Source organism: Rhinolophus ferrumequinum, chromosome 13 (assembly GCF_004115265.2).
Source record: "Rhinolophus ferrumequinum isolate MPI-CBG mRhiFer1 chromosome 13, mRhiFer1_v1.p, whole genome shotgun sequence".
NCBI classification, from domain to species: Eukaryota; Metazoa; Chordata; class Mammalia; order Chiroptera; family Rhinolophidae; genus Rhinolophus; species Rhinolophus ferrumequinum.
In genome coordinates this window covers 65,388,566-65,503,821 of record NC_046296.1, presented here as the reverse complement: position 1 = coordinate 65,503,821, position 115,256 = coordinate 65,388,566, and the positions used below count along the sequence as shown (strand labels likewise).

The 115,256-nt window shown below is 50.9% G+C and overlaps 2 protein-coding genes and 1 non-coding gene across 4 annotated transcripts in view; 2 read left to right on the top strand and 1 right to left on the bottom strand.

Moving 5' to 3' along the window:
* The first annotated feature begins 16,539 nt into the window (after positions 1–16,539).
* Positions 16,540–106,925, top strand: HPCAL1 (hippocalcin like 1). The gene is made up of 5 exons (XM_033125295.1): positions 16,540–16,861; positions 86,562–86,649; positions 102,751–103,146; positions 104,274–104,379; positions 106,044–106,925. Exons 3-5 carry the CDS (start codon positions 102,769–102,771, stop codon positions 106,139–106,141), a joined length of 582 nt encoding a protein of 193 aa, XP_032981186.1. The 5' UTR covers positions 16,540–16,861; positions 86,562–86,649; positions 102,751–102,768; the 3' UTR covers positions 106,142–106,925.
* On the top strand, positions 83,623–83,696 carry TRNAT-GGU (transfer RNA threonine (anticodon GGU)). The gene has a single exon. It is a non-coding gene; the product is annotated as a tRNA-Thr (tRNA).
* A 7,973-nt stretch (positions 106,926–114,898) lies between the features above and the next one.
* ODC1 (ornithine decarboxylase 1) overlaps positions 114,899–115,256 on the bottom strand; it is a 7,957-nt gene continuing 7,599 nt past the window's right edge. For both annotated transcript variants that reach the window (XM_033125354.1, XM_033125353.1), the window contains exon 12: positions 114,899–115,256. This exon is cut by the window's right edge and continues 712 nt beyond it. The gene's annotated coding sequence lies outside the window, so the exon portion shown is untranslated.

Sequence of the window (115,256 nt, the reverse complement as noted above, 5' to 3'; positions counted from 1 at the left end):
CAGCCATCTCCCTGGGGTGTCTGCACCCTTGTGCTGCTACAGCTGGTCGTACCTGTTCCCCTGGCAGGCGATTGTGTCCCCAAGTCCATTTGTGTTAGTTATGCTTGTTCTTACAATGACACTGTGTAATGAGATGTACATAAAATGATAAAATGAATTCGAAGAGAGAGTTTTTCTGTAAACACAATTAAATGCTTTGGAAAAGACTCATTAAAAGTGAGTTGCTGTTGAATGACGCTCGGTGCGGTAGCCAGTCTCCATGAGGATGGCCCCCGGTGACTGTCGCCTCTTGGTTTTCACGCCTTTCTGTAGTCCTTTCCCACACTGAATCAAGACTGGTCTGTGAGACTGAGGGAGACCAGGGTGTAAGTGGTATGGAGCGGCTTCTGAGGTGAAGTCAGAAGGGGCGTTGCAACTTACGCCTGTTCTCCTGGGCAGCTTGCTCTGGGGGAAGCCGTCATACCATGAGGACACTCAAGCTTCTTTTCTGGGAGGGTGGTATCCATGCGGAGAGAAGCTAAGGCTCCCCATGGTGGGCACCAGCCACATGAGTGGGCAGACGTGGAAGCAGATTCTGCCGTCCCTGGCCATGCTGGGGGCAAGGGCAGCCCGGACGCCATCTAGCTGCAGCCTCCTGAGAAACCCTGCACGGTCCTGAATTCCTGACCACAGCCCCTGCCTGTGCGAGAGAGGTACCGGTTCTCGTTGCTGCGCGGCACTAAGCACTGAAGTAATTTGTTACACAGCAGTAGATAACTAGCACACCTGGGAAGGCCGCTGTAAAATAATCATAGAAAATATGATGAGAAACATCACTGGAGCCTGCACTCGGGTTGTCTCACAAATGTTTCTGAGCTCTCTTTAGATTTGTAAAGAAGTAGGAGGTAGGAGTCGTAACGACTATGGTGGGTGTTGCTGACGCAACAAAGTCAGCGCAGATGCCAACCGTGTGACCCACGCCCAGAGGCGTCCTGGGCATTGGAGCTGACTGGGGAGTGTGCTCTTGTATATTTTAAGTTAAAAATCAAATGCTTAGGCTATGTTTTAATCTTTAAAATAATTTTCCACTTTAACCAATGTTTTGATTAAATAAACCAACACCAGTCCGGAAAGCTTGGGAAAGGACTGCTTCTATGGGATTCTGTACACACAAGTGGGTGTCCCTTTGTGCAATGACCTAAAAGACTGTATGTCAACCAAACCTTAAAACATTTGAATTATACTTTAAATGTCCCATTAGATAGCATTCACAGAAAGGGCCCATAATAAGTCCTTGGACCTAATCTGAAGTGGCTTAAAAGTAGAGTTTACCAGAAATAAGAGAGTTCCTGCTGAGGGCTGTTTTCTGCTGGTCCTGTTGTCCCTGCCTGGCCTTTGGCTCAGCTGGTTTCTTGAAGAGAACTGCATGTTTCTTGCTTTAAGTTTTCACGAACTATAGAAGGGTTGAGAAAAGGTCTGGCAGCTCCACCAGCCCTCGGGAAGGTGGCTGCTGCTTGTTTCACAGCCTCAAGGCTCAGTCTGCTTTTCCAGCATCTCCCTTTGTGCCACCTTGGCTCAACCACCTCCTCCTGGCTGCCACCCTGAACCTTCCCTTCAGCAGACCAACTCCTGTATACCCAGCCCCGACTGGGTGTCTTGCAGATGTCCACAGCTCGTGCCATGACTTTCTCTCCCTTACCCAACGCTCACCCCGCCAGTGTCCTCTCCCAGCAGATGGTGCCACCGTCCACCCAATTCCTGAGCCAGAAGCCTGGCCTTCTCGCCTCTTCTCCCCTCTGCTGCCTCACCTCCAATCAGGGACAGAGTCCTTTAGATCCCACATCCACCCTCTCCTCTCTCTTTCTGCTCTCATGTCCCAAGGAGTGGCCACCTCGGGCCCAAGACACCTGGATCCCAATCCCTGCGCTGCTGGACACCAGCTGTGGGACCTCAGGCTGGCCTCTTCCCCTCTCTCTGACCCTCAACTTCCCCATATTGAAGAACGTTTTCTTGCATTTCACACATTCAGCAAACACTAAGCACCTGCCGTGTGTGCATCATTATTCTACGCATTGTCACCACCCCAGGTAGCTCACACCTGGTGGAGAGGTGGCTGTTAATCAGATAATCACACCCCTGGTTAATTGATGACAATTGCATGGGATGCTATTAATATGTGAAAGCAAGATCTTAACCACTGGCGTGAGGTTCCAGGCAGGCTGCCCGTCAAGTGACATCTAAGTCAGGACCTGAAGAAAGAACAGGAACTAGGCAGCAGGAGAGTAGGGGCCCGGAGCATTTCAGTGAGACCACTGTGTAGGTGGACAGCCTGAAGCTGAGTGTGAGGCATTGGAAGAACAGGAAGAGGCCAAAGTTGTATCTGCCTTGCAGTGAGGGAAGGGACCGGGGAGAGGAGGCTGCTGAGGTCACGGTGGGCACTGAGGCAACACCTTGTGGGCTGTGCCATATTACTGACAGCAATGGAGGCTTTTAGGGGTTTTAATCAGGGGAGAGACCTGATCTATTCACGATCTAAGAGCTGATTTGCTCTGCAGGGTGTTGAGAAAAGATTGGACACCAGAACCAGAAGCTTTTCCTGAAGGCTGAGTGTGAGATGTTGGCAGTGGTCACAGATATAGAGAGAAGCAGACAGATGCAAGGAATATTCTAGAAGCTGGACCATGGGGACTTGGTGGTGGATTGGATGGAGGAGGTGAGAGAGAAGGTGGGCACAGATGATGCCCACCTTCAGTCATGAGGCCTCTGGTGGTGGTCAATGCCAGCTTGGACCAGGAGAAAATGGAAGATGTGCCCGTGGAGACCATAAGTCCTTCCATATTATGAGGCATTTGAGAAAGAAATAGAAGAGAAAGATAGGGCAGTAAATGGAAAGGAGCATGGAATTCTGGGAAGAATTTGTTATTGTTTTTCAGATGGTGGATAGTAGAGGGTGGATATCAGTTATGATTAGGTGTGGTGTAAGCCTATTATGGGCTGAAAGTTTGTGTTCATCCTGCCCCCAGATTCTTATATTGAAGCCTTAACGCCCAATGGGGTAGATTTGGAGGTGGGGGCCTTTGGGAGTTGATTGGATCATGAGGGTGGAGCCCTCATACAGGAGGTTAGTGCCCTTATAACAGAGGAAGACCAGCTCTCTCTCTCTCCCATGTCAGGATATAGTGAGAAGACGGCCATCTATAAGCCAGGAAAAGGGCCCCCACCAAGAGCCAAATCTGCCAACACCACAATCTTGGACTTCCCAGCCTCCAGAACTGTGAGAAACTAGTATCTATTATCTCAGCCACCCGGTCAGTGGCATCTTGTTATAGCAGCCCGAGCTGGCTACTTCAGAGACAGACCACAGGGTCTCATCTCAAACTCACAGGAGGCTGTTCCGTGGGAAAGGTGGTGACTCCCTCATGTCTGCCGTCCTGGGGCATTTAACATGCGTCTCTCATACACGTGGACAGAGCGGTACCACCACTGCCTCCTGAATTCCCTCCTGCCACAGGATCTCAGGAACAGAGCAGCTTGGTCTTAGCTCCAGGCCCCTAGAGATCAGGGCACCAGGCAGACTAAAAAGCTGCCTCATTATTTGGGAAATGAAAGCCCAGGACTGTGAGGGTGAGGAAACACCCGAAACAAAGCCAGGAAAGCAGAATTGTGTGCTTCACATATTACTGTCACTGTGCTACTTCCCCGGGGGGCTGTCAGGGCGCACAGCAGGCTACTCCACAGGCACCCCTCCCTGCACAAGCCCTGTCTCCCAGTTCCTGTTGGTCCAGGTCACCCCACAGGGAGCATCTCTGCCCCAGGGCTCACCCTCTGGTCCCTCGGGAGGCAAGACGACCGGTTCTGCAGAATGGCGCTTCAGTGAAGCCCTAAGGTGAGAATAGACCCGGCAACGTTAGGCGTTGGGCAAGAGAGAGAAGCGCAGGTGGCAGGGAACCTCAAAGGGCCCAGACATTGTAGACTGAATGCTTGTGTCCCCCCAGATTCACATGTTGAAGCCTAACTTCCAGGGTGACTATTTGGAGATGAGGCCTGTATGTGGGTAATTAGAGTTAAATGTGGTCATAAGGTTGGGACCCGAATCTGATAGGACTCGTGTCCTTATATGAAAAGACACAAGAGAGCTGCCTGTCTGTCTGTCTGTCTGCCTCTCCCAGGTGAGGACACCACAGGAAGGCAGCGTTCTGCAAAGCCAGGGGAGCTTCCTCCTCAGAACCTAATCTATCAGCGCCCTGATCTCAGACTTCCAGCCCCCAGACTGTGAGAAACACACGGCTGGTGTCTAAGGCACCCAGCCTGTGGTATTTTGTTATGGCAACCTGAGATATCGTGACTTTTAATAAGAAATATGTAGTCGGTCTTATTTCCCCCACCCCTGCTTCCTGGCACCGAGCTATTAAAACCCTTGGAATTTCCTAAGTGATAAAAGAGATAAAGGTATATTTTGTTATTCATAACAAGCCCCTTGAGGCCACACCTGAGTTTATGTTAATGAGGTGACTCTTGGTAAGCCCCCTAAGGTAGGGGGGCTGGTTGCCAGGAAAACCTAACCAGTGATTAGAGGGTTGGAACGTTCAGTCCCACTCCCCCTGACCTCGGGAGGGCACAGGGACTGGAGACTGAGTTCAATCACCAGTGGCCAGAGATTTACTCACCACGCCTATGTAATGTCGCCTCCATGGAAGTCCCAAAGGACAGAGATCGGAGAGCTCCGGGTAGGTGACCATGTGAAGGAGCCGGGCGGGGGGGGGGGGGGGGGGGGGAGGTGTGTGGGGGGGGTGTACCTGGGGAGGGCATGGGAGCCCTGCACCCCCTCCCATGTACGCCGCCCTTTGCATCTCTTCCATCTCTGAGCTGTATCCTTTTATAGTGAACTGGCTAGATTTAGTAAGAAAACTTTTGCTGAGTTTTGTGAGCCGCTCTGGCAAATTAATCGAACCCAAGAAGGGGGTCCTGGGTGCTTTGATCCATAGCCAGTGAATCAGAAGTACAGGTGACAACCTGGACTTTTTACAATTGGCGTCTGAAGGCGGTGGGAAGTCAAGTGGGACGGCGGCCTTAACCTGTGGGACCTGATACTATGTTCAGGGAGGTGGTGTCAGAACTGAGTTGAATTGTAGGGCACCCAGTTGTAGAATTGTTTGATTTGGGGAAAACCAATACACTGGGGGTGCAGAGTCTTCTGTGAGAAGGCAGAACACAGGCGTTTTACCTGGACATGGGAAGCTAGCCAACTAACACACTAACCAACAGGTTTGTTCCCAAAACCATGAGCGACAGAGTCGAATTCACTTCTGCTTCCTGCATAGTCCCTGCCTGGGTACCTGACCCAAAGCCCACAGTGTGTGGAAGCGTCCCAAGGAGGGGATGAATGAGCCCTGGTCACTGTGGCCCCCGCAGGGATGAGTGTGGGGAGGTGTCCACATGTGCCTTCCTGTAGGGAGGGGCTTGTTCATCCGGGGTGACTCCATGGCCAGCTGCTGGATGTTCCAGTTTTGCCCCTGAGGGGTCCTTCTCAAGGCCCACTCACAGCCTCTCCCAAGCAGGTCGTCCCCCGCGCCCCCCTTCCAAAGTGGAACCTCTCTAGCAGTATCAGCTCCCAGCCTGGAGCGCTTTCACCCTCATCTTCTTTCTCCCTCTACCCAAAGTGCTTTTTTCTTGTTCTACGTTATTCCCCAAGGGTCTACGTTCCCTTTCTGCAAAGACCAGGCTAGCTTAACCTCCAGACCTTTTCTGGATGGAAGGGAAAATATTTGCATTTTCTCCTGGGAGGGGCTTTCAACGTTGGAATGGGATGCATCCTTCTTATGCAGCAGAGAAAACGAAGAGAGGGGAAAATTGTAGTTTCCATATTAAACCAGGCTGTGGAATTTTTCCCTGTCCCACGTCATTCAGACATTTATTGTCTGGGCCCTAACAATTCCCCTCAGGGACACAGAGGGGAATAAGACCTCCCCTCAGCTCTACTTGGGTGGACTCTGAGGAAAGACCTGCGTCACAGAGCAGAGGTAGTGCCGGCTGGAAGGTGCCAGCGCACCGGCTGACCCAGCATGAGTGAGGAGGGCTTCCCAGGCTCTGTTCCCCCACAAGGGACGCGTGAGGCACGGAAGGGGGAGTGCTTCAGCATTCCAGGCAGCAGGGAGACCTTGGACATAAGATGCCACCTATGCCTGTCCATCAGGGAGACCCTGAACCCCCACACGTCTGGAGCTCTGAGACATGGGGAGGAGCAAATGGAGACCCCAACACCCATGCTCCAGGACTCTGCCGTTAGGGTGCAGGAAGCTGAGGTCTGTGACAGGTTTGCTTTGTCAGAGTCTGGCGCGCTGTATCCTCTGAGAGGTGCTAATAGACCCTGCACGGTCAGCCAAAACCAAGTGCAGCTCTGAGGGGACCTGGCACTCAGGGCATGGAGGGGTCTGCAGGCTCCATTAGGGCTGCACAGCCTCCCCACCGCCTGAGAGCTGAGCTCCCCTCCCCGCCTGTGGCCTGAGCGCCTGGCAGACACACCCATACCAGCCTCAGGGCCAGATGCTCCAGGACTCCATCCTTCCCACCATCAGCCCCAGGGGTCCTGAGTTTTGGTTTGGAAGCCGGGACCACAGACCCCAGGCCAGCCTGCACCCCAGGAGGCGGATTGCTGTGACCTTCACGACCTGTCCTTCCGAAGTTTCCATCTTAGAGAGCACTTCCCACTGGCAGACCATTCATCCCCCCTCAACGGCCCTTTGAGTGAAGCCCTGACAGCTAAACCAGCCTTCTGAAGCTGGAGCTTCGCTCAGGAGGAGAGACCTGCCTCGGGGGACACAGCAGGGGCAGGAACTTGTACTCATGGTTGAACTCTGGTCAGTGCCCGCAGCCCATTGCTTTTCCTTCACTGGCAGAAGGAAATTCGCCTATCTCCTCCCCTGGGCCCTTCACAGGGACACATGCACACAGAGCCATCAGGCGGTACCTTAAGTACTATCACGGAGACAGGTGGAAAGTACTGGGGAGCAAGTCCCCTCCTGTGGATGCAGCCGCCCTCCAGACATTGGAGCAGGAGGAGGGTTCTCCTGGAGTGGAGCCGGAAGGGTTGCCTGGAGAGGGAACAGCAAAAGCAACTCAGCAGAGGCGTGACAGCATGGCGTCTGCAGACAAGGGACAAGGCGTTCAGGGAAGGAAGCCACTTTATTAATTCTTGAATCAGCTTCAGGAGCAGTACTGAGTTGCAATTCCTACATCTCAGAGATGAGGAAACCCTGACTCGGAGAGGTTGTGCAACACGCCCAAGGCTACAAAGCTGCAAATGGTTTATTGCAAGTTCAAGTCTGAAGGGCTGACCCCCGGTCCCGGGATGGCATCTCAGAAACACAGTCCCCAGACCCTAAAAGGCACAAAAGCTCCCTGCTGGCTGGCTGGCTGGCTGGAAGAAGTGGCAGTGCTCTCAAGAGCTCTCAAGCTGTCTCCAGTGCTGAGTCACTCTGGCCCCTGGCTGGTGTGGGGCAGGAGGAAGGTGGCTGATCAGGCTGCAGTGACTGCTCCCCACGGCTCCCGTGGGTCCTGTCCAGTGGTGTACAAGCCAACCCACTGCCTGCTGCAGGGCCTGGTGAGGCCCGGTCCCTCATCTCCCGCTGAATGTTTACTGGGCTGGGGCTACTCCACGGCTATGACGGAGCCTCCTCACTCCCAGGATGTTCTCAGAATAAGGCTGGGGTGCAGGCAGGTAACCAGTCAATGCACAGCTGGGCCATAGAGCTGTGACAAAGGAATACAGGAAGTGGAGGTGCAAGGATGGGGGCAGCTCGTGCTGGCTGCAAGAGAGGTGCTTAGGTGAGGCTGTATTTGAGCTGTGAGATGGGTTCTGAAGGGTGAAAGGTGCTCTATGAGTGGAGGAATGTGGCAAGGGTCTTCCCAGCTTGGAGGAGCGTGGGAAAGGCTGGCTTGTGTGGACTCAGAAGGAATTCCGTGGTGGCCTGTAGGGGAGGCAGCGGAGAGCGGAGGCCGTCTTTCCGGCTGTTAAGAGCTTGCCCACGTGTGGTGGGCCCTGAGTTCTCCGCAGATCCACTTTGATCAGGCATTGGGCAAGCCTTGGGCAGGAAGCCTGGTGGGGCTGGCAGGGCTGGCGGGGCTGGCGGGGATGGCGGGGATGGCTGGGCTGACATGGGTCCTGGCTCAAGTACAGTCACGGGAGGATGCCTGAAAGGCCTACAGTGTCTTAATGTCTTTACTGAGATCAGAGACGGAAGGTCTTGGATGCAAATCCTGTGGGAAGGTTCCCACCCCATACATTCTCTCCTGGATGTGAAGCTCTGATGGGGAGTCCCTTCTGGAGAGCAGTTCTGCCAAGAAAGGGAGAGAGCAGGCCCTGACCCTCACTTGCCTCCGCTCTCAGCCAGGGCAGCCAAGCTTGGGGCTACAGAGGGTCCGTGGGCACAGCGACCTGCTCCCTTTGAGCTGATACTTTTTCTGGCAAACAGGACAGCCAGGGCCTTCTGGGCAGATGGTAGAAGCAGGAGCATCCTGAGCCTAAACCAGCAGATCATCTCCTCCCAGAGCAAGGCCCAGGGCTCCTGCAGCTCACCCGGCTCACTTGCAGTCTGCAGCCCTGAGAAGAGAAGCAATGCAAGGTGCTTTACTGCCTGCAAAATGCTTTCAGGTTCCTTTTCCTGAAGACAGTGATGCGAGAGCTTCTGCCTCGTGGGGCTGCAGGCCCAAGCAAAAGAAGTGGGGCAGCCTGGTGTGAGTGGGACCGCAGTGGGTTTGGAGGGGTTGGGAGACCTGGTTCTCTCCAGAGCTGCTCACAGTGTGGCCCAGGATGCTGTCGCCTCTGTCTACCTGTAGCTGACACGGGGGATATTTCAGACTCTGACCCCCTAAACCTCCTGTGAGCTTCTAGAACATGTGCCTGAGCCGTCTGGGGTCATATCCCAAAGCTGGGGTTTACGTTGGCAGTGGGATGTGGGCACAGAAAGGGCCATCGCTTCCCCGAGTCAGGACCTGGCGCTGTGCAGACCACCCAGGCTAGCCCCGACGGACACCCAGGCCCACCCCGCCCGCAGGCCCCAACTGGCTCTCCTTGGGAGAAAAAGTTGACTTAAGTCACTTTGGTTTACTCTCCAGGAGGGGGAGGGGGCAAGCAGAAGGACGGGGTTCTTTGGGCTGTCCGTTTAGTGCAGAAGGCAGCAGCAGTTTGTAATAATGGGTCCCCAGTTCATTAACGCAGGCAGTGTTAGTGACAGCTTGCTTCTGTCATAGCCTGTCCAGGCTTTGGGTATAGACATAAACACACAGGACAAGTCCATGCCCCCAGGAAGCTCACATTTAGGTGGCGGAGACAGGCAATCATTGAGCCTGTGACAAATCGGTGGGATCAGGCTTCTAGAGAAGCACGAGCAAGTACAGAGGGAAGGTTCCAGCAGGGCCAGGGTCAGGGTGAGCCAAGTGAGGCTCTCGCCTCACCCTCAACACGGAAAGAGGCTCCAAAAACTCAGTCAGCAAGACAAGGCCTATTTTAATGTAACTTATTTAAAACTCCAAATTAATGTGCAAAGATTCATGATGAACAAAATATCACAATTCTAAATAGAGACCGCCCGTTGTTTGTTGTACCACCCTGCGGTATTGTGCAATGGGAACAAGCGTGTCTAATTGGCCTGAGGTCACAGCCTGTAGCCTTCGAGTCCCCTGCGTAGGTTTGACCGCGCCACAGAAGGTCAACAACGGTCTGTGAACAGAAAGGGCAACTCAGGGCTTTCTGCATGGCCAAGGCTTTTGATGGTAGAGCTTCTATGCACTTTTTCCACTTGGTTCAGCTACGAAAGGTGTTTTGGTAAATGGGGCACACACTTTTCCCGAGGCCCCAGTGTACCTTGGGGCTTCTGAGGAGACTCTAAAGGCTAACTAGGTTTCCAGCTGAAGCAGGGGAGGAAGAGTGCCTCCGCCAGAGGGCACAGCGTGTGCAAAGTCCCGCAGGCAGGAATGCTATTCAGTGGACCCCCCAAGAGGATACAGGAAAATGAACTCTTTTTTCTTTTTTGTCAACAGATTTATTGAGATATAATTCACATGCTATGCAATTCACCCATTTAAAGTGTACAGTTCAATGGTCTATTTCGGATATTCACAGAGTTGTGTAACCATCATCGTGACCAATTTTAGAACATGTTCATCTCCCCCAAAAGAAACCCTGTACCCTGTACACGACCCCCGCCTCTTATATCACCCCAATCACTGCCTCCAGCCCCAGGAAACCAGGAATCTACTAAGAAAACAAAACAATTTTTACATTGGATGTTAGATCCTTCTAAACCTGTCTCAACATTTGATCCAGTGCCTTCCCTGGGAAAGGCACTCGTTGAAAGACGATTCTTTCTTTCATTACGTTGTCGTAGCACCCGTGTCAAAACCAATTGACCATACATGTGGGTGTTTATTTCTGGACTTTCAATTTTATTCCATTCATCTCTGTATCTGTCCAGATGCCAGGACCACACTGCCTTGATTGCTTTGCAGTAACGATGTGGTTTTCCCAGGTGTCAATTAAGAAAGCACATTTCTTGCTTGCCTCAGAAGACGGTCTGGGCCAGTGGTTGTCACACTGTGGTTTCCTGACCTGCAGAATCAGCATCACCTGGGAACCTGTTAGAAATGCAAATTCTCAAGCAATGCCCCAGACTCTATGAAAGGGAAACTCTGGGGGCTGGGGCCTAGCAATCTGTGTTTTTGCAAGCCCTTCAGGGGATTCTGACGTACACTAAAGCTTGGGAGTCCTGGCCTGTATCTGCCTCATCTGTAAGATAGCGACGGGCCACACAAGACTACTAAGCACTTGAATTGCATCTATGTGTTATAATTATAGAATATACCGTGATATCAAAAAGACTCAGTATAAAAAAAATGCAAAATATCTCATTCATAATTTTTAGATTGGTTACACGTTGAAGTTATATTTTCTATATGTTGGATTAAGTAAAATGTACCATGAATTTCACCTGTGTCTTTTTACTTAAAAAAAAAAAAATGTGCCTTTATATGTGGGTCACATTTTCTTTCTGTTGGACTTTGGACAGTGCTGTCTAGAAGATGAAATGAGAGACACACAGGGCTGGGTGGTGGTTGTGGTGGTGGTTATATCCGTCCCATGTTAGTCGTGGGACTGTTTTAGGCAGACACCTATAATCCTGCTCAGGGCATGTACTGATTTCTCAAGCATCAGGAGCTCTGTTTCCCAGAAGAGAAGACATCAGGAGTAGAGCTGGAAAGGCAAGCAGCCTTTTCCAGTTCAAGCTGGTTTGAAACAGCAGTCAAAGCGGCTGTTTGTGTTGGTTTTGGGTTTTGTGATTTAGAATAAGCGATATGCAGCCAAACAGACTCTGGGCTGCTCCCCTCATGGTTCAGTGACATGGAAACGATATCAGGCCTGGTGTGCAGAGCCCTGGGCTGGGGGGCGTACATACGGGGGGCTGGCAAGCTGCTGACCAGGTGCCCCTCCTGCACTGGGCAAGCACGTTATACACGGATCCTGTAGAACACACAGGCCCTCATCCACCCAGCTGTGCAAATCAGCAAAGTACATCTGCCCTGGGGGTCTACTCCAACCCACCCCACCCACTCCTTGTGGAGAGGCCCCTTTAACACTCGCAGTCCCCGGTACGCACGTCAATAGCGTACATTGGTGCAGCTGACCCCCAAAACCCCCATCACCTGAGTGCAGAGCGCTCAGGAGGAAACAAGCTCAGAGAGTTAGGTGTCTTGTTCAGGGGACACAGCTAAAACCTGTCAGAGCTGGGACCAGAACCCAGGTCTGCTGGCTGAGATTCACCAGGATGGTTCTCTTTATACATCTGCAGTGATCAGTCAGCCTTTGGTGATGCCGAAGGTAACGTCCTTATCATTTACTGAGTATCTGTCATGCCATAAGTCCTTTACACACATGGCCTCTTTTAGTCCAAGGAAGACATTAATATCCACATTTTATAAAATAGGAAATCCGAAGCCTGGATTAAGGCACGATTAAGGTGTTGCTGAAGAGAATGTTCTAGGCTTGCTAAAGGAGAGGAAAGGAAGAGGGAGAATGTGAGAATGTCTAATGTTGCTCATTTAAGCCTCTCAATCACCCCATGAGGTAGTTCAAGAGGCTAAACGAGTTTAAGGGGGCCCAAGTTTCTGATGCAAGTGACTACAGGAGCTGGACTTGCCTCCTGACTCCTATCACTTTCCTGTGGAGATGAGAGACGAGCCCAGCTCCTGAGCCCTCCCGAGGCTCCCTTCCACACCCTCACCCTGTGCCCTAGAAGCCAGGGTTGGGGACAGGGTTAGGAGCAGGGGCAAGAGGGCAAGGTACTGCTCAAGGAACAAAATAAGGTCCTAAAAGACCCTGGTCCTGAGGACAGGGTCCTAGGAGCCCAGGCCTTGAGATTAGAGACGGGCAGCAGGGCAGATGGGGTGGGAACTAGAAGATGAGAAGACACACAGGGCATGTCTTAGCTTGGGCTGCCACAACAAAATACCTTAGACTAGGGGGCTGACTTAACCACCAGACATTTATTTCTCAGAGCTCTGGCATCTGGAAGTCCGAGATTAGGTGCCGACTAACTTGGAATCTGGTGAGGACTCTCTTCCGGGCTTGCAGATGGCTGCCTTCTCGCCGTGTCCTCACATGGTCTTTGTGGAGAGAGCGAGCAATCTCATTCTCTCTTCCTCTTCTTGTAAGGCCACTGATCCTATTGGGTTAGGACCCCACCCTTATGAACTCATTCAACGTTAATCTCCTCCTAAAGGTCCCATCTCCAAATACAGGTACAATGGGGGTTGTTAGAGCTTCAGTGGACGAATTTGGAGTAGGGACACAAGTCAGTCTCTTTGCTCTAGGAGATGGGACACTCTAGTTTATCTTGACCCCTGGAGCTTTCAGGGACGAACCAGGAAGGGGATCCATCAGAATGTGCCTCTGAGTCACACTTCCTGAGTGACCCATGAGCCACATCTGCTTCAAGGGCCATCACAAACACTGTTGGACCTCAGGGATAAGCCAGATGGTCTAATGATCCAATTTCCCCACCTCTGACCCTTCTACTGATGCAAGGCAGGATCCAGAGACTCTTGCCACCGGTGCTGCCAGCGTGTTCTCTGGCTGTTTCCTCTGCTTTGAGCTTTTGAGGTCAGGGGAAAGGCGGGCAGTCAGAGGTGCCACCCTACCCTACGGGAGCATCGCCCACTCTATTCCCGGCAGCCACACTTCTCCCCTCTGTAATTACAAATGGCATAGTGACAGAATCAAAAGAGGATCTGGAAACCAGCAGGCCTTCACTTCCTCAAACATTTGGGGGCAAGGCTTTGTGAGCTAAAAGCACGTTTTTGAAAGATCCTCCCTGGTAGGATACACAATCAAGTTTAGCAAATGATTTTTTTAAATAGTATTTTTTTCCAAAGCCCGTATGGGCCCAGCACAGTGACATCAAGTCTGGCATTTAGATCTGGCTGTCACTGATTCTCATATGTGACCCTGGGCATTTCACTTCTCCAAGCATAGGTGTCCTCATTTGTAAAAGGTGGAAATAATTGCAAGAATGTTGGAGGCTGTATATGGCAAAGTGCTTCAAAAACAATATCATAAAACTAAGTCAGATATTATTAATAATCAGAGTCATACCTGCCTCTAGGTGTTTACAGCCATCGTGTGGAAGACAAATTGTATATATAGCATGGCATCTGTTATGTGGTGAATTGTTCCCCCATACAGATGTTGAAGGCCTAACCCCTGGTACCTGTGAATGTGACCTTGTTTGGAAATAGGGTCTTTGCAGATGATCAAGTTAGGAAGAGGTCATTAGGGTGGGCTCTAGTCCAATGTAACTGGTGTCCCTATAAAAAGGGGAAATTTGGACACAGAGACACACACAGAGGGAAGACAATGGGAAAACATAGGGAGGAAACAGCCATCTACAAGCCAAGAAATACTCACGGCTACAGAAGCTGGGGAGAGGCCTGGAGCAGATTCTCCCTCCCAGCCTCAGAACGAACCAACCCTGCTGACACCTTGATCTTGGACTTCCAGCCTCCAGAACTCTGAGACAATAAACGTCTGCCGTTCAAGCTGCCCAGTTCGTAGTGCTATGTTACAGCAGCCCCAGGAAACTAATACAACACCCTACCCTGAATTTGCTTTCTTACTTTCTCTGGCTTATTAAATGCCACCGAACTTACTGAGTCACCACTATATGCTCTCCCTCCACTAAGCTTCATAAGGGGTTTACAGTCTTTGTTCTGAAGGTGCACTAGACACAAAAAGGAAGACAGCAGGTTGTGTCTCATCTGAGGGAGACACATGCTTTCTTCAGAAGTTCAGAGGAGAGAGAAGTATAATACATGTGAGCGGAGAGGCTGGAGGGCCAGGTGACAGCTGAACTGAGTCTTGAGGGATAGGTAGGTTCCAGATTGGTGGGGAGAGAGGGAGAGTCAGGCCAGTGAGAGAACAGCCCAGCAGCCCGGGCACGGAGATCAGTGTGAGAGGCAGGGTCCAGGAACACGCTCCATCTGTTTTTGTGGTCTCCCTGAGCTTTCTTACCATCCACACTGCCTCTCGCCTGTGTCTACTATGCTCTCCCCTCCTCATCTTTTAAGGCTCAGCAAAACTGTCACCTGCTCTGTGAGTCTTTCCTGACCCTCTCCCCATGAGCTGGGTTTGCAGGGGGTCATATAGCTCAGGCCTCGAGGACAGTAATTGTCGTGCTTTGTGTGGACATCTGCTGCTCTGTGACTGAGTGTGGGAGAAGTGTGCCCTGTTTCTGTGGCAGAGACATCGCAATGTGCTCAGCAAAGCGACTGTTTTCTCCTGGTCACACAGGAAAACTGCAATTCCCAGACCCCTAGCCTCCAGGGACTGGGTGATTAATTCTGATCAGTGAATTCAGGCAGAAGTGATGTGCACGCCCCTCCAGGCTTGGCTTCTAATGACCAGGGGACCCTAGCTAGCGCTTGCTTCTTGCTGTGGGCTGGAAGTCGAGGGGTCAGTGGAGGTTTGGAAGCACTGAAGGAGAGTGGTGGAATCTCTAGATGGAAGATGCTGGGGTTGCTGAACACCTATGTGGAGTCTTCCCCACACCCTCCGACCTGCACTGAAGTGGGATCAGATGGGTGACCACAGCAGAATATAAACTACCCCTGCTAACCACCTGGCTGATGGGCCTGGTCTGGGCACCTGATGGAAGGCTCCTTACCTGGAACCCTATCCTCTGCGTGGATATGCTACAGAAAGCCAAGCAATGACCTTGGCCACTGGTCTACGCTGGGAAGGAAAGAGGGTAGCCCAGGTGCCAGAGCTGGCTCCGTAAGGCAGCACCAAGGTCAGTGCTGCTGATGCCCATGGTCCTTGTTGCATGTAATCCTCACAGCAGGGCTGGCTAGGAGACCAACTCCCTCTGGGTTTGGTTTTACCCTCTGCCTGAAGAGAGAGGCGTCTGGACCCAGACCACCTCGCCTGCCAGCCCCCAGCCAATTCCCCCTCAAAGCCGCCCACCACCGGTTTTTATCTGCAGCCTCCTGTGTAGTGGGAGTTCACTCACCGTGTTTTTGTGGAGGAGGATTGAGTTTTTCCCTAGAGACGCTAGAAAGACAGTTTGTCTCAGTCTAACACTAACGCCCAGCTCCACATTTTTGGCTGTTTCTGTGGTTACCTTTCTTCAGGGATGTTTGGGGTGGGTGGTGGTGGTAGTGGTATATATTTTATTTTCTAAGGCCTGGATTTTCAGGAGCTGCTGGGCGAGGAGTCCCTGATTCTTGCCCTCTCGCGCAGGTGCCATCGTCAGGGAATAGAGGAAGTCTGCAGGAAACACGGTCTGCCTCTCCCAGGAGGCCACGTGTCCCTGGGATTATCTCAGTGACTTCAACCAAGCCCCTTTCTCAGCAGAGACTGAAGACTCACAGCACATCAGGGAGGGAAGGGCCGGAAGAAGCCAGCTCCTCCCGTCCATTTTATAGATGGGGGAACGGAGGTCAGAGAGTCTAAGGGGCCTGCCCAAACCGCCTGGAATTAGCGAGGTCAACCAGAACCCAAGGCAGGTCTCCCTTCTCCCGGCCCCTGGCTCCTTCCCTGAAGAAGGCGAGGGAAGTTTGGTGGTATCTGCTCACCGGACGGGCGTTGGCGGTGACACAGAGGGGCATAGCAAGCGGACTAGGGCGACTCAGGCTCTTCCCCTTCTGGGCAACACGGGCCCCATTTCCTGCCGAGGACTCGGGAGGCGGGGAAACGGGCACCCGGCCGATCCCTCCCGGGCGCCGCCTCCCAACCTCTCCCACACCCGCAGGCCAGAGGCCAAGGGTTTGGGAGGTGGAACCGGTGCTCGGCTCCTCCCCTCACCCAAAATTCCCGCGGGCTGGGACCGGGTCAGAGCCGCGGCTTCGCCCGGGGTGCGCTAAAGGAGAGCTAGGGACCAGCGTGGGACGGGCCAGCAGGAGGCGTGGCCAGAGATGAGGCGTGGCCAATATGGGGGCGTGGTTGAGGAGGGAGCAGTCCGTAGGAAACTTGAGCGCCCGCCCCCAGCCACGCGCCCCGCCCCCGGCCCCGGCCTCCGGGCCCCGCCCTCGCGTTCCTTCCTTCCCGAGGCTGGCAGGCGGGTCGCGTCGGCTGCAGGCGGCGGACCGGCAGACCGGCAGACGGGCGGGCACCTCTACCTCGCTCTCTCCCTCGCTGCTGGCTTCCTTTTGTCTTTCTCGGCGGCGATGAGCGCGGGGCCGGCGCGAAGGCTGCGGGCGCAAGGAGGCCCGCGCTCCTAGCCACACTTCCCGGTCTCGGCGTGCTTGTCCGGGGCAGCGGCCCGCGCCTGCTCCAGCGCGGCGGCACCGAACTTGGGCTCGGGAAGCCGGCTGACCGCGTCTTGCGCGGGAGCAGGTAGGGAAGGGGCGGGCTGCAGGTCTGCGGGGAGTGCGCGGCGTCCGCTGCGATCCGGCTCTCTGCGTGTGTGTGTGTGTGTGTGTGTGTGTGTGTGTGTGTGTGCGTGTGTGCGTGTGTGTTGGGTGGGGGTGCCTATGTTTATTTCTCTGTGCGGTGGAGTTGTGGGTGACTGAGGGCGGTGGTGTGCCCCTGGAATGGGGTGTCCTTTTGGGGATCTGTGTGTGCACCTTTTGGGCTGCGTTTGTGCAATTGTGTGTCGAGGCTTAGTTGCTGGTGGGGACTACGGCGGGGCGGGTGTCGAGTGTGAGCGGCTGTGCGTGGGGCGGGAGGGGCGGGGTGGGCGTGGGCGGTCCAGCCCTGCGCGGGATCCCGGCTCGCGGGGGGCTGGAGCAGTGCGGAGCTCCAGAGCCCTGGAGGTACAGCTGGGATCCCGAGGGCTAGCGCGGGCTCCGGGAGCACCTTAGGCTAGTCCCGCCCGGGGGCAGGTCCACGCGGCCCACGTGGATCGCCTTTTCACTTTGGCTGTGGGAGAGGACCCGCACGACGGCCATCCGCTTCTTCCTTCCGGGGCGGAGGGGCGACGGACAGAGCCCTTTTCTCGAGTTAGGAGCCCTGGCGTCTCTGTGACCCGCACTGGACCAGATACACCACCTTCCCGGGTCGCGATTTGCTTGTCTATCAAATAGGGACAGTTGCTCCCTCAGGGTCTGTCGTGACAGCTAAAATGATCGCTCTTGACCAAGTGCCTGACACATAATAGGTGCTACGTTAATTGGATCGGAGTCTCCCTCTTCTTTTAATCTTTTTTTTCTTTATCGTGGGTAGGGCTCTTACATTCTGCCCCCAAGACCCCACCGCGCGTGTTTTGTGCTTCTCTCCGGGTCCTAACTTACCCGCGAAGCACCGAGATTCGAGAAAGTTTCGGCTGCTGGGCGCTGCCTCCTCGCCGCACGTCCTGGGCGACGCCGCCTCGGGTGTGCAGGAGAGCGCAGCACAGCACCCGGCGCGGGCCCTTCTCTAGCAAAGGCTCCTGCGCCGGAGCGGGACCCCTCTCCTGGGCAAGGCAGCGGCTGCGGGGTCGGGAGCCCTTTTGTTCAACAAGTGCCTAGTCCCCGGGGCGTGCAGCTTGTGGAATTTGAGAGCCACGGTGTGAAAGTGGCGCTCCCCGCAGGGACAGATCTTGGGCTCTCAGGGCGTCCCGGCTGGGCCTGGTCAAAGTGAAGGCCACCCCCTTTGCTCCCCGCAGATACCGGTTCCCCCTAGAGGAGGATGTTTGCCAGGACCGCTAGTCCTGCCTTGGGCCTCCGCATTGGACGCCCTCCGACCCCACCCCCACCCCTCCCTCTCCGCTCCCTTTGATGGCCTCACTCAGGAGGAAGAGGGTCTGCTGGGACCCTGCCTCATAGTCCCACAGCTTAATTTTAAAAATGCTTAGTTTTGAAACCTGCTACTGGTGACATTGAACTGCGGTGAATGTGCACACAGCTCCAACCATGATGCACTCCGGGAGAGTCCTGCCAACAGCACCATAGCACTTCCTCGGACCCAGCAGGGTGAGCTGGCCCCGCTGCCCTACCGCCTTCTGTCAGAGTCAGGGAATCCTTCCTTCCATCTCTGTGGTTTCTGCCTCCCAGGACCCTTCCCAGTCTGAACAACAGATAACCTTTCACCAAGAGAGCAGCTGACCTCACCGTGCAGGAGGCTCTCAAAATGGAGCTGGCGTAGAAAGGGGCAGGGGCATGGGGTCTGTGGGCCTGGCTGCCTCTGGGTCTGGGCTTCGTTTCCCAGTGTCAGGTGCTCCTGCTGGTGTTCTCAGGAAAGCTGGAATACTCTGCAGGCTTTTAGGACACAGGAGCAGAAACCTCTGGTTGGGATCCTCAGGTTTGTCTTCTGCCAGTAGGTAAGCCCTGAGATCTCTGCAGTGACGGCAGGCCGGCGGAACCAAATAAGCTAAGTTTTCATCCTGATTTGGTGTCAGGGGCACATTTAGAATGCAGCCTGTTCCATAAAATGATTTTATACACTAGAGGAGAAAGGGCTTTTGATTTTCATCCTCCTCTTCCCCATAATCAGATTCAATAATAATTAAAAAAAAAAATTAGTCTGGCTTTCTCAGAAGACAGATCAAAAACTGTTTCTCTCCCTGGTTGAAACCAGCTCTTTGTCTCAAGCAAACCAGTGTTTTGGCCCTAGATTTATTTCTGTTTCACTTTTGAAAGTGCCTGTAATTACTGAGCTCCTGAGGTTTTATTGGATAATATGCCAGAGAGAAGGCCCCGGGGCTCTGCCTCTCACTTGCTGCTGGTACCTGATCTAGCCTTGCCTGCTCCCTTTGGGCTCCACTTTTATGCCTTTTGTAAAGTGGAGAATAGATGTCAACGTGTGAGAATTTGGGAGACTTGGCATTGGGAATCAGATGCCCCGAAGGTCATTTGACTTATAGAAAAACAAGAATAAGTCAAAACCCGAGAAAACCAGAGATTCGCCCAAACTTAGCCAATGACCCAGTCATTTCCAACAAGCCCTGGTAGAAGAGAGACTCCAAGAGAAATAGAAGATTTTGGACAGATTCCGTCAGAACTCATCTTAATGCCCCCTTCTGGCCACAGGCCTGTGGAATAAGGACCACATGGACAGGAGTGGACTCCCTGGGTGTACGCCCCCCAGCTGGTGCCTCGAATGGTACCCAGCTTTCCAACTGGAGCTGCTGTGGAGTTTCATCCTGGGGAAGCAGTAGTGCTGTCTTCCAGGGCTGCACCCACCCCTACAGGGCCTCACACGCATACTCCCAAGTGTTGCCATTCACGTAAAATACCAGGTGGAGTGTTTATGCATGGGAGAGTCTATCTCTCCATCACCTCTATGGTCCTTTTCCCACACTTACTCTAAGATCTTGTGTTTCTAGTCATAAGTGGTAAAGTGCCACGTTCATAAGCACCAATTTATGAACCAGTGATAATCCAGGATACCGTGTTTTCCCGAAAATAAGACCTAGCCGGATAATCAGCTCTAATGCGTCTTTTGGAGCTAAAATTAATATAAGACCTGGTCTTATTTTACTATAATATAGGACCGGGTCTTATATAATGTAATGTAAGGTAATATTATATAAGACCAGGTCTTACATTAATTTTTGCTCCAAAAGACGCATTAGAGCTGATTGTCCAGCTAGGTCTTATTTTCAGGGAAACAGGGTAGGAAGCCCCAGAGTTTATTTGGCACCAAAGAGTAGGCTACTTGACAGCTGAAATGTTATCTAGATTGGGATCAGACTTGCATTAGAATTTAGCATTCCAACCAGCCCTAAATCGTGCTTGTTTGTTGTGGGATAATGCTTTCCAATTTATGAGTTGCCAGCCTATTCTTGATGGGGGATTATGTGTCTTTTGCTAGTTTATAGTACCTGATGTCATTGTGCTTGGGGAAGGAGCGCATCTCATTGGGTTTCTTTAGCCTACACATAAGGCTGTGCACCTGTGCATCTCATTCGGCCCTTTGGGTTGAATTTCTAATTAGGGGATGACAGAGGGTAATTGTATATGGAGATAGCAGAGCGGGCTTAGGGGGGCTCTCTTGCCCCATGGAGGAAAATGTTTCCTTCAAATCACTTTCTACCACACACACACAAAAAGGTTGGAATCTACTGGTGTGGGTTTCAGTGTAACTTCAGGTGATCAATACAGTTTGAACTGTGGAACATTTCTTAGGCATGGATGAGCAACGTCCAAGTCTAAAGAATTGTTTTAAGTTATCTGAAAAGCACAATAAATCCTGTACGAGAGCTCTACCTTGGCCATGTTGTTTGAAGTATAATTGAATTTCAGAGGCAAAGCTTCATATTTTTGCATTTATGAGTCATGACTAACTAAAGACACCTTCAAAAAGAACTCTGGCTCTCTTCTTGTTACAGCCCTCTCCTGCCTGCATCAGGATAGCAAAGATGCATTTTGGGGTACTTTTCATGTATCTTTATAAGCCCAGTGCACTCCCTAGGCTTGCTAATTCATGGCTGTGTTTTCTGGGTATTTGTTTCTTTTTAGCACTCAGGGTGCAACCCAGGGTGGCAGGAAGCCAGGAGACTGGGGTTGGGGGTGCCGGCATCAGCCCCTTGTCCCTCGTCAGATGAGAAGTCTGAGGACCACGGGTCTCTGAACCTTGCCTAAGAAACGCTCAGGATTGTTCAATGCTTACTCCACCGATAAAGCTGCCATGATCCTGAAGACAGTAAGAAGGCTTTGGAAGTGCATGGTTCCCTCAGGGAAGTCTTCCCTAATTGTCTCCATACTCTGTTGCTCTAACCAAACTCTTCCCTTGTCCCCTAGCCAGTCACTGTACGAGGTGTATTGGCTCTCCCGACGTTCAGACCCAGTGCTATCCTCCAGGACACATTAAAGCAGAGCCCAGAACCGCCCCCACCCCCAACGCTGAAACCCATCTTCTACCTGTTATGGCGGATGATGCCCGTCTTCTTGTTTGTTACAGCTAGAAATCTCAGGAGTGGTTTTGTGCTCTTCCCCTCTTCCATCCATCTAATCAGGCGGTCCTCTGTTGCCCTGGCCCCTCCTCCCCATCCCCCATGCCTCTTCTTCCCAGGAGCAAAGCTTTCTCATCCCTTAGCCTGGAGCTGTGCTTCCGGTTCCTTCACTGTAGTCATGCTATCTTAGGTCAATGTTTAAAACAGATTTCGTCATCTCACTACCACCTGGTCACCTCCCAGGTTCATTCTCTTCCTCGGTAAGTGTTCCTCTGAATACCTATAGTGTGCCTTGTTCCAAGCTGGGCTCGGAAAGTTGAACATAGGCCTCAGCCCTGCCTCAGGTGACGTTGATCTTGGACTGGGGATGAGGAGAGCATCAAACAGGCCCGTGGAATGTGACAGGTGCTGCAAAGGGGGCGGCTCTGGGGAAAACATTGTCTAAACTGACACCCAGGATGGGGGCAGGTATCTGGGAGGGAATGGGGACAATGGCTGGAGGTGGGACTGCAAGGCAGGGTTATTCCAGGGCCTGCCTTTCCTCTCTCCCACTGGACTTCTTTATCGGCTAAACTCCTACTCATCCTTTGAAAACTCTTCTTAACCAACAGCTTTATTGAGGTATAATTTATTTATCACAAAATGTCCCCAGTTTAAGTGTACAATTCAGTACTCTTCAGTAAAGGTACAGAGGTCTGCAGCCATTGTCACAATCCAGCTTGGGAACATCTCCGTCTCCTCTGGAAGCTCCCTTGTGCTCATTTGCTGTCACTGCCTATTCTCACCCCCGGCCCCAGGCAACCACAACTTGGCTTTCTGTCTCTAGATTCGCCTTTCTTCCTACCTCTCCTTTTATAGATTTGGCTCAAGGGCCTCTTCCATGAGTCTTCTAGTTAGAATTGATTGCTCCCTCAGCGCAGATGAAGTAGCTGGGTGCTCGTCTGCTTGTGGGATGGAGAGCTCTTTGCCGCAGCAGCGAGCGGTCTTGCTGGCCCCTCATCCCTCCCCTGGTGCTGTGCTGGGCGCCTGTGATACACCCAGGCCTACCGGCTGGACCCGCTCAAGTTGTTTTCCTCACGGTTCTTTTGTGAACTCCTGACTGTGTCGCAGTGTTGGAATTTAAAGTGTAGAGTGTATAATGGTGAGGTGGGTGGGGCCCCGCTACATACATCGTCTTGTTACAGAAAGAGCATGTGAGACAAATGGGATCAAATCTATTTTTAAATGAAAAAAATCAAGGATGCCCAGAGCAAAGTAAGTAGCCCAAAGCCATGGCAGAAAGTAGAAGAACCAAGAATTAAACTAGGTCAGTTTCCCTTGGCTCTTATCTGATAGCAAGGTTATTTCCTTCTGGGGCTTTTCCTGGGCTGTTCGCTTTTTCCTGTCATTGCCTCCCAAGCAGTGTAAACTCCGTTTAGGGCATGAGTGGTGCAAGGCATCTTCATTTGCCCCAGTACTTGGCTCACAACAGGCCAGGCAGAAGTGGCTCAATGTAAGTAGGTGAATGTGTGGCGAGGTCTGGTAAACAGACAGAAGAAGGGCCTTGGGGAAGGAGGGTGTGAGTGCACTTCCAGGCCTTGTGTATTTCAGAAGAATTCCTCTTCTTGCATCATTTTTGTTCTTTGAAGAAAGTAGCAGAGGAGGAGACCCCATTTTACAGGTATGCAACCTGAGACACAGAAATTGTAAATCCGTTTCTGTCTGGTGTGTAGACCACCAGGTCACAAATAGTCTTAATCCCACTGATGCAGAGACCTTTCTCGATGGACAGTAAGGGTGTCTTGCTTCTTCCTGAACGATCAGGGTTGTTCAGCCCTGCTTTGCGAAATATCCCAGGGTAAAGACCAGGGACGGGGTGAGGGAGACCTGGGTTCGAGTCTATCTCTGCTCTGCTTTGTTGTTTATTGGGTGAGTGATGCTTTCTGAGCCTGAGTTTACTCAAATGCAAAGAGAGTTCTAAGCCCACCTCAGACAGTCACCTGAGACCCAAGGCAGAGTGTCCGGTTGAGTCTGGCTGCTCACATGTGTGCAGTAAATAGTGCTGGCTGCGGTTGCTATTTAAATGTTCTTGGGGGGTAGTTCCCCCTCCTCTACTAAGTATTTATTTTCAAATTTAGGTTTGTTAGGCATATTTTAACCCAGACTGTAGTACAAGTCATCTGATGTGAGAACCTGTGAATGTGTGTGGGAAGGCTCCCGGAAGGGAGCTGGTGGTGAGGGTCATGATTTGGAGTTTGGGGAGCTGCCATCTTGGATTGTCCCACCTCATGTCTTCTGAGAAGCATCTCTCAGGGTCCTTGACGATGACCCTGACCTTGGGGGTCTGTACAAAGAGATCTGTAGTTTCTTCCTCAGACATCAGGAGGCCTGCACCTGTTGATCCCTTCCCTTTTTGAGTGCTTGGAAAGCATTTATTAAGTTCGGATGTGTGCGTGCGTGCTAGTGTGCCAGTGCGTTGACAGGACTCCTGGGAACATTGGCAGAATTACGATTCTGTGCAGCGGTGTGTATGTGTGTGGATCACAGTGTTTCTGTCCCCCACCCCCCAGCACAATGTTCAGGTCTCTGCTTCCTTCCTGTGTATTTAACAGACGTTTCCAGAAAATGGAATTGACGCCAGTTCCTTGCTCTTCCCTGTCACTCCCGTCCTTTCTCGTTGCTGTTCTGTAATCCGTTTTTGGAGGGAAGTGAGAACCTTTCAAAATCAATTCTCTAGGTTTAAAAAAATCCTTTCCAACGTTGTACAATTTTCTGTATTTATGTGTGTGGCTGGAGAATCACTTCTGGCAGAGTGAGTGTGGGATGTCCACAAAAGCCTGCCCTGACGTGGGGCCGAGGCAGAGCTATGGGCAGACAGAACTGGTCTCTCTCTCTCTCTCTCTCTCTCTCTCTCTCTCTTTCTCTCTCTCTCTCTCCCCACTCCTTCCCTCGCCAAAGCATGGTGTGGCAGTGGCAGGAATGAGGCTTTATTAAAAATCCCTCAGTCATGCGGTGCCGATCGCGTACTTGGTGATGCAGCCTGGACAGTGGCTCAGCTTCCAGGGGTGGGAGACAAGATGTGAAGGCTGCTTTGGCTTCTTTGGTATCTTCCTTCTTCCCAGTAAGTAAGGTAGGAAAAGGCCTCAGACAGATGCTAAGGCCCAGCTTTCCTTCATGCTGGACCTTTGGCATGTACGATCCATTCTTATTCTCTGGGGAGTGCTTTTCCTTCTTTCTCTCTGAAGATAGGATAAAGAATTGCTGCTTTTATTGGCATATGTTCTTACTGATATGATCTCACCTGACCTAAAAGCAATATGGCCAGGCTGATTGTTCTCAGAGCTAGCTGTAAGGTGAATGCTTATGCTTTTGGGAGTTATTTTCACCATTGTTGGTGAAAGCAAGGAGGAGTGGGAGGAGAGGAGATGTAGCACAGGTAAGGAATTCCAGATTCTCTCCGCCAGGGACCCCCAAGCAGTGCGAAGTTCTCATTGCAGCCCATAGCTCCTTCCCCCTGTGTTTTGTCTGGGGCCAGTTGCTGGTTCCCCAGTACAACCACATGGTCGTCCTCATCTTCATCATCACCATCACTATTACTGTCATCACCATCACCATTACCATCATCACTATCACTATATCATCACCATCACTATCACCATCACCATCGGCACCATCACAATCACCACCATCATCATCACCATCACTATCACCATCACCATCTCTATTACCATCATCATCATCACCATCACTATTACTGTCATCACTATCACCATCATCATTACCATCATTGCCATCACCATCACCATCACCATCTCTATTACCATCATCATCCGCACCATCACTATCACTGTCACCATCGGCACCATCACCATCACCATCACCATCACCATCTCTATTACCATCATCATCATCACGATCACTATATCATCGCCATCACCATCACCATCACCATCACCATCACCATCACTATCATTACCACTGTCAACTATCATCTCCATCATCACCGTCGAGTATCATCAGCACCATCACCATCACCATCATCACCATTACCAGTACCATCATCACAGCATCATTACCATCACACTCATCACCACCACTACCATCATCATCATCATCATCAGGTCTCAGCCTTGCTTCCCAACCTTTGGGCCACTGCATCACGTAGCCTATTTCTGCTGAATTAGCTATGTTTTCTTTTTGCCAGAGGTGGGTTTGGGGGTACTATTAGGTTGGTGCAAAAGTACTTAATGTTTTTTGCAATTATTTTTAAGCTTTTTAAACCGCAATTACTTTTGCACCAACCTAATAATATTAGGAGGGTAATGAAGGGAATTAGGACAGGATGATGTAAGCATAGGGATCCCAAATGGGTAGATGATGGACTGTTACCCTGAAAGTGGCCTCATGAGAATGATCTGGAAGATTCTTGGAAAATCCTAGTTTTGGTGGTTAATTCTGTGTGTGAACTTGAGTAGGCCGAGGGATGCCCAGATAGCTGGTAAAACATGATTTATGGGTATGTCTGTGATGGTATCTTGAGAAGAAATGAGCACTGAATCAGTAGACTGAGTAAAGAAGACCACTTTCACCAGTGTGGGCGGGCATCATCCAATCCTTGGAGGGCCCAAATAGAACAAAAGGACAGAGGAAGGGGGACTTTGCTCTGTCTGCTGAGCTGTGACGTCTATGCTGAAGGGGCTTGCTTTGCAGGCCCGAATGTGTGTTGGGCAGGTGGGTGCACTAGTGCTGTTCTGTGGACTCATTGCTGATTGGTGAGTGTTTTACGCATTCATGGCAGAGCAGAGGAGGGCAGGGCAGAGGTCTGGAAGCCATCTCAAGGCTTTATGGGTTGGTGGAGTGACCCCCATCCATTATTAATATATGGCTTTAATGGGATGTGGATGGTTTTTTATCTCCATATCTCAGTTTCCTCATTTGTCAAATAGATCTCAGGGCTAGAAAACCTCTAAACTCTGTCAGTTCTACAATTCAGGACAAATGTTTAAAAATGTACACTTGAGTTGTAAGGCAAATCTAACCTAAAGCAGAGAGAGAATTTTCATAGCTAAACAGCAAAAAAAAAAAAAAAAAAAAATGAAGCTCTTAGAAAACACAGACACTTTGGCCAGGCTTTAGCAGACATCTTAAGGGCTGGCGTCATAATTCAGAAGAAACTGATAATATTGAGGAACACATTTGTGGAGCTCAGATTAGAAAGAAGGGGTAGGGCCAGAGTTAGGAGGTGACATTAGGGAGGTAAACACTGTGTTTTGTCTGCCTATCTGTCCATGCAACACTTTCTTATAACTTCCTGTGCTGGGAATGGTGCTATGTGTTAAGGAATCTGAGATCAGGCGGGCTCGTGGTACAAAGGAGTTGAGTGATTTCGGTGGGATATTCGCTGTGGGAGGCTGGCAGGTGAGCTAACTTCTTAGGCTCTCAGTGCCTTATGCAGAAGCTGTTTACAGTTCCTTTAAGACGACATCAGCAAGAAAAAGCAGTGCCCAGGATGTTGCCACCTCCTTGTAATGGTACAATTCTATTCTTTCTAGGAGGTCTTACCACTGATGACCTAAGAAACTGGTGGGCTGGACTTCTTGTTTTGATTACTTGTGAATTAGAGAAAAGAATTAGGGAGCACAGTAGAAGACAAGTAATTGTATTATTTTCAGACAAAAGTATATATGTATTCATGCATACTCTTGACCAGATTTCACCTCAAATTGGTCTTTTTAATGAATTACTGAGAATTCTTTGAAATAAGTACATTTGTGGTAATAAGCTAATGGGTATTTGCTAAAGGGGTTGAAAATAAGCAATTTAAACATTTCTCCTAAATGTGGGTCTGGGAGCAAGATATAGAACTATACCGACAGTTTCATTTCAATTCTGTTTGAGAGAAAAAATAGAGAAAATAGATGGGAAGGAAATACACCAAACTGCTAAAAATGGTTGAGTCTGATGGGATCATGAGTGGTTTCTCTTTCCTGCTTTTTCGTATTTCTTTCAATTCTAAAATTTCACCAATGACCATGTATTACTTTTGCTATTGGGGGAAAATATTTTAAAAGGAATCCAAGAAGGCATTCCTCTGATAACCTTGTTTACCACTCTTTATTTGCTTGGCAAACCCTTTTTATAGTCAGACTGGCTGGACTGGCTGGAACCCACAAATTCCATACTTGTGATGATTTCATTTAATGGAAATTTATCATAATGCAGCTTTAGAATTCGTTAATTTCATCTAAATTCCATACTGAGTAACTCTGTTAACTGGGATATAAAGAAAAACGTTCTGTGTCTTCCAAGAAAGTCTCCATTTCAACATGGCAGAGGGTAGAGTTAGTGTATGATCTAGAATGTGTTTCTTCTTTTTTGTTTGCTTGAACTTGGGCATTCACTTTGTTTCTTGATCTGGAAGGAACCTTTGCGGCTCCTGCTGTGTTAACCTTGGGTATTTTAATGAGGTGGTTTGATTTCCTTGTACCACCTGCCCACACCCCATCTTTCTTTGCTTTTCCTTCCCGTTTCTAATCACCAAGTGTTCACACAGTGGTTCTCTTCCAGGAACAATCTCCTTATTGTTTGTATATCAGGCTGATGTTTTTCAGCTTTCTCTTTGAAAATAACTTTTTCTATTCCCCATCTCTGCCCTTCCTTCATCTTCCCCTGGAGTAAGACTGCTGGTCTTCAGCTCCTGTGAGTTGGAGGACTCCTGGGGCTGATCCTTCTCCCATCCCTGTGCTGCTCCTGCTTTGGACCTCGGGTTGACCTTGGGCTGACCTGGGGTTACCTTGGGCACATGTTGAGTTGACTGCCTTAATTTACTGACTGGTAAGCAGGGACATCTGAGCCCTTGTTAGAGCCATTCCTGACTTTTAGTGGCATCCCTCCAAAAGCTTCTTAGGCTATTATTCCCATCGTTTTTCATAGGTTTAATCTAAGTTCAGGATATTAAGTCAGCAGCAGAAAGTTATGAAAATGAGGCCAGCCATCAGAGAAATTGACTAATATGAAAGATTAATTTCAGGGTAAATGAAGGAGAGAGATATTTGGGGGACTGAGCTATCTCTCCAGGCAAACAATATTGCTATAAAGTGTGAAAAATCATAGGTTGCCTTTTGCTACTATCTCAGTGGCTGCTTATAGTTTCTTGGGTTAGGAATTTTTTAAAAAAATCACATCTTTATAGATTGCTGTTCATATTTATGATCTTGAGAAAATGTAATTGTCAGCAAAATTCCATACACATCTGGTAAATTATTTCAGGATCTTCACCATAAGGAAACCATATTTAAAAAAAAAATTAGTATGCCGCCAGTGTTCAGAAATTGCTATTTTTGAAAGCCGAGTCCTCAGGTTATTGCAGTATTCCACATAAAGACAGGGAAGAGGTTCTGTCACTGGAGACAGGTAGGTTACCATGGAGACTGGGTGTGTCCCTGTGGGTTCCTGGGTATCCCAGTTGTTCTGGAAAAGGAATAAGCTTTACTTTGTGTGATATTTCTGAAATTATGTATGTGAATGAAATTTTTCTAAACAAAGGTCATATGTTTTAGTTGACTTACATAGTGATTTCTGACAGAATTTTGCCCTCCATTCTGTTTGCTTAATTATTAACGCAGTGTAACCCTACCTTTCCTGCCAGAACACTTAAATGCATCGAAGGAACACCTATCCAATACAACAACCAGAGAAAAATCTTTTACTAAAGCTAGGCCTGCTCTCTTTAGTGTGTATGATGCTTTTACCGTCTAATTCAGCAATTATGTGGTGGATGCTAAACCTGCTCTGGGCCGTGGGGGTACACAGGGAACAAGATTACTGGGGTCCCTGCCCTTGTGAAGCTTATGTGATGGTTGTGACCCAAGACAGTGGGATCCAGGAAGGGGCTGTGGGCTGATCTGCTCCCAGCTTACACGACCAGCCAGTCTGTCCAGTGGGGTGAGTGGGTCCCGGGTGTTGTTAGAGAGATGCTGCAGCAATTGTTTTGTTTGATCTGTTCTTATTCATAGACATTTTCCACTACGTAGAGCAATGCTTTATCAGTCTGCTTCCCATAATTTTATACACTAAAAAAATCCTGTTCAAGCCTATTCTTGGGTCCTTCCCCATCTAATAGTTCAGAGGCAATCACTCGATGGCTAATTGTGTGGAAAGCTCTTTGCACTTCTGGGTCTTGTCCAACACTGGACAATATCCTTTCTCCTTTCCTCCAGTTCTTCAGCGTCCTTAGACCCACAGAAACAGAGTGTCCACAGCACCCGTAGCTGGGGGCCCGTGGTGGGCATCCCTGCCCCTCTCTCCTACCCCGTGCTACTTTGCAGTCAGCTCATCAGCGAAAGGCACGTCCCCTTTTTTTCCTCTTTTCTGTGGGTTTATAATATGTAGCCCCATCGCTGGACAGCCCGTTATGCACAAGCTTGTTAACTGGTGGGGACCTCGACTGCGCTTGTCACAGCCTGAAGAGGCTGCTTGTGGGTGTGGAACAACAGAGTTGGTGGCTGTACTGGTTGTCAGCGACATTGAGAAAGTGGCAGACTCTAGACTCTGTGCGCCATGATCTGATGGGCGAGCTTGGTCTTCTAGCCACAGAGGATGCTGCGATCTGAACCCCAAAAGAAGCCTCAGGCCCCAAGGGCCCTGGGCTTAGAGACATCCTGCCTTGTTGAACTCCAGTTTGGAGTTCAGACTAAACATGTCTGTTCTTGGTGCTGGACTGACTTCCTTACCACCTAATGAATAGCGAACAGAGTGTTCTTTTTAAAGGAAAAAGGCACCTCTGTGGGACTCTGTACCCAGCCTGTTCCCCTTCCTGAGGCTTAAATAGCACCTGCCGTTGCCTTTTCCATATATGTCCATGGCGTCTGCTGGCACACTGTCCTGGGGCATCTGCTTCCTCCTCCCTCAAATGGGGATTATAAAACCTGCCTCCCAGGATCGCAGTAAAAACAGTCATGAGAGCTTGTAAACTCTGAAGCGCTCTATATAAGTGGGAGGACCATCACCATCAATCTTTTTATATCCGCCTCCTGCCGCCCCTGACACGTGATTGCCTAAAACAGCAGGTTTCCTTGCTGGGTCTTCATAGCTCCCCTTGTGGAAATTGAGTTCCCAGTCTTTTTCCTTTTCCCTTTTCTCGGTCTGGGGTCAACCTGTGGTTTTCGTTTTCCTCCTGCAACATGTCAGCCCACAGAAGAGGCCAGGAGGATGGATTGTCTGGGCCCCATAAAGGAAATGGGTTGACTTCTGTATTTGCTCACCTGTCCCCTTGGAGCACTGGACCTGCCCCATCCTTCTGTCTGCCAGGCAGGGAGGTGACTGGCTGTGTGCTGGACGGCCTCGGAACTTCCTGTTCAGATTAAAAACACTTGTTCAAATACAGTCAGCTTGGCTCAAATCAGAGCATGTATTTAGCAAGCAGCTCCCCTTAAACCTGCTCCTGGGTTGTAGCCAGTGGTGTGGCCACGTTTGTCGGGGACCAGAGGGGCCGAGGGGTGGGGTGGGGTGGGGACTTGTGGCGTAAAACTCTCAGGGACTTGTTCACATCTGATTTGTGTCTTGCTGAGGGAGCAGGTTCTGGGCTGCAGGGCGCTCCCCATCACAGGCCTTGAGTCTTGGGTTATGTGGGAAAGGGAATTCATCTTGATTCTCAGCACCATTGTTTGAGGAGACGCACATGTGCTTCACACTAACCTCCTACCTGGGATACTGTCTGGCTCCGCGCACCCTCCCAAATCGCCCTCATAGCTCCCTGTCTTGCTCAGGGTTTGCGTTCTCCAGGAAGCCTCCTGGGCCTGCTCAGACACCCTGCTTTTCCTGGCAAACTGCGGCTCGAGCTCCCACGGCCCAGCCATCTTTAAGGCTCTGGTCCTGGCCCTGGTCCTGGCCCATTGCCTCCCAAATGTGGATGGATCTCATTTTTCCTCCCAACTGGGGGCTTCTAAGGGTGTTGACCATGTATTGAATAGACCTCGTTTAAGCAGAGAAGGGGCCTGCAAAGAGAATCCCCAGGTAGAGAAAGGTGCTATCCCATTAATAGCCCCTTGGCAGAGCTCTCCATTCATTCATTCATTCATTCATTCATTCATTCATTCATTCATTCATTCATTCATTCTCACAGCTACCACTGTGTGCCAGCACTTTGTGCTCGGAGAAGGATCCAGGCAGGAATCCTGCCCTCACAGGGCTTATGTTTTTAGCTGGGAGCAATAGACAGTAAACTAGATCAGTCGATTATGTAGTATAATGTATTAATACTTAGAAGGTGATAAGACTGGAAAAAATTAATTAGTAAAGGGGTGGGAGTGTTAGATAGGGGGTGGGTGAGAAATGAAATTTGAAATACGGTGCTCAGAGAAGACCTCATGAGAAGGTGACAGTTGAGCAAAGATTGGAAAGAAGTGAGGGAGCCGGCCATGTGGAAACTGGGCAGGATGGTGGCAGGCAAAGGGAACAGCAAGTCGAGGGCCCATCTATTCAGAGGCTGGACAAACAAAGGCTTCACCTTCCAGCCAGGAGAACCCGGTGAGTTTTAGCCAATGAGATGTCAGATCAAGGCCGCTGGCATGGTCTCCTGTCCCAGCTCCCTTCCTGAATAAAAAGCCGAAGTCCCAAGACAGAAAGCTTTTGGCCCATTCATCTTCCTGCATGGAACGCAGATATAGTTTCTGGAAGTAGGGCAGCCAGCCTGTGACCACGAGGCTGAAATTCACGTGGTAAGGACGGTAGAGCAGAGAAAGACTCTAGGTTTCTGGTGGCATTCTTGAACTACTGCCTAACCCCTGAACACAACACCCTTTCCTGTCTAAGCCACTGCTTGTTGAGTTTTTTTGTTGTTTGATGGAATATCCAAACCAAATATACTATGTGTTCTCAAGCCCCCCAGATGGACCACTGCCTGCTCAGATACACAGGCGAGCATGGGAGACATTCTAGCTCCTTCTCAGCTTTCCTTTCCCTTCATATCCTATCAAGGTGGTCTCTAAGTTAGTCATCAAGGTTCAGATCCCCAGACCTGATCCCAGACTCTCCAACATCACTGACCTGTGCCTCACTCACCATCACCTGCCTGCATTGTTGTCAGTTTCCAGGCTCACTGCCCCGGGCCCATCCCCCACACAGCCCCAGCAGTGCGCCTTCTCAGTGTTCCAGGTTCTGACACCCTTGCTTTCAAGAGCAAAGTCCCAACACAAACATGGCCTGAAAAGCCCTTCATGTGACCCTGCCCCACCTCTCTTCTAACTCATCACCCCATGGCGACATCTTGACCTCTATTGATTGGCTGTTCCTTGTCACCCTTTCACTCGTCTGGGCCTTTGCACATGCTATTCCTTTTGCTGGGAATCCCTGAACGCCCCCCGCCCCCCCACACACACACCTGGCGAGCACCCATACTTCCTTCAAGAAGCGAGCAGGACTGCTCTTGCCAGTTGATCCCATTTCCCTGTGTGTGCCCTGTGCACCTGCGCTCTACTGTCAGTGTTAGATCACCTCTCGGTGTTAGATCACAAAAAAGAATGGCATTTTTAAAAACGCCTCTTTCTTCCCAGTTAACAAAGACCACGCACAATCCTGTTCTTTCCTCTATTCTGAGCGGGCTTTGCATCAGGCCGAGTGGGCCCCTTGTGGTAAGTAAGTGGATGCTCAGTGGAATTGTTGAGGGTGGTGGGTGACAGGTGTTGGCTCCCAGGTGCGGTAACTCCCCTCCCACCTGCACCCCTTATCCTCACTGGCCCAGAAGTGCATGCACCAGCTTTTCTAGGCACGAACTGCGCCTCACTTACAATGAAAACAGTAAAAGCTCAAGCAACTGGCACTGCTCTCAGTGCTGTACACATTTTATCTCAGGTATGAGGATTAGCCCATATTCGTTCACTCAGCAAATAGTCATTGAGTGCCTTCTACACGCCAGGGTTTCTTGTAGGCACGGGTTTGCATCAGTGGAAAAGAAAACCCGAAACACAAAACCTCTGACCTCCTGGAACTCACAGACACTTCCATTGTTGCTCCTTTATGCACCTTGAACTAATGGCACCAAACGCACTCTAATCTTCAATTTTAAAATGGGATGTGAGAACAAAGTCTAATCGACGAATTTCAACATGCAAAATGTCCTGCTGTCATCTCAGGAAAAAAGGGAGAAATAAGCAAAATGTACTTCCAGAATGTCAGTGAAGAATTCTTCCAAACAGGAAAATTTTACATTATTAGCTTTCATCTTGTTGTTCTAAGAGACCCACTCTTTAGAATTCACTCGCCCTGTTGTTCTGAAGGGTGAAACCAAGACATTTAGTTGTGTAAAAGCCAATTAAAATAAATTAAATGCAAATACTGTTTCATTGTGATGTTAATTTTGAGACTGGATCAATCAAAGGTTGTGGAAATGCTAAAGTTGTTAAGACTTTGGTTGCCATGACGACAGTACTATCTGTGAGTGGTCTGTTATTCAGACATTCCTCCGTGGCCTGGCTCAGGCAGTGACTGCATTTCTCCTGGCAGGGGTAGAACTCTCTGGAGTAAGTTCTGGGTTTAGCCAGGCTACCTCTTTTGTAACCTTGGGAAGCAAGTCACCGCCCCTCAGCCTCAGTTCCCTTGCTTTAGACACAGTCACTCTGTAGCTGTGAGTGTGACATAGCCATTCAGCTCTTCTCAGAAATTGCTGAAATTAAGTTTTGGGATTGCTGATACGCCTGCTGCTTCTCAGATTGCATTTTGGGAAAGTGAGAGTGAAGGTAAAGAAACCGCTCCTGGTCTTGCCTTACCTGTCTTAACAGACCTTTGGTGAAAATGGAGTTCTTTATCATCTCGGCGAATGGGCAATGAATAACCAGCCCAGCGCTGTTTGTTCTGGTGTGTGTGTGTGTGTGTGTGTGTGTGTGAAGGGGGTGTTCTTGGGTTGAACTCTAAGTGCTTTTAACCTGTTAGCTGCCATAATCACATTTCTCAGGGTTTTTCTTTGGGGCCATAATTGCTTCACAGCTGAGGACATTGGGATCAGAGACGACCTGTCCTCCCTTGTCTACGGTCTTGGGCTGTATGACGGCCGTGCCAGGATTGCTGCCAACTCCCGAGGGCTGGGCTGGGATGGCTGTCTCTCCTGGGGCCTCGGGGTCCCATGCTTCTGGGTCTTTCCCTGCACCCGCTTCCTCAGAGGGCTGCTCAGAGTGGGTCCCTGCCACCCTCCTTACCAGCGTCCAGCTGACCAGGCCTCCCTTCCCAACACCGGGCCGAGGGCCGCCACACTGTTTCTTCTGGGGTGTCCCTACAGAAAAGCTTCCTAGCATAATACGAGGTTTTAGGGTGTTGAGAGCTGGAATTGCAAGTGCATCTGCTCAGGTGCCACCTTGCTGAGTCACTGTCTCTGCCCCATGGTCCTGCTCTTCTGCCAAATTGGGGCTAATTAGTGTCTATGTGGGGCTGTGGTCCAGGTTCTTATTGAATGAGATCCGGCTGGGCTTTTTCCACTCTGTGGGGGGTGGTTGTTGGGAACCGATGCAGCTGGTGGGATTTTTAAAACTGTGCAGGAAATAGATTGCTACACTGACCTTTAACCTGCTGCATAGCACTCTGCGCACTCACCCAACCGTGAAGCCCTGGAGAACACAGAGCGCCCTGAGACTGAAGGCTGGACGTTTGCCACTGGCTGTCATTTGTCCTCTGTCTCGGTAACAACCTGCTTGGGGCTCACTGAATGCATCCTGACCCAAAGGGCAGCAGGTTGCACGGGAGGGCAGTTCATTTCCAGCCTTGCTTGGTGGGATGTAAAGGTTAAGTTACTCAGCCATATTCTCTTGGGGATGCTTCTCAAAGTAAGTGTGGAGGGGGTCTCCCTGCCTCATGGGACCACTAGCCGAGGGGCCACGAGTCAACACGAGCACAGCGCTGGGGAGGTGGGAAGGTGGTTTCAGCGTGTGTTGAAGGAGGCTGGCATGTCATCTTTGTCATCTTCGGGCTCTTAAAACAGATGGTGCGTCCTGCTTTCAAATCCTTGACCAGCCGCTCTTGGGGTGGGGGATTGGCTCAGATGTGTTGGCTGACACTTGGGCCAGGAATTAGCAACTCAGGTGTGTGCTGGCCTTCCCTCTTGGTGCCCCGAAGCTCTGTGTCCTTACCTGTGAAGTGAGGTAAGTCCACCTGCCCCACCCACCGCTCCTGCATCACTGGTCAGGTTAACAATCAAAGGGGAGAATGTGTGACAGGACGGCTTGGAGCCTGTTGAGCCTACGTGGGGGACTCACTGCCCTCCCAGCTGCAGCTCTGATACATACATGAGACATGTGGTTTCTCCCTTTGGGGAGAATTGGGGCAGTGTCACTTGACACATATTCTGGTTTTTTATAGCGCACTGGCCCCCTTCCGCTCCCCATGCACTCTGAAATTGGCTGGTGCTGGCTGACAGATGCTCCAGCCTCCTCGCCTGGGCCTCGGGCCACCGTGGCCTCTTGTCTCATATTCATCCCGCCTTCCAGCTGGTTGGACTGTCGCCATCCGCCAAGCTCATCCTTCCAGCCTCCAATTCTTTGTGTTTGCTGTCCCTGCAGCGTGGCCCCAGGCGTCAGCTCCTCTGGGAGCCCTTCTTTGCTCTTTGTCCTGGTGGCCAGAGCACATGGGGCCGACCTTTACTTTCACCTGTGGACCCCATATCTTAGAGGGAGATGGTGCCAGAGGCTCTGTGCTGCAGTGTCCCCTTAGGAGATGATCATGTCTAGGGCATGAGTGGGGTGCATCCTCCCTGTGACCCCAGTGCCCTGTCCAGCGCGTGGAAGGCTCCTGTCACCTGAGCCAACCGGCAATTCAGCTTGTCCTCTGTGATTTACAGCCATGGCTAAGAGTTGGAGAAATACTTTGCATTGTTCTAGATCATGTTAGACAGAATTTCAAAATGTGTATTTCATGGGTAGTAGTTCTGTTACCCCAACATATGCACAGCGGCTCCCCAGGTATCTGCTGTAGTGAGCTACGGGAGAGACCGTCCTGGTTTCTTTTTTGAGTCCCACACAATGGCTCGTGGCCCTGGGAGCCCAAGCAAGTCACTTAACTGTGTAGAGCCTCAGTTTCCTCACGTGTCGATTGTACTGTCACAAGAATTATATTTGCTTGTGTATATTAAAATGCGACATTCGTGTTCGTGATTTTATTAACATCAGGGCTCAATTTTTTTTCTTTCTGATTTATCTTTATTTTAAGACTGGGCAGGAACCATGTTACCAGAATCATCTGTGGGTGTAAGTAATGTCCCCTCCAGCCAGGACTTAATTTTGGCCAGGAGCCTTGTCTTATTCTGGTGGAGAACGGCGTTATTCAGAGCCGAACTGTACAGGACTGCGTTCTCGGTAGCCAGCGCTGCAGATGGCGTGAACGCTAATGACTTACTATCTTTATATCACAAGTGTGTGATTTATGGTTAACACCAGACCGATAACTTTTCATTTCCTGACGGGTGTATCCGAAGCTTCATTCGTAATGGCCTGTTAGATTTAGTAAGTGTAAAAAGACTGAAGTGAAGGCCATTTCTGTCCCCGAGCTGGTCCTGTAGGTCTGGAGCAGCCCAGCCCCGTGTGCCGTGAGGGGTAGCTCAGTGACTTCTCCCTGAAGTGACGACCTGTGTCTGGCTCCAGCCTGACAGTCAGTGCTCAGCATGGAGCCAGGTGCTCAGTAGGATTTGCTGACCGAGACCCGGGTTACTCCCCAACCTGCACACTTTATGCCCCAGACCTTGGGCTTATGAGGGGTTGTTGGGAAGATTGTTAAATGCAACTTCCTGGCCCCGCCCACCTCTCCTGCATCAGGGACATTAGCATGAGTCTCAGAAGGCCTGTGAGCTACGGGGTGGGGGGGTGGGGTCGGGGGGTGGGGTGGGGTGTGGGGGGGTGGGTGGCAGGGTTATGCACCGTCCGAAGCAGGAGTTCGAAACCACTGCTCCAGCTTTGTGGGATGTGTCTTCATCTGTGACAGTCACGTGGCAGACCCCCCAAAAGGGGTCCACGTCCTTATCCCTGGACCCTGTGATGATGTGACGTTGCAAGGTAGAGGGCTGTGTGAGGTGAGTGAGAGTGAGGCTTTGACATGAGGCAAGTATCCTGGATTATCTGGGTGGACCCAGTGCCGTTGTGTGAAATGCCTCCTTAACAGAGGAGCCTTCCCCAGCTGCAGTCGGTCCAATGACTTGTGACTTAACAATGGGCAGAGAGATGCATGCCTGCTGCTGGCTTTGCAGGTGGAGGAAGGGACCACGAGCCAAGAGATACGGGCGCCTGGTATAAGCTGGAGAAGGCGCAGAATCCGATTCTCCCATGGACCTCCAGAACAGATGCAGCCCTGCAACACTTGCATCCCAGCGAGTTCCGTCTCTTCCTCATCACTTCATGCTTTCCCTCCAGCATATTCCCTCTTTCCACCCTCCTGGCCATTGGTCCCACCCCTGCCCATGCCGGATTCCCGTCTGCAGGAACTCCCAGTTACTGATCCCCCTAACGAAGTGCATTTGGAGTGATGCTGGTCCCATCCATTCAGCCTCAGATTTGCCACATTTTTTCTAAACTGAAGTGGCAGCTGCAAGCTGTGTCTGGTGTGTGTGTGTGTGGCGGGGGGAGGGGGAGGCGCAGGCTGTGGCTGCACTGAGCAGAGGCTCCAAGAGCGGCTCCGTAGAAGGAGCTGATGCTCTCCTTCCCCTGCACGCATGGTCTTCAACCCTCCAAACACTTCCTGTTATTGAAATCTGGATCCTTTTGATTTTTTTTTCCCCTTTTAAACAGAAGACTTTGTGCAGTGTCTGTGGCGAGCTAGAGGTGTGTTCTTTTGCAGAGTGGCGGGTGTGTGATGGGTACCACAGGGAATGGGCATCAGGGAGGCCGGCTTGCTGGGCACAGTCCAGATACTTCTGATGAGGAGCAAAGAGATTAAATCCAGAACTTTTGTGTGGCTGTTTACCACTTGCAGAATGCTTACATACGAATATTCTTTTTTAGTCCTTTAAGGAGAGTGGTTGGGAGCACTGGCTTTGCAAGGGGGCTGGGGGACTTGGGTCACATGCTATCCCTGCCCGCCTCTTGCCGGTAAGTTACTTAACCACACCACTCTCAGTTTTTCCTCTGACTGGGCAGCTTAAACAACAGAAATTTGTACTCTCAGTTCTGGAGGCTGCAAGTCTGAGATCAGGGTGTCAGCAGGGTCGGTTCCTTCTGAGGCCTCTCTCCTTGGCTTGTAGACGGCCACCTCCTTACTGTGTCCTCACACAGTCACCTCTCGTGGGCCTGTGTCCTGTGATTTCCTCTTCTTATAAGAATACCAGTCAGATTGGCTTAGACCCTCCCCTATGCCCTCATTTTAACTTGGTCACCTCTTTAAAGGGCTGGTCTCCAAATACAGTCACATTCTGAGGTCCTGGAGAATAGGATGTCAACCTGTGAATTTGGGGAGACACAACTCAGCCCATATCCCATGGGAAGGATAATGAGGCTGTAAGGGGTTAATTTAAATAGTGATGTATTTAAGTGCTTAGCACGCTCACGAGATGGTAGCCAGCACTGGCTTTGGGAAAGGAAAAGGGACTTTTCTTTGTGCCGCTTATCTGTCGGGTCCAGGTGCTTGCTAGACCTTAACTCAATGGGCACAGCAGTCGCTCTCTGTGCTGCGTTTCTCCAAGTGTGGACCCTTACCACACACTCAGCTTTTGGAGTCAGAAACTGCTGGACTGGGGCCTGGGAATTGGCATTCTAAATAGGACTCCAAGCACACAAGTTTGAGAACCACTGCTCGGCCTGGTTGATCCGCGTCCGCAGCGCACTCCCCTACACGCCCCTCTCGTCTGTGTCTCTTATCTCCATCCAATCCTCACCCCTGTCCCGTGGACCGGGCTGTCTCACTTCCCTGGTCGGCTCCATTTCCATCTCATGCCTCCGATCTCTTCTCCCAGCTGCAGGAGTGGCTTCTCTAAGACACATGGCCACACTGCCCTCCTACACGCTTCCGGGATTTGCCCCTAGTCTGCAGAGAGCACCTCACATTCGGGGGACTGCCTGGCGTCCAGGTGTGTCCTGTGTGCGCTCCTGCCCGCCTCTCCTGCCACGCCAGGTACCCCTGGCCCCAGCCTTCGAGAGTCAGTCCCTCCCGCCCCCTCGGCTCTGCAGGTGCCCTTCCTGCCCCCGAGGACCCTGCCCCGGCCCGCCTCCCGCGTTTCCTCCCGCCTGAGTTTTCCAGCACAGGGCTGGACCCTCCTTCATGTCCTTGGTGTCACTGAGCACCATTTCCGAACCCAGGAGACACTTGGGAAATCTTTGTTGACCGAGAGGATGCAAGAAGTGATTTTCGTGGGTAGGAAACGAACTCCCACTCACGTTTTCAAGGCTATTTCATTGCCAGTAGCAAAGCTGAGAGGGACATTCCGCCTTTTTCGGGGTGTTCCTTAGGCCAGGCCGTGCTTGGGAGCTGAGACCATTTGCTCTTCACTGAACGTGCCCAGACTTTTGTGAGTTCACATGTTTTGTACCGTTTTCTGTCTCCTCCTTTGTTCAAGGCTCTATTATCTCCAGCTGCTCCTTCCTCCCCTTCTGATGTGGTGTTGCTGTTCTTCTGTGGACTTGGAAATAAATAAGCTGCCATCGATTCCTCGACCACACCAGCCACACCACGGTGGCTCCTGGCTGAGCTTGCCACCCGTTCTGGCAGGGCTTGACCAGGGAGACGTGTGTCACCTGTTGTCCTCTCCTGAGGGAGCACCATGTCACTTGTCATTTCATAAGAGATCTCCATGTTACCTATTTTCATTTCACTAGGGAGGCCTTTGTCACCTGTTGTCATTTCACCAGTGACACCTGTTGTCATCTCAGGAGGTAGCCCTGTGACACATGTTGTCATCTCAGCCCTGACACCTGTTGTCATTTCACACCCTTGGACTCCTGACTGTGCTGTAACACGCTGCACACCTGGGCCGCCAGCAGTGCGTGCTCCTCTCCAGCCGGGTCCAAGGTTGGGCTAAGCTGTCCTCATTAACTGCTCTGCGGGGAGCAGCTGGGGGACCGGGTGGCGGTGGGCAGCTCTGCCTGCCCGGCCATACTCCTGCGTCTGCACTTTTTATTGAGGGTCCGGGTAAGGTTTCATTTTAAAATCTTAGCCATGATGTCTGAAAACACTAACCTAGACAACCTCAAAGACCCTTCCAGCACTAACCTTCTTTGGCTTGTAAAACAAATCCCTTTACAACTGTAGATGTATTTACTAGAGGTCATTAAGTCAGGTGTGCCTGTCCCAGCTGTCCCTAAGAGCTTTCCTGGCCACCCAGAAAACACAGGTGAGCATGGCTGAGAGGGAGGGCAGCTTGGGGTACAGTGGGTGGGGCTGTCTTGCCTTGAGTGTCCACAGTGTTCCCCGCTGGTCACTTTGCAGAGTGAGGTGGTAGGCGGGGAGCTTCTGGACTTTCTCCAGGCCACTGGCCGAGCCTTGGGCCTCATCTGTCCCCTCCCAGTAACCTGGTGGATATACGCCCAGGGACTAAGCTTTAGGGAGATGACCATGGCTTTGGGGAGCAAGGTGACGTGTGGGGGTCCACTCCCAAGCTGATGATGGATGGCAGGTGCTGGAGGCTGAGGCTCTGTGGGGTTCCATCAGCAGTCAGCATTTGGGGGGGCTGGGGGGAGAGACACTACTGTCATCCAGTTGACTAACCTGAGATAAATTGCAGCCTGCCAGTGGGATATAATGAGCTTTCTAAAAAGTGTTCTAAGTCCGAATAAAAAAGCCTGTTGAGCTAAAGTTCACGTGTCCAGAAGACCTGACTGCAGGTCTCTCCTTGCGGCCACGGTGCGAGAACAGAGTACAAACTGCTGCTGCCGGTGTCATGGCAGGGATAGGCATTTAGAAAGTTTCTCTCCCTCTTTAACCGAATATTAGTTGAAAGGAGTGCTGCAGAAACTGTAACCAAGGGAGGCATTATGCTTCCAGAAAAATCTCAAGGAAAAGTATTGCAAGCAACAGTAGTAGCTGTTGGATCCGGCTCTAAAGGAAAGGGCGGAGAGATTCAATCAGTTAGCGTGAAAGTTGGAGATAAAGTTCTTCTTCCAGAATATGGAGGCACCAAAGTCGTTATTGATGACAAGGATTATTTCTTATTTAGAGATGGTGACATTCTTGGAAAGTATGTGGACTGAAATAAGTCACTACTGACATGGCATCACGTGAAGCTGCCCCTTTCACTGAAGTTCTGAAATCTCATCATGTAAATAATTTCCATGTCTCTTTTGTAATAAACTAATGATATCCAAAGTAATGACACCCAGTATCTCTTAAAATTTAGTTCCACTGTACTGATATAAACATTTCCAAATAAAAATATACAAATAAATGGTTGATTTTTATTTAGTTATTATTATTTTTTTTTTAAAAAGCCTGTTGAACTCAAAGTTCAGTTCTGAGTGTTGATTTGCCCCCAGGTGCGTGGAGACAGGCTGTGGCAAGGGGGTTTTTCTTGTCATGCGATTAGCATGACACCTGGAGTGCATCCCACCCTGTGGGCCCCTCTCGCCCAGGTGGACGTGGGAGCAGGACGGATGGCCCTGGGAGTGAGCCGAATGCCCTGTTGTGTGGTGGCTCCTTATCTCATATCTGCTCCCTTCCTACTTCTGAGGAGGATGACGAGGGCGGCTCCAGGGGAAGTGACTTGCCGGAGGTCACAGGGTTACAGAGGCCGCGCTGGGGGCTGGGGCCAGCGTCCCTAGTCATCTCACTGCTTTCTCCCTTGCATCATCCCGCTGACCTCCTTTTTCCTTCTTTTCTGATCTCCTGAGCATTTACCATCGCCTTCCACTTAAGTCTTCATGACAGGAGCGTGAAGTTCATCATGTTGTCTGACCTTTGTTTAAATGCATATTGAGGTCCCATCTACCCGATAGGTTTCTGTTTTCTCTGCAGTGCCCTCCTCCCCTCCAGCCACTGTCCCACCCCCACCACCCTGAGGTCCCTGTGTGGTCCCTCCACCCTTCTTTGGGCAGTGGCTGCCTAGGGTGGGCGGGGTGGGGGTGGAGGTGCAGTCGTGGCCCCCGTACTCCCTAGCCAGGCTGCGGACTGTGAAGGGACCGTTATCCTGACAGTGGCTCACTGCTGGGGAGACTTTATTCAGGATGACTCCAGTAGGGGCAACGCTTGTAACAGGACATGGCTAAGTGGGAATTCACAGCCAAGGAGCAGGACGAGGGGTCAGTGGGTGGGAAATGACTGAAGCGGCCACCAGGGTTGGGGGTGGTGTTGCTAAACCGGCCTAACAGGACTGTTGCTAAACACAGGTCTAGGCATCTGCATCAAAGGTGGGGGATGAGGTATCCAGGTGATCAGATACCCAGGGTGGGGGAATCTCACTAAACTGAGTGGGCTGGGCCAGCTGCAGCCAGAAGGGAGGTCAAGGTCGAGGCCCCTTGGTAAGGAGGGGGAGGAGGGAGGACCGAGCAGTAACTGGGCGTGTTGGGTGTGGAGGTCCCGGTATGGGCGGGGCCAGGCTGGGCTTGGACTTGAGTTGGCCTTTTGGGCGTTTTGGATGTGGACAAAGATACTTCTCTTTTTCAAGTTTATTTGTTCCCTACCATAAAGCAGTGTTTTCACCATAGACACTTGCGCTGTAGGGAGGAGCATAAATCGGGGTCACAGTTCATTGTAGACACTTGTGCCTGCGCTCGGGGACTGGTTTGGTGGTTCTGCTTCTGACTCCTGCTCACTATGGACCCTCTGGAGGAAATTTGGCCAGTGCTGGAGGTCAGAGGGCCAGCATGCTGGTCTCAGTAACCTCCTGCCTTCAGCTCAGGCAGCGGGAAGCCATTCACTCCAGGGAGGGGTGCTGGCTGCAGCCTCCCAGGCAGCTCCCCCTCCCCCCCCTCCGCCCCAGTACTGATGGCCACGCACAGGGACACTGCCCAAGATGAGACCCCGGGGCCCTACATCTTGTCATCTCAAGGAGGCAGGTGTTTTCTACCCTCCACCCCAAACCTCCTCCTATAAACTGGAATTCCTTTGCACTCGCGAAGCTAATGTACTCAATCGTGCCCATTTTGCTTTTGAACTTGACTTAATTTTTGAAGAAATGATTTCTTTGACGCAAAAATTCTGCATCACTTTGGTAAGATTAGAAAACACAGAAACACATAGAAGAAAAAACCGCCCCATAACCACCCCGCCCCCCACATTCTGTTGTGTACCCCTTGAGACTCATTTCTCTCTACACAAAGGTGTCCATGAAGTCTGCAAACATAGGCAGATAAACACAATGCCATCAAGAATATCTTCATTCTGCAAAGGAATAAAAGAATGTCCTCTATAGCTAGACTTGGTAGATGCCCCATAGACACAGGTAATAGAAATGTGTATATTTAGCAAAAATACGATCATATTTTCATTTTATTTTGATTGCTTGTCTTATAAAGACCTGTGAACATGACAGATCCAGGCAAAGCCCGACCTCTGCTTCTCTCTGCTCTCCCCTCCCCCAGGGAGCCCCTCTACCGAGAGAGTAGGGATTACGTCCGTGCATGTTTTGTGTTCTTACCACACGTGTGATAGCCTGAAACGAAACATGAGGTTTTATGTGTTAGAAGGACTCACAAATTGTAATTATACTTACTATTCATATCATTTTGTAGTTTGACAGCTTGTTCAGCATTGTTTTTGAGCTTAATCATGTTGATGCATAGATGTGGTTTGCAGTCCTCTTTTTTTCTCTCTTTTGTTACGTGCTGTATAGAGTTCCATTGTCTCAATAAGCCACCGTTTCCCCATTTCCTGAGTCATTTCCATTTCCTCAGCATTACAAGAATGCTGTCCTGAACACTGGATTCTCCTTGGGCACCTGGAAGGCAGCCTTGCAGATGGTGCCTGTGATCCCTGCATCCTGGTGTCTGCACCCTTGGCTAATCCCCTCCCTTGGGTGTGGACTGGGATTATTGACTTGCTTCTAACCAATAGAAAACAGCAGAAGGATGGGATATCACTTCTAACATTAAATTATGAGAAGACTGTGGCTTCCATCCTGGGTGTTCTCTCTTGCTCTCTCTTGGGTCTCTTGTCCTGGAGGAAGCCAGCTGCCATGTGGTGAGGCAGCCCTGTGGGAAGGCTGCCAACAGCCCCGTGAGTGAGCTTGGAAGCAGATCTCCATCCACACTCCCATCCCAGCCGAGCCTTCACATGAGACCGCAGCCCTGGACAGCAGCCCAACAGGAATCTCAAGAGAGACCTTGAATCAGAGGCACCTAACTGAGCTGCACCCATATTCCTGACCCAAAGAACCTGTGAGATAATAATGTGTGTTCTTTTACACTGCTAAGTTTTGGGGGATAATCTGTTACACTACAATAGATAAGCAACACAAGCACCCATTGGGAGTTCCTACAGATATCTAGAACGTCTGGCAGGCTCATGTATGCCGTTACTGTTGGTTACGAAATTGATTGCCAACGTTTTGTGGCTGTTGATTCTTCCCTCTACAAAGATAAGGACAATCCTTTCCCCTTCCACACCTCTCTGCACTTGTACTGTCAGATGTTACCATTATAACCCATTTAGCTGATGAGTGTGAAATAGTGTCTCAGGGTTGTTTTAATTTGTACTTTCCTGAATTCTAGCGAGGTTGAACATCTTTTCAATGTCTATAGTCTTTCGTGGTTTCCTCCACTATGAATTGCAAGTTTGTTTCCTTTGCCCAATTTGTTTTTGGATATTATTTATAGATTTTTTTTATTTATAGATTTTTTTTTTTTAATATTCTGGAGACGAATCCTTTGTCAGCAATGGTATTTTATAGTCTGTTTTTTAAAGTTAACAGCAGATTGACACTGTTTTTCTATGCCAATGTGTACATAATTCTACTGACATTCTGTTGTAATGATACATACATGTATATATTAATGTATATTATATAATATATAGTATATATATTATTTATATGTAATTATACATATCATTTAGTTAGCTGGCCCTGTAGGTTGTTTGCAGTTTTGCATGAGTAGGAGCATGGCTATGTATGCGTCAGCTAAGTTATGTGTGGTAACAAATGATCCCCCCACGTCTTCATGGTTTTCAACAACATAGGTTTCTTTCTCTCTCAAGTTACACAACCGTCAACTCTTGGCTGTGGTCTTGCTCTGTGCCCTCGTTCTTCTGGGACCCAGGCTGACAGTGGCCCCATGTGAGAGACTGATGGTCTCTTGGCAGAGAGAAAAAAGATGGTGGCACAGCATGACGGTTCTTCACGCTTCTGCTCAGAAGTGGAAACTGACATGCATCACTGTCAATTCTCCTTACATTTCATTGGTTAAAGCAAACCACATGGCCAGGCCTGATGTCAGTCAGGTGGGAAGTGTAACCCCCCCATGGGGAAGGACAGTATTTTGAGCAATACAGTTTGCCACATGCTGTGATGAACATTCTATACTCCCTGCTCCCCCAGTTTGTGTGATTTTTACCTTGGGATAAATTCTTAGAAGTGGAATTGCTGCTAGGTTAGGAATATGCACATTTGTCAAGCTTTTGGTGTTTATTATGATAGCGAGGTTTTAACTGTTACGCATGTCTGCTGTGGAATTATAAGAAATTATTAGTCCTGATGACCATTTCTGAAGGGAAAAATACTTGATATGGGAATACTTCACGGCACCAACCCCCCATGACTAGAACAACCTGTCTAGCTCGATCATTTTCAAATTGCCTTTATACTCTGTTTGCTTTTCACAGCTGCCTTGTTGGGTTTGATGTTGCAGGTGTTTCGTCACTGTTTTACAGATGAGATGCCTGAGGCTCAGAGAGGTTGAGAAATTTGCTCAGGGCTGCACATCTGGGAATGGGGAGAGGCTCTAGCTACTGGGCCTTCTGGCCCTTCTGGCCTCTGGAAGCTGTGACTGAAACCTCTCTCGTGCTGCATTTCCAATTGTGCCAAGGGCTGGGTGTGCAGTCCCCTGGGAGACACCGGGCCCTGGGTTCAGGAAGGCCCCGTCCGAGGATGGGCCGGCCCCAGCCGCAGTGGCTTAATCTGCATTAAGGTATCGCTGATCGTCTTTGGACTGAGGGAGGGGATTTACTATTTTTAGGAAAAGTGAAGGGAACATTGTTAATCCTGTCAGTCAGCAGAACTGAAGAGATGTGGCTGTCTATTGAGGAGGGTGACTATTTCTTAAGAGTGGGGCATTTTAGCCCAAAGAGACTGGTTTGAGTGATGTTCGTTTAAGGTCTAAAATCTATGTACAGACCTCACAGTGGGTCAAGTTAAAGCACAGGATTCCTTCTTCACTCCCTCATGGAACTTCAAGTGTGTGGTTGGCCTCTAGACCAGAGGAGAATCGGAGCTAGGAATAGTCCCATGTGCTTTTTATTTCTTTGTGATTGAAGTAACGTGCTGTCATCTTTGAGTCAGGTCATTCATTTTCTCTGAGCCTGCAGTTTACTCACCTGTGAAAAGTAAAATTGTTCCTTGCCTACTTTATGTGGATGCTGTGAGGAGCTGGTGAGATTTCACAGAAGTGTGGTGGGAACTATACACACGCGTATACTGTAAGTGGATACCTCTCCTGCCCCGGATGGCTAGAATCAAAAAGGTGGACAAAGGTGTTAGTGAAAGGTGGAGAAATTAGAACTCTCATGCATTGTTGGGGGAATATAAAATGGTGCGGCCACTGTGGAAAACAACCTGGCAATTCCTTAAACACTTAAACATAGAATTACAATACGACCCAGCAAGTCTATTGCCAGGTATATACCCCAAAAGAACAGAAAGCATGTCCACACAAATGTTCATAGCAGCATTTGCATAATAGGCAAAAAGTGGAAACAACTCAAGTGTCCATCAACTGATAAATGGATAAACAAAATGTGGTATATCCATGCAGTGGAATATTATTCACTCATAAAAAGGTATGAAGTACTGACACAGGCTACAACATGGATAAACCTTGAAGACATTATGCTGAGGGAAAGAAGCCAGTCACAAAAGGCCACCTATTGTGATTTGTTTATATGAAATGGCCAGAATAGGCAAATCTACAGAGAAAGTAGACGAGGGGTTAGAGGTGAGGAGGAATGGGGAGTGACTGCTAAAGGGTGTGGGGGTAATGAAAACATTCTGAATTAGATAGTGGTGGTGGTTGTACAACCTTGTGACTATTCTAGAAATCCCTGAATTGTATACTTTCAAAGCAAAACAAAGGAAGTATTAGTGGACAGTATTTTGACAAATTATTGGGAGGCAACAGAAGGGAACAGTGTCAATTTTGGAATCAGAAGACGGGTCTGGATATTAGCTGTGTGATTTTAAAAATAGATTGCTTCATCTTTTTGAGCCTCAGTCTCTCCATCTGTTAAGTGGGGCTGATTCCCGCTTTATAGGATTGGAGTGCAGACTCAGTGAAGTGATGTTTGTATTGCTTGGTACTAGCATGCACTCACGGAGTGGTAGCTGTGATTGTTTGGCCGTCTTCTCTGCACCCAGCTCAGTGTGGCAGTGGTGCTAACGTGGTCATGTTGCCTGTGTTACTTAATAACAGCAAGGAGACAGGCTAATGTTTACTGAGTACTTACTGCATGCCAGCTGCTGGTATCTAACTGCTTTACTTGCACCGTCTCTTTAGTTCTCAAAGCAACCCTATGGCACACTGAAATAGCTCGCGATAGACTAAGGATGTGTCTTCAGGGAGACGCCGGGGCGGGGGGCAGTGAGTACGGCGCAGAGGGAACGAGAGGTCATGAGTGGGGCATCTGAAGCTGGGTGATGGGCACCCATCATTCATCATCCTGGTCTCTCTGTTTTGTATGTGTTGGAAGGTTATTTTTATAATAAAAAGTTTAAAAATCAACAACACTATAAGGTAGGTGCTATTACCTGTGTTTTCAGAAGGGGAAATAGAGCTATGGAGCGTGTAAGGTTATAGGGCAAGACTCGTAGACAGCTATTTACCCTCTTACGAGGGGGGTGCTTAGCAACCAGAGTGGCGAAACAGGTCCCCAGGCCTGTGGGCCCCTTGGGGTCACTGAAAACCAGAGCCATCGAGAGCCCGGCGCTTCTGCGTCACCCCACCATGGCTGGTATTCTCCCTTCTTTCCCTGCCCCAAGAGACGTAGGCGTGACAGGGGGGATGAAAGGCTCGGGATGAAAGCCGGAAGACCTTTTCCTTCTGTTCCTAAATGCAGGGCATTCGTGGATAATCCGTGATGTTGGGATGAAGTTGTTTCACTCTATTATGTTGATCCGGTAAAATCTGTGGGCACGTGACATCACTCTGTTTCTCATACTGTGACCTTTCAAAAATTGGGGACTCAAATGCAGATGTATGTGTGTGTGTGTACATGTGTGTACATGTGTGCTGTGTACATGTGTGCACGTGTGCGTACATGTGTATATGTGTGTGCGTGTGTGCATGTGTGTACGTGTGTGCACATGTGCGCACATGTGTGCGTGTGTACATGTGCGCATGTGTGTGCGTGTGTACATGTGTGCACATGCGTGTGCGTACATGTGTATACGTGTGTGCACGTGTGTGTATGTGTGCACATGTGTGTGCGTACGTGTGTGCGCGTGTGTGCACATGTGTATATGTGTGTGTGTACGTGTGTGTACGTGCCTGCACTGCTCTCTCCTCTGCCACCTGACCCCCTCGACAGCAGAAGTAAGACCTACACCTGACTGTGAAACGTCTCCCCCGTCCAGCTCTGTGGCTTTGGAGAAGTGCTCTCACCTCTCTGAGCCAGTCTCCTCGCTTGAACAGGAAGGAAGTTACTGCTTCCTGCAGGGATTAGCAGAGCTCCTCAGTGGGTCTACAGGCTGCTCTGACCACCAAAGGCTCTGACACGTATTGTACCATCAGGGCGGTTGCTAAAAGCTGCACCCCAAGCTTGATAAGGATAAGGTTTTCCAGGGTTTGGCAGAGAAACATTCTATTAATGTGCCTTCAGTGTTGGGTAACACACAATGTCACTTGCAATAGTAGAGGAGGTGACTTTGAGGGGCGACCTGTAAGTGGGTACAGGAACGCCCCGCATTGGCACCCCATTTGTCCCACAGACATGCAGTTTCAGAGGGGACTGAATTTGCGGGCCGCACAGTCTGTAAATGGCAGAGCTGGGCTCCGACACCAAACTTGTTGCTGCCAAAGCTTTGCTTTTATGCTCTCACTTCAGATGCCGGGGAGTCTCCTTTGGGACTTAGTCTGATCTTGAAGGACATTCGAGAAGGACCCGCTGTCTGCAGGGTCCTGCCTCTCCAGCCAGCAATGCCCAGAGCCCTTTGTCCTCCCTTCTACGTGTACCTACGTCCCTGACCTGTTCACTTTCGTCTGGGTAAGAAAGAGCTTTTGCAAGCCTGACAATTTCATTAAATTAACCCACACACTTCTTTTCTCTGGGCTAAATCATCTCCCCTCTCCCCCAAACATCTGTTAGACATTCTAGGTACTGTATTGGATATGTAATAAATTCTGAATAAATTTCATTTGACGGTCCACTAAGCTAAGCTCCATATAATGCACCTAGAGACCAATTTTCAGCGGAGTTATGCTTTAAATTGTCTATCCAGGGCAATTTTTCTTAAGGCCTAGGTTACTACCCCAAGGGTCTAGATTTAGAATGGAAATTGTGGCAGACTTAACTACAGGTGTACAGGTGCTTCCGGCTTTCTCTGCTGTGACTGGGGTCTTTAAGCAGAAACTCTGTCCTAGACGCATGGAAGCTGCCAAAAGACTTCGAAATCCTAAGTGGGAGCTGTTGGCGTTTATAAAATAGGGAAGTGATTCATGGCTGCTGAGGCTGTGTTGTAAGACTGCCCAAGGAAGGTGGGAGAGGAAGATAGAGCAGAGGCTGGCGCGGACCCAGCCCTTCCTGAGAGATGGGACTGCCTTACAGGCAGCACCAGGGGTTGCCCTGGGGAGGACTCAAATATTTTGGAAAGATCCGGAAGTTTGAAGTTTGAGGGGGTCCTTTAGTTCAAAATCGTGCTGCTTCCTTTAGATGGGGGTTGTAAGAGTTAAGACAGAATTTTCATGGCTGGTGAGTAATCATTAACTCATCATGGAATGAGCTTGGGGGTGGGGGCCATTGCGGTCCACCTCCAGGGGGCTCACTGCGTTCTGAGCGCCCCTGGAATGCCTTGGCCCTGCCTCCTGTGTGCGAGGCCAGACAGCTCTGGGTCCTGGGATCTGGTGGTGAAGAGCTGAAGTCACTGGTCCCCAGCTTGAAGGCCCGGCTTGTGGGGGGGGGGGCACGGTGGGCAGACATAAATAATAGAGCCCACAGGACAAGCACCCAGAGAGCTCCAGGAGGGACTAATTACTCCAGCTTGGGCAGTGTACTTGCCTGGGCATTTTAAGGACACTAGACTTTTGGCATGGCAAGAAATTGAGGTGAGTGCATTCCGGGCCTAGGGAAAAACATGTGCTAAGGCGTCTGGGCTGTAAAGAACCAGATGTGTTTAGGCCACGTGTTAAGATCCTTTCTGTGGCTCTCATTCTCTAGTTGAGTTTCGTTTTATCACCAGGCGAGGAGAAGCACAATCTGTTCCCAGGCTGGGCAGCCACACTCCAGAGGCTGGCCAGGACGTTCCGGCCAGACCTCTGCGGATTCTCTCAGTCTGCGTCCCATGGCCTGAATCCCAGGCTGTAGCACGTAGACGGCCCTTCATGTCTCTCCCACACACCACGCCGCCCATCCCACTTACGGGCAGGCTAATGCTTCAGCCAGGGTGTGGGTGAGCCACGAAGCAGAAACAACGGGCCTTACGACAGCCAGTTCCCCAATCATGGTCCTGCGTGGGACAGGAGGGAGGAGGTAACTAGGGTCAGCGTTTAGGGTGCTCCTCTTCATTCCTCTTCGCACCCCCTCCCCTCATGTGCCAATCCCTCCAAGGACTGTTCTCCACTAAGGCACCCCTTCCAGCACCCCACAGTGTGGCCTGTTCTACCCCCTGAAACACACCACACTCATTAGGTCCAACCTAGGAGTAGTGGCTCTTTTTGGGGGCAAATGAGTGCAACGTGGTGGTAATTTGCACTAGTGTGTGAAGGACTGATGGCTCTGTATCTCCTCCAGGTGTTTGGATGGTGGGCCACCGCGCTGGCAGGTGAGCCAGTCTAGCACCTGCCTGTATACTTCCCCATAAGGTACTCTTGCTGCTCCCAGGATTGTCCTTTCTTTTGCTTCTAACTTTGGAGGTTTCTCTGTCTGTAGCCTTTTCAGAATGAGGAGTGGCTTGAGTTAGAGTCTCTGTTGAATGGTTTGCAAATTGCAACTGCCTTTGACTGCAGACCTTGGGTTGAGCGTGGCCACTTTCAGGTCAGAGGGATCCGGCTGGAGCCAACTAATACTGAGGCTTGAAGGCCAGAAACAAAACACATTCTTGCAGGGGGTTTAGGTTGGCCACTGATGGCATATAACATCTGCTGTCCTCCTGTTGAGAGGTTGGGGTGGCTAAGGGGGCACAGAAGAGAGGAGCGACCAGAGAAGAAAGAGGGTCCCTCTGCAGTCTCCATGTTGCCAGTGCTGGACTGAACGTGGTCCCCGCTCCTCCTCAGCAAGTGATTCCAGTGCAAGCCTCCTCCAGCCTGTACGTCTAGGAACATCCGCGGGTGATGGCGAACGATGGAGCACCAGGTCTTAGAGGTGCAGACCCAGCAGAGTGCAGGGGGCAGAGGACTGTATGGTGCATCTGCCCAGAGCCCTGTGGTTGCTTTTTAGCAAGGTTAGTGAGCTGTTGATGACCATGCCTGAAGGGTCTCTTATTAAACAGTAAACAAAACCCAAAAAGGCGGAACAAACCATGCAGAAGACTGAGTGCTGCGGTGAACTCATCAACCCTGCGGCTTTGATCTTGATCTTGGAGGACCGGGAAAGATAGAGTCTTTGATGTTCTCTCTCTCTCTCTCTCTCTCTCTCTCTCTCTCTCTCTCTCTCTCTTTCTCCCTCTCTCTCTTCTTTCTCTCGGCTATGAAGGGAGTGTTGCTCTTCCAAGCCAAGGATTAATTATGTAGCAGAGCCCAGGTCCCTGGGCAGGCAGCTGCTCCAGGAAGGGGCCCTGGGAGGCTCGTGCCCAGTGCCCCCAGGTGCCTTAGGAATAGCCAAAGGCCCATTCATCCAGGAAGCACGAATGAATGCACATCTGTTAAGCGGATGCCTCGAACGGTGTTCCTTAAATTGTACAGTTATTGTCTTTTTGGAACTCCAGAATAGCTTCTTGGATATCACTCTTCAGGGCCCTGAAATGGAGCCCTGTGCAAAGAAATTAAGAAACGCTATCAGGGCATCTGCAGCCGCTATTGTACCATCTGGTGGCTCAGAAATATTTTATAATCAAATGAGTAAGATGGGCTTCTCCCACACCACACACATGGCTCCCCTCATCCCTGTCCTCCCTACATGTTCCCTCCCCTTCTCTCTCTCTCTCTCCCTCTCCCTCCCCCTGGGAGTGCAGGTACCTGTGCTCTCAGTTTGGAGCACATATATATAGCTGGGTGACCTTGGGCAGCTCTGTTGGTTCTCTTGTCCTTGCTTTCTTCCTTTGTGACTCGGCGGTGCTACTGCTCAGTGCTGTTATGTGACTCAAATGAGGTTAATATATGAGTGTGTCTCTCTGTGATGCTACTTACTACTTGTCTTAGATTTAAAAATTGTGTACTTGAACTTTGTCTGAAAATAGGTGTGATACATGCATGTTCACTGTAGCGTATTTAGAAAATATGAAGAAATTAGAAAACAAATGAATAATCTGTAATACTGCCTCCCCCAACGGGGCAACCATGGAGAACATTTGGCCACGTTTGGGAAGACTGGGCACACAGATGGCCTGTGTACCCAAACCACGAGGAATGAATGTGGACATCAATGGCAGTGTGAGTCTGTGGGCATGTCTGCGTGTGCCCTCCGGAGGGGCTGTGTATCCGATGACTGTGTGCAAACGTGTGTGTGATGGCTTGGGGTCCTGACACCTCCCGTGGTCAGGGAAGTGGCCCACAGCTTCTGGGCAGGGCACCAAGGTGGTTCCATTCGTGGTTTTCTCCCAGAGGAAGTGCAGGGGACATGAAGGGACACGGCTAGCCTCCCCTGCTGAGCTCCCTCAGCTGTGCTACAAATAAGGTGGTCAGGCGCAGCAGAAGCCAGGCCAGGAAGCTCTGGGATGTGGTGGAGGGATCCTCCTCCTGGGATCGCCAGAAGTGGAAAGGGACAGATCTAGCTGGTCAGGACCCGAGAGCGGCATGCATTGTTAGGGCCCACCTTTGGAGCCTGGGAGGAGGTGCTCCCTCCCCCCCAAATACTAGCTTTGTCCCAGGCCCCCACCCCAACTCCACCCTTTGTGGCTGTTTTCCTCTTTGAATCAGGAGACACTTCTGTCTTCTAGAGACAGTTAAATAAAACAAACCTCCAGATACCCTTCCGGGTGTTGGTCTCTGAAGTCTTGAGCCCGTCGGTGGAAATGATCGGTTGGGATGACCCCCCATGGGGATGGGCAATGAATGCGCTGCGAACCACAGACCCACAGGCCGGAGACGGGCGTGCTCAGTGCCCTCACCATCACGCGGAACTAAATGTACTGTATTCTCAACACGTTAGCATAAAAATGAGAACGGAACAGTGTGTTACTCCCCTTTCGTTTCCCATGTCGGGTGTAGCCCCCAAATCCCCCAGCATGTCCACAGATGCTGGCTCGCCCCCTCCCTCCACCTCTCTCTCCCTCCAGTGAGGGTCAGGACCATCAGACAACATTCCGTTTTAAACATTTGTTCCTCTCTCCCTCCACACACAACACCCCTCTCCACCCAACCCCCACCCGCCCAGACTGGTTTCTAAGGGATTTTTTTTGTCTGCTTGTAGAGTGGTGCACACTGTTTTCATCCTCAAAGGAACAGAGTGCTCATAGATAAGCCGGAGTATTGCATTACTGGAATTCACTTTCGGAAGTCTCTAGAACGTTTGCCCCAGGTGCTGGCTGGGGGTGGAAACTGTTTACGAGAGTTCAGTCTGACCTGCAGGCCAACCTCAAGGAGGGGGAATAGGTCTGACCACCTGGGCTCTGGAGTCCCAGCGCCGGGCCCCGATCTTCACGAAACCTTGCTCACACGTTCCTTGGTTTGGTCTTTCAAGCGCTAGCCTAGCCCCCTGAGCCCCTAACTGGTGTCAGGCCCAGCAGGTTAGGGGTGCGGTGGAGGTGGGCATCCAGGGAAAGCTTCCTCCCGAGCTGGTGGGGTCTTGGGTCACAGTGATCTCATGTTAGATATAAACTGTGCCTCCCAATGCCTGATAACGCTCTTTCCTCCTAAAGTAGAACTCCACTGTGTGGATGAACAGGGTCTCGGTAGGAGGAAAAGAGCTTTCAAATGGCCACACCCACCACCCCTCGTTTGGAAGTGCCCCCTGCTACCCTGGGGTGTTCCAGGATAGCCACACCTTTCCCTGCCTTCAAGCCTAGGTCATGCACTCTGGGTCCTTCTGCCACCCTGCATCCCCTACAGGTTTGAACGCACCTTGATTCCTCTTTCCACTGCACTGTGGTGTTGATTCACGTCTGGAGGGGTTTGGGAATTCCCGAGGCCTCCTTCACGTCCCTGGGATCCAACTGTGTGCCTGGCACAGAGCACACGATTTCAGCTCCCCCATCTCTAATTTCTGTGTCCTCATTGATTCAGACAGGGGCCTGGCTTAGCACACTATTTCAAACATAAGAAAACGTAATTATGACAATGTGGGGGGGTACAACAGGAGGACCTAGTACGTGTTTCAGCGGCCTCTGCCGGTTCAGAAACCCTAGTCTCCGAGAGAAGGCCTAGCATCCCGATAAGCCACCCAAGCGCATCTTCCATTCTTTATTAGCTGCCTGTTACGGACCTCTCTTAGTGCAGGGGTCATACTAGAAGCAAGATCGGCCATGGAGGGAAACGGATCTCTTATCCCTCTTAGTTTGCGTACGGCAAAGCAGAAACCTTGTGTTTCTTTAAGAATACTCTGAATTCTGGCCTTCTCCCAGGAAATCCAGCTCTGCTGGTGTGATGTTACTCAAACCTGTTTGGTCCAGCAGCCTTGCCTTATTTCCAAAAGCGAGCGTGCCTGTCCGCCGCCGAACCAGAGAGCTCAGCGAAGGGGCACATGTTAGTTTCAACCAAGTTAAGGAATCAATTTCAGTGTTTATTAACTTTCAGTGAAAGTAGCAATACACTCAAGTCAGGGTGTCCTGATTAGTTGTTTCATGCTGCTCCTTTTCCATATTTCCTGCTTATTTACCTTGGTAGTATTGGGGTACTTTCTGGGTTCCAGGAACAATGCTGACCAACACAGTGACACATTTCTGAATTTCTTCCTATTGTTAGCAGGGAGAGATGGAATCTGATAAAAAAGACATTTTATCACATATTTTCTCTACTGTAAAAGCAGTACATACTCATTTAGAATGTCTTGAAAATACTAAATGGTAAAAGGAGATAGGAAAAAAATGACATCTTGTCACACCTTCCCAGGTAACCACTGTTATATTTGTGTCCAGAAAAAGCACTCGCCTAGTACCGTCAGCCCTTAAGTAGTAAGTTGCTTAATTGAAAAAGATTATTAAAGAGGGGATCATAAAAATGGTACAGACATACTGTGAGCATTTTATTTTAATACAGAGCATTTCATTTTAACATAAAACATGCATTTATTCCCCCATCTCCTGATTTAGGGCCAATGACTTTCTTGGATTATGGGTGCACTGGATGATATCCACATTATCTTTTTTGTGTTATTCTTTAATGCATTTTCTGTGATTCTCAGTTTCTGTTTCTATCAAGTGAAGTAGGAGCTGAGTTCCCAATATGCATAGATTTTCATACACTCCTAATATTATACAACTATTTTGTCCATGCCTAATTTTACAGTTATCTTCCTCAAACATTCAACTCTCGTTTGATGAAAGCAATTCCTTTTTAACTCCTATTCCAATGGTTTATATAAAATTTAATTCAGCTATGTACTTACATAAGTACAACCGGTATAAGCAGGTTTGAGGAAAAACAGCGGAGTCTTGGTGAGCTCAGAGAACCCCTCCCTCACCCCCGAGGGTCCCGCAGGCCTCACAGAGGTGGCTGAGCACGTCCCACGGTCCAGGGGTGGTTCAGGGCAGGCAGTTAAAAATCTCTGTTGCTTTTTTCTGGTCTTTTTTCTATCTGTGTTCATTTTTATATACAGAACATTTTGTGTGATTTCCCTTTCTACGTGGAGAAGTCTCATAATGGTATCAGTTCAAGGCTGAAGTTTTAAAACTTAAACGTGCAATAGCTAACATCATACTTCGTGGTGAAAGACTGAAAGCTTTCTCTTGAACATCAGGAATGAGACAAAGACGTCCACCATTGCCACTTCTGTTCAATATTGTACTGGAGGTTCTGGCCACAGCAGTCAGGCAAGAAAAAAACAGAAGGCATCTAGATTGGGAGGTAAGAAGTAAACTGTCGATGAGATGATTTTGTATATAGAAAAATCCTAAGGAATCCACTAAAAACAAAACTATCAGCTTATAAACAAGTTCAGCAAGGTTGTGGAATATAAGACTAACATAGAAAAATAATTGCGTTTTTATACACTTGCAGTGAGCAATCTGAAAGTTAAATTAAGAAAATAATTCCAGGGGGAAGGGGAAAAAAAAAAAGAAAATAATTCCACTTACAATAGCATCAGAAAGAATAGAATGCTTAGGAGTAAATTAAAAAAAAAAAAAAAGAAGTGCAAGATTTGTACTCTGAAAACCACAAAATATTTTGAAAGAAATTAAAGACCCAAGTCCATGGAAAGGCATCCGATGTTCATGGATTGGAAAGGTTCATGAATCGGAAAGCTTAATATTGTTAAGATGGCATCGATCCCAAATTAATCTACAGATTCAACCCAACCCCCTACGAAAATTTCAACTACATTCTTTGCAGAAATTGACAAGCTGATTTTAAAATTTATATAAAACTCAAGGGACCCAGAATAGCCAGAACAGTCTTGAAAAAGAAGAACTGAGTAAGAGGGCTCACACTTCCTGATTTCAAAACTTATTACAGAGCAACAGTCATCAAGACTGTGTCATACTGGCCTAAGGATCCACATACAGATCAATGGGATAGAACTGGAAGTCCAGAAATAATCCCTCACATTTACAGTCAATTGATTTTCAAAGGTAGCAATAATTAAATAGAGCAAGAATCATTTTTTTCAGCAAACGTTGCTAGTACAACTGAATAGCCACATGCAAAAGAATGACGTTGGACCTCTGCCTCACACCATTTATAAATATTAACTCAAAATAGATCAAAGACGTAAATGTAAGAGCTAAAACTATAAAATTCTTAGAAGACAAATAGGTGTAAATCTTCTTGAGTTTGAGTTAGGCAATTGTTTCTGAAATATAATATCAAAAGCATAAGTGACCAAAGGAAAAAAATAGATAAATTGGACATCAGCAAAATTAAAATCTTTTATGCTTCAACGGACACTACAAGAAAGTGAAAAGAGAATCCACAAAATGGAAAACATTTGCAAATCATATATGTTCTAGACTTGTGTCTAGACTACATAAAGAACTCTTACAACTCAATAATAAAAGACAAACCAATTCAAAAAAGGGCAAACGCCTTAAATAGACATTTCTCCAGGGAAAATATTTGAGGGGCCAACAAACACGTGAAAAGATGGTCAATGTCATCAGGGAAATGCAAATCAAAGCCACGATGAGATACTGCTTCGCACACACTAAGATTTTGAGAATCAAGATGTCAGATAAATACAAGTGTTGGTGAGGATTTGGAGAAAACTGGAACCCTCATACACTGCTGTTAGGAACGGAAATGATGCAGCTGCTTTGGAAAACAGTCTGGTGGTTCCTTACGAGGTTAAACAGTTACCGTATGACACAACAGTTCCCAGGTGTATACCCAACAGAAATGAAAAGTCACGTAAATGTGGAAACAATCCAGATGTCCATCAACTGGCGAGTTGATAGCAAGTGTGGTATATACACACCCTGGGGATATTTGGCAGTAAAAAGGAATGAAGTACTGACACGTGCCACAAGACAGATGAAGCTTGAAAACCTACTCAGCGAATGAAATGAGTCCCGAAAGACCACCTATTGTGGGATTTCATTTTATAGGAAATGTTCAGAATGGCAAATCTATAGAGACAGAAAGTAGATTCGTGGTTGCCTAAGGCTGGAGCCCCGGGCTTGGGAGAAAACGGGGAGTGATTAGTAATAGATTTGGAATTTCTTTTGGGGGAGATGAAAATGTTCTAAAATTATTTGTGGTGGTGGTTATACAACGCTATGCGACTGTTGAGATACACACCTTAAATTTGTGAGTTGCTTGGTATGTGAATTATATCTCAATAAATCTGTTATTTTATAAATAAAACATCAGGAGTTTCGTTTTGCTGCCTACCCTCACCTGCTCCCGGGTGCCCTCCCCTTTCCCCATCTCAAATTTCTAGCAGAGGGTGCTTCTTCTGCAGTGTTCCCCTGGAGGTGTTTGGGACCCTCCCTTTTTCCTTTCCTAATGCCTTTCAGCCCCTCCATAGGATGTAGAATATTCCTTGATCTCCATCCACACATCGCCAAAACTTTCCCATTCCCGTCTTGGATCCCTTTCTCTTTCTCTTTCTCAGTGGGCTGATTTCCCAGTAGGTTTGTGTCTCGATCTAAATTAATTATGCTAGAAGCAATTGACTTCATCCCCCATCAGCGGGTTCCACTAGCAGACGTCATGTGTGCTGGGGCGAGACCCAGGCCTGTCCCTTCCTCCATAGCCCTCTGGGGACATCTGGGATTGGTCTCAATGGCCAGTGTCACCCAGGTCCGGTGTCCCTGACAGGTGGGGAAGGAGCTCACAGCTTGTGTTCCCAGCAGGAGGCTCCTTTGGAGTCTCGGCTCCACCCAGACCTCCTGCCCAGATGTGGAACATCCCAGCCCTCTGCACTCTCTTGCAGACTGAAAAGAATCTTCTAGTCTTTCTGACCAACTAGTAAGCTCTTTAAAGGCAGGAACCATTCTTCACGTTAAAAAAAAAAAAAAAATTCTGTCCAGGTTAGATACTTAATATTTTTTTATTCAAACTGGTCACTGAAAACGAGGACTCTTCCTGAAACTTATGCTTTTTAGTTATGTGGAGAAAGGGTGGTTGGATATTGGGCTGACCAGGTTAAGGGCAGAGATATCCCCACTGCTCAGGGCTGTATGTGACGCATGTGGTTCTCTGCCTTGCCGTTGGAAAGGTCACTTGACTTTCTGCACCTCAGTTTCCTCATCTGTCAAATGGGGAGTATTTCTGCCGTGCTAGCCTCAGTGCTTTGTTTGAAAACTGACAAAGGCCTGCGCAAGTGTGTTGCGTGCAGGACTGTGAAGTCAGGGTGGGTCCCATGGCAAGGAGGTCCCCTAGCCTTCTGAGACTGGCCACCTCACCTTCACCCTCAGGGCTGGCAGAGGGCCTGGGCGTGTCATACAGGCACTTCACAGGGATAGATTGGAGCAGCCTGAGGGAAAGTTAGTTCTTAGGACCCAAGGAGGAGGCAGTGTCTTCCAGACTTCAGGGTTCTGTGAACTGCTTAAAATTTAAGAAAAAGAAAAATAATTAGCACCAATATAGGGTTGCTAACTTTAAATTTTGTCAAATAAGGACATAAAACATTCTCATCTACTGTTCTTTTATAATAGAAGGGACATTTTCTTAGCAACAATTACAGGGAAACGTGTAATCTCAGAAGAAAAGACACTCCTCTGAATGAACACCTTTAATTGTAGAGAAACCCTTACTTTGCCATTATTCTTCTCTTTTCTGTGTCCAGTCCCCCCTGTACTGGAGATGCTGGTTCAGGGCCACCTGGCTTATAGTGGTTTAGAGAAGGCAGATTGAAATGATCAGCTTTCCAGGTAGGTCCAGATTCTGGGTAGGTTTCTTTTTTTTTTAACTTTTTATTGTAGAACATTTCAAACACATGCAAATGCAGCAGGAATAGTAAAATGAATGGTGGAAGTTTAAAGAAACTGGGGGGTAGGGGGTGGTTAAGCCTGGCATGGTTTAAATTGGGACTGAAGGCAGAGACATGGGTTCACTACCCGGTAGACATTCAGTGGACGATGGAGTCAACACTAGCAACTACCTACAGCTTCAATCCATTAGACCCAGGGGCCCAAGGGTCAAATCTAGCCCCCTGCTTGTTTCTGCAAATAAAGTTTTATTGGAATAGCCACATTCATTCATCCTTGACACCACTGTCTTTCACTGCTCTTGCTTGGCAAGCAGAGTTGAAAGGTTGTGGGACAGAGACGCTATAACCTGCAAAGCCCTAGTAATTTTCTCTCTGGCCCTTTATAAAAGATTGTTGACTCTCGGTCTAGAACGTCGATACTGAAACCCATGTGGAAAGGGACTTTTTGAGGCAGTTTTTATTCTAAGCATCCCCCACCTGATGTTTGGGTCTTTTTGCTATAGTTTTGTGAAGGTATCTCTCATCTGCTCTGGGCTTGCATTCCCCCAGTGATGGGGTGCTCATCCCCCCAAGGGCAGCGCATTCCAACATTGTGCAATTCTATTGCTTAATCGTTCCTCCGCTGGCTCTCCCTGAAGCTTCAACTCACAAATCTTTGTTTTCAGCCCTTTCAGGCCCAGCTGAAGTCTGTTCTCCTTTCCGTGTGCAAGCCTTTCAGCCATGTGCTTATCCACTCCCTCTTTTTTCATTCCACAAATGTTTTCTGAGTGTCACTACCTGTCAGGCAGTTAAAGGGCCTCTTGGAAGCCGCCCCTTAACTGTAAGTGGCCACTTCTCTCCACTGCTCACTTGCACAGAACCTCCGATCTCTTCTCAGAAGGCCTGGGCTGAAACCGAGGCTGAGCTCATCAAGTGAAGGCCAGAGTCTGGTCCGCCACCTCACAAGGTCACTTGCCAAGGTGTCCTGGAGGCATCGTTGTCCTTCTGGTACGGAGGAATGAACGAGGCTCCCAGGGCTGATTGCACAGCCAGACGCCCAGGCATGGGACTCAGCCAGGTCTCTTGGCCACAAATCTCACATTCTTTCCATTGTCCCACGTTGTCAAGGCAGGCACAGAGGTTCTAACTGCTCAGAACTCCTTTTTGCTTCTTTCCTGGTTCTGCATAAGCTCCAGGCGTGGAGACTGTGGATGGGGGCTTATTGTAAAAGTGCCCCCAGGTTTTCTAAGAGCATCTGGTCCTAAATATGCAGTCCCATGAGAACTTGGGGTGCCACCTTTGTGTTGTGAACTATGGTCACCTCCTCATAGGTCCTTCAGTTGACGAGCCCACTGAGCCTTTTCCATGTACCAGGCACTGTGTTAGGTGTTGAGGGGACGAAGATGAGACAACAGTGTCCTTGAGCCCTGGGAGCTCACAGACGAGCAGAAGGTCAGGAGAAAGGTCAGGAGCAAAGTGGGCATGTGCACCCAGCCTTCTGAAGGCCCGAGGGAACAATGGGCGGGACCTTCCTGGGGTGGGAGGCGGAGGCAGACAGAGGACATTTGGATTGGGCTTTGAAGGGTGTGTAAGAGTTTGCCACGACAGCCACACAATGAACTGCCCATTAAAAAGAAAGTGAGGAGCAAACAGCATTTAGTCATGACCCCTTTTCCTGGAGACTATGACTTTGTTAGTTTAAATGGTGACACCCTGGGAATGGCTGGGAAAACCAGTCCCTCCATATGATTTCCTTAGATATCTGCTTACTGTCCAGGGCTCAAGGAGGTTGAGAAGCTAGTTTTGCAAAGGCTTTGGAAGTTTAAACTCCACATAGACATACACATTTTTTCTAAATAGTGGAAAGTAACCTTATTAAGATTTCTTTTAGCTTCGTGTAGGGGGCCCACAGGGCATTGCTACGAGGGAGTCAGGAATCAGTGCCTGTTTTCTCATATTTGGAAACAGAAGCCCCTGGCTGAGGCTTTGGGCTCAGTCTTGGAGACTGCGTTCTCTTCCCCGGGAACATTAGTCATAAAACAGTAATTTACCTCAGGAATTGCAGGAGTGGGATGGTACTGATTTGTGGGCCTTTTGGCGAAACATACGTGTTCATAACTGGCAAGAGAACCTGCCTGGAGACACTCTGTGCGAAGCCTGATGCCACAGTCTGAGGTCCTGCCCTGCTCTCCAAATGGGGGGTGGGGGTTGGGGGGTGAAGAGAGAGATGCGGGGACAAGCAGAGAGACGGAGACAATGGAGGTGGGGAGAGACAGAAAGTGGGAGGAGAAAGAGACACCCAGTGCCGCTGTGTCACTTGCATACCTGGCTCTTTTCTCTCCTTGGGACGTCAGCTTTGTGTTGGGCCCCTTGGGCTGGCGGACGTCTGCGTTCTACCGTCTGCCAGAGTTTCTGAAGTCGTGTGTGGTGGGGAGCTCCCGCCCTTCCTCCCTCCCCCCTTACTAAGTATTTATCCTGCTCCAAACCCTGTGATAGGTGCTGTGGGAAAAAAACGCACATCACGCTCCCACTCGATGTACGCACACGCGGCTGTCAGCGTGCCCACCAGCTGGTGACAGGTTCAGAACAATAGTTGCTGAGACCCCTGACGTGCTCACTCTGTGCCAGGCCATTTTACCTACTTGTTGGTTTGTTCATTTATTCACTCATTCATTTGCTCTTCTGATTCCACCAACAACCCTGTGAGACCGGTATTATTATTGTCGTTGTTTTATATGTAAATTGACACCCAGCAAAGTTAGGAAACTTGCCTGAGGATGCACAGCTTTTAAGTCCATGGTGGGAGACCCCTCAAACCTGTGGGGTCAGCAAGGTTAGGTAACTTGCCTAAGGATGCACAGCTCATAGGTCCATGGTGGGAGACGCCCTTCTAGCCTGTGGAGTCTGGGGGTGGCTTTGAACTAGGCCTCAAATGACAGCCTGAGGAAGAGCTTGAGATAGGGCTGGTGTGCTCCAGGACAGTGGGGGGCAGAGGGATGGCTGCTCGGTGCCAGGTACCCATAAGGGGGTGTTACACACACTGTCCCCTTTGTCCTGCAGCCACTCAGAAAGGCTAAGTAACTGGTCCAAAGTAAAAAAGTCAGATGGGGCCCCAGGTCTGACTGGTCTCATAGCAGGTCTGTGCCATGTATGCCACAGCGCCCTGGGGTTTGGCCAGCAGAAAAGAGGACCCTAGCATTGGCACAAAGCGAGGGGCAGATGTAGCAAGGAACCCTCACCTTTGTTCTCTAAGTGTCTCCCGTGGGGTCTCAGCCCTCCCACCTGCCCTGTACTTCTGTGGTCTTCTTCCTGCATACTTCTCCAGCCTGACCATGCTCAGGGGTTTGCATCTGCACTGTCCACCCATCCTGCAAAACCTCGCTGTGTGTAAAACAGTGATGCTCTACCTGTGAGATAGGCGTCTCCTGCCCTACGGGTGCTCACACCATCCACCCAGGATCTGCGTCCTCAGGTGGCCCAAGTGCGATGGAGCAGGTGTGCTGGGTACACTTGAGGCCGGCGGCAGGGGGAGAGGGGTGAGTAGGGAGAGCCTGGGCCGTGAGGCCACATGATGAAATGCAGGCCTCCTGGGCCTAGCCCAGGTCCATATACAAACTGTCTTGGGTTTTGTTCCTTCTCCTCCATGCAGTTTCCTTATTATTTTGTAGTGTTTCCTTCTCTTCATCTACGGCGTGAGCCGTGCAATGCGGGACCTTCTCTGGGGCTGATGCCACGGGAGGCAGTGATGAGTGCCAAGAACCGACCCCAGATGGATGGGGGAGGGAGCGGACCCTTGTGGGGCTCAGCACAGGCAGAATTCTGCCCTGATTGGTTTCACACCATTGCTCGTGACGTGTTTCCGCCAAGGAGTGTATTGGAAAGAGAGGAAATGCCTCTTGCATCTTTAGGAGCTCACCTTCCACTGAGACCTGCATAGACCCAGGGTGCACTTGTAAACATCACGCCCTTCCCTCCCAGTCAGGTGCTTGCAGAACAATGTCATTTACTTTTGTTGTTTCCCTGCCTGCCATTTAGAGAAGAAAATCAAGAAATCATGTTTTCTTCCCCCACGCACTCCCATCTCCAGCAGTAATAAGAACAAAACTGTCTTCCAGTTGTGAAATAGCAGCAAGATTTTTAGGCAGAAGCGTGTGGTGATTGCCAGGACAGGGAAAGTCTGAGGGGCGCCGGCCATGCCCTGCCTGGTCCACGCGCCAGGGCTTCTATCCCTGGGAAGAGGTAGCTGTGACCTTGGGCAGTGGCACCTATCGGTCCTCTTCTCCCAAACCGCCTTCCTTTCTCATTTCAAACACAGGACACCTCTCAGTGACTTGCTGTGCGGCCCTGGTTGAAGGCACCTTTCCCTTGGCTCTAAGGAATTGCTGGAAGAAGGGTGGTTGGTTCCAGCTTCTGGCTAAATGTGGTCTGGGTTGCAGTGCCTCGGGTTCTACTTTATAAACAGGACAGATGTAATGTCAGGTTGTCAGGATAGTGGGGGTCAAGCCCTATTTTTTAAATAGAAAGTCTGAGGAGAGTAAACAGGAACAAGTCAGGAAGTGATGTAGCCCTCTGAGGAGCCTCCTGCAGCCGGGTCATCGCGATAGTGGGCACAGGTGCAGGGGGCCAGCGAGGGGCTCCCGGCTGCCCTGGGGTGGGGTCGAGCCTCCCAGGCCCTCTGCATGCCCCGGGGCTTTCGCAGGAGCCAGTGGGGCTGCCTTTCCCCTGGCTTCTCTCATATCTGTTTTCCTTAGTGGTCCCTGCAGGCAAGATAATTGCAGTGACGGCTAAGCTGAACCAAGGTGCCTTTGTTCCGGCATGGGCACAGCACGGTCAGAGACTTGGCACAGGGAGCCTTTCTCCTGCCCTCTGAGGCCCCTGGGAGAGTCCAGGGCATGGCAAGTGGGGCCACGTCTGTCTGTGCCTGTCCCCAAGTGGGGCATCCCAGCTAGAGCTCTGGGCCCCAGAGGGAAGGAAGCCACGTCCCTAAGCCATGAACATGCCCTGACCTTCCAGGCCCACTGGGTAACTGGTGGCCTCACCCTCCAAACCCACACAAACCACAGCCCTCAGCTCCTTTCCTCCCGGGACCCTGACTTCAGTCATACCGTTACCCTGTCAGGGCAGCTCCTCTCCATGGAGTGAGGTGCCCCCGTCCCTGAGTCCAGCATTCCCAGCTTTAGTGTGCAAACAGCACCACCATTCACTTATTCGTCTGTTCGTTCATTCGTTCTTGATCTGACATTCCACCAGATCTTGTGTTGGGGTGTTGGGCACAAGCAAAGGCTCCTAGTCCTGAGAGGGCAGTCAGAGCCTGAAAGAGCGTGTTGATGGAGGAAGCCCGGCTGGAGGGGGGAGCCCCTGATAACCCCGCCAGGAGGTATAGGGTGTCAGGGAGGCGTCCCTGGAGGGGGCTGTGCTGCCTGGGGACGGGATTCCAGGCACAGGAAGCCTCATCCAAGACCCTGAGAAGTTCCCAGGACAGTGAGCGCGGAGAGCTGGGGACATGATCTGACTGCTGTCTTTCATGAGAGACTGCTTTCACAAAGTGCACGAGTGGTCGGCTATGAAAGACTGAAAAATGGAAACAAAACCAAAAATCGTGTGGAATCTTATCAAATTTTCCTTTGGAAAACAAATCCCATGTGAGAGGAAACCAGCCATCTTCCTAGCACAAGGGCCCAGCCCCGTGCACATTCCAGAAGGTTCACTGGGGTCCTTTCCCTCCTCCACACCCCTCCCTTCCTTCCTCTCCCTCCCCTCCCCTCCTCTCCCCCTCTGTCCTTCCCTCTCCCACACTCCCCATACCTTTGAACTTTCTTAATTGCTTTTCCTTATCCATCAGCATCCTGTCAGCAGATCGCTCCTGGATCCTGCTGTGTGCCCTGCGTTTGCTAGGCACTTAGGATATGTGGAAACAAGATGCCTGAACGTGGGTCCTGCTGCATGTTGGCCGGGGACTCAATTTCTATACCAAATCAGGACGGGTGGGACTACCCTGGAAAACCCAGTGTGTGTGGCCACCCCAGGCACTGTTGCATCTCTGAAATTTGAATGTCACCCTAATTGCCTTCAAATTACTGGAAGGGAGAACTCCCAACAAGGATCATGACCAGTCCCAGCTGTCGGGCTCTTGGGCCTCTCTCCTGTTGGTGCTGTGAAACCAGTTATGTTTGCAGACTTTATAATGTCTCTAGTCATCAGTGACCTGAACTGATTTCCTCAGCTATGTACATCATGCTTAACATTATTCTAAAAGCCCTTGTTATGTTGCAACTATTATTCTGTTACATCAGGAGGCTAGTGTTTCCCTTATGGTGACTGTTACATTTTGATAATAACATTATTAACTCTTCTATAGCTTTCAAGAGCTTGCCAAATGCTTTCATATACAATAGTTAATTTAATTCTCACAATAACGTATGAACTGGGTCATCATCTCTCTTTGATAATGAGGAAACAGGCTCAGAGAGGGTAAGTAATGTGTTCAAGGTCACACAGCTAGTAAGTGGTAGAGCAGGGCCTCAGTGCCGGCTCAGCTTGACTCTATTGTCATTGAGTTGGGGTTGCTTAACCAACAAGTCTTTATTGAGCACTTGCTGTATGCTGGCATCATGGAGGAGAAGAGCAGGCATAGCATCAAAGCTCCAGTGGTGGAATTGGAGGGAGGTGGCAGCCAAGGATTGGGAGGACCCCGACGGGTGGAGGAACCTGTGGCAGATGTGTGGGCGGGCACTTTGGGCTCTCAGGTGGGGACGACACCTGTGGGATGCCTCTGGGTCCTATTCCCCAGAGCAGTCAGGCTGGGGTTCTCAGGGGTTTGCTACTGCAGAGACATCCCACCTGTCCCTCTATTTCCTTCTTTAGATGATCTTTCATTCCTTCAGGAAGGAAAGGTGAACCGTGGGGACGCAGGAGGCTGAGACCTTCACAATGTTCTCTTGTAACGTTCTGCCAGTTGGCAGCCCAACCAGTGACATACCAGACCCGGGCGCTTATCTCTACATACAGGATCCCATTTCTGCCGCTGCAGGAGAGAAGGGCGTCAGTGCAGTGTCACTAGGGCCCAGGCAGCCCTCTGCTATTTGCCCTGAGCTTTGGTGACTGCTTGTGGCCTCCCCTGGGAGCCTTCTCACTCCCTCAGATGTGTGCAGTGAGCGCTCTTTCCTTGAGCTCAGTGTGTAGTCAACATTTATGTAGCAGCACACCTCCCGAGGTCTGGTCAGTGTCCACTCGGGTCGGGTCATTGTTGCCTCCTGCTGCACTGCCGTCCGTCCTCGGGCCCTGCTTAGCGATGGCGTCCACCGTAGCCAGCCTCCAGCACAGCGCCCGGGCACGGGCTCCAGGTCAGCAGGTGTGTATTTGGACTTGAATGGTGATCTGTTTACTGAGCGTCTCTGCCGCCTGCACCAGCAGCTCCAAATGACATTTCAGAAATCGAATTATAGTGTTTCAGTACTTGCAGAATTCAGGAATAGATAATTTGATTATATCTGTTTGGAAGTCATTGCCACAACTGGCTTCGTTTTCTTAGCCGATATCTACCTCCTCCCGAGTGGGGAGAGGCAGCAGAGGAATGTAATGACTGGGTTCTCCCCAGAGCACGTCGCTGAGCTGGCGGCAGCCCACGGCTTTCCCTGGACGGGGAAGCCCGAGCCCTGGCGGCCACGCCCAGCAGGGTCCAGATCTGTGCCACGTGGCAGAACTGCGCGGCATGCCCGGCCAGCCCACTGGCCCCAAGGTGCCGCTGCCCGCTGTGCGGTGGCGGCTGCCAAAGAAGGCTCTTTCCCCATTCAGCTCTGGAAGTCACCTAATGCCTGTGCCTGATTTCCGTGCCCCGTCTTGCCGGGTCGGGTTGTTTCCTCAGGGCTCATGCTTCACGCGGGCCCCAGCAGCCATCGTGGCCTGCTGCTATTTCCTCCACCCCTTGGGAAATTCTCTCTGCATTTTCTCTGCCTCATGGTATCAGGAGAATCACAGAGGTCTCAGGAGGCCCTTCTTGGCCCTGCAGGGCACTGCCCTCCTGCCTTCTGAGTCCATCGCAGTTATGGGGCCAGGAGGCTGGGGCCGGGTAAGTGTAGCCACTTTCCCTGTGCACCCTTTGGTTCTGTGTGGAGCCAGCGCAGGATGCAAACTGGGAGCTGTGCTTCCCTTCCCAGCAACGAGACAGGAAGTGGGTTTAAACCCCGGTGTGCCTCCTACCCCTGATACTTCCAGAAAGAAGTGGTTTCCCTGAGCACCCTCAGAGGAGCGAGTCTCTTGTGCAGAGGACAGCTTTCACCCCTTGGTGTGGCCCTTCTCTGCACCCCCCCCTTCCTGTCGGTGTGAGGAAGTCATCCAGACTCTTGCTCTGCAGTGATCGTAGGTGTAGGGCCAAACAGGGCCTCTGTGTTTTGTCTCCCGGTGAGGATAACTGTGCTTCTGCCTAAGAAATGAGAATCGAGCCAACACAGAGGTCGGGTAGTTCATTGATAAAACGTGCTTTTGTTTGTGGTGGGTTTAATAAGTAGTTATAGGTACACGTGCTTGTGGGCCCCCTGGTCGCTTCATAGTTCAGTTCCATTTCTTTCTTTCTTCCTAAGCACTGGAGTGGCGCCCAGAGCAAATTCAAGAAAAGCAGGACTCACCCTGCCCCCAGGCTCACAGGGCAGAGGGAGGGGTTCCCCAGGTGGCTGTAATAGGGCTCGAGACAGCTGGGGTAGTGGTACCCCTGGGGGGGATCCTGGGCCTTCTTGGAGGAGGTGGTGGTTAAGCCACCCCTGTGGGACACGGTCACTGATTCCCTGTTAATCAAATAATAATGAATATGTGGTGTTTGGATCCACCAGGAAAAGCTGAAAGTGAGCTAGAGGAAGCACTAATTCAACTGGGCCAGAATTAGTTATCCTTTAAGAAGTTCAATTTAGGATTTTGGAAAAGGAAAAGGCTGTGGCCTCATTAGACCACGCCAGTGTGTCCTTGAAACCTTTTCACTCCTTGAAATGTGCTTCTTAACATTGTGGAAAAACCAACTTTCTCCTTCTATATATAGCCCTTATCTCGATGTGCAGGCGTTTGGTCCACTTATCTTCAACAAGCTACTGGGTTAGGCCCCGGGGGTGGGGTGGGGCGCTCAGGTACTGTATTCGGCATTCTGCCCAGGTGGAACCTAAGCGCTTGTCTTTGTAGGGTTCCAGTGGAGACAGCTCAGTAAATCTAGGGGCCACTTTCTGCTTTCACTCCTGGATGTCCCCTTCCCTTTAGTATTGACTATTTTTCCATTCTAGAAATGCCTCGAATTTTATTTTCTTCCAATCTAGTTCCAGGCAGTCCTGGAGTGGTGGGATTGGGAGGTTGGGCGGGGTGGGGGTGGAAGATGGAACATGGGTCTTGAGGGACCCACAGGCAGAAGCCATGTGGTGGGAGGACTTGGGTTCCAGTTCCCACTTTGCTGCTAGCTTCTGGCCTGCCTCAGTTTCCTCATCTGCAAGACCGAGAGGCCCATCTGGACTGTCGCGATATGCACATGTTAGAGGACCTTTGCCTGTGGGGATTTGAGGCAGAACAGGTGCCTATGGGATATAGTTCTGAGCCTACAGGCAGAACAGGGGACACAGGGCTGGCGTGGGGATGGCTGAGGGGGGGTAGGCAGTGGTGTGTGGTGTGTGTGGCCCTGCTCTTTGCAGTTGGGTTGGTGAGTCCGGCTGGATGCAGGGTTGGAAGGGAAAGCCTGTCTGAATATCCATTGGCCGCTGGAGCTGGGCAGATAGGCAACGCTGATGTCCACACTTTGCCCCATGTCTGACCCGTTGTACAGCTCTTCCCTGGAAACAGCTTTTCTTAGCAAACTGTTCACCTTGTTCAGTTGGTGGCTCTCTGCGTCCTTTAAGTTTCACCTGGGCTGTGAGGCCCCAGGTAGTTCACTGGGGTGCATGCACATGACAAGGCAGTCTCTAGGCTGGATGGCCCTGTGTGGGGAGCCAGTCCCAGGGCACCAGCCCCACCTGCCATGCTCAGCCGCAGCCCCGGCTTCCTGGTTTGGTGGAGAGGGGTCAGCAGGGAGAGGGGACCATGGAGACTGCATCCTTTGTCCTATGGCTGGTCGACACTAGCCTTTGTCTCCCAGGATAGTCTTTTCCTCTTCATTCCAAAGTCCTTGTTTTCCCTCTAAGCTTTCTCTGTCCATCTCCTAGAAACCAGCCGAGCAGACAGGTGATACCTTTGCCCTGACCTGGCCCTTCCTGGGAGGTCCCCTTTGCCAGGCCCTGGTGTTTCACTCTAAGGTGTGTGGGGGGACCTATCTTCCACCCCCATCCTTTCAGTGCATTCCCCGGTGAGTGGGTCAGCACTGCAGGGGAGGGAACCCCAGAAAGGGAGTGCTGCCTCACTCTCCCTCAGGTGGTCCTTACTCTTCAAGTAAGTAAGATGTTCTTGAACAGATGTGACATCAGGCAGCTCACATGACAACCACGCCCCAGGCTGGTGAGGACAGAAGGCCTACATGGGAGGTGAGTGGGCAAAATATCCTGCCTGGAATGACAGGCGAGAAAACTGAGGCCGGCCAGACGAAGGGGCTTGTCCTGGAAGGAGCAGAAGCAGGCGGGCCTCCCAGCAGCTTCTCCTCCATTCACCATGAATAAGACATGAGGCAGGTGGAGACCTTCAAGTATCATCATTAGCATCTGACTTGATAATAGAAAAATTAAAATTTAAAGTGATCTGAAGTGACGAGTGGCAGGAATGTTCCTAGAAACCGGAGCCTGGCTGCTGGCGCAGAGCTCAGTGCAGATACGATCAGACCCAAACCCCGGGGCTTGGTGGGGTTTCCGTGCTTCAGATGTCCAAGCCAAGGACAAAAATTCCTTTATTATGGGCGTGCTGGGAGCCCCTCAGTCTTCACTGCCCCATGTCCTGGGCTCAAGGCTGAGTTCCAGCACTCAGCTTGTTTCTGGGTAGAGCCCGTGCCACTCGGGGACAGGTTCCTTCCCCTGCTGGGGACCAGAGCTGGACACCCTAGGACCTGAGTCCCCTTTCTCTCTCAGATCCCCCTACTGGCCTCGAGAAGTGGACTCTCCTCCCACCTGGCCCTCTGTCCTTCTGGAAGCAGGAAGGCCTCCCACCTGGGCATGTCTAGGCCCCTGGGCAAGCTGGGAGCCCTGGGCTGGCCCAGCAGGACCACCCTCCAGATTTGTGGCATCCTCACTCCATGGGAGGCCCAGACCCTACACTTGGGACCTCCCCATTTTGTCCCCAGGGAGCTTATCTGGGTGGAACCTTCGAACCAGAGGGCCTGTGGGAACGCCTAGTCCACCTACCCCACCCCCGCCTCACCTGGGCTCCTGCAGAGTTGACTTTCTAACGCAATTTAGCCTTGAGGACTGTGTTTTCTCCTTGGGCCTCCAGGAAAGTTCAGCCTGGATAGGTTGTCAAGCCCTTGAGTCTCCTGACTGGCTGCCCCAGGGGCTCAGGGCGACTGGGCTGAGTTAGCTAGCCTGCCCTTTCTCCAGGGCTGCACGGCCTCCTTCCTTCTTTCAGGATGACCTGGATCCTCTCCCTGAGCTGCTGGGCCATGTCCTTCGGGCAATGGGGCAGAATGCCAGAGCCCAGGGGACAAGGCACTGTTAAAACACTTAATTTAATTAGAAGAATTATATAACATTATATCAGAAAGCCGGCAAAATACAGGGCAAAACAAAAGATCTCTGACTGTGGCCTCCCAACACAAGCACTTCACTCGTATTTCCTTCTGGTGGTGTTTCCTTTGCAATATTGGAATCTACATTACATGACAAATTGTGATCCACACCAGTCGTTCTTGCTGTCTTTAAGGCTGCAGTAAGGAGCTGTTTCTCTTCACAGTTCCATGCAGCACAGGATGCAAAGATAGAGAGCCCTGCCTCGCCCTCAGGGAGCTGACCATCTGGACAGGAGGCATGGTTTGAACTCAGCAAGTTATGGTGACCGCTGCCTGCCAGCCTGTGCTAGGTGTGGGGAAGGTGCGGCTTTGAACCAGGGCTGCCCTCTAAGAATGTGCAGGGACAGACACAGGTGTGTAATTTGAAGACAAAGCATGGGACAAGGGTTCAAGGAGAGGCAGGAGTGGGTGTTGGGGCAGGGCGGTGCTGGGTGGAAAGGGAGAGAATGCTCTTGACTGTATGGGTCTGAGAAGGGCCTGGGGACAGAGCTGGGTGTGAGTGTGGGAGGATTTGTGCAGAGAGAGGAGGGGGGAGACATTTCTCCTCCATGGCATCGAGGTGGTGTCCTAACCCCATCCTCCCAGGCGTGGACCAGAGTCTGCGAGTCCTTTGTTTATTTGCGTGTGATTGGTTGATGGCCTGTGTCTTCCTCTCTGGTGGAGGATGGACGTCCATGGGACGGGGACTTGGTTGGCCTTATTCACCACACAGATAGATCGATGCCTGAAAGTACTGAATGGAAGGATGGAGCAGGACCGGGAGGAAGAAGCAGGTGTCAGTGTGATGGAAGAAGTCCATGGCTGGTTGCGGAGGGCGGATGATCTGAGCCCAGAGGGAATCCGGGGTCTCTTTCCTAGTCAGCATCTTTTGGGAAGAAAAGTGAGAAAACCAAACAAGAACAAAGAGGTGGGGAGAGATGAGAGAACTCCTACCCATAATCCCAGCACAGGAGATGACGTCTGTGTGTCTCCTACCCCAGGGCGCCCCTGGACAGGTACATAGTCCTAGAGATGTGCCTTCATACCTGGCGTTCTTCCTTCTCTACTGTTGGAAAACCGTTTTGATTTAGCGACTCTTTGTTCTTCTGTAGAATTCACCAGGCAGGACTGTATTGATGAGGAACCTCCCCTGCCTGGATACTCCGCTTCTCGGCCTGGGGCTGAGGGGTTCTCGGGGGCTTTTCTCATCGAGGTGAAAAAGGAAATACAGAAGCAAAGTGGGCAGAGGGAATGTGAGTGGCTGCCACTCCGATTTCACTGGGAAACTCAAGACAAAGCTGTCAGGCAAGACTCAGAAGTCAGGACCCAAATTTCACCAACTCTGTTATTATTCGTGGGTATTACATTTGCTCTGTTGTTATCCTTTGGGATGAGCGTGAATTCTGAAGTCAGAATTGACCTGGGGTTAAGCCCCAGATCTTCCTTTTAGCAGCTGTGTGATATTGGGCAACTTAGCTCACTTCCAGATTGTAGTTTGCTCACATGTACAGTGGGGACAGTATGGGGGGGACAGTTCCTCCCTCCAAGAGTTGGAAGGAGAAATAAAAAACCCAGAATCTCTAAGACAGCGCCTTACCCATGGTTGATACCCAGTAAGTGTTGGCTCCTTTTCTGCCCTTTTTTTTTGTATCAGGAAAAAATCAATTGAAAAACTATCAATTAATAAAATAACCAAGAGAGTAAGTGAACAGAAGTATTCATATTAGCCATGACCACTTACTAACATACATATTTCAAAGATCCCATTCTTGTGCTGAAAATGTTACATAGGCGGTTATGCAACTGTAGACATTTGTCAAAAATCACTGAACTGTATACCTAAAATGAGTGAATTTTATTGTATATAAATTATACCTTCAAGGACTTGTCTTCTTTTTTTTTTTCCCCTAAATTTTCTTGGGGAATGTTGGGGAACAGTGTGTTTCTCCAGGGCCCATCAGCTCCAAGTTGTTGCTCTTCAATCAAGTTGTGGAGGGCGCAGCTCAGCTCCAAGTCCAGTCGCCGTTTTCAATCTTTAGTTGCAGGGGGCGCAGCCCACCCTCCCATGTGGGAATTGCACTGGCAACCCTGGTGTTAAGAGCTGATGCTCTAACCAACTGAGCCATCCAGCCGCCTCTCCGGAAGCTCAGCGGCAGCTTGTTGTCTTCAATCTAGTTGTGGAAGGTGCAGCTCACTGGTCCATGTGGGAATCGAACTGGAAACCCTGTTGTTCAGAGCTCGCGCTCTAAGCCATCCGGCCACCCCAAGAACTTGACTTCTTAATGGCAGACAAAGCACATGAAAATACCCAGGTCTAACATCAAAGAGAAATATGCCCAATCTGGATGAAGAAAAAAACAACATTTAAATGTTTTGCTGTTGAATTTTTCCTTATTACCAAAGTTGTACATGTCAACTCATCATTCAACAGGTGTTTATTGAGTGTCTGCTATGTGCCGGGCACTGTTTTAGGCTCTGGGGATCCGCCTGAAAAGTAAAATAACAAACCTCCTGTCTCAAGGAACTCACATTTAGTGGGGGGACCAATAATAAACATGATACGCAAGCAAATTATAGCACGTGTTAGGAGCTACACGCCATGGCAGAACTTGCGGGATCACGGGGAGTGGGGATGTGAGAGGGAGTGTCGTACAGTTTTAGATGAGTCTGTGGTGGCAGACTGTATTAAGATGGTGATATCTGAGCAAAGCATGGGGTCCGTTTCCGGGGACAGCGGTCCAGGCAGAGCCAGTGCATGACCTAAGGTGGAGGTGGGCCCGGCAGCCTCAAGGAACAGCAGAGAGAACGATTTGGGAAAGCCTCAAAATCCGACTGAGGAAATACAGTCGCCTAGCCAGGCAGGGCATCCCCACATCACACCGTCTTAGCTTTCCTAGTCTCATGAACATCCCAAAATACGTATTTTATTTGTTTACCATAATGAGACTATATCTTTTCCATACTGCGATGTAACCTGTTTAACACAATAACTTATTGAATACGTTTTTTCCCATTTTATTAAAGTCACCCTTGGTGGCCTGGTGTTGTTAGGCTTTGGCTTCATTCCTGGGCGTGAGCTATAGTTTATTTAATGAACACCCTGCTGTTGGGCGCTTGGTCCTTCTAGAAGGCACTGTGGTGAGGGGCTGGGTGAGATTGCTGTCCAATGAGCACCTGTGAAGAAGCATGACCTTCAAAATAGTTTTGGTCTGGTTTTGTATGTTAAATGCTCATTGTCAAAAAGGTGAAAAATACAGAAGAGAAGACAGCAAGTATAATCTATAGTCCTACGGTTCAGGGAAATCACAGCTAACATCTGGGGCCCTTTCTTCCCACCAGGATTTCTTTACAGAGAGGTGAACAAACGTGGAGGCGTGTAGTCACTGCCGTCATATTCATTTCACATCCCACTTTTCCTTTTAGTATCATATCATCCCATTTTCCTGTGTCATTAAAGAAGGGGTTTGTACACTTAACTTTTTTTTTTTTTAAGATTTTATTGGGGAAGGGGAACAGGACTTTATTGGGGAACAGTGTGTACTTCCAGGACTTTTTTCCAAGTCAAGTTGTCCTTTCAATCTTAGTTGTGGAGGGTGCCGTTCAGCTTCAAGTTGTTGTCCTTTCAGTCTTAGTTGTGGAGGGCACAGCTCAGCTCCAGGTCCAGGTCCAGTTGCCATTGCTAGTTGCAGGGGGCGCAGCCCACCATCCCTTGTGGGGGTCGAACCGGCAACCTTGTGGTTGAGAGGACGCTCTCCAACCAACTGAGCCATCTGGGAGCTCAGCTCAAGGTGCCATGTTCAATCTTAGTTGCAGGGGGCGGAGACGACCATCCCTTGCAGGACTCGAGGAGTTGAACCAGCAACCTTGTGGTTGAGAGCCCACTGACCCAAGTGAGAATCGAACCGGCAGCCTTCGGAGTTAGGAGCACGGAGCTCCAACCGCCTGAGCCACCGGGCTGGCCTGTAAACTTATCTTTTAATGGCAAATCACTGAAGGCTTTGGACTTGGATGTGATTCAGTCCAGCCTTCTCGGTCCATGGGAGGGGATCCTTATGCCCCTAGCAACCTTGCAGGGATATCAGGGCAGAAGTGTCCACCCCACCCAACCACTCTGCTTCCATCTGCTGGGAGCGTGTTCGAGGCTGCGATTGCCCACCTGAGCAAATGCATCACTCCAGAGACTGGATTTGAAGTCATTTCCCCAAAACTCTGCCTCCTTCTTTCTGTTTGTAAAACGTCCTTCACTGTGCGTTTCTCAGAAAAATCGTGAAGATGACCGTGGTGTGACTTGGGGGCGTTACTTGGAAGGGGAGGTGGTGATGGGTGGCCACACGCCAGGGCACACACGCCGGACCTCCTTTCTTGGCGTGCTGGGCTGTTGGAGGAGAGCTGTGAAGCTAGCGCTTCAAGTTCAGCAGAGCAGGCCAGAGCCTCTGGCGACGGGAGTGAGCAGTGTTAGATGGGTGGCATCCGAGCCAGTCGGATGACCCGACCCCAAAGGCGTGAGTAATGGAATGATGGCTGCCCCTGGACTCTCCATAGGGGTCCTGTGGCTTTGCCCTGACCGTGACAGCACTTTTGTCCACCACTTTATATGAGTGACATGTATGTCGGGTTGACTGAAGATAAAACTGGAGAGCTCTTAAATTGCAGAACCTCTGGTAGGCTGAAGTGATGAACTGAAAATAAGACGAAATCTAACAGGGTTGAAGGCAGGCGCTGCACTTTAAGTACAGTCGTTCATTTATGAGTGTACAGGTTGCAGAAGAAAACCAACGATGTGGGAGGCTGGTGCACACACAGCTCTTCTGTACTCGGTCCACGCAGGCTCTACTGCAGCCCCTGAGCTGCAATTGGGTGGACCCGGCTGTGGGTCCTTTGGGCCCAGGTGTGCCTCTTGTAAGGGAAGGTGGACTGCCTGCCCCGGTCCACCTGGAGGTCCAGTCAGGAATTGTAATCACCTTGGAAATCTCCGCATAGTTTTAATTGCACAAGTGCCTACAGCACTGAAGAGGTGTATGAAAGCTGGTTGTGCAACTCTGGGGCTGCTTTTCCCTTGTCCATGGTAAATTTGCAATTAAAACAAAAATCCAGCTCTCAGTCAGGATGTGCACGAGGTCTGGTCTGGGGATGACGAGAGGTGTGTGGACAGGTCGGCGGAAAAGCCCCAGTTTCAGCCTGCCCTCTTAGTGGGCACACTGGCCATGAGAGTCAGAGAGTGTTCACGCAGGGGTACAGCTGTGGGCAGGGTGGGGGTGGATGGGTGTTTGCTGTTTGCATTTTAATAGGACCGGCCCCTGGGCTTTTTCCATCCAGACCAGCTCTGCTGGGACAAGCTTGAAGGCACCTGGTCGAAGGCCCCGGCTGTGAACTGATTAGGTACCTTTCACGTTGGAGCTGGGGGTGCTGACCGCAGCTGCCCACTCGTCTCTGTGGTGCCTCACTGGAGTGCCTGCTCTTGGCTGGGTGAGGCTGCTTCTTGGGAAGTCCCTGGCAAGGCTGCTTCTTACACCTAACCTGTCCGCATTGTTTGTTTTTGTTTTTCCTCTCTCTCTTTCTCTTTGCATGGCTCTTGTTCGTCCTTCAGGTCTCTGTTTAGATGTCACCTCCTCCTAGAAGCCTTCCCAGATCCTTGGGTAGGACTGTAGGCCTCTCAGTGTTAACCGCCCCCGCCCCCAACAGCCTGTGTCACTTTGCCCTGTCATCTCCTGGGGCACTTATGTGAAATCCTTGAAAACAGGAGTTGTTTGGGTTCACTGTTACATCTGTAACACATAGGGCAATGCCTGGCACATAAATGTATTTTAAATAAGAAAAGGCTGCATAAATGAGACTTCCACTTTAGCTCAAAGACCAGCCCTTTCCCCTGACGAGAAGGGTCGAATGTGGCAACCACTGGGCATCTTGGTTGGCCTGGGTCAACTGGGTCAGTGCGTGTGCAGGACAGAGGCAGCCCCCAAGACCTGTGGGGGCAAGTGAGCAGAACTGGAGGCCTGCTGCCCTCCGTCTGAGCTGTCCAGGTGCCCCTGAGGTGGGTCGCACCTGGGAGGTGCTGTGCATACCAGGTAAGCCCTGGACTGACGCAAGGAGCTGCCTAAGGACTCTTAAAGGATTCCTTAAGGATCTAATGTGCTTTGAACAACCAACAAGCCAGGCACGAGTCAGCTGAGCCCCAGCAGAAGTCTTGCCCAGGGACTTCCAATCTCCTTTCCCATTTGGTAACTTCCTTAAATCTCCTACCTTTCTGGACCTGGGTTTCCACGTAGGGAGGATTAAGTGACAAAGTGACGTGACGCTCTCTCTAGACTGTAATGGACACTGGTGGATCGTTCCAGCCCCCTCATGGTCTGGCATCGGGTGTGGACTCTGATCTTTTGGACTAAGGGACTGTATTTGTCAGCCTGCCTTTCCTCTGAACAACTCGGGGTGTCCTACCATCCTCTGTATAAACTTCTGCCGAGGTTCCCTGTGCCACCAAAACCAATAGAACATCTGAGACTTTGGCCTGCAGAAAAGACATTGTCCTGTGTGATCTTAAAGAAAGGGCTCATAAGTAAAAGGCCACCTGCAAATTGCTACCCTGAGGGCTGGGCTTCCTAAAACACTGTCCTCCTGCCCCCACCACCTGTGGTCTCCACAAAACAGCAGCCGCCTTTTTCCGCTGTCCACACCGCAGAGCCCTGGACACTCTTCCTGAACACTTGAAACTCCGTTGCCTAGAGCCCCTCCTTGTTTAAGCGAAGCCTGTGGTGTGCAGGGCTTCCTGGGTAAGACGTTCCAGAGCACCAGGTGAGCGGGAAGCACTGTACCCTCGCAGGACTGGGACCCTGTACTTGAGAATGGGGTGAGCTTCCATCAGCACTCCCCTTGCCACTAGCTTCTGTCACCAGCTGAGACGTACTTAAGAGATGACACAGGGCAAGAAAGGGTTTCCGTCAGGGTCGCTCACCCTCGGCACTGTTGAAGTTAGGGGCTGCGTTCTTTGTTGGGGTGGGAGGGCGACCTGTGCACTGTGGGTGCTTCCTTAGCAGCCTTCTCAGCCCCCACCAATTAGATGCCAAGAGATGACCCCTGGACCCTAGTTGTGATAAACCAGAAGGTCTCCAGACACAGCCAATGTTCCAGGGGAGCAAAGCACCCCCCATGGAGAACCACTAAGTTATGTGTGTGTACATGTGCACACACACACATATACGCACACGTGTGCGCAAGCGTGCGCCTCTTTGCTGGTAGTTCTGGGTGGGCAGGCTCGCCCTATGGCCAGAAGCAGCTTCCTGCTACTTGCTTGCAATCAGAGCCAGACAGCTGAGCAACTGCCGAGCTCCACTCTCAGGGTGCAGGGGAGAGAGCGGGCACCCAGGCTGGAAGGTCATTTCCTTCTTTAGTTGGGTCAGAAAGGAGCATGCGAGAGGCTGGAAGCCTGCAAGTGTTGTTTTGGCAGAAGACCCCTAGTGGAAGGACAGGGACGGAGGACAAAGCCCGCCCCCTCATGTCACATGGGACGACTCTGCAAGGAGGAAGCTCTCAGTTAAACACCAGCGGCGTGGTTTGCATTGACTCACCTGCTCAGCATTTCCGCCCCCTCGCTGACCATGCTGCTCTGTGCCAAGTGGTCAGCTGGGCCCTGGGTAAGACCCGTCCCCTCTGCTGTCACTCCCCTTGTGGGGCTCCAGGCACAAATCACGAATCCCAGCACAGTGCGATGAAGGGCAGCCATGCAGTGCTGTAAAAGTGAGGGGCTGGGAGTTGGCGGCCATCCCCGAGGGAGGATGTGAACTGGGATCTGAAGGGACCGAGGTTCTAAGGAGAGGAAGTAGCCTGTTGGTGGGCTAGAGCTTGGCGCTCTTTGAAAAACCTCCCAGGCTGTTCTTCTCAGTTGTCGAGTGAGCAGAACAGACTGGCATCAAAGACATATACGAATTAAGTGGAGACTGTGAGAGGCTATGCAAAACCCTGCTTGAGTGGCCCTGCTGAGCTCTAGTGTGTGAAAGTTGCTTTGCAAATGTTTTTTTTCCTGTCATTCTCCCAAAAAGCCCCTGTTGCACCTGGGGCCCCAGAGGCCAAGACCCTGACCTCAGGCTGCATGAGGTGCCAGGCCAGCTGTACTGTGATTGATCCGGGGGGTGACCCTGGGACCTGAGCCTTTCCTCCTGGTGGCCTTTGCTCCAGGAGCTTTTCCGAAATGCAGTGCCCTGAGCCCCGGAGGTCATCTGGGCCCAGGAATCTGCGTTCTGGCAATTGGTGGACTCCAGGCTTGTCTCCCTGACTGGGAACATGACCCAGACCCCAGAGGGGGCACTCGGGAGGCAGTGGGTGAAAGGCGGCTTCTGAGAACTGCGTCCTTGTGGGCACATGCGTCGTGTGCTGGAGCCCTGTGTCTCCCGGGCTGGCCGGGCTGGCTGTGATTTTCCACTTGATGCTACATTGATTTCACTCGTAACGCAGGATGGAAAACAGTGTGGGCAGATCACGGGGTGACAGCGAAATCCGGTGTCTGACCTCTGTTCCGTGCTGCTAATGGGATTCACTGAGGCTTTGGGTGTTTGTGATGCGGTGGCTGGTGCAGGAATCCAGAGGCTGCTCATTTGTGGGGAATGAATAATTTATTTGTGTTTTTCAGATGACTTATTCCTGTATCACAGATAGGCAGCCGAGCTCCGCGCGCTTTGTCAGCTACTGAGCGAGTGGCTTCGGAGGGAACTTGCCTTACACCCCCAGGCCCTGGACGCCTGCTTCGGGGCTGTTGATGTGCAGGCTGCATTCCAGGGGAGTCTGGATCTTGTAGCCCTGTCTGTTTTTCAATGTTCTTCTACAGCAATTGTGCTTAAAATAAAATGTGAACGCCTTACCACCCGTCCTCAGCCTGGGTCGGGCACAGCCAGGGCAGGGGATGGATACAGGAATCACAGTGAGTGCTTTGCTTTCTTCCTTTAATTTTTTATGAAGTCTAACTTGCATACATTAAAGTGCACCGGTTATAAGTGTACAACTTGTTACATTCTCACAAAGTGAGCAGACCTGTGTACCCAGCACCCAGAAGCCCTCCCATGTCCCCTGCTAAGTCATTACCCTCCACCAAGGGTAGCCACTGTCTTGCTTCAAATCACCACCTTCATTTTGCCTGTTTTCATAAATGGAACCACACAGTATATAACCTTTTGGGTCCGGCCGTTTCACTCAGCATTATGTTTGGACAGTCACGCGTGTTGCGTGTAGTAGAGGTTCATTCTGATTTCTCTGTGGTCTTCATTGCATGGACACACTGCAGGTCTCTCCATCTGTTGCAGACGGACACTGGGATAGTTCCCAGTGGGGCTACTACCAACCATGCAGCCATGAGCACTCGTGCACATGTCTTTCGTGGAAAGGTCCATTTTTCTGGTGGGGACAGAGCAAGGAGTCGAATTCCAGTTTCATGGCGGGAGGGGTGGTCATCGTTAATAAATACGCTAAACAGTTTCTCAAAGTGGTTGGAGGGTCCTTGGTTTTGTGACGAGAGCTCAAATACACTAACAGTGGGCGAGGACGTGGGAGTTACAGTAAGACACGCCCACTGCCTGGAAGTCAGAAGTGTGGTCGGCCAGCGCCCAGTGCCCCAGGTGACCGCGGGTGATGGTCGTGGCCACACAGGGCTCCGGTTGGTGCGCTGTTGCCCTGGGTGTACTCTCCAGGCCTGCCCCCTTTTGGGAAGCTTGTAGCCCGCTGGTCTCAGCTGCATTTCTTGGCGTCCACAGTGTGTCCTGTGGCTGTTCCCAGATTGGGCCCCACTCCTGCTGACACATAGCCCCCTCTAACTCAGGTCTTGAATCGGGTAGAAAGTGCCACCACGAAGAGTCGTTGTTGTGCAAAACATCTGTGTGTGAAAGTATTCTGCAAGCAACTGTCCTCGTTATGTGGGGTCGTCAGAATCCCCAGACCATCTGTCTTTCACTCCAGACCCCACTATATTTTTGTCCTCAGGCACTTTGCTTCCTAATTAAGTTGGGTTTCAGGATATATTAAAAGAATTTGTCATCTCTCGAGCACACATCTGCCCTGGTGTGAGCGGGCAGGATAGTCAATGTGGGCGCCACGTGTCCAGCCGAGAAGACGCTTTTCCAGCTGCCTTTCTCAAGGGCTGGCCAGCAAAGATGAGGGGCAATGAGCCTCTCCCGGCCTGGGCCACTACAGGAGGAACTGACCCCGGATATGGCACTAGAATGGTAACTACTTAGGTGGTGACCTGGCTGTCTGGGCCATTTCAGGAACTGAGCTGAGAGTTCAACGGAACGTCCTTACGGACCAGACTGAGCATATATCCTGAGGGACTGTCCCCCTCCCCGGTGGATTGGATCACCCCCTCGAACGCAGAGAGACACCTGCAGCTTGTATCTGACTGCCCACCCCTGACATCTGGCACACACCAGAGAGTACCCCCTGGGCTGTGGGCTCCTCAAAAGTGGGGCCGGTGTCCCTGCACCTTCCACTCACGTCATGCGCTCAGCCATGCCCCTGGATTGCAGGCTGCCAGGTTCTCGTGGTCAGCTGGGGTGTTGAGAGCTGGGGCCCGTATGCCCCTGGTGGCAGCACCGGGGAACCCTGCGGTTTGCCTCTCTGCTCCTGTGACCGGCTCTTTGCCCTTCTGTCAAGAAGTGTAGGAACATTGGCTGAAACTCCTTTTTTAAAAACACAACGTCAATGAGACGTAAGTCGCATACCATACAATTCCCTCAAAGTAACCACGCAGTGGTTTTCAGTGCATCTCACATAAGTGCACCCATCACTACAGTCGATTTTAGAATATTTCTATTATCCCCAAAGGGAACCCCATACCCTTTAGCTATCACCTCCGAGTCCCCTCTCCCCTTCCCCTCAGCCCTAAGAAACCACTAATCTGCTTTCTGTCTTTTAGATTTCCTATTCTGCACCGTTTCATGTAATGGAACCATGCAGTGTTTGCCCTTTTGTGTTTGGCTTCCTCACTTAGCATAGTGTTTTCAAGGCTCGTCTATGTTGTAGCCTGTGTCCCTACCTCATTTCTTCCTATGGCTGAATATATTCCATTGTATGACTATATCACATTTTGTTTATCCATTCACCTGTTGATGGACATTTGGGTTGTTTGTACCTTTTGGTTTTTGTGAATAAAGTTGCTATGAACATTGTGTACGGTTTCTGTGTGGACATATTTTTTCATTTCTCTTGCGTTTCTGGGTGATATGAGAACTATATGTTTGATCTTTTGAGGACTGTTTTCCAAAGTGGTTACATCACTTACATTCCCAACAGCAGTATATGAGGGGTCCAATTTCTCCAAATCCTCACCGACACTTGTATTAATCTGACTTTTTCTAGAAATCTTAGTAGGTGTGCAGTGGTGTCTCATTGTGCTTTTCATTTGCGTTTCTCTAGTAACTAATGATATTGAACATCTTTTCATGTATTTATTGGCCTATTTTCTTTGGAAACATCTCTATTCAAGTCCTTTGCCCATTTTCAGTTGTGCTATTTGTCTTTCTATTGAGTTATGAGTGTTCTTTATGTATTCTAGATACAAGTCCCTTACTAGATGTATGATTTGCAAATATTTTCACTCATTTTGTGGGTTGTGTTTTCATATTCTTGATTGTGTCCTTTGAAGTACATGTTTTAAATTTCAATAATGTCCCATTTATCTATCTTTTCTTTGGTCGTTGGGCTTTTGGCATAATACCAAAGAATCTTTTGCCAACTCCAAGATCTTGAAGATGTACCTCTAGGGGTGGCCGGTTAGCTCAGTTGGTTAGAGTGTGGTGCTGGTAGCACCAAGGTTGCCGGTTCGATCCCTGCATGGGCCACTGTGAGCTGTGCCCTCCTTAAAAAAAAAAAAGAAGGTTTACCTCTATGTTTTCTTCTAAGAGTTTTACAGTTTTAGCTCTTACATTTTGAGTCTCTGATCCATTTTGAGTTAATTTTTGTATATGTTGTGAGGTGAGGGTCCAGCTTCGTTCTTTTGCATGTAGTTATCCAGTTGACCCAACAGCATTTGTTGAGAAAAGATTCTTTCCCTGTTGGATGGTTTTGGCACACTTGTTGAAAATCAGTTGATATGTGAGTTTATTTCTGGATTCTCAATTCTATTTCATTGATCTATATATCTATTCTTTTGCTTGTATCACCCTGTCTTGATTAATACTGCTTTGTAGTAAGTTTTGAAATTGAGAGGTGTGAATCCTACTTTGTTCTTTTTCTAGATTGTTTTGGCTCTTCTGGGTCCTCAGCCATTTCCTGTGAATTTTAAAATCAGCTTGTCAATTTCTACAAAGGAGTAAGCTGGGAAATGCATTAAATCTATAGATTAGGGAATCTATAGTGTGGGGAATATTGCCATCTTAACAATGGTAAGTCTTCTGATCCATGAACATGGGATATTTTCCAAATTAATTAGATCTTAAAAAAATTTTTTCAACAGTGTTTTATAGTTTTCAGAGAGTGTAAGTGTTATACTTCTTTTGTTGAATTTATTCCTAAGTATTTTATTATTTGATTTGATTGCTAATAGAATTGTTTTCTTAATTTCATTGCAAGTGTATAGAAATACAATTGAGTTTTGTATACTGATCTTGTATCCAGCAATCTTACTGATCATGTAAGCAGACGATACAAACTTATGGTACAGTATGGAAATGTATTTTCTCTTCCTTATGATTTTCTTAATAACATTTTCTCTTCTCTAGCTTACTTTATTGTAAGAATGCAATATATAATATGTATAACATGCAAAATACATGTTAATCAGCTGTTTTTGTTATTGGTAAGGCTTCTGGTCAACAGTGGGCTATTAGTAGTTAAGTTTTGGGGGAGTCAAAGTTATACACAGGTTTTCGAGTGCATGGGGGTCAGTACTCCTAACACCTGCTTTGTTTAAGGGTCCACTGTATTCCTTTATTTCAGATTGTCTATTTCTTCTTGAGTTAGTTTCAGTAGTTTATGTTTTTCTAGTTGGCTTACATTCTTACAAGCATGTTTTCAAGGCCTGTCTTTGCTCTTTCAGTCACTGCTGACATATACTGAGTTCTTCCTACGTGCCAAGCATTTTTTTTTAGGCATTAGCTCATTTAATCTTTACAAGAACTTGATGAACTAGATAGGGTTATTATCTCCATTTTACATACTAGGAAGTTGAATAATGGTCCAGGGTCACACATCTCGGAAATAGTAGAGCCAGAATTTGAGCCTGGGGAGTCCGACCATACAGCCCTTTCTTCTGTCCCCCTCGCTGCTCTCCCGAGGCCCTGCTCTATGCTGGGAGCAGAAGTACAAGAATGAATCAGAGCTGGTCACTGCCCAAGTCACTCCCCAGAGACCCCAAACCTAAGGGAGGGAGGTGCCTTAGGGCTAACATGAACAAAGGGCTGGGAGGTCGGGGTGTCAGGAAGTGCCTGACGGAGAAAGTGACTTAGGAATCGGGCTTTGAAGGTGGGTCCAGTGGGCGCAGGTGGGTGAGTTTGGGAGTGTGCCCTCTCCCAGGGGCTTTGTCTTCTACGTCTCCTCCTTCCCAAGGGCTCAGGGAAGGGATGTCACAGAGGACCTTACCCCAGGATGCCGATGCCCCACCTGGCTGGAGGATTTGGAGCCATAGAATTGTGCTCAGCAGGTCTGTTTGAATCACCCAGGCCTCCGCAGTTTCTCTCCTGGAGAAGAGGCGTGACTATTTGTATGACAATTGCTAGACAGAAATCAGGAGCAACCAGACATAGCTCAACATAATTATTTCTGCATAATGACTTCTGCTACTTGATTCCGTCTCCAGCAATGACTATAATCTTTATCTGTCACACGAAAGCTGGTGGCCCTGGAGCCCCTGTGGCTTAGAGATAGAGCCAGGAGGAAATTTGCAATTCGAGTTAATGGACTGTTCCCAGGCAGCTTGCAAGACAGAGCCGTCAAGTCCTCAAGAATGATGGTCTCTCCTGGTGTCAGAGCTGGCCCAGCCTCCCAGGGGCTTCAGCTCACCCCCTTTGTCACAGATGGGGAAACTGAAGGTGGAGAGCAGAGGCACACCTGGGACCAGAGTTTCTCTGCTCTCCCCACCACCCAGTGCTTTCCTAGTAAGCGTGATGTGTGTCTCGGTGAGACGGATGGGCTGTGAGAGAAGGTGTCCATGGGGCTGCATGGACACCTGTCACTGAGCTGGTCACTGAGCATGTTGCTCACGATGCCTTGTGACTGTCTGGTCATGCAGGGGCCGGAGCTTGGCTGTGGACACTCCTGAGGGCCTGCCCTGTGTCAGGTCATGTTGTGAAGCCCCCATGTGGCCCTTACAGTGACCCTATGGGTTGGAGAGTTAGGAAGGCCACAGGCAGTGGTGTGACGGACCACAGTGACTCAGTGATGCTGCCAGCACTTAAACCCGGGTTGCAGACTACAGAGACCACAGGTCACACCTCACCCGAGGGGTGGCCAGCATCTCACTGGGGGGCTTCTCGCGTCAGTACTGATGGCCTGCCCTCCTTCCTGGTGCAGCGGGTGCACATGTCATGGCCCCTGCCCTGATCTGCTGGACCAAGGCCGGGAGCCAGTTTTCTGTGCTTAGCGTGGGACTCACATAAGCTGTGGTTCCCCCCACCCCCCACAGGTACACGGAAGCAACTGGAGAGAAAGGCAGCGGGCTCTGGGGCTGGGTGTTCACACCCCGTGTGACTCTTGGTCCTCTCTTCCAGGGCGTGGTCTAGTGGCCCAGACAAGGACGTGCAACCAGCCCCTGGAAGTTCTGATACCTGTTCTGTCTCCACCTCCACTTGGTCTTAGGTAAGTTACTCCGGGAAGCCAGATGGGTCTGGGGGCAGGGGGTCTCTACATCTCTATGGGGTTCTGCCCCAATGCCAGCTTGTGGAGACCTGACCCAGCTCAGTGGAAAGAGCAGGGAAGACTGAGAGTAGGGAGACAGTCTGCCCAGTGCCCCATGGGATGGGTCAGGAAGCAGGCTGGTGGATGAAAAGACCCACCCAGGCACCGCAGTAACCTCGGTTCTCTCATTGGTCAGGTCTGTCTGGGTGAATCGTTCGACCTTGGGTGCTTTGGTTTTGGGAGGTATCTAGTGAGAATTAGGGCATCAGAAGTATAAAGGGTGCACTTTGAGAAGGACACTACGGGAGGAGGGCAGAGGGGACACTTTCTGTTTCTCATCATTCCCCTCCCAGCCCCGCTGCCATCCCTGAAAGCTCCATCTCCCAGGCCCCTACCCACCCCCCTAAAAGAGAAAGAGTTGCCATGGTGGGTAGTGTGGTTGGAGGTCCCAGTGTCCCCAGCCCTCATCCCTGTGACCCTGGGCCCCTCCCACGAGACTCTTGGGGGCCCCCTTCTGGGTGAATCGACTCCCGTTCATCCCCAAACCAGAGCCTGCAGGGATGAAGTGCCCTGTAGTGGGCTCCCGTTGGAACCTGGTTACAGGTGGGAAGTAGGTGGGCCTCCGACCTCTAAGAAAAACCTCTGGTGTCCTGTATCCTACCCCTGTGTCCCCTCCACCAAGACCCCCCATTCTTCTAGAGGTGCCAGGGTCCCAGGGCTAAGCCTCCCTCCCCAGCCTGTCCCTCCCCTTGCCTCCCCTCCCTAGCTCTGAAAGCTTGGGTTCAAACACCCCAGACCCCCAGTTTTTCCTCCAGCCCCGCTAGTGTGCTGACTTTCCCATCTGCCCAAAGGACTGACCCGAGGAACCTCTTTCTCACCGATAGCCCCATCACCCTCCGTTATGGCAAGGCCCTAACTAGGCCTGGACCTCAAACCTGGAGCCCTGCTGCCTGGCTACTCAAGTCCAAAGTAATTAGCATTGTAAGGCTTGCAGTGAGATAATGAGGCTAAGAGAGTCAGGCGGGTGGAGAAAGGTGAGTGCTTTATTCTGCGCTCCCAGGCGAGGTTCACCGGTCCGCAGATGAGGCCGGTGACGTCGCGCCCAGGGCAGAGCTAGGGAGGCATATATGCGATTTTTGGGGTGGGGGTTGGCTGAGTGAGGTGGCAGTCGGGCAGGCCCCCCAGCGCAGATCGGGCGCGAGTGGCTGCATCCGGAGTTGTTTATCGCACCAAAGGTCTGCTGCCTTTTCGGGGAAGCACCAGGGGCCCCAGTTTCTGTCATGCGAGGAGGGGTCTGACTTGGCTCCTGGCCGCTTTGACCATGCCCGTAGCTGACCTAACAAGCATGACGTCCAAGCCCTTGGTCTGCTTGAATCCACCAGTGTCCTGGCCGCATCTCAAGCCACTGCCTGCTTTGGGTTCAAGAGAGGCTCCAGTGAAAGCAAAGTGTAGTAATGCCTGACTGTGTCATCCAGGGCCCGGGCCTTTGCTCAGCTGGGCCCTCTGCCTGGGCCCCCTTTCCCTTCATTAGCCCGACCCACTCTCGTCTGTCCCGTACAACTGAGCTCGGGGTGTCATCCTTCCTCAAAGCCCTCCTCACCCTGGGGCTGAGCTGACAGCCTGTCCTCTGTCCTTTAGAGGCACTCTGTAGGGCTCCTCTGTGACCCTCATCGCCTCTGGCTGTATGAACAAGACTGTGCGGGCAGAGAATCCAGCCGCCATGGTGTCTCTTCTTGAGCTGTTCAGTTCCCTTCCCAAGGGAGGAGCTAGGTCGTGGGTGGGAGAAAGGCCTCTGACCTTGGATTTGTGCATTCTGATCTCACTGGGCCACTTAACACCCTCCCCCAGCTCTCATCCAGGAGAGGTTTAATCACGCCTCCCTCTCCAGGGTGGATGTAAGATTAGAGCTGAGAATAAGGTTTCCCTTGTGGTGCCTGGGGCAGGGGGTGGGGGGCCCACACCTTCTCTTCCTTCTCCTAGTCATCCAGCAATCGTGACAATGACCAGTTTTAGTCACCTGCCCTGCCCACCCTCAGTACTGTGAGCTGTATCTGAGGCCAGGGATGTGAGCTAGGGCGGAGGCAGCCCGGGGAGGGCTTGGAGGAAGGGCCCTGGGGTCTCAGCCCAGCCCAGGAGCCCTCACAGAAGATCTGGAATTTTCTAGGCCTCAGAAGCAGGGGACACCTCTTTCTAATTCTCATCTTCCCACCCAGAAGGAATCACCTTTTAGCGCTCAGCTATGAGGCTGAGATTTGGCTCCAGAACCTGTTGAGGTGTCACCACCTTACTCTCACAGGTTGCCAAGTGCCCGGCATGGCAGCTGGTGTGCCTGGGGGACGGCGCGGGGGGGACAGGTGCCAGTTGCCAGTTCCAGTTAAGGGCCCACAACAGATGTGAGGCTCCACAGGTCAGTGGACAGGCGCCCAGCAGGTCAGTGGACAGGCGCCCAGCAGGCCCTGGGCATAGTTGCTGTCACACCCTCACACACTTCCAGGGCCTAGTGCGCTCCTCCCTGTAGACTGTCCCCCTGGAAGCGACCTCCCCGGGGTGGGGCTTTCCTGTCTCTCTTGCTTGGATGGTAGGGCTGTGCCTTCTGCCTTGGTCTTCCTGAGGGAGGGGTGTTTCTCCCACCACGGGTCCTTCCTTCTCTGTCTCCTGCTCATCTTTGTGAAAGTGCTGGCCGGGTTGGGACCAGAGATCCAGGTGGGGGCCTCTGCCTCCGGGACAGCTTAGTGGTAGGTCTCCTGGCTTTTCTCCCCAAAGAAAACAGACCCACGGCATGTGTAAGGTGCTGCTTTCACTACAGTTGACCCTTGACCAACTTGGTGTTAGGGACACTGACCCACTGTACAGTCAAAAATTGATGTATAACTTTTGACTCCCCCAAAACTTAACTACAGTCATCCGTCAGTGTCCACAGGGGATTGGTTCCAGGACCACCCTCCTCCCTCCGCCCTGTGGATACCCAAATCTGCAGATGCTCAAGTCCCTTATATAAAATGGTGTGGATCGATGTATACCATCAACTCTCCACATCCACGATTCCCAACCGCAGAGCAAAATACGCTGTACACCTGAAACTAATAAAAAACCACACTGTTTTCAATCCACAATTGGTTGAAAACAGGAATGTGAAACCCAGGGATACGCTGAGCCAACTGTGTATTTATTGAAAAAAAGGCATGCGTGTAAGTAGACACGTACAGTTCAAACCCGTGTTGTTCAAGGGTCAACTGTAATCCGATCTCCTTCCACCAGCCCTGCTGGAGCTGAGAAAGGGGAGGGAGAAAACCGGGCTCTGTGTTACCTGGACTTCACCTGCATGCCCATGGCCCAGATAGTGGCACATGGGCTGGCACAGATGCATGGGAGAGGCACATGGCCAGGTGGGGTCCTGCTGAGGCTGGTGGCCAGGTGTCAGGATGCTGGAGTAGGTGGAGGGGTCCAAAATGGGCAGAAGAGGTGGTCTGTGGTGTCTCTTCCCTTCCTGAGGCCCCCTGGGTATTTCAGTGCACACACAGCAAACACTCAGTAACCCCTCCCTGCCCCACCACCACCACGAAGAGATGAGGAACTCTGGGAAGCAGATGGTATTTCTAGCATATGAACATCCTTGGCCATGGATGTCCTGGGTCAGGTGAGGATAAATGGGAGGACCCCTGCTCGATCGCTGCCCCTCCCTGCTTGGTGATGGACAGCAGGGTGTGTTCTTGCGTCCTCCATTTCTGCCCACCTTGACCCCAGGCACTGCAGAGGAGGCACCTGTGTGCTCAGGCTATGCGTCCCAGCTTCCTCCCAGCAGTTATGCATTCATTGACTCAACAAATGTTTACTGAGCACACACTCTGTGCCGGGAAGCTTCCAGGCTCTGGGCTTCCAATGGAGAATAAGCCAGAATAAAGCCTGGTTCCAGGAACCTTGCCTTCTAGTTGGGGAAAGAGAGACAATGAACTCAATAAAATATATAGAGAAAATGAAGTAGGAAAGGGGGATAAAGAATATGTGTTGGGGCTTCAGTGTTGTGTAGAGTACTCAGGGAAGGCCTCACTGAGAAGTTCCCTGAGCAAAAACCTTAAGGAGGCAAAGAAGCAATTTTATATCTGAGGAGCAGTCCGTGCAAAGGGCCGGTGGCAGAGTGTGCCTGAGGTGGGAAGGAGCAGCCAGAAGATCAGTGTCACCAGAGGGGACACGCAAGTGGGGGATAGGAAATGGGCCCAACAGTTGGACCATATCTGAGGGGCAGGACACTCAAAACACTAACCCAACGAGGAAAACAGGTGATAAGCAAGCAACTCAGTGTGGCCCAGATCGCACTACACAATGGACCTCCTAGGTCCTTTAAACAGTGACCCTTCCTCCCACATTTCAAAGGTAATGGTTGCTCATAGGGATTTGTTTAACCACAACTCTTCTGAAGATGTTGATTAACAGGGGCATGGGGATTTGGGGTTCTGCAGGAGAAGGGGCCAGGAGAGCATGACCTCAGCTAACCTCCCCTCTGGGTGTCGGACTGGCGGCCCCCAAAGTGTTGACTAGTCTGCGGATCCTAGATGAGCCCCTCAGAGAGCCCTCTACCTGGCCTTCCGGAAGTAGTCTGCTGAGTGGAAACTGCTGTGGTTTGAGGCAGGGCACGAGGAAAGGGGAAATCCTTCCTATATTGTAAGTTGAGGGTTATTTTTAGAGTGACTTGGGATGATTTTGCAATATCACTTCCTGTGGGCTTCCCTCAACCACAGGGCAGATCTGTTTGAGGGCAAACACGCATGCAAGCACGCGCGTGCGTGCACACACACACACACAGTAGGCACACACGACTTGACTTGGCCTCCCATCCACTGTAGAATCAGTGGGGACGGAAACTATTGTCCTGGCCCTTCTGCAGGACTGCCCTCTGGCATCCCTGAGCTTCTGCTCTGGGGACGTTTGTGCGTGAGGTGCTGTGTGGGTCTCGTGAGCAAGACCCAGCCTGGGCTCACCACCTGGCTGGGGAGACGAAAGGCAGAGGTAAAAGGGGGTGCCTTCACTGTCAGTCAGTCTTTGCTCAGTGCCCAGTGGGGACAGAGGGAAGCTCCACAATGAAGGAAGGAATGATCCAGCCATGTCCCCGAGATCTTGCTGCCGGCTGGCGCCTGCCTGTGTCAGGGTTCCCGGGCCAGGTCTGAGCCCACACGGGCTCTCCTCCTCCATGTTGCCCGCCCCTCACTAAACCCACACTGGCCCTTCTCATTTCCCAAAGCAGCCAGCACCGTCCCAGGCACACAGCCCAGGTTTCCGGGACAGCCCAGATTCCACACTTTCTGTCCTGTTGACCCCTTGAATATTCTTGCACTTGTCAGACCTCATGTGCAAATTTTTAGCTCAAAAGTACTCAACTGGGAAGATGCTCAATGAATAAAAGTTTGCTCTGTGGGCTGTAGAACCTCAGAGCGTCTCCAGAAAACTGGCTCTTTTTCCGAAGTTAGACGCTATCTGGGTCAGGAAGTCTCTGATGGAAAATTTGCAGATGTGAGTGGGGCAGTGAGGAAGGTAGGTTCTCAAGGGCACACTGGACAGTGCTCCAGGGGCCACAGGTCCCCTGTGAAGCCTTGGAAGCGCTGGGGGTTGTCTGGAGGGAGTGCCCCATCAGCCAGGACTTCTCTTCCTCCTTCCGGGACTTCCTTCCTGTCATCAATTATCATGTCCTTCCTGTGTTTCAGGCACTGGTCTACTTGGTTATGGGATTGTTCCCAGCCGAGCCCTGGGTTAATGGAACTCAGCTTTACGTCCTTGGGGAAAAGGGTCAGGAAGGAACCTGGGACCCGGCCTGAAAGTTGGAGTCTGTCAGTTTGTCTTAGAATGCTGCCTTCCTGTGTTCCCTCTTCTGCCACCCAGTATCCAAGCACCATGCCTGGCTTGGTGCAGGAACTAACTCGGTGTAGACAAGAGGAAATTCATGCCTTACCTTCCGAACTAGACTGTAAGCGCTTCGAGGAAGCAATTTTATATCTGAGGAGCAGCCCGTGCAAAGGGCCGGTGGCAGAGTGTGCCTGAGGTGGGAAGGAGCAGCCAGAAGATCAGTGTCCCTGGAGGAGACGAGCAAGGGGCGGGTAGGAGATGGGCATCTTACACTTTTGTGTATTCCCAACATGCAGCACTGTGGTTTTCACTGAGTATCTGCTCAGTTAATGCTGATTGACACTTTCTGTGTGTGAGTTTGTGTATTGGCCCCAACTCTCCCTGCAGAATCTATGGCTTCTGGTGGTGTGATTTTTAAAAAATGACAAAAGGCAGCTTTTATGAGCTGTCTTCACTCCTGATTATAAACACACTCTAATGACAACTGAAGGCTGTAGCAGCTGAGGCCCCCAAGGGGTAGTTGGCATGTGACCATTCGTGTGCCTGGCATTGTAGCCCAGCTGATGCCACTTTTTATTGAGAATGACTTACTGTTTTTATTTCTTCCCAAAGACATTAAACATGAATCAAATAGCATATGAGATGATTCACTGGAAGTTTTCTTCCAAGTGTAAAAAAACAAAAACCTGTTTGGATTGGTGTGCTGAGCCATCAGATACCAGACAGGCATTTGGCGCCAGCCCTCCCTCCAGGAGCTCCGCTGGGGGCAGTAGCCGTCACGGACTGGACCTTGCCCTGCAGACGGAGCCGACTGTCAGCGACACGGAACCTAGCGGGCAATGCGTGTCTGGAAACACCTCTTAAGCCTAACACCTATCGTGACATTTCTTACAGACAGTTTCTATCCAAGACATCTTAGAATGCGGCCAACCTCATTCATTTGGGGCACATGAAATCAGAGTTTGGAAATGGTTCACTTGGGGCCCATGAATTGAAAATTTAGTCATCACTCAAGCAGGAACCTGGCAAAAGTTTAGCTTTCTAACTGTCTCTTGGGAAAAGAGCTAAGTGAGTGGATCTGCCACCCAGGAACCTAAGGGGAGGGACATATATTCCAGCTAAGTGAGCGAACTCAGTGGCTGTGGAAGCCTCCACTGGGGCAACTTCAAAGACAGTTTGTAGGGCTTGAACATGCCAAAGTCATAGCTTACAGAGACGGAAAGCAAAGCTGTGAGGCACGTGACTGGCCCAGAATGGCCCAGACGTCCGACTCCGTTCTGAAGGTGGAATGACAGATGTGCTAATAACAGCCTCTACAAACATCCCCTCCTCTACCTCCCAGCGCTCTGTGGGCCAGTCCTTCCCCTCTACCTGCAAAACAATTTAGAGGCACTTTTTTTTTTTTTTTTTTGCAGTGGTGAAAGAGCAGTTTATTGGAAGAGAAAGTACACTCCAAAGAGATAGGAGTGGGTCAAGCAACAGAGTGGCTCAAAAGGCCCAGCGGCACTTTTTGACGAAGACTTGACAAATTTGAACTTCCCTTCAGGTAATTATCCAAATTCCTAGAGTTTTTTTTTTCTGGTTTGTTTGTTTTTTTAATTGAAGTTTATTGGGGTGACAATTTTTAGTAAAGCTACATAGATTTCAGGTGTACAATTTGGAATTACCAGGGTTTGATGGCATTTTTCCTTTCCCTTCGCTGCCCCTCCTTCGTACATTTGCTACTCCATCGGTTACTGACCTGTGGTGGTCCACACTGCTACACTGTTAGTCCCGTCGTTGCTCCTTGCTCGAAGGGACCCCGGGGAGGTAACAGGCTTAGCGCTGTTTAGCAGGGACGAGGCACCGGCTGCTGGTGGTCTCCCCAGAAACTTGGGACTGCGAGTCATTGAAGCTGAGATGCTGTTGGGGCTCCCTGTGTCCCCAGGATAAAGTCCAGAGGCTGGCCCTGCCGTCCTCTATAGCTGTGTCCCCTGTACCAGCCGTCCCAGCCACGCTGTGCTTGACCCCACCGCCGCCAACCCCTACTCCAGCAGAGCTCGAGCTCTGGCATGCCTTCCTTCATGTCAGGCCCACAGCGAGGCCCTTTTTATACCTTTAGGTCCTAGTGCATAAAATATCTGTGCAAGCTTAATAAGTGTATAAAACAGCTGTGATAGGAATGAATGAATGGTAAACATGGCCCACGCTATTTTCTCTAAGAATAGAAAATTCCCAGGAGTGAAATCTGAGTCGTTTCACATGCTGATGTGGTGGCAAGGCCTTCACCCTGAGAGCACCCCGACCAGACCTGGGGTCTCTCCCACTGGGAACCAGACGCTGGGTTGAGGCTTTCAGACAATCCATCCCACACCAGGACAGAGGAAGCGGTCATGGTGTGTGTGTGGTGCGTGTGGTGTGGTATGTGCGGTGTGTGTGTCTGCACGTGTGTCACAGGCCCACCGGGAGCTGCCCTGTCCTGCATGGGTCTGACCCACCCAGCCTCCTTGGAACAAGCGTCCTCTGGACAAGCCCAGACCTCTCCTTCAGTATGTGCAGTTCCCCTCCTTCAGGGAACTGGCTCCTGCACACACAGGACCCTACATGCCCGTTTCAATGGACCCGAACCGGTTAGAAGCCACAGACTCCCCAGGTGATATCTTGCTATTAGAGACGAGCCCTTTGTCTCCCTGAGGGGTCCTGTCCCTCCTTCCCCTAGGGCAGGGGGTCCATGGTGTCCCTTGGCCAACAAGTGAGGAACAGCACCCACTGAGCTCAGTACTGGGTTCTCCCATCCTTCCCCTCATTTCCTCTTTGAAGAACAGCGTGGGCCTCTGGGATCCCGGCTCTCTGCCCACCAGGCGTGAGGACCAGGTTTTCACACCGCTGTGCTGGGCGAGAAGAAAGAGCAGGAAACCGCCCTCGCTCGGGCTGCAGCCTCCAGCCTCCTCGCCTGGCTCTGTTTGATACTGTGATTAAGTTCATGAAGCATGCTCCACGTCCCTTTTATCATAAAAGCTGGGATAATACCTCTGTGTATTTGATGCATTAAATTAGTCAAAGTCCTTTCACAGTCTTCTTTTCCCTTTATCCTCATGGCTACACTGTAAAATTGGCAGGTAGGGACCATTATTCCCATGTTACCGTCAAGGAAACTGAGGCAGAGAAGTTAAAAGACAGACAAGACCATAAGGCTGGGGGTCGGAGGGAGGTGCCGGGAGGAGCCCTGGGCTGGGCCATTGACTGCACACCTCGTCCCCAGGATGGATCCCTTGTGCCCACAGCCACCATCCCAAACACCAAAGCTGGCATTCGGGCCCCATTTTATAGTCGTAGAGGAGCAAAGAGAGTCCTGTTGTGGAGCCTTGAGACTAGGAAGTGCCTGACTCCAGGGCCCTGCCCAGCGCCCCCCACAGCTGCCCGTCCACCGTGTCTCCTCCAGGGTATGTTGGGCCCCGGCCTGTGGTCTCAGGTTCTCTCCTGTCCTGGGGAAGGACTGGCTCACATCAGGGCAGGAGCCTCAGAGAGGAGTGCGCGTCACTCTGCCGCCTGCTGGGTGGGTCTTTCCCTCACAGTCCTCACTAGGACTTGAGTCATTCTGCAGCCGGCCACAAGCAGCCAGGAGGAATTGACTCTAAGAAGTGCAGAGGTTGCATCCCAAGTCCGCATTCCTCATAAGCATAGCTGAGCCTGGTTGGGGACCCTTCCACCGACTCTGTCCCTCTAGGTCTGAGCACATGAGGGTCAGCTCTATGGAGGGGCTGGGGAGGGCTGTCTGAAATCTCAGGCCAGCTCCTGCCTTCTGTCTGCAGTGTCCAGCCCACTGTGGCCTCTGGGATTTCTTTCAAAAGCGGTTGGCCCTAGTCCCTGAGAAGGATATGCTGGGTGATTCAGTTTGTTTCAACTTTGGAGTTTCAATGTATGATCAAACAGTGCTAGAGTCCCTGTGTCTTGACCCGTCATTTCATTCTGAGTGTTTTCATGGGGCTTGGGCATTTGCTGGGGAAGCCAGGAAGGCATCCAGTCCCATCCTGTTTTTCGTTCACCTTCTCCTGCAATCAACTCTACATTCTTGGCATTCTTCATAACCATGCTGGATGCTAATATACCAGCCTCTGTGGCCTGGCTGGGTTTTTTCCTGGCCTCCGGGAGAACTCCTGGAGCCTCTAAGCCCAGCTCAGACCTCACCTGTCAGACCTCTCAACCATCACACAGGGGACACGCCAGCTCCTCTCTGACTCCCCTGGCCCTCGTGAGTGAGCCTTGGGTCACATCACCCCCTTGTCTCATGGGGGTACAGTGGTGAACAAAAGGAGGCAGACAGTCAACAAATACATCAACATGGTGCCAAGTGGTAGGAAATGCTATGAAGAGGGGCAGGGTATGTAATGACGAGCAGGGAAAAGAAGGAGGAGAAACACACTCTAGAATGGGGCTAATGAATTTATTTAGCAATATGTAATAGTAAAAGACAAAGGCAATTAATAAAATGTGCTAATGACAGAAAGTAAAGCTGGTTAAGACTAAACTATATACATTGATAACAACGTCACATGAAAGGAGTACTATAAGTTTAAGAGATCCCAACATGTGTTTATTATTAATCAAAAATCACTTGGCTAAACACACAAATAACATCAATAAGGAGTATCTAAAAGCAGTAATAAGCTCTATAGGATAGTAACTATTACAGTAGATGCCAAAAGCTCACCAAACTAGGGGAGAACAGCACTGGAAAAGTCATAACTCAAAACCTTGCCAGATCTGCATCTGAGAGAAACTCAGGCGTCTCCCCCACCGCTGCTTGTTAGTTCCCAAGACTGCTGCTGTTGTTTTGTTGTTGTTGTTGTTAGAAGTCAAGGCTTCTTCTGATGTTGTAAGCTGCAAGCTGCATACAAGTTTTCTAGATGCTAACAAGTTCTCAAGAAGGCTAACCGTGGGGAACAACACTGGAGAGGCCGGGAACCAGCCCGACCTCCCCAGGTTTGCGGCTGGGTCAGGACATCCCCTGGTGCTGTAAGCTGCATGTTGCTGGAAGTCTTCAAAATGTTAGAATGATGAGAAATCACCAATGACGAAATGACCAAATGATGAAATAATAATTATTAATAACACTGCCAACTGAGGTCTGTCTTATATATTTTCTCAGGACCTTAGAGCCAAGTTTCTTGTTCCCGCCTCTGCCTCCGGGAATGGCCAGTTCCGGAAGGGTCCGGCAGTTACTGATATGAATGCTGCCCATCCGGCCAAAGGGCCAATTCATCCGGACAAGCAATATCTACTGTTCTAGCTGGGACCATCAGCCCAAGGTCTTCCAAAGCCTGGCAACGTGCCTGTCACATCGTCCTGATATAACTTAGCTACTTCTTCACTTCATCTGCTGATGTGGGCGAAACAGACAGAACAAAGAGGGAATTCTCTCAACCCTGATCAAGAATTTCTTTAAACCTAAGCTAGCCATCCCCTCACAAGACGGACATAACAACAAATATCAGAAAGAGACCAAACAGAAAACCTTATCTCATGTCTCCTCTGGTTGGGAGAATGAGACTAAAGGGGGACAGAAAAGCAACCTCATCTCATATCTCCCTTCTTGGGAGAATGAGACCAAAGGGGGAATTTACTCAATCCTTGATCACAGAACAGAAATCACCTCACATGCAGGAACAGATAAAAGCTAATAGACAAAAGCTCACATCAACAAATGAAAGCAAATTTTCTTCAACATCTTCCATACAGTAAGGAACTGGGGCGTGAGGGCAGGTGCTATTTGGGATGCTTCCTCAGAGGAAGTGTCCCCAATAAGACTCGCCAAGACCTGAATGTGGAGGGAGACTCTCAGGTGAAGGAAGAGCAGGCCAGGTGAAGAGAGCTCCAAATGCAAAAGTCTTGAGGCTAGAATATGCCTAGCAGGTTCTCCTATTGGCAGGTTCTCTTACGGATGAGGTACTCTCTTTCCTCAAGGAGCTCACCTTCGAATGAGGTGAAAACACAAGTAAATGATGTAATAAAAGTTGGGGTCCTAATAGAAATAGGTAAAAAGAAATTTGGAATGCAAAGGGAAGAGCCCTTGTAGAGGGGCTGGGAATCGCTGAGGAGGTGACATTTGAATTGGGTTTTGCTGGATGAGTAGGAGTTTGCTGGGTGGCTGAAGCCAGTAGCCACATGGATGAACCACTGTTTTGAGAGGCACAAGGTGTGTGGGAAGAGTCACCCACAAATCCTCTCCCTGTTGCATTAGCCATTTCTGCAAGGGAAAGAACATTCTTCTGGGGATTTTTCTTCCCTTTTCTCTACCTTTTCCTTTCCCACAGCCTCACTTAGGGAGAGCAACCCCGGGAGAGTGGAAACGGAGGATGGCTGAAGATGGGGAAGGAATTTCTGTGCATTGCTTGGCCTGCAGCCCTTCCTCCCGCTCTCCTTTTATTTATTTATTTATTTATTTATTTATTTATTTATTTATTTATTTATTTTGGGGGGTAAGGGGAACAAGACTTTATTGGGAAACAGTGTGTACTTCCAGGCCTTTTTTTTCCAAGTCAAGTTGTCCTGTCAATCTTAGTTGTGGAGGGCGCAGCTCAGCTCCAGGTCCAGTTGCCGTTGCTAGTTGCAGGGGGCGCAGCCCACCATCCTTTGCGGGAGTCGAACCGGCAACCTTGTGGTTGAGCGGACGCTCTCCAACCAACTGAGCCATCTGGGAGCTCAGCGGCAGCTCAGCTCAAGGTGCCGTGTTCAATCTTAGTTGCAGGGGGCAGAGCCCACCATCCCTTGTGGGACTCAAGGAATTGAACTGGCAACCTTGTGGTTGAGAGCCCACTGGCCCATGTGGGAATCAAACCGGCAGCCTTCGGAGTTAGGAGCATGGAGCTCCAACCGCCTGAGCCACCGGGCCGGCCCTATTTTTTTGTTTTTTAAGCTTCGGGGAGTCGTGGGGATTTTAAGCTGCTGGGGATGGGCACAGAAGTCAGGAGGGTTTTCCGTTGAATTTCTCAACCACAGGTCTGGAGCCCATCCAGATGGTAAAACTGTGATGCAACAGGTTTTCAGGAAGCCCTATGGAAATGAGCTCCTGGAAGTCAGTGGGCTGAATTTGGATCTAGGCACACCCACTGTCAGCTCTAGAGGTTCTAACCTCCTCCCTCCCGAGCTCACTCAGGGGCTTTGTCTGTTCTCCTTCAGGAAGGGGGTGGGGGGGGGGGGCGGAACACTGCCCTTTCTGCAGCCCCTCCCTCTCAGCCTACACTTTAGTGGGGACCAGACCTAAGTCTTCATAGCAGCTGGTCTCTGGCAAAGTTCTTGAAGCTGCTGAAAATAGAAGCTTAAACACCATTATTTTTCACTCAAGAACAGCAAGGAGTGAGATAAACAAAGGACACCTCTCCCAGCTGGGTTACAGTTAGCACTGGGCCTGTAAACGGGGTGCTAATGACCTTGAAGTCTCCTGTTTGGTGGCCCCACATCCAGTGTCCCAGGAATGTACCAGGGCCGAGCAGCCACTAGAAATACAAAGCCACGTACATGTGCAGTTTTAATGTTTCTAGTAACCGCATTTTTAGAAAGTAAAAATAAAGAGATGAGATTAATGTGCCTAACATGCTTAATTTAACCCACTGTATCTCACATGGTGTAATTTATCATTTCACATGTAATCAGGATAGAAAAAATATTGAGGTATTTTACATTCTTTTTCCCACATTAAGCCGTCAAAATCCAATGTGTATTTTACTTTTTAGGGCACGTATCTGAATTCAGACACATTTTAAGTGCTCAATAGCTATATGACTGGTAGTTGGTTACTCTATTGGACAGATCTAGTTTATAGATGGAGAAACGGAGGCGTCCGCCGGGTGGAAGAGGCGTGGCAGGGATGGATGGGGTCAGTAGCTGGGAGGCGGGGTCTCCAGCTCAGGACCTGGGGAGCCTGCCCCACAGCTCCCTCTAGCGTCCGCCCAGCGCGCTGTTCCCTGCGCTGGGTCCTGGCCGCTGTCACAGACCCCATTCTGGGACCGGACTGGTTCCTGCTTGGAGCAGCTGCACTAGAAGCTAAGGCTGCAGGAGGCTTGCCTCTCACCTGCTTACTCAGAGGAAAGAAGGACACAAATGCAGCCAGCCCGTTCTCTCCCTAGGACAGGGCTCAGCCCCCAGAGGGTCACTAGGAGAAGGTAGAGGGGTCTGGTACTGCTTGAGAAGCAGCACCAACCACCCCTTCTGCCCTCACTGTCCTGTTCTACCCCAGACAGAACAAGTGCTCATCTCAAATGAGCCCTCTGGTCCCTTGAAATTCATATTCACGGCAGATACCCCTCTGGCCTCATCCTGAGCTTTGGCATTTGGCAAGGAATTAGTTGCCCCCAACTCTCCCGTCATCTTTCATCCGAGTATTTCTAAGTCTGGTTGGCCCAGCAAGCTTTAGCGATCTGACTCGATGAGAGTGTTTTAGAGCAATGGGATGAAATGTGGACCCATGCCATCAGCCAGCGTTGAGCTGTGATTAAGGGGACATTTGAGCACTTGGTTCCCAGGAACCTCCCTGAGCTGCTGAGAAAACTGCCATTAAAAAGGCTTTAATTTGCAAGCAGTACCGACTTTGGGTTAAATATTTCCATAGGGCTCCCAGTTACATGTTTACTTTTTTTTTTCTTTCTTTCTTTTTTTTCTTTCTTTTTTTTTTTTTACAATTTAGCATGTTCAGAACAACAGCGTAACTGAGAATCAGAGAAATAGATGTAAGCGCTACATTAACTCCCTCCCCCATTTTCCCATTACTGTGAATTAATGTCGTCTTTGACAGCTCTCAGAAGGCTGTTACTTGTCTGATCCAAGCCCTGCTTGGTGGTGAAACTTTTTAAGCCAAGTAAGAGATGGCTCTGACCCTGACGCATTGCCCTCCCCCGGCACACCCATCTTTCACTGGAGATGAAAGTAAGATTTTCTGGTAAATGCAGGCTGCGGTGTTTGCCTAATGGCCAGGGCCAGGGGGCCATTTCTGTTGGGAAATAGGAGTGGTGGCTTTGTCTTTGCACAATGGTTTGCTTTTAGTCAGCCATCTCCCTAGCCAGCCAATGGTCAGTAAGGTCGGTTCATTGGCTTGATTAATAACGGGTCACCACACCTGCAGCACCGTACTGTCCCCATCCCTGATGAGGCCGCCCGCTTCGGGCCAAGAGCCCCCAGGAGAGAGCTAAAAGGAGGTTCTTCTTAACGATTTCATCCGAGCCTTTGGCGGGCACACATAGGCTGGCCCAGTGTGTGACTGGGACTGCGTGTGGGGCTGTACTTGACATTCAGGGGCTCCACTTCGTGGCTCCATGGAAATCACAGTGGGGAGGCCATCTTGTGCAACTGTCCTGGTGAACAAGTAATGGAGAGGGAGCAGAGATGGACACAGGCTGGGAACACTTTGGTGGCCTTCAGGCTGCCCATGGACCTGGGCCTGGCAAGGGCCTGGGAAAGGTCACAGCCCACCTGTGCAGACAAGCATGTGCCCCACAGAAGCCAGAGTTCTTTGTTTCTAAGATGGAGGTGACGTTGCATCCTGCCAGCCTGCAAGCGTGACTCCTACCTTCCCAGTTCCTGGAATCTGCCATGTGATCCTTAGAGGTGGCTTGTGGGGGTCGAACCTCCCGTGGACTTGAAGTCCTCAGCATTCAGTTTTGATCCCACTTGCTGCCTTCCAAGGCAAACTGCCTAGGCCCCCATGGGAATGAATGATTCCTCCTTGGAGCCCACACTTCGTGTCACTTTTTATGCCCATGCGTATGTACCTGTGCCATAAGCAGCCCGGAGTCCTGAGAACCAGGACCTGCATCCCCAGGCACTTAGAAGCCATGGACTGGAATGTGTTAAGCTCCCCCCGAGCACCCAGCTGGCACCTGGTCCTGATGTCATGCCGTGTCGAGGTCAGCCTGCACTCCTGGGCTTGGGCTTTTGGGGAGCAGAGCACCCGCTAGTGCTCTGAAGCAAATTGGTACCGTCATTCTGAGTGGCGGTTTGGTTTTCAGTGAGGCGAGTGGATTCTAAGAGGACCGACCCTAAGCTCTCCGAGGTGCAGGTCCAGCGTCTTGGGCCTCCTTCCCGCAGGGGTCCTGGACGGGCCCACACAGCTGTGCTTGGTGATGGGCCGATGGGGCCTCCTGCCCTGGGCGCATGATACCCAAGGACAGTTTTCAGCCCACCCCATGTCTGTAGGTGATGGGGAGCCAGACCCTGCCCCTGCCCGATGTCCCCAGCTAACCCCCTGTCTTGCAGGCGTAGCCGGCGGCCACCATGGGCAAGCAGAACAGCAAGCTGCGGCCCGAGGTGCTGCAGGACCTGCGTGAGAACACAGAGTTCACGGACCACGAGCTGCAGGAGTGGTACAAGGGCTTCCTCAAGGACTGCCCCACCGGCCACCTGACGGTGGACGAGTTCAAGAAGATCTACGCCAACTTCTTCCCCTACGGCGACGCCTCCAAGTTCGCCGAGCACGTCTTCCGCACCTTCGACACCAACGGCGACGGCACTATCGACTTCCGGGAGTTCATCATCGCGCTGAGCGTCACCTCCCGGGGCAAGCTGGAGCAGAAGCTCAAGTGGGCCTTCAGCATGTACGACCTGGACGGCAACGGCTACATCAGCCGCAGTGAGATGCTGGAGATCGTGCAGGTATGAATGGCTCCCAGGACGGGGGCTGGGGGCCTGCGGGTCCCCTGCGCGCCAGGCCCGCTCCCAGACTGTGCTGTCTGTGTTCACCTCGGCGTTCGCTCATTCTTGGCTAGGTCGCTGCCTGTCCCTCTCCCGTGCACGTTGTCACCTGATGGGGCGGGTCCTCGCCAGTAGTGATGATAAGAGCTGCTTGCTCTACATCAGGTCTGGCCTAAGTGCTTTGGTCAGGTTTGGGTTCCACAACCCTGTGTGGGGGTTATTCTCTGCATTTCACAAAATCTGAGGCTCAGAGGCGATTTCCTAAGAATTAACAGAGCTGAAAATTACAGTAATCGAGGGAACCCTTGACACTTGCTGAAGGCACCTGCCAAGACCTTTGTGAGTCCCCGTGTTTGAGAATGCAACAAACAGCTTGCAATGTCCCCAGGCGCACGCGATTATAAAGTAAAACGGGAACATTAGTGATCACAGAATGAGCTCTGGCACAGGAAGAACACCACTTTATGAGACCTCTCTCTTCACCTGCACGCCTATCAACAGCTCTGGCAGGTGAGGCTGTTTTCCAGAAAAAAACTGAATTTTGTTCACTTTACCAGGCGCCTCGGTATATGATGGAGAACAGAGGACCACAGAGCTACTGCTCCCTGGAGCCCCCCCCAGTGCCCCCATTCCTGGAGCCTGGGGGGGGTTCAGGTTTAGAATTCCTCAGAAGAGGTGTTCTCTACCTGTAAGGAGCGTCAGGGCTAAGTCTGAGCAAAGGGTGTCAGCCCCACGAGCTCCTAGAGCAGCAGCAAGTGGCCTGAGGAGCGACCAGCCCAGCACTTGCCACCTCCCATCCACAGGCGGCACCCTCCGTCTACCAACCGTCGCAGTGGAGTCGTTTTGCCTGCCCTTGAACTTCACAGAAATATGTCTGGCTTCCTTTGCCCAACCTTCCATCTGTGATATTTGCCCATGTCACTGGGAGTAGCAGGGGACGTTCTTGTAGCCGGGGAAGGGACCTGAAGGCTGATGCGCGTCCTGACCTCTCTGTACTGTGATGTAGGCTGGGAGGAAGCTCACACGTGCCCCAGTCACCCAGGAATGTTCCAGAATCTGAGCACACACTTCCATGTGCCCCTTTGCAGGCTATTTACAAAATGGTGTCCTCTGTGATGAAGATGCCCGAGGACGAGTCCACTCCAGAGAAACGGACAGACAAGATCTTCAGGCAGATGGACACCAACAATGATGGTAGGGTACTGAGTCCCGTGCATCTGTGGGACGCTGCAAGGAGGAAAGATGTGTTTGGGACACTTGCCTGACCCTCTGCAGCTTTCAGGCCTTTCGTCGCCCGCCTACCCACCCCTGGCCTCGCCCAGCCAATACGCCTGTGCTGAGGGAAGAGCCAGGATTCAGTCAGCGAGTCCTGAGCCTGCATCCTGGCTCTGTCCTCATGGCTCTGTCTGGGCCCTGGAGGAAGGGGTGGTGCCTTCAGAATCATCCCTGCTGAGGGGTTGAGGAGTGGCCCGTAAAAGTTCCACCAAGGCGTGGAGAAAAGCAAAGTCCAAGCACCACTCTGCATCAGTGCTGGATCTGGAGACCCTCTCCCCTGGGGTGGGGTGGCTGTCCCCTCCCTTCCCAATCTTCCCCTTAGCCTGGGCATTGTTGCTTAGTCTTTGTGGGGCCAGCCTGCCTGCCCCCCTGCTGGGGACACACAGGAAGGGGTGTTCCTCTCCGTGTGGGCAGGCGGGAGGCCCCTAATAATCAGCCGTATCGGTCGTCTGCTGCCTGCTCCTGCTTTCCTGACAATAGCTTCCTAACTGAGTGTGTCCTCCAGGCCAGGCCTGGACTGAAGCCCTCACAGGCATCTTCCCCGTTAATACACCCCACCCCGTGGCCCTTTGAGATGGGTGTTCCTATGGTCCCGCTCTGCACAGGAAGTGCTGAGACGTGGGAAGGTCAGCAGCTGGCCCATGGCAGCAGACCCAGAGCCCTTCCCATGCTTCATGCCCGCTCCTCCTCCAATGTGCTGGGCACGGGCCCTGAGCTCTTGTGTTCCCTTTACATCTGTCCCCGGGTAAATGTCACTACTCCCTTCATAGCTGCAGAACCCCTCAGCAGAGGCGAGAAGCAGGCTCCAGGGCACAAGCCACCCGAATACAGAGTCTGCTTCAAACCTAGGTCCTGTCCCAGAGCTACGCCCTGGGAGAGGGACCCCGGGGGAGAGCATGTGTTTGTCACTAGCATCAGTTCCTCTGGAACTCATGTTTCTACGCACTTTAGTTTAAAAACCTCTTTTTTCTCTCCGGATCCTAGAAGTAACAGTCTATGGGGCAGGAGGGAGGCATCCAAGATGAGGGAGGTACCAGCTGGACCCTCAGCCTGGCCACCCTTTCTCTAGACCTCCACCTACCCCAAGAGGCAGATGCTACAGAAGCAGAAGCGATTCTCCCAGCCTGAGCAGCAGGCTCATGCTGCCTCTAGTATACAGCTGAGCTGGAGTGACAGGGAATCACACCCCGGGCAGTGACCCTGGGGACCCTGGGCTCCTTCAGCCCTGGATCAGTTATGGATTCGAGGCAGAGGCCATGCTCTTTCTGGACAAGGCACACCTTTCTTTAGTAATGCATGGGGTGATTTCTAAAAGGATTTAAATTACCCCAGTGGCTCCAGTCGTACTGGGTGTGTCCTTGAGTTTTCTGGTGCTCTGCAGTGAGCAAAGAAAGCAAAATGGATTTTTCCAGAAATACCCTCGAAGAGAGTGGCGCCTGGACAATGTCCAGCCTCAGGAAAGCTTAAGGCTAGAGCCAGAGCGGGCGGCCCTGATGTGGGTGCTGTCCCCACGCTCTGTGAAGGTGAAGGTGAAGAAACGGTGAGCACTGGCTAACTCCCATTTCCCATCCTCCCTCCCACAGGCAAACTGTCCCTGGAAGAATTCATTAAAGGTGCCAAGAGCGACCCCTCCATCGTCCGATTGTTACAGTGTGACCCCAGCAGCGCAAGCCAGTTCTAAGGGATCCGGCGTCTGGACAGTTACAGAGAAACACAGGCTTGTCTCGCCGTTTAAGCTTTGCTTGCAAAAGTGGATGCCTCTTCAATCATTCCTGCTCTCCCGGGCCAGGCCAGGTGGCCCGTGGCACCTGCCTGGCCCTGTGGCTGCACCTCCCTCCTCCACCTGGCCTTCTCCCACCCCCTCCCCAGTCCCATCCAGGGTGACTCCTGGGGATGTTTACACGCAGGGCTCAGTGTTCTCGCTTCCAGGGCACGTCCCTGCCCACAGGAAGCGCAGAGGACACCACCGAGGACACTGGTGGGACTTCCGAAGATGGCGCTAAGGCCAGCTAATTTACTTTGTGATTGCAGGTGACTGGGGGTAAGGTGGGAACAAGAATGGAGGGAGAGTAGACGGCAAGCCCTCCCCGTGCATGGCTCCACCTAGCTCGTTCATTTTCTCTGACCAAAGCCGCTCGCACGTATATATACTGTGGTCTCCTTTCTTTTAATATATAAATTATGCGTATGGTGAAGTGAAACGTCACGTGTAGGTTCCGTATTTAATGCCTCGATTGCCTCTGAAGCGTGGTTCCCTTGTGGCCTGTGACCCTTCCGAGCCTGCTTATTTTGTGGTATTTATGCACTCAATTTGCCCGTTTCAAAAGGAAATGCATGCGTGCCCGTTGCCGTGGAGACCCTCCCAGCCACATGGTGACCGCAGGTGTCTGTGTAAGTTTTGTCCTCCTGTTGATTGGTCTGGCATTTCCTGTATTAAAATGACCAAATAAACAGAATCCTCTGAGTTTTGTGTTGGCCTGTGAGAGCCCCATTCTGCTTCCTGTGGCCCTCAGCGCTCTCGGTAAAGGTGCATTCAGCGGGTGGAGAGGCTGTTTGTAAACTCGGCCCCTCCTGTGTCCCTGTAGTTCTCACTGTGTCTATAAATCTTGTGCAGCCCGTACTTCAATGTCAGCCTAATGCCAGGAAATATGTGTGGAAATAAAAGATGGCTGTTCTTGGCAGGTTTGACTGTGACAGTTCCTCTCTCTTTACTACCCTCCCTCCCTCCCTCCTTCCTTCCATCCACCCTGTGGTCTAATCAGCAAGGCAGCAGGTCAGCACATGCCCAGTGAGGACAGAGTGGGGACCAGAGATGTCAGCATGGACCCTGGGGGCAGAACCTGGTTTCTCAGCCTGTGGCCATTGAGATACTTCTGGGTTTTCCCAGCAGCAGAAAACCCAGCAGAAGGTGCTCCAGCCATGGGGATGCTTGTCTCACCGGCCCTGAAGTTCAGAGGCAGCACGCTGTGACAGGGCTGGTTCAGCAGCTGACAACACCACTGAGGAACCCCCAGGTTCCTTTCACCGCTCTCCCCCCGCCCCGCCCCCGTCCAGCCTCACAGCCAGCTTTTGTCCTCCAGTTGTCTTCTCAGGGTCCCCACAGGGCTGTTGCCGTTCTGGGTGGTACAGCTGACAGGGAGCCTTCCATAGGCAGGAAGAGAAGCTCCCTGTCTTCTGCTCTTTGAGAAGGAAAACTTTCTAGAATTCTCCCTCCCCGTGAGCCTCACTTCTCATTGGCCAATACCCAGGCCAGGCCTTGGCCAGGACCATGAGGTGGTCGTGACTGGCCAGTCAAGATGCGCCCTTGGCTGAGGAGGCCCGCCTCCCCCAAAGGGCATGGCACCAGGAAGGGTGCACAAGAGTGGGGTTCTGTTTCCAAGGTGGGTGCCAACAGTGTCTGTCACACCTGCCCACATGTCAGGGGACCTCTCTGAGCCTCACCTGTAGAAGGGGTGCAATGAGGGGAGGCAGGTGATCAAGGTAAGTGTGCAGAGCCTGGAGCCTGACTCATGGCAGGCTGTCAGGGACTGTGGCTATTCTGTTGATTTTAGTAATCTTAATATCTTTTAAGACATGCCTCTGAATAGAAACAATGAGCCCATCTGCAAGTGTTTTCCAAGCCAGTGGCACCACCAGGGCTGGTTCGTGATGAAGCTCCGGAGGTGCCCACAGCCACGGGCAGCGCCATCAGGTGGGGTGGGAGGGTGAGGCCAGGTGGCCTGGGGGTGGATCCAACTTGCTACAAAGAGGCAAGTGGCGCCTTGGACAATTCTGCCTGGTCTGGAGGAATCTCCCCTCCCACTGAGGGGCTGGAATTTTACAAAAATGGAACTGGAACTGGCAAAGGTTAAATCAGTAGTGCTTGCTGGGGAGGGCTGCAGTGCTACAAATAGGGGGCATTGTCTGGTGGGCACAGATGAGAATGACCACTGTGATAGGGTTCTCCAGAGAAGCAGCACCAATGGATATTGGAGATACAGGTGAGGGAGCTCGTGAGCCTTGGCCTGCAGCGAGGGGTGTTTATGGAGCAAATGTTCTGGAGGATGAGCCTGGGGGGTGGCCAAGCTGGGCACTGCCAGGGGCCAGAGGAGCCATGGCGTGAGTGTATGGCCAGGGGCGGAAAGGCAAAGAGGGGGGCTTTCCCCTCCATTGCCTGTGGGCTCTTTCCCGCAGCTTCTGGGAACGAGCTGGGGGGCCTCCCTGAAGCCAAGACCTGAAGGGGGCCCTGTCCAAGGGCCTGGCACCTGCCCTCCTGCATCCTGAAAGGGGACATTTGATTCCATCTTGGCCAGGTCCAGAGGAGGCCATTTTCTCCTGCCTGTGAGCTGGCTGTGCCCATGAACACACATCCCCAGCATCACTGTCTTGCTCTTACTGCACTTTACAGTTTACAAGGGCCATCATGGTACAGCTGCTCCACCTGCAGGTGACAAGGAAACAGACCAGGGAAGGGAAGGGACCTGCCCCACAGACCAATCGCCAACTCCCAGACTCCACAAGCACCCGGCCAGACCTCTCCGGGCTAACTCGGGTCCCAGGACATCAGTGGCAAAATCAGAACTAGCCAGATCATCTGGCCCCAGACACCACCCCTTGACTGGGGTGTGTGTGTGTGTGTGTGTGTGTGTGTGTGTGTTTGTGTGTGGGGTCTCTGTGTCTGTATGTTTGAGGACAGACAGGTCATATGACTGTGGCTGAGTCTGCACACGCAGCTCTGTGGGATGGGTCCAGTTTGGAGTGTGTCCCGTGTGAAGGGTCGCGGATGGAGACCCAGGCACGTCCTGTGTACAGCTCAGCATCGAGGGTCTGGAGCATCTAGCTTGTGCCTCTGTTGACAGGTTGGCAGCTCCTGGAGACATGTGTGAGGCTGTGTTGAGTGGCAACCCTGGTAGCTCAGTCCAGGTGGGCAGGTGGGGGAACCCAAGCCCGCCCTGGCACTGGCCTGGCCCTGGCTGTCAGCCGGGCCAGCTCTGCTCCTGCTGTACGGCACCCACGCTGCTCCCGGCCTCACGGGTTGACAGCGGCCTCCTTGAACTTCATGTCACCCCTACACCAGGCCATTCCTGACGGCGTAAATGTCCCTTCCTCCAAAAGCTGCCCCCACTCTTCTCTACATTCTCCATGTGCCTCTCACTCATGGAGTTTCCCCTCATGTTGACCTCATCCGTTCACTTCTGGTCCCCTTCACCCCCAGAGCCAGGGCCAGGCCTGGCTTAGAATGAGGAGCTGGGCAGTGAGTGAGTGAACGGATGAACGCATCAGCATGTGGCCCACACCTGCTGTCTGGAACTGCTCCTACGTGGGCCCTGGACACACAAGTCCCAGTTTGGCCAAGTGACCAGATTAGGCTCTCCCTATCCCATGGGTAATAGGCCTCCCAGAGAGCAACGGGTGCTGAACATGACCTTGCATGTCAGCTGGCAGCAGGGGGATGTGGGGCTTGAGGGGAGTGCAAAGCCCCCTCCTGGGCTAGGGTCTGCCCTTCTGACTCTGGCTCAGAACGAGGGCTGCGAATGGCCCCTGGCTTCTCTAGATACCAGGTACCCTTGGGGAGCCCTGAGGTGCGAAGAGAACAGACCCAGGGTCTGAGCAAAGATGGGGCAACACTGGTATCGATATTTGGAGATAAGTGGGACCTGAGCCCTGGCCTCAAGGCTGGCTTAGTGGGTGGAGCATAGATGGGGGAGCACCCTCTGCTTCCCACACCACTCATGCTTCAGTGGGGAGGCCAAGTCTGTCCAAATAGCCAGGGGGCAGGGGGCAGGCTGTAAGCAGTGTCCAGGGCTGAAGCGGTGGCAGGTGGGTGCCAGGTGTGGTGTGGGTACCTTAGGAGGTGGCTAGGCAGTGCGCTACCCACTCCCGACAGGCAGGGGGCAGCAAGAACACAGGCTGCTGGGACCCACCAGCTGCTCACTGGGAATGAGGCAGGAGGGCCAGGCTGGGCTGGGAGGTGAGCTTCACCAGGAGGGGCTCAGAGAGAGGTTTCGCAGGAGCAACCTGGTTGTGGACAGGCTGCCTGGAGCCCCTTTCTCAGAACCCTGGATACCTTAATGTGGCTGGCCCTGGATCTCCCTCTGAGCCTGGCCACACTCCTAATCCCACAAGCCTTCTGGCACAATTGGCTCTGTCAGCGTTTGCTGAATGATTAAGTGACTGACAACTTGGTCATGGCACCTGACCCACAGAGAAGCCTCAAGCTCTAGGTGCTGCTGCCCCCTGGTGGCTGTGGCTGGGAGGGCCATCCCAGGCTTAGTTGTGCAGATCCGTCAGGCTTCCCAGAGCCTGGTTTTGGAGCAGCTTGGGCCTGTTTTATATATTAGGAGTTTTCTGTCCCTGTCTCACTTGAGATGAAGAGACCGAGGCCTGTAGGAGCACCTGATTTTCTTTGAGCCACAAAGCACACAGAATCTGAAGCTGGGCTCCTGGTAACTTGGTACCCTGGTACCCTGTCAATAGGGTCCCCAGTTAAGTATGAATTTCAGATAAACAACAAATAATCTTTCAGTATTCATATGTCTCGTGCAATATTTTATTTTTTAAAAGATTTTTTAAAAAACTTTTATTCATGTGTTTTTCCAGGACCCATCAGCTCCATGTCAAGTAGTTGTTTCAATCTAGTTGTGGATGGCACAGCTCACAGTGGCCCATGTGGGGATCGAACCTGCAACCTTGTTGTTAAGAACGCTGGGCTTGTGGGGACAGAGTCCCAGAGAGCAGTTTCTAGGCTCTCAGCCTCATGTAGAAAGGTGCTGGGTCGGGTAGTAGACGGCCATCAGCTGTGACTAGTTGGCCATCAGCTGTAACCAGTTAGCCATTGGCCACTGATATAACTGCCGTGGCTGAGCTAGCAAGGGTGGATTGCAGCTAGTAAGCGGGGTGGGTTAGTTGGTTGGTTGGCAGAGAAGCAGACGGCAGATTGCGGATTGTGTGGCTCCTGCTTCCCGTGTCTCGATCAGCCGCCAGCGAGAAATAGTGGTATGAACCCCCTACCCGTGGCTCCGTTTGTGTTCCTTTTTGGCCTCACCTTATCCTGTGTTCTTGTGCGGGGAGCGGGACTAGAGTCCCCGCATGATAGGGCTCTAACCAACTGAGCTAACTGAGGCCACCCCAATATTTTATATTTCGATTTGCTGTATCTGGCAACCCTACCAGTCAAGCCATGGAGCTGAGCTTGCTCAGGCCCTGGGGCAGGTCAGAAGCTGGAGGGGCCAGGCCACCTCACAGGCCCCTCCCCAGGCAAGAGCCCATGGCCCTCCTGGTGGAACCACCCCTCATGCTCAAAGTCTTATCCTCAGCCCAGCCCAGCCCTCAGTGCTCCAGCTCAGCCCTCGCCAAGACCACAGCCTGAGGAAAGTCACCCATATACTAAAGTTCTACATCAGTAGCCCCTGTGACCAGAGGCAAAGCATGTCCTGTCATGACCTGACCCTCCTCATTCTAGAGTCAGCAATAAGGATGGGTTGAATCCGCCTACTCCCCAAAATAGCAGCAAGGATCTCCAGGTGTTTTCACTCAGTGCACAGAATTCTGAGCTTCCCCAATTCTGCTTCAACAACACTGCCAGACAAGCAGTCGGCAGCCTCCCTTTGAGGAGGATGAAGGGGTGGGGGCCCCAGTCCCTAGCAGGTCGGGGTTCAGCCGGGTCAGGTCATGACTCGTGCATGACTGCAGCTCACAGTGCCAACCTCTGCAGGGCTCAGAGCCACAGGTGCTCTGGGACACCCTCTGTTGCTGCCCAGGTCAGGGAGTGAGGCTGGGAGAGAGCAAAGACCAGGAGCTGTGTCCCCACCCTTGGGGGGACAGAGAAGGAGGCTCATTCTTGTCAGGCTTCTTTTCCTTTGTTAAGTGGCCAGGAGCAGAGGCCAGCCAGGGAAGCTGGAGGCCTATTCATTCTAAGGTCCTCCTAACTAGCTGGCTCACCTTGCACGAGTCACTTAGCCTGTCTGGGCTTTATCCATTTGTTAAAAAAGAGGCTGGGAGAACTCAGCAAAGACCTTCTTCAAATGATATCTGACCTTGAAACCTGATTCGTCAAACTGGGTGAAACAGAGGGCAGAGCCCCCTCCTTGAACTCTGCCAATCACCCCCAGGTGCCAGAGCTCCTTTAGACCTTTGATTTAAAAAAGGCTGATGTCACCTCCAGGGGTAGTCAGTTCTCCAGCCCAGAGATGGCTCCAAGTACTGGACGGCCCACGCTGAAGTATGGGATTACAGCCAGGAAAGGCCCCTAGCAGAGGAGGTGACCAGCCACAGGGGAATAACCGAAGAACACTTAGTAAGGACGGAATTTGCATAGAAATGCAAGGTCACCATCATAGGTAATTTGCATAGAAATGCAGTGACAAATGCATGTCATTGCGAGGGGCATGGCAGCGCATGACTATAAAGGAAGCTGAGTGAGGCCTGGGTAGGCCAGTGGGTCCCAGCTGCAAGGTGGCCCAAAGGATGGTTAGCCAGGAGGGTAGAGGGCGGCCAAAGGCATGGACGGTGCTCTGTCCGTAGCCTCTGGCCCACCCGTGGGTACAGACTAGTCCATGAGGGGCAGTGCAATAGCTGGGAGCTCCAGCACTCAGGGTCTGACCCTGACCCCAGGTGACTCCTGACGGGGCAGAAAGCCCCACCTTTGGGGGAGGTAGGGGTTGACCTGCCACGATTCCAGCATGAATGTTCTCGCCCTTGGTTCCAGCGGGAGCCTCATGAGCTGGGTGGCATGAGCCAGCCCAGGGGCCCTATACAGCTGAAGAGCAGGTCTTGGCCAATCCCACCCAAGTCCCTGACCTAGCCCACTGGCCCAGGTTTAGCAGCGCGTTTGAGCTAGGAAAAGCACCGAGGGGACACGGGAGTCATCTGACATCAGGACTTAATCTCTGAACCTCTTCCCTCACCTGGAGGCGTGTATTCAAATTTCTTTAAAGTCAGTAATGCCTTCAAGGCACATGAGGTCAGTCTGTACCCTCCTCCTTGGGCGTCATTCTCCTGCTACGTTTGTCAGTACTTGCAGAAATGTTCTGTGCACATGCATGTGTGTACACACACGGCAAGTCACACACACACACACACACGCGGTGCAGTCCACAGCGCTCCTCACTCAGCTTCCCCTCCGCATGGGGCCCTCAGGTCGGCACGCCGACCCTCCACGCAGCGTCACGTTCCAGTAACCACATCAGCGCCCTCTGCGTGTGCGTAAGGGTTGTTTTTACCATGTGCCACCATGACAACCGAGTTTGTCAGAAAAGTCTTAGAATTGTTGGTTCAAAGATAACGTGGATTATTTTGATATTGCCAAATTCCACGATTTCTGCAATCCACTTTCCCATCTCTCGTGGGCGAGCATGCCTGCTTACCCAGCAAGCTAGGGGTCGCTTTTCTTTGCCAATCTTGACAGGTGACATTCTCATGGTTTTAATATGCGCTAGAAAATCGCCATTTTTAAAAGGTTTTCTTTGAGACCCTGGTCATGTTTTGCCCCGTCTATTGAATTGTTCCTTTTTCACTGACTTTTAAGATGAAATTAGCTCCTTTCATGTGCCAGTTTTCCCCATTTGTCCTTCGCCCTTTTTACTTCAAATGTCTCCTAATAGTTTTGTGGTCTGTGACACTTTTCATCTAGAATTGACTGGTTTTCTGTGAGTTGGGGCTACTTTTTTTCCAGTGGTCACCCAGTTGCCTGTCCCCATCCCCGGTGTCTGGCATGGGCCCAACAATTTGTATTTTACGATGCTCCCTAAGTGCTTCTTATTAATTCCTTCTTTTTAAGTCAAAGACCTACTACTTTACCAAGATTTTAGGATTGGCATCTAGCTCACATTTTGGGGGACTCTGAATTCCTTTGAGTACCAGTGGTGGGCATCGGATCCTCAGGAACCAGAAAAGGATGTGCTCACAGGAAGTGGGGCAGACGGCTCTCCTCCCCTCCTCCGGAAAGAGCCTGTTTTCTTTGTGGCTCCTGAGAAGTATTATTCACATTCTGGCAACTAAAACGGTATTATTGGGTCCAGGGAGGGAGACCAGAGCTGGTGACAAGCCGTCTGGTTGAGCAGCCAAGGAAGAGGGAAGGAGAAATCATAGCAATGCAGTGTCCCCCATGTGGGGCCCAGGCCTTGAGGGAAGGCGGCTTTTTAGGGTACCGGGAATCACTCCCCTCCACTCCTTTGTAACTGGAGGGCTTCATTTACTCCACAATCTAGAAAGCCACCGCATCCCCATCTATACCACTTGCTGCTTTCCCATGTCCCTCTAAACGAAGCTGGTGGCTTCTCAGAGCAACATCTGGCTCAGACACGGCCTCCCTTCCTCCCTATGCAGTGACACAGGGATTCACCATTTCCCTTTTAGGGTTTAAGTAGCATGAGAGCCTGCTACTTTTTTGGGTGCAAGTTGAATAAGAAAACATAAAAGGCCAGTGGTCAAGGTCAGAGAAGAAGGTAAAAATCTGTAACACAGAATAATTGCTGCATTTATTAAAATAAGTTGTCAGTCAAATAACGTACTACATTCCTAACTTGTTTGTAACTATGCCACTTGTCCTGGGAGTGAAGTCAAAGTGGGAAGGGAATGTCTCTAGACTTTGCGGGAAGGGCTCTGAAGGCCTAGTGCACCTTCCCGGGGCACTGGCCACGCCAGGAACAGCCCGTTAGTTAGCAAAGGGCTCCGGGCGTGCCACACTCAGCCACCCTGTGGACATTCGGGGTGGGCTGAGCCACCAAGGCAGACGTTGGCCACTGTCAACAGCAGAGGGTATGGCCTGTCTCATCTATCCTTTTCCTTTTACCTGCATGTGGGCTAGATCCACTATT

Bases quoted from the DNA above. Each gene is read 5' to 3' on its own strand.
- HPCAL1 (XM_033125295.1), top strand. From the start codon at position 102,769: ATGGGCAAGCAGAACAGCAAGCTGCGGCCCGAGGTGCTGCAGGACCTG. The intron at 103,147-104,273 runs GTATGAATGGCT...GCCCCTTTGCAG, and splicing joins AGATGCTGGAGATCGTGCAG to GCTATTTACAAAATGGTGTC. The intron at 104,380-106,043 runs GTAGGGTACTGA...TCCCTCCCACAG, and splicing joins GATGGACACCAACAATGATG to GCAAACTGTCCCTGGAAGAA.